We start from the raw sequence: 144,179 nt of genomic DNA on the forward strand, positions 1-144,179 counted from the left end.
TTCTTGAGGAAAGTCATCGTCCATAGAGTAAAACAGATTGATGTTCTTCCATTTCTTTGGACATCGCGATTCGTAGGGTCAAATAATGGTATTGACTCTAATAATTCGTTTTACTTCTTGTGTATAATCATCGTCCTCAAATTCAGAATCGCTAAAGGAAAGAAATTGGTATACTTCATCTTCAGGAAAAGTGTTTGTTAAATACTCTTGCACAATGCTATTAACCCTGTTCACCTCACCATTAATGTCAAGCTCTGGAATTTGTTTCATCATCTTGAACACATTTACCTCGATCGAAAGATTTCCGAAGGACATGGTCATAGAACCATCCCTACAGTTAATAAGAGCATTAGCAGTTGCTAGGAACGGACGTCCTAAGATGATAGGAATGGAATCACATGCAACTTCAGTATCCAAAATAACAAAGTCGACGGGATAGAAAAAGTCTTGAACTTTTACAAGGGGCGTTTTCCACAATTCCTTTTGGATACTTAATGGAACGATCGGGCTAACCGGTAGAGTCATGGTGGTGGGTTTCAGCTCATGAAGACCTAGTTGCTTAAATAAGTAATATGGAAGTAAGTTCACACTAGCTCCTAGGTCTAGTAATGCAGTAGCCGTATATTTGTCACCTAAGGTGCATGGAACTGTTGGTCTACCAGGGTCCTTGTATTTGATTATACCATTGTGTTCGGTGATGGATGGAAACTGTTCGGTGAGGAACGCTTGTTGAGGAACATTAGTTCTCCTTTTTGTGGTGCACATATCTTTCAGAAATTTTGCATGTTTTGGCAATAGCTTTAAGGCGTCGAGAAAAGGTAAGTTGATTGCCAAATTTTGAAAAGTCTCTCGAATTTCAACAAAATTCTCATCAGGTTTATTCTTTGCCAAGCGTGCATGAAACGGTGCCTTAAGGCGAAATTTGACAAAGGGGTCCACTTGCTTGTTTCCTAAATTTTGAGATGTTAACTTTGTTGTATTTGGTGAATCCTCCGTAGGTTCATTATTGGAAATAGATTCATGTGAACCATCGAATTCCTTTTGTTGATCATCTGGTATACGTATTTGATTGTCTACAGTTTTTCCAGATCGAAGAGTAGTGATTGCATGCATCTCACCTTGGTTAGGAGTACTTGTACCCGTTACATTGGTGAGTTCAAAGCGCGTGTGTCGGCTTAGGGTTTGAAAGCTGGCTGGTCCAGAAACACGCCTTTTCGACTCTTTTCTTGCCAATTGTTGAAGTGATTGTTGGATAGACGCAAAATTTGAGATTGTTGGTTCATGTAAGCTAAGAAAGTCTCACTTGTCCTATCCGTAACGAGTGGTGCAGGTTGTGCAACAGGTACTAGATCACGATTATTCTTTGAGAAGTTGTTGATTATAGTTGGGATTTGGATTCATCGGAACAAGACTACGGTTGGTTTGATAGTTAGCATTCGAAGTATTTTGAAATTGATTCTGACTTTGTTGGTATTGTTGATTATTGCCTTGGCGGTATGAAATAAAGTTGTTGGTTGGTCGAACATAGGGGTGACTTCGGATCGGATCGGATCGGATTAACCTCCTTCTGAATTTTTCCAAATTTTTTTCGGAACCTAATATGCTAGCCAAATCCGATCCAATTTTTTTTGGATTCAAAATATATTTCCAATTTGAACTTTTCGGAAATTTCGAATAACTCGAAATTTCGAATACTTGGTAAATTTTCAAATATCTTTTTACTTTCAATTATTTTGAATATCATACTCAATGTTCATTGTAGGGAGAGAAAATCATGTCCACAACACCAATGTACCAACAACAATACGCGACTTGTTTCATCGAGAAAACCCATTTTCATTCAAACAAGTGATCCAAGAAAAACAAGAAAAGAACTGCGACCACCAATAGCAAGCATTGCATTACGGTTGAGGTCGGGCATTTGTAATGTTTCAATCTTTTTCGTGGTGTGGAAATTGAAGCGTGAAGTGTCTGATAAATAATGGATTATGGTCTTGGACTATAAGTAGCTTTATATAATATTCTATCTATTGGAATTTGGCTTTTGGATTGGTCCGAAGTCATTGTATGACTCAATGACATTTTTTTCATATCATTGTTATTATGGCGGACGGTGTAATGAGTAAGAGTGGTCCAATTCAAGTGGGGAAGTAGCGGTTAGGTTATGTTTTTGTTTTGTTTTTGGAAGTAAAAAACTAGAAAATGAATGAACGGTCGAGATCTAATCAACTGGATAGTGAGAGAAGTATATATTTTCGGAATAAATTGGCAATAATATCGAAAATTTCGGAATTTTCGGATCGGATCGGATTTTAGAATTATATCCAAATCCGATCCAATTTTTTTTGGAATTTTCGGAAAATCGGCCCATGAAAACTACACCCAGAGCCAGACCAATTTCGGGTCGGATTTCGAAAAAATCGGAAATTCGGCAAAAAGAGACACCCCTAGTTGAACAGGTGGATTAGCAAAACGTGGAGGAGCCCCCAGCTGTTGGTTATTCTGGCACCAAGCGAAATTCGGATGCTATCGCCAAGGTGCATTAGGAATGTTAAATGCACATGCCTCTTCTGATGGTTGAGAAGGGGAGGCAAGGGACAATAAGCATCAGGATGGTCAGGACTGAGACAAAGAACACATGGGGATGTGTCAACGTTCATGACCTGTTTTGGGAGTTGATCGTTTACTTGAACTGCAAGGGCATCTACTTTTTTAGTTAGGGATTCTATCAAATTTTTTAATTCGGGATCGGGTTTTACCTCAAAAATAGATGTAGCCTTTGTTACCGTATCCTTTGATGATCTAGATGGCTCAGTGTTACCCCAGTGTGTACCTTTTTTCGCTTGTTTTTCAAGAAAAGTATATATCTTGATAGCTCCTTTGTCCATGAAGCAACCGGCCGTTCATTATATCAAGAGTTTCTTTTTGATGATCGAAAGTCCATTAAAGAAAGAACGCATACAAGGGCGACTTTGTCTAGTTGGTGATAAGGACATTCTAAAAGAAGATCGATAAAAGCGACTCCATGCTTCCGTAAACGATTCATGAGGATTTTGACGAAAGAATTGAATTTTCTGAAACATTTCAGTAGTTTTCTTTTGAGTGTAAAATTGAAGCATGAAAGCTTGAACAAGTTTATTCCATGTGTTTATGGATTGTTGTTGTTGTCCTACAAGCCAAATTGACACTTTTTCTGCTAAGGTGAATGGAAATAGCCGAAGCAAGAGTTGTTCCTTAGAGACAGCTGGATGGTGAAATGTTGTGGCCACTTGTTGACATGGACCAAAATATCGCCGATATATCGTCGATATATATCGGTATTTTGGTACACCGACATCGATATTTCCGACATATATCCACCGAATATAGAACTCTTTTTTTTCCGATATATATCGGAATTTCCGATATGAAACTTTATATCGCCGATATAATCGATATTTCCGATATAATTGATATATATCGGTTGACTTTTTGACCATTTTAAAATATAAATCCGATATTTTCAATATATATCCGATATTTCCGATATTATATTTCCGATATGTCCGATATTTCTGATATTTTAAATAGTTTGGACTGGTTATCAAAAAAATGGATATATCCGAAATATCCGATATATCCGATATATATCGGTTTTTGGTACACCGATATATTCATCGATATCGATATTTTGGGCCTTGCTTGTTGAAGCTTACAAAGATGATTGTACAGTTTTTCGTGATCCAAACCATGATACATAGGTAACAAACTAAAAACGTTTGGTGGGATACGAAAATCACCGACTATGTCTTTAAGTTTGATGCAGGAAGAAGGTCCTTCCTATAATGCAGTATATAAGTCCGACAGGGGCTTCTCAACTGGTGGAGGATCGTCAGCCATAACTGCAGAAGTTAATGGCGACGAAGGAACTTGATTAAGGTAATTAACAGAAAGAGAACAATTTTTAGGTGAGAACTTACGCAGTTGCTTATCGTATTTTTTTCGACGATAGGTATGTTCAAATTCTTTAGTGGAACCAGACCTTAATCTCATGCAAGCATAAAATTAGATCTAATTTACAGAAGGAACTTCTTATTACTTGAATTGTATTATTATCTTAAAGCATTAGAGTTTAACAACGTAGGCCTAAGCTACTGCTAACGTAGCAGTGAAGCTAGGAATACGTATGCATAAACCAACAGCCAGGTCACAAGAGAGATATGAGGGAGACTTTCCGTGCAAGCACTGTTCTAATTAAGTAATCTCAATCTTTCAAGTTTCCTAGACACCGTTGGAATATGATTATGATTAAGATTTATGGAATTAAAATTTATGCAAGGTCATTCTTAATTATTATTATTTTTATTTTATTTTTTTATTTTTTTATTTTTAAGATTTATGCAAGGATGAAAATACAAGCATGCAAATACGATCTACTCATACAATACTAGATGCAGTAGCATGTGAAGATACTCTACTCATACGTATAGCTATACGAATAGGCAAGGTTGTATCATCGATAAATACTTCCATAATGCTGGGGCAAATATACATCATTAATACATATATGTGCGCTAATTTGTAGATAGATATTACGTGAGGACGATATATCAAAGCGATATGAGCAAATTTGAATCACTCACATATATCTAAATCTGATTATCATGCTAATATAGTATAATGCGACGCATATAAATAAGACAATGCTAAAACTAAACATGCAACATATTATACATAGACTAAAAATCGACTCTTGTATTGCATAATAAAAACGATTTGGCAATATCTTGATTGAAATTCATGAGTGTCATATAGAGAATAGCTTCACCCCGTAGGGTTTAGAAACAACTTACCCAACTCATATTTTAACCCTCATTGGAATGTTCTCCTCTTTCTTGACAAAATCAAAGTATTATACAAGACATGTACTTATCTTATCGAGAGAAATACTAAACATGCAACAATAGACACTTATCATTAGAAAGGCGGATAACCATGCAAAAGCATTACCATTTATATGTATATATACATTAAGATACAATTCATGCCAGGTTAATCGTGATATAAATATTTCTGTGTATATGAACATGATTCATGCATATTTCTAGGCTAACACGTAAATAATAATCCATAAATTAGCACATAATAACTACGTACATGACATTCATGCAAAAACAATAAAAACTTGGAACCTGTTGCTTCCCGCAAGTCCGCCAAAGATATGAAACAGACGTTTCAATCCGTCAATGTAATTAATCCCAGAAGATATTCGAATTTTATGTCACAATTCCAGAGAGTTAGGCCTAGATATGGATCAGGATTTTATCGGTAGATCTTTGGAGGTAGAACAGAACGACAAAAGAGAAATACACCCAAGCGGGGCCGGGTTACACTACGCGGACGCTGAAGTTCGATTACATCGCCGCAGCGTGTTGATTATGCCACAATGAGTTCAACTTTTCACAGAAACCTTAGGATCTTGTGTAGGTTACTTTATCAGTCCTAACTTTTTGTACCTGGAAGTACAGCAAAAAATTCGATAGAGGTCAGGTCGTTTGTTTGGCGACGACAAAGAAATAAAAAAAAACGGAAAAACAGCAAAAAATAAGGGAGGATGAGAGGGGGGTTTCCCCTTGGAGCAAATTCCAATCTGTAGCACAAGTCCTATGCCTTTAGAACGGCAGCAGCGCCATTTTGATATTTGTCTTTTGCTATGTTAGAGAATTCCTTCTCTTCTTTGGCGAAAGTGCAAATTCAAAGTTTTTCCTTACTCACGATCTTCGTGTTCATATAGTTGGAGTAAGGATTCGAACCAACCTAAAGCTTAGGACAAACTACAACTTGGTTGTTTTACTCTTTAGGGAACTAGTGAGTAAGTTTAAATATGATTATATTAATACTAAATACTTGGTTTCTTTACTACACAAAAATTAAAAACATTAAGTTACAAAAATCATGCAACTAAGACACAATAAAATTTTACTAAAAACAAAGGTGGAGAGTTAATCCTCCTCATGTGAAGATAACCTTTGTTATTTGATTTTAATAAGTTCATTATTATCTTCCTAGAACTCATAGACAAGTCCTAATAAAAGAAAACTTGATCCCTAACATATATGACTCATCTCTAAGCTCATACATGCTAGCATGTGGAACCAAAGCAATAACTTATCTCTAAGCTCATCACTTTGATCCCTAACTAGACACTACACCAACTATCATTTTGGGATAGGATGTAGGTCTAGTTGTTGTTCCTAAACAACTTACTAAACCAAACAACAAAGATTTTCCCTCACATGAGTTTTATTAACTCCCCAAAAAAGGAAAGTTAGCTCATGATCCTTGGGAGAACACTAAAACAAGTGTGGAATGTAAAGAGAGAGAGAGAGAGAGAGAGAGAGAGAGAGAGAGAGAGAGAGAGAGAGAGAGAGAGAGAGAGAGAGAGAAGAAAAAGAAGAAAACTATTTATTTATATACTCACTTACATGAAGAAGTGAGAATTTTTCAAGAGGAACACAAGGTTTCCTCCATTAAAACTATCCATTAAAACTATTACAAGCTATTTCTTACCAAAATAAAAATTAAATAAAAATCTAAGACTAAGGAACTAAAATAATACAAGGTAAGGAAAAGAAGTCAAGGGAGTAAATGGAGTGTCCTCCACTCTTCATGATCCTTGGGAGAACACTAAAACAAGTATGGAATGTAAAAAGAGAGAGAGAGAGAGAGAGAGAGAGAGAGAGAGAGAGAGAGAGAGAGAGAGAGAGAGAGAGAGAGAGAGAGAGAGAGAGAGAGAGAACTATTTATTTATATACTCACTTACATGAAGAAGTGAGAATTTTTCAAGAGGAACACAAGGTTTCCTCCATTAAAACTATTACAAGCTATTTCTTACCAAAATAAAAATCTAAGACTAAGGAACTAAAATAATACAAGGTAAGGAAAAGAAGTCAAGGGAGTAAATGGAGTGTCCTCCCCACTTGTTTTGTTTTCTTCTCCATTTGAGAGAAATCTCATTTTCTCCCACGTGAAACATCAAACCACATTTACTTCATTTTTATCCACCACATTAAAACAAAGTGACACCTTACCCTTTTTTCACTATTAACACCTAATCTAATTAATTACATGCAAGGTGTCAACTTTGCACCAATAATTTGTCATTTTTGTCTTGACATGCTCCATAATTGATTACTCATCCAATCTTGTAGGCCCACATAGTGGGTCCATAATGCTGATCGATGGTGATCCGATCTTTGGGCAATTTTACAATTTCCCCTATCACGAAGAGTTCATCGCCCGATTATGAAAGCGACTCACTTGTTGCATTCGAGTCTGGTTCAAGAGGTAGGAGCTTAGGAAGTTTGATGCTTCGTCGCGGATTTGGAAGAATTCATATATACGTCGTTCCCCGTGCTTTATCGCAGGTTTAACCAATATTTCCATGTTTACTGCGAATACCTGCAAAAGTATGAAAACATATTTATTTCATGATTATTAAACACATAATTAACCAAATTTATATGTCTCAATGGGGTTTCATAATACATTTTTGGGTGCTTATCAAAGTGCATTTTGCAAGAAGAGGAGAAACTCTAACAGAGGAGAGGAGCTTTTTTAGGAGCCTTTTCATTTATTTTGTAGGTTTCGAAACTGTGTATGTCGTATTGTATCAAATGGTTAATTATATTTGTGAATTTGTACTTGTGGACAAGTCATTTTAATGTTGAAAACTAGTAGAGTTGGCTCTCGATATGTCACAATTTCAAGCAAAATTTTGAAGTTATATATGTTCTTTGGTCATTTGTTCCAGTTTTCTATGAAGCTCATTATTAGGTGTCTTCCTGTGGATACTCCTCCTTAAGGTAATGAGTTCATCCTATAAAGATTGTTGAAGTCGTTCCAGTTCAATAACATTTTTCTTTGTTGCGTCATCAACAACCTGGCATTACCAATACAAATTTTTTCCACAACGTACAGATAACTAGACGTAAGTATGTAGGATAAATTTCGAGCTAAATTTAGTGAGAGTTAAATTGTGGAGCAACATCTAACAACAAGACTAACCAAAAATAGTACCAACAATCCAGCTTATGAAACATTACCTGTGTTGCTCTGGCTCTCTTTGTTGGTGCTTCTTGTGTAAATAGTCGTTAACTTTTTTTTTTTTGTCTTAGAAGCCATTGAGACAGAAGAGAAATTATGAAAACTCTAAAGGCCAACTCCAAAATAAAAAACAACGTAACTCTTTCGTTTAAATTTTTAAGTAGCATTCTATATATTAGTCAAACGAAAAATGTTCTTGGGATAAAACAGTTTCGTCCTCGGCATTTCGATCCATAAATGGGGTACCGTTTAGGAGGTCATACATGCCACCAAATTTCTACTCGTCTTATGGATATGGGTGAGTACCTTGTTGTTACTCATTTCAAGAAGTTCTTCTATTGAGCATCTAGTTTATGTGAGGTGAAGTGTTAATTTTCAACAGCATAATTTTGACTATGTCATGATTTCCAGTAGCATAATTTAATTTTTCCTCATTTTTACTACCATTTCTATCACTACTACAGAAAATGTCATATACCACTGTTTTTAAGAGTTGTAAAAAGGCTTTTACCACTGTTTCTAAACCGTGGTATCAGCTGGGGTAGTAAATACTTTTATCAGAACCGTGGTATAAATTTGTACCTATTAACTACGGTTTCGTATAACACCGTGGTAATAAGTTTTTAAAAACCGTGGTATATGACTATTACAAAGTACTGATATTTGAGAAACCGTGGCATAAAGTCACCATGTTCGCCACAGTTATTCCAAAACCGTGGTATATAATATTTTTTATTTAAAAAAAATTCCTGATTATTTAAATATTCCAAATCACCTAATAACTTCACAAAATTATTCACATCACATTCCACTTCATCACATATTCAAAACACCATGGTCTGCCATATGACTAATTCTAAACAAGATCCGAAAACACAATCCATTCCCAATCCAAAATCCAAAATCTAATCAACACGCAAAATATATAATATACAGAAACCTCCAAACCAACTTATTCCATCTTGTTCTGTATTCCAAATTCGATCTATTGCAATGAAAGAAAGAACTACAAAAGAAAAAAAAATGTAAATCTCTATAACTTCACCAAGAACATTCTCCTTTGTGTTGGCCTTCTCGTCCCAAGAACATTAGAATAAGCAAAGTTTGATCACCCTATAAAAAAAATAGTTGTGATTAAAAAATAAAGAAAATTATCAAAGATCAAGACAATTAAGAATGAGTGGCATATATTCATTCAAGGAATTTAGCCCTATGGACTCTTTAACAAGCAAGCTTACAAAGAAAAAGAAAATGCAACATTTGGCAACCTTCTAAAGGATAAAGTCGGTGAAGGCATGATATGAATAAATATGATTTAAGTATATAGAACCCGGATAATATAAGCACAAAGAAGCGTAACCGGATAATACCTTAACAAATAGCAATTGATAATCATCAGATTGGAGAGCATAAAGTTCTTTTGTTTTTTTGGTCTTCTTGAATTAATACCCTACACAACACACCCAACGGTAACAAAATGATCTATTGAGCTAGGAAAGAACTTGCATGTGAAAAGATTAATTTACCGAAGCTATTCTAGAAGGTTTTAAAATGCTTTAGAAACAAAAGCACCACTTCAACAAACTTAGGACATGCGCAAAAAATTTCTCTTGCATTTAAGTGTATTAGCAAGACATGGACCCAACACAACCCTAAAAAGCAGGGGAACATAAAAAGTATGAAGTAGTCGATGACCTACTTGTACCAAGTGAAATAAGTATGAATGAAGCATGACTTATGTGCATGTGCCTGAGCTTGCTTAGGATTTGCTTACAAAGCTTTAGCTTTTGTACTCTTACTACATTTGACGTCAATAACGACTTGTCATAAAATTATAAGGTCGAATTTTAAAGATGCATAGATACATCAGAGTTATACCACAAAAAAGACAAAGGATTCTTTAACTAGTAAACTATATTACCTTGAAGTCTCCCCTTTGAAACCAATCACAATAAGCATCCCTTATCTCCTGCTCCAAGCCACTGTAATGGCATCATTGTGCCACTCCATTTTTGGAACTCTTATGGTCTAACTTAAGAAGACACCTGGAACTCATATAAATGCCATATTTAAGTCTTGTATAAACCAAATGAGGTGAGCGACAAAAACAAGCTCACCTCCAGTGATCAACGCTTGTTTTACGCAACCAAATTGAAATTATATTATTAAAACCCTCATACAGTCCTGTACCATTTCAAACATTAATTACAAGTTGTGATTATCAGACTAAGGCTTTATGGGTAAGTCATAGCGTGGCCAAAAAAAATTGGATCTAAGGCGATCAAAAGGCAAAACAAAGGATTATGCGATAGCAAAAATTGAAGCTAACCATCTAAACTGCCGAGCAAAAGAGTAGAAACAATGGACCTTACGGAGCCCCGCATCAAAGCAACGCTTAGCGTATGTGCACACAAAAGATAATAACTGAAGACACACATACACTTACATAGAAGCATTATGTCAATCGGGAATATTAGTAATGCATGCCGGTATACCGGTGGCCAACATGGCAAGACAAATTACAAAAGCGATTAGCGGTCAAATAAACATAAGCAATGTTAAAAGTCGGACCCGGATGCCTCTTTTTGTCATTTAGTTATGAGCTTGAAATGCTTGTGCGGCAGCCAGCGCAGCGATAGTAGCACGTGCCATCTGAACGACTTAAAGTCCTCATCCTTAACAAGTTCCAAACCTTGGCATAGAAGACCAAAAGTGATATGTCTCATAGTTAATAGAAAAATAATTTCAGACTAACCATTTATCTACGGACAAACGGCCTTAATTAGCAAAACAACAATGCATGAATACAACTAATAACCAATTTTACCTCATACATGCATTGCAAATCACTTCCTGCAAGAACACTGGAAGGATATGATTATTCCCAAAAAAATAGTTAAACAAAATTGAATTGTGGAAATAGAAGAAACCCAATTTCTATCGTCAACCAAAGTTATAACCATTGAGAGTTCAGCAAAACAGAGATATCCTAGTTTGCATAAGCAAATTAATTACAACACATCTTTCTACAGTTAAAACCCAATTTAACCAAGAAAAAAATAAACAAATAACAACCAAATTCTGTTTTCCTAGAATTACCATTGTAACAACCTGATTAAAGATACAACACATAGTTAAAACGGTAAGCAACAGTATTACAAATGAAAAGAAAAATGGCGAACAAATGAAAACGCTAAGGAATCACAAACCCACCCAAAGCCAGAAACTAATAAAACTAACACAAAGTACATACACAAGAAAAATACTATCCCAGCCCTATACCTTACTATCACAATGAGACATAGAAACCAAAAGAATGATGGCCAATCCTATAACTGCCCAAACAAAACCTAGAATGCAATGAAACTGGATTGGGGAAGAAAATGTTTTATCCTCCTGAACTTGTTAATTTTAACAGTTAAATATGATATATGCAACCTTTAAACTTTGGTTAATTTGCTAGAATACCTCCTGTAGGCTAGACTTACAAGTATGCCAACCTCCAATCTCACAATTGACATACTTAGCATAAACCACCAACTTCCTACCGTCTCTAAGCCAACCTCCGTCACATTCTTAGTTTTGCTATATGCATCAAGCGGAGATCTCTATTGTTGAACGTAGTACAAGACAAACTGTAACTCTCTTCTCTCCTGCATTAGATAGTTATAGCTACAGTAATAAGAAATGTGAGACGTTTAATAGACTATGATACTCGAAATGCCACTCTCGATCAATTTTAACTTTCTACCTTTGTATGAGGGTTTAGTTTTTTAAACAAAAATGAGACCCTGAGATGTATATTGCTGGATAACTAAAAAGGATCTTCTTAATTAATGTCAATCAACCTTCCAAATTTGGATGAGAGTTAGTAATTGCGGCATAAGGCTTTGGCTAGGCATCCACATACACAATCTATAAATTCCACAGTCCGAGCTTTCAAACTACCATAAATCACCGACCATGCTTCCAATTTGAACAAGATAAAGATAAGAATAACTGACCTAGTTCAATTGGCGAAGCAAAAGCTAATCGACTAGATAGTTCTTACCCTTTTCTCATCCTCGGACTTTCTCTTTGAAACCGAGATTGGAACACCGTTTGCAATCCTCTTTCTTCTTCCTCGTAGCAATTGAATTTTTTGTTTTGGGTTTTGATAAGATGGGTGGAAGTTGATACCGTCTTGGTGTAGAGATGGGGAGTTAGTCGTGGCATGTTTACAAATTTTTCGAAGTCATGGGCACTTGTTTTTAATTTTTTTGGTGTTGATTTCATCAACTCGCTTGAACCCTAGTAGCGAGAAATTGGGGGAGAGAGAAGTGGGAGATGGAGAAGAAGCGTTTTGCTATAGAATAACGAGTTTTTCCCTTTTTTATTTTCTTGTTTTTCTGACTTTGTTTCCAATCATATTTTGGAGAACTGCTTTGGTCACGGTAGGTGTAATTTTTCCCAAAATATAAACCACTGTTTTCAATTAAACGGTGGGGTATAGGTATACCAAAAAATAAATTAGGCTATATTTGATAGTATCGTGGTATATGTCGTATTATGTACCATTGTTTTACAAAATGAGTGGTATTTGCTTGTTCCAAAACTATAAAAGTGTTTTGTATCGTGGTAAATGACTATAAGCCACTGTTATTAGGAAAACAGTGGTATATACCAATTGACCAACTGTGGTTAATGTGTTTTTCTGTAGTAGTGCATCAATAGCACCTCCAAAGCAGTGCCCATTTTCCAACTAGATTGAGCTATAATATTGTTTCCGCCAAAAATAACAAGTATTAATTTGCTGCTTCATATATTAAAGCCTTCCACAGTAGCTATGTACGTACATACAAGAATTCCTTGAACAAATTAAAGATCCCAAAAGTTATATATTATAGGAGGATTTTTGCATACGCCATTTTCACTTAACATTCAAAACTTCATTCTCTAGCATTCAGCTATACTAATATTTGTTGTTGGAAACCTGACAGAATCCTTAGTGTTAACTTTGATTTCGACTTTAACAAGCTAAAAATGTGACCTACTGACCTCATTCAACTATCCAAACGATTAAGTACTCAAATCATGTGCTACTATGTCTTTCCACCAAAACTATGCCTTTCGTGGAGCTTCAAATTCCACTCCTCCAAAACAAACCTACATGATAGCATTGAAATTCCATAAAGATACTTCAATATTTCCGCAAAAAATAAAGTCTTAATTTGATGGTGTCTGCAAATAATAACAATAAATAAAATATGGAGATTGGGGTAATGGAGAAGATAGAAAAAGAATGATTTATGCGATGGAGAAGAGATCATTTTAAAAAGTAAAAACGTGGTAGACAACTTTAAAAAAAACACGTAAGTTTATTTTTGTTAGTCCTACATGACATCATTTTAAAAGGGTAAATAAATGTGGTAGACAATTTTAATTAGATCAGTTAGATTCATAAGATCTAGTGGCTAGCAAATTGGTGTTTCAAAAACATACGAAGCCGTTCAACAAGTATAAACAAAATCCAGGTATCACCATTGAATTGAAGACGCTCTAAAAATTGTACATGATAAACAAAAATCGTTATCAAGAAATTAGGGATTGTAATTGCTATGTTGATTGAACATTAGTGCATCGGATTAAAGCGACGTGGATATAGTGGGTCCAAATCCAACTATAGGAAACACAAGTACACCAGTACCACACAATAATAATTCACATAAGTGCAACTCCACATAAGACCAAATAATTTTCTTCTTATACAACAGCTTCCACACATATTAACATGCATCCGCTTTTCCCACCGTCGAAATACATCGCCGAAACCAATCACTTGTCTCGTAAATGCATTTCGAGTGCATACGCAAATGTTTAACTCTACAACCGGTTCCACCACAACACATTTAACAAGAAACCAAAGAAGCCAAACGAGGAAATAGAAAAAATTCTTCATCATCGTTTTGTAAGAAAGAAGAGAAACTTGAATTACTTTTTTTCTTCTTCTGCAAAATTTTATTGAAAACAAAGAGAGAGAGAGAGAAAGAGTTTGGGAAAGATGATGTCACCATCATTATCATTATCTTCATCATCATCATCAAGTTCAGCAACAGTACATGTAGACAAAGCAACAAGTGATTTATTGATTGGTCCTGATTGGACTATGAATATTGATATCTGTGATTCTATCAATACCCATCACTGGTAATAATAATAATCAATATCTTATATTTCCAATACAACATGTAGAAGAAAAGTCAAAGTCTTTATGCTTTTTCTTGTTGATTTTAGCTTGTTTTAATACTTGGGCATCTTTTATTTTCAGTATTCAGCTCAAAGTTTTGTTCTTTATTAGAATTTATTGTTGTTAATGCATAGGGGAAAAACATTTATGCTTAATTTTGTGTGTAGAATAGTGAAAAAATGATGCATGCGGTTATTTGAGACAAGAGAATTTTATGTATATATATTGGACTATGATGAGATGATAGTTGAATTGTTGGTTGAATTTTGATTAGGCAAGCGAAGGATGTTGTGAAAGCAGTGAAGAAACGCGTACAGCATAAGAACCCGAAAGTTCAACTTCTTGCGTTAACGGTAATTACCAGTATATATGAAATAGTGGGGGTTGTATTGTTTAGTTAGTTGTTGAGATAGAGTAGTTAGAGTAAATGGATTTCTATTTTTGTTTTGCAGCTGTTGGAAACAATGATAAAGAATTGTGGGGATTATGTGCACTTCCAGATTGCGGATAGGAATATTCTACAGGAGATGATCAAAATTGTGAGAAAGAAGGTAAGTCTTGGAAAAGAGTTCTAACAACTTGTTAGTTGATTGAATATATCTGTGCCCTTATATATGACACAATGAATGGTAGTTTTTTAGTTTTTTGTTGTGAGGGTCATAAGCACGTAAAATTGATTTTAGGTGACGTGTTTTGTTAAAGTATCTTATTTCAGCTATTGCATATTATAACCTCTCTTTTATAAATACGCTTATAAACTTTTGTGTTGCAGACAGATATGCAAGTGAGGGATAAAATATTAGCACTGCTAGACTCTTGGCAAGAAGCATTTGGTGGGACTGGAGGAAAATATCCTCAATACTATTGGGCATATGAAGAATTAAGGGTGAGCATATGATGTTACAGTTCAGTATTGTTTTCATTGTTCTATTTGTCCTTTGTGTAAGTTTGATATGTTCCACATGTACTTTATTTGATCTATGGATTGGTTGAACTCCTTTGTTAAGAGCCGCAATGTGGTCTGCCCTAAATTACTTCCCTAGTGTTTGCAAAGTGAACAAAGTAGTAAAGATTTGGGATTATTTCTCCCCTCATCGTCGCACTCATACTAATTTTTTAATAGTTTGGTGGGTATATGTGCTTCAAATTTATATGGAGGGTTGGTGAAGGTTTGACATGAAGATGCACTCCTCCCTAGCACAGTCTGTGTGATCCTATTCTACATGCATGTAACATGAACCAAAATCATAGAAGTCCTTTTACACGTGCATATATTAAGATAATTAGTTGAAAACATTCTTATGGTAAAGAACCTTTTGATTCATAAGATTCTTAATGACGCCAGCGGTCTGGAGTGGAATTCCCCCAGCGTTCACGAGATGCTGCTCCAATATTTACACCACCTGTTACAAATCCGTTGATGAGACACTCTCAGGCAGGCTATGGAATGCCTAATAACACTTCAATAAGGCTTGATGAAGCAATGGCATCTGAAATGGAAAATTTAAGGTGAGCCTTTAAAATTTGATTCGAGATTTCATTTTCTATATCGGTTTGTTTCTTGACCCTTCAAACTTGTTTTGGATCTAGTATTTCTGGAAGTTTTGTAATTTTTCTCACTGGATTGCCAGTCTGTCTAAACTTCTGGTCAATTGTCCCTTCAGTATATCTAGCTTGGATTCTATGCGGAGTGTAATGGATCTCCTTGGTGACATGCTGCAGGCTGTGAATACTAATGATCGTGAGGTATCTGCAGTTACAGTTTTTATTGTTGCCAAGTTTTTCTTATGTTTATTATATACTTAAGTTTTATAAGTGGTATCTTCTGTCTGGTAGCTACCAACTATGAATTGAATAATGCAAACATGCCCTTTTAGGATTCACTATCCAAAATAAACAAGCCGTGTATGTATTTACGAATATAATAATATAATATAAAACCCAGGTGGTTTTAGGTGAGCTCAGACGATATAATAGCTGAGCACATGAGCTTTCTACTCATGACCCAATCCAACCAAAGCTCAACCCTATCTAAACCCATTGGAGCGTAGGTCAATCCAATTTGAGTCAAGTTATTAGACTGCTATATTCTTGTTAAGTGTCATTGTCAAGGCTGTATTGCACAATGCCTCCAAATCCCTGACTTTGACCCGACTTGAGTTGTGTTATAAGTCACCACCAATGCTCAATCTAGATGACCAAACTTTATCATGGATTATTTAGGTTCATCAATCCCGGTGATTGTAATGGAAATTGCATCCATTGTCAGGAAATGGCTCAGCTGAGCTATGAAGCACATACACTGACTCCCGACACAGACATTCGGATACTCCGATAGGGCATTTTTCGAAAAAATAGGATACAGATACGGGAAAGACACATTCCAAAAATTATGAATATGGTTTTACAATTAAAAATTAACATTCTCCACCAAATTCAGTTGACTCATCTAATTTAACAGCTCAAGCAATAAGCAGCATAGAACCCTTATATGGGTCCCGTCTGCCTACTGTTTTGTTTTAAACAAGTGAATAAAACGCATTGTTTATGGGTTTTTTTTAATCACTGAAAAGAAAAGGTAAGCTCCCTTGCATGTCCCCAGTGTTCCCAAGCGTGTCCAAAATTGTAAAACATATATCTAATAAGTTGGATACTCCAGATGGAGTATCTGACACGTGTTGGAGGCTATTGGGAAGTATCGGTATCCAATACGTGTCAGACACAGATACTTCGCCTATGGAGAAGTAGCCTGGAGCAGAGTGACCCTGACTATTTCACTGTAATGGCTGATCAGTGGTAATTCATTTTTTCAACTTTCAGATATATTACAAAGGTCAAGTGGTTATAGTCACCTATTTAGTCAAGCTGGGTCACTGGGACCGATGGATCAGTAAACATGCATATCAAATTGAATAACCAACCCAAATTAGGTTTATAATGGTTTTTTTTATCATCTTTTGTCAAATCAATGGTCAGGTTGGTCTAATACCCCAGTAAGAATCATTCGTTTATTTGATATTTGATCAATAGTATGGAGACCCATTTTGATTAAACCCTATCAGACCCAATGAAATGCAGTATCAAGGTGCCAAACATGACCATCTCTTCGCTAGTAGCAGATCCCAAATTTCCACTCAATTTTAACTGGAAACCGATTTCACTTTAACATTTCTTTCTTTAAAGACTAAATTTTGTATTTTGAAGAGATGAGGTCTCCTTATTACTGCTTTTGGTACTTGTTTTGTACAATATATCTTTTTTTAAGACTTCAGAGGATTATAAGCTAATCCTGCATATTGGACTTCTATGTGTAGGCAGTTAAAGATGAAGTCATTGTTGATCTTGTCAGTCAATGTCGCTCCAACCAGAAGAAACTTATGCAGATGCTAACCACAACTGGGTAAGCCTTCTTGGATTCTTTACAGTCTCGTCCACCTTGATACTGCTGCAGTACATAGCAGTTGTATGTATTGATTTAGTTGGATAGTTAGTGAGGACTTCTTTCTCGAATGGCCTAGTCATGGTGTGAAGTATCTGTAAACCGACCGAAGCAGAGCTGAGAAGTAAGAAGTGAATGAGTAGGAATACTGAAGGCTAATGAGGCTCTTGGGAATTTTGGGTAGCCAGTATAGGAGTGGGGATAGATGACATTTGATTGCAAATTGTTTGATCTGTTGCAAGTTTGTTAAGTATTTGAAGAATTCTTGAATTGCTAAACTGAATGCTTTGGTTTGTGTTAGATGCTTGTTATAGTCCCACATGGGATGTGTGAAGCCGTGCAGTATAGTATAAGTGTTATTGGCCCTTTCCACTTATTACAAATTGGTATTAAGTTTGACGCTTATAATGTTTGGGAGTTCGCTTACGTCCAAAAAGGAACAGTAACAAAATTAACAGCGCGAGTACTTCATTGGTGGGAAAACGATATGGATATAGACAAGTATATTTCAAGATAGTTATCTCAATTCTCAACCAAAGCTGTAAACAAAAGATAAAGTTCGTTTATGGTATAGTAAAATTTATATTCTTGAACCCCATTTTGGGGTTTTAGGATAGTAAATATCTTATATTTTAAAACTCTTCTTTGGTTCATATATATAAAATATCCTCCTTTTCTGATTTTGATAGAGATGAAGAACTCCTTGGCCAAGGTCTTATATTGAATGATGGCCTTCAGAGTTTGCTTGTGAAGCATGATGCTATAGCATCTGGTTCACCCCTTCCAAATGAACTGAGAGAGCCTAGCCCCAGATCAAATGAGGTGATATACTCCAACCCCAGGTCAACTGAGCAACCCAGATCAAATGCTACCCCTACATCACCAATAGCTGTTACGACGAGTAACCAACTTGAAGAGGAGGAAGAAGAGAATGATGACTTTGCACAGCTAGCTCGCAGGTATGCTGACAACTGCCACCTATTTTTAGTTGTTAATTCTTTCTCCCTTTTTTTTCTCTCTTCTTTTATCTGGAAAGCATCTGGCAGTCTATGGTGGTGCAGGGCTACAAGTTTCAGAATTTGCTGAAATTTGACAATAATGACATCCCTGATAATTTGACTCATAAGTTCCCATGGGTTAAACATAATGATGAGCAATTTTAATGGATTCATACATTCTAGGATGCTATCCACTATCTCTCGCCCTAAACAATTTGGATAGTTATTTAATGATCCTTGGAACTCCATATTTGATGTGCTCTGTCTCGTCTATATATTGTTAGCTTTATTGTTTTTTCCCTGGTCACTGATGGTGTCCATGTTGAGGAGATCGACTTCAAAAGTTTTCCTTTTTGTATGTGTCCCCATGCTAATGAGTATGATATCATCCATAAAATTACGTGCTAAATAGCAAAAAATTCTTAAGTTTCTAAGTGAATCAAGTCATCATGATTCCAAGCCCTTTCTGTTTTTATCCATTTTCCGATTTCTGATTATTTCTATTGGAGGGAGATACAGGCCATCGTCATAAAGTTAGCTCAGTCCAACATTTTTACCCTTCTGAAAAGAGCATTTCCCCAATTTGAAGAGTGAAGACCATATGGACACTCCATGGGTCCTCCATGAAGTCCTATTAATTGTTAGTCCTAAAATGCATATTCTCAATTCTGGTCTGACATTTCATTAGTTACTTCTCATTATTTTCATTTATCATAAATGCAGGCGAACAAAAGACAGAGTTGTGCCATCTGAAAGTACGCCTAGTGGAATTGAAGGTGTGGCCTCATCAAGTGTAAGCAATATTGAAAGCCAAACAACAGGGGCAGCAACCTCAACCCCCATCCCAAGCAATGCACTGGCTCTGCCTGACCCACCTAATCCTGTTAGGACTACCACCAAAGAACAGGACATGATTGATCTTTTGAGCATCACCTTGTCAACAGGATCAGCCTCACCCAATACCCCTCTTACTCCTCCATCAACCTCTAACCAAACCATGCATCAAGTGCCTGTTTCCCCTATCACACAAGGGTATCCTTACGGAGCACAGCCATTCCCTGGATACCAAGGGCAAGCTCCATTTAACAATTATGTTGTTCCCTGGGCCCAGCCTCAATCTAATTCCATATCCAACCCTCAATTGCAACCCCAATTACAAGCGCCAACACATCCACAACCGCAAGCACAATCACAACCACAACCACAACCACAACAACCTCAATATCCCCAGTACTCGGTCAATTATCCTCCACCACCATGGGCAACAAGCTCCACCAATTCAAACCTGATTCAGTCATCTGCATCTACCCCTTATCCATTCCTGACTCCTCGTGCCAATGCTCCTGCTTCTTATAGTCCCCCAAACGGGGCAAGACCGTTGCAAAACTATAATTCGTTCCCTGTGTATGGGGAAACACAGATGAACTCTACCCAGCACCATGCGAGTTCTGCAACTGGCACCAAGCCATTTGTTCCCTCGTACAGATTATTTGAAGATTTAAATGTGCTTGGGAAATCAGATGGTGGGCCCAAAACAACGACAAGCACCTCTACATTGTCAGGAATGTCAGGGCAAAGTATGGTGAGCAGGAAGTGAAATTAATCAATGTATAATATTCTGGTACTGCTGCTTCTCTTGAGACTCGATTTTATTTGTGAATCATGTATATTTTCCTTCGTGTCATTGTTGTCATAGATTTTTTAGGATGCAACACATTCAGCTTCGACAATTGTCAGTCAGGACTGAAGTGCCCCTACGAGTCTGATCATTCTTCCTATGTTTTATTTTCTCCTCTTTTGTGACTGAATTATCTCCCTTGCCACATGCTGTATAAATATATATACTGTCTGAGAATTGAAGTCTTATAGTTCCTGTCTATTTTCGCCACATCATGAGTAGGTTCTGTTGCGTTCATACGTTCTTCTAGTTATGACAGCGTCTTATGGAAGGTGCACTGTGCTACGCCCTGTGTTTCTTGAAAAGTTAAAAATTGAACTAGTCAATTATTTTGGTGTTTGTTACTGCCTGACCCATATTGTGTTGGGCAGACCCTAAAAACTAAAACACTTATTACAAATATGTCATTGGTTCCCAAAATTTATTTTGTGTTGGTGACCTCCCAAACCAAAGTGAATTTGACTTGTTGCAACCTTTTCAGCCTTTATCTTCTTCTTCTCTTCCACTATCAAAACCATAAACTCTTAAAAATAATAGCACTAACACTAAACACTAATGGAAGAGCCAAACTCCATTTTAGAACATGAAGATGACGAAGAAAATGTAATGCTTCATGACCCCATTCAAGAAAAAAATGTATAACAAGTTCTAAATGACCCCATTCAAAAAGAAAATGTATAACAAGTTCAAAGTGAAGAAAATAGAGGAATGAATCATGATGCATTTAATAAGAATAAGGTAAATCTAAATTAAACGTAATTATGCATGTAGTAATTATTGAGGTGTACAGTGATGTGGCTGAAAGAGAAAATTTGAGGCTTAAATGACCCGGCTAGGTCGTTTGTATTTACACACCAAATGGTGCGGTCACACCATGCGGGTGAGTCCAACGATGATGTGGCCATAATCGTTTGACATATGGACTAAAAAAACTTGCCGGTGTGGCCACACCGTTTGAATAGTCCCCAAACGGTGTGGCGTTGGATTTGAGCTTGGAAAAAATAACTTATCTTTTTTGCCTTTTTGAGCGGTTGGCTGCTTAGGTCCAAAGCGGTGTGACAAGTATGGTTTGGGATTTGAACTTGGAAAAAATGACTTTTCTGTTTTTTTGCCTCTTGAACGGTGTGGCCATGTCGTTCATCCTCACAACTCAATCAAACAAGGTACCATTAACATGCTTAATTTTATAGTGTTTTCTTATTCTTTCGTTTGTTTATTTTCTTTCTCTCTCTCTGAAATCTAATTATTTGCAATATGTATCTATATTATCCATTAACAATTTAATTTTGAAAACCTAAAACGTTTCAGTGTATATACTTTTGAGTTTTTGCTCAATGTGAATATTCTCCTTCTCCCGACATTTACTATTTTACAGATATTATGAAGGGATCTTCATCCCTACCAAGTGTTCAATTTCTCTTGCGTAAGATATATAAACTATTTTCAAGGAGTACAAGAGTTCAAGGACCTGATCTACCTAAAGAGATAATCTACAACATTTTGAGTAGACTTCCTGCTGAGTGCTTAGTCCGTTGTGCACGTGATACGCAACTTCGCGGCATTACAACAAGTCCATCTTTTGTTGAAATGCACCTTCGTCGAGCTACTCCAATCATTGCTTTCAACCATGACCATTCTGTTTGCGAGCTACATGTTAAATTCATTGATAAAACGGCTAAGAAGATCACCAAACGCAACTATTGTTTGGATGGCTTTTACGGTTCCTACAATGGGTTCCTTCTGTTCAGATCACCCAAAGTGTTATATATGTGCAATCCCATCACATAACAAAATATAGAGATTCCTTATGCTCACATTTGTGGGCTTTTCTTCCACCCAGCCTACATGGATTACACAGTTTTATCTGTATGTCCCCTGACAGATGGAAACTTCCAGGTTTCTTTACATGGTTTGATGTCCGGTAGATAGAGAGCAGTTAGCACCTTTACTTATCCTCCATCTAATGAAAAAACCCCTATAAATCTATAATCTTAAATGGGAATTTACATTGGATGGTCTGCGACAAAGCTTACAAGGAGGCAAATGGTGTAAGGCAGATTGTTCAAACTCCATTGTGCTATGTAATATGAAATCGAGAGTTTGATGGAGAGTTATCAAATTGAGAGTTTGATGGAGAGTTTCAAAATCGAGGGTTTGTGAATTTGACGAAGGGTGGTATTGGCTATTGCCGGTTTCTCAGTTTGTTGAGTGTTTTGGTTGGGGGTGTATGGTTTAGAAGTTGCACCCAACACAATGGGCAGACCCCGGCCCAACTCGGGATTCTGTTAACCCATTATTCAAATATGCCATTGGTAAAAAATCTGGCAGTAACAGGACTCATTATTTTTTTGTCTTGGGAATCAGTTTAAATTTTGTTAGCCGGTGAAGAGAGGAAGTGCACATTGTGAGACAATCTATTTGCTTAAATATGATCTGTTTGGCATAAATAATGTATTCATGCTTCTAGGCTTTTACTTTGAAAATCTACAGCCAATTCGCAAATTTGACAAAAACCAATCAAGTCTAATTGCCCTTATCAAGAAACATAACGTGTAATTGAGATTTAACCTCACGTAACGCGAGTCGGAGAGGAAGAGTAAGCAATTGCCCTTGAACTCCACCATTTGGGTCAAGCAACAAAGTAAAATGAATTTGAAAATGTAGCCCTCTATATGAAAATAGTTTATTCTCCAACGTCTGCCGAGTATGCAACACAGCGCTCTCCAGATCGCTCATGAAAGAAAGACCAGAAATTTTATCTGAGCTGTACGCTCGAGTAGACAAGTACATTAAGTTACAAAAAAGCCTGAAACGTCACGGCCTAGCAGAAGAACAAGAAGTAGCAGCAATCTCTGATGACCCCCCAGCTTCAAAAAAGTTGCCCAGACAGCAAGGACAGAAGATTGGGAATAGGTCAAGCAACAACCGCGAGTTCACTGTACTCACCCGATCTCCCAGTTACATACTGGACAAGATCAAGCGAGCTATATATTACCGACCTGATATACGACAACCAGAAAATCACCCTGGCAAGCCTTACTGTGCCTTCCACCGAGCAAAATGTCATGAGACCGATGAGTGCTGGGGGTTCAAGCATTACCTCCAAGACCTCATCGAATCATGACATATCAAGTATTATACCAATATAGTTGATGGTGACCTGCGCCATAAGCTCATGGCTCGCAGAGAGCGCAGTAGATCTCCAGCTCGCCATAAACGCCAGAGTGTCCAAGCTCGCTCTCGTAGTAGAGGACATCCCAGCGACCATTCCCACCATGAGCGCTGTTAACATTCGTCAGACAGAGATAATGACAGAACGATATACATGATAACATTCCAGGACGATTTTGTTGTATCCTCTAGAGAAAAAAAAGGAGGCGCGTAGGTGCTCTCCAAGAAGTTTACCAGTTCTCTTCACAGGCCACACCTGCCCCATGCAGTTCAGGTTGCAACTCAGGTGATATAACATTCACAGAGGCCGATCTCAAAAGGTTTGCCTCCCTCATAATGATGCCTTAGTGATCCATATCAAAATCAGCGACTAGACAGTCAAACATGTCCTGATAGATCCCGGTAGTTTGTGCGACATCTTGTTCTACCATACCATCCAAGAGATGAATCTAATCGGTCTTCATAGACCCTATAGCTCCTCTCTATGGGTTCAATGGCTCCAGAGCCGACCCAATTGGTGACATCATACTCCCAGTCTTTGTTGGATCCAGGGAAGACAAAGTCAGCTTCAACATGTGTTTCAGCATTCTAGACATCCAATCGTCCTATAATGCCATCCTAGGACGGCGTTGGATCCACCAAACACAAGTTATACCATCAACACTATATCAGGTACTCTGCTTTCCTAGCCCTAGGGGTATGATGGAGTTTCGCGTAGCAATCAAGCTCGAGACTTATCACTGTAATCAGATCCTCTCAGCGAACAAGTCCGTTGACCCATCTATCAGCACAAGAAGCGAGCCCACCAGCTACACGATGGCCAAAGATTTAATCGCTGAGGTCAAATCCAATGCACCAAAGCAAAATGCTGGGGGCTTTATCAAAAAAGTATATTCGTCCGTCAGGACCCCAGAGGTCGCCCCAGCACTTGTTACTCCACCAGTCAGGACCCCAGAGGTCGCCCCAGCATTTGTTAGTCCACCAGTATAGATTCCAGATATCACACCAGCCCCTGTTGTCATGACCACAGAGGTCGCATCAGCCCCTGTTGTCGTAATCACAGAGGTTGCTCCAACTCCTGTAGCCAAGACCTCAATTCCTCATATCAACAAAGCACCACCAGAGACCAGTTCCCCAGAGGTCGCCTCATTTTCAAAAGCCGCAGTTCAAACTGAAGAAAAGGAGCGAGTGAACTTAGGAACAGAAGACGATCCCAAGTTCGTCTATGTGGGGGCTAACCTTGACCTTACATGCAAGGCCCATCTTGTAAACTTTTTATCAATGAATAAAAATGTTTTCGTTTGGTCGTATATCGATGCTCCTAGTATCGACCCTAGTGTTGCATGTCATAGATTAAACGCCAACCTTAATGCTAGACTAATTCGACAGCGACCTAGGAGGCTATCCCTGAGATTTCAAAAAGCAATCAATGATGAGGTCGACAAACTCAAACAAGTCGGCTTCATCGGGAAGGTCGATTACCCAGACTGGATCACTAACATAGTAGCAGTCCCAAAAAAGAACGACACAGTTCGCCTCTGCGTCGACATCACTAATGTCAACCAGGAAACACCTAAAGATAGCTTCCCTTTACCTAGAATTGACTGACTTGTAGACCAGACTTGCGGCCATGAACTCTTGTCATTTATGGATGCTTACAATGGATACAATCAAATTCCACTCGCTCACTGAAGAGGATAGGAGAAAACTTGATTCATCACCGAACAGGGAATCTACTACTACAACTGGCGTCCTCCTGTTCGGCCTCAAGAACGTAGGCGTGACCTATCAATGGCTCGTCACTAATATGTTTCAGGACATGTTGGGCGACACCATGGAAGTCTATATCGATGACATGGTGGTCAAAAGCAAGAAAGCGGTTGACCACCTCACTCACCTTGAGCAGGCGTTCTCCAGATTACGCCGAACTCAGATGAAGCTAAATCCCGAGAAATGCCTTTTTGGAGTATCCTCTAGAAAGTTTCTTGGGTATAGGTATCACAGCGAGGGATCGAAGCCAATTCATACCAAATTCGAGCGTTCTTGGAAATGCCCGATCCAAAGACAAAGAAGCAAATACATAAGCTATCAGGAATGGTTACAACACTCAACCGATTCATATCAAGGGTGTCAAACAAATGCTGACCTTTCCTGCAACTTCTTAAAAAAGACAAATAGTTCTCATGGAACAACCAGTGCCACCAAGCGTTCTCTACTCTCAAAGAGTACCTGACAACACCACCCGTCCTAGCAAAACCAACAGATGGGGAGACGCTAAGGCTCTACCATGTAGTGTCAGACTTTGCTATCAGTTCGGTTATCTTCAAGGAGGACAACAACTCAGAGAAACCAATCTACTTCACAAGTAAGACATTAACTCCAGCTGAAAAGAACTACTCTTACATTGAAAGAGTAGTACTCGTATTACTGTACTCAGTAAGGAAGTTCAGGCCGTATTTTCAAGCACACCCAATAAAGGTACTCACCAACCTCCCACTGAAGAAAATCCTTCTCAAAAAAAAATAAGACAACTCGCATGGCAGTATGGGCAGAAGAACTTGGGAAACATCACATCGAGTTCATCCTGCGCACTTCTCAAAAAGGGCAGGTCGTTGCAGACTTTCTAGTAGATTTTCCTGTCGACGACCTGAATTGGGAACCAGAAACAAACATCCCATCCACTAAAAAGCAGGACAAGTTCATCTGGTCACTCTTTGTAGATGGTTCTAATAACCTCGGAGGGAGTGGAATCAGAGTCATCTTAGTATCCCCAGATGGAACTATGGTGGAGAAATCAGTTCGCATTTATTTCGCGACCTCTAACAACAAGGCGGAGTACGAGGCACTAATTATAGGGTCCAGAATGGCGCTACAGCTCGGTGTACAGGAACTTCAAATCTTTAGTGACTCGCAACTGATTGTTCGATAGATTGCTAAAGAGTACACTACCCATGAAAGGTAACTTTTTAAATACCTTCAAGTTATTTATCAGTTACTTCATTCTTTTAAGAAAGCCACCATACATCACTTCTTGTATTACGAGACCCGACACACGGACATTTTAGCTTATCTGGCTACCCAGACACCGAACTGCGCCCTTAGACAGTTACTCATTGAAGTAATTGACCGACCTGCTTACCAAATCGAACATATACTCGAGATTAGCGACCTGTGCTCACTCTTTGCCAGTCAGATGAGTCAAACATGGATGCAACCCATCATGGAGTACATCCAACATGGTACAATCCCAGAAGAGCATACCAAAGCTAAACAAGTTCAATATCAGGCGCGTCGCTTGTTGGGGCAAAAAGTTAACCGACATTCCCGATGTAATGGTGCTTCCGAAAGCTTGAAAGAGATAGGATTAGGTATTTTGGAAGAAGAGAGATTGCACCAACATTCTGGTTGCCTACGCACCCAGTAAGGAATCCGGGATCAAGTCTCTTAAAAACGTAGTTCTGGAGGTTGCAAAAGCCTCCATATATATAGCAATCTCCTACCTTGGCGGCCAAGAAAGTGATTCTCGGAGATCGCCTTCCTTGATGAATCATAGTATAATATTATTTAAAATAGGATCATTCCCCAAGATTTCATTCTATCATTATACAAGATCTTATCGGATTGCACTAGGATTCCTCGCCTCCCCGGATCGGGTTACTGGATCAGAATCATTCGGACGGATTGGATCCATGAACTTGGGCCACCCGGATGGGCCCTGGACCTGTTGTGAACTCTGACGGATTAGAGGTCCGAATGATCCAAAAGTATTTATTTGACAGCCGCCCAACTAATCCACCGCTGGTCCCACTCCCGGTCCATGGTCCGAATATGTTATGGACCAAAAATATGATGTAGGGTACACACATCGTTACTACCTAATCAACAACAAACTATTCAGAAAGTCTGGCGGTCGGCTCTCACTTGAGGTGCATAAGCTCACAACAAGGTCAGTTGATTTTTGCAGAAATCCATGAGGGTGAATGCGGGAACCATGCTGGAGGTCGCTCCTTGGTTCACAAAGCGATCTCCTAGGGGTACTTCTGGCCACAAATGCAGATCAATGCCAAAAAGTACGTACTTAAGTGCATCAAATGCCAAACTTTTGACCACAATATCATTCAACCTAGTTCGCGAGTTAATCAACATTGCCAGCCCTTGGCCATTTCACATGTGGGGATTAGACATCATGGGACCATTCATCCCACAAAAAAACACTGGTTTTCGGTTCGTCTTGGCTGCAACTGATTACTTCACTAAGTAGGTCGAAGCAATCCCCTTAGCTCATGTCAAGGAGTCACACGTCAAAAACTTCATCTGGACACACATCATCATAAGATTTGGCTTGCCACACACACTGGTGATGGACAATGGTTCCCAGTTCAAGGGAAAAACAGTCAAGGAGTTTTTGGTTAAGTGGAAGATCGTTCATGCATTTTCCACTCCCCAATACGCCCAAAGCAATGGCCAAGAAGAAGCCAGCAACAAAGTAATCTTGGAAAACTTGAAAAAAAAGATTGAAAAGAACAAGAGCCAATGGCCAAATCAACTAGAGAACAATCTATGGGCTCACCGAACTACAACTCGTTCTAGCACAGGCGAGTCACCATTTTCATTATGTTATGGCACGGAAGCCATTATTCCTATCGAACTGACAGTCACCACGACTCGGTCAGAGCTCGTCGAATCTGGACACAATGACTCCGTCCTAGCTCGAGAGGTCGACTTACTAGAAGAACACCATGACCTAACATCCATTAGAGTGGCATTTTACCATCAAACTCTAAAAGAAGTCCTACAACAAGCGAGTCAATCCTCGATCTTTTCAACCTGGTGACCTTGTTCTGAAAAAGACTCAAGATGACACTAAGCTAGCACCAACATGGGAGGGTCCGTATATAGTAGAGCTGCGTCGTAGGCAATGGAGCATACTGGATCAAGACCCAAGAAAGGAAACCGTTACCACGTCCTTGGAACACTTATTTGTTAAAGAAAATTTATCAATAAAAGTGCAATATTTTGCAATCCATGTTTCTATTTACTACAAAGTTTGGTATAATTTACTTATGAGTGTTATTGCAACCCACTCCGTTCAAGTTCATCATCAGGCATAGACTCGCACTGAAAAAGCCACCAGCATATGCGAACCACAAACACGCTCTTAGCGAGTACTACGTTTTCTTAAGCTAACTCGCTCTCCGCGAGCAACACGCTTTCTTAAGCTAACACGCTCTCAGCGAGCAATACACTTTCTTAAGCTAACACGCTCTTCGCAAGCAACACACTTTCTTAAGCTAACACGCTCTCAGCGAGCACCACGCTTTCTTAAGCTAACACGCTCTCCGCGAGCAACATGCTTTCTTAAGCTACCACACTCTCCGTGAGCAACACACTTTCTTAAGTTAGCATGTTCACTCGAGCTACTAGGTGATGACTTACAAATCTAGGATCAACTAAATGAGAATGCTCTCTACGAGCAAAGCGCTTCCCTAAGCTAATTCTCAGGCTTCTCAGCCACTAAATGCCTTATTTATTGTGAACAAAACAATAGATAAAGGCAATTAAGCATAAGCAAAAGACATGCATTCCATAAACATCCATAGTCTAAATTGCCTAAACAAACTCAGGAAACCAGTTCACAAATCCACCGATCTGTTGGGACTACCCAGAAATCTAGATCGGTCTTCTTACAACTTTTGAAAAAAAAAAAAACGAACTGCCACTTGTGTGGAAACTAGTTCATATTGCAGCAAAAGTAACTGTAAAGCAAGGCAAACTGCCACGCGAAGCCTGAGAAACCAGTTCTATATATAGTTTAACTCTCTCACAAGGAGGAGAACAGACAAAACATTACAAATCTTTTCACAACTTACTTTCAAAAATACAAGTCCAACAATCACAATCAAGAACCTGGAACTATGTGTTTATCATCATCAGGCATGGGGAGAGCAGCACTGGTCGAGGGAGCATTCCTCGCATCTCTAGGTACAACAGACACACATCCCTACGATCACACGCCTCTTTCAGCTGTAAGTACTTCTCTTCCAGCTCAGCATATTCGCCGCATGCCCGGTCGTATGCTCTTGCGCCTTGCATGCAACACCTTGGCAATGCTTATCGTACTCCGTCACACCAACCAGCTTTTCTTACAAGTTCTTCATTGAACTAACCAACACCGACCTCTCATCAACGGCATCCCGGTACTTTTTCATCATCGCTTGCAATTTCTTTTTGTCAGCCCCCCCACGCAACTCGCATGCAGCATCCCAGCTCGACTTTAGCACTGTCACCATTGTTAGCGCGTTGAACAGTACTTTTCAGCTTATCATATCCAGCAAGGAACTACAAATAAAATACCAAGGTTAGAGTCGCCCATCAAACAACAGGAAACCATATCAAATGAAGAGCTTACCAAACAACAAGTCATATCCGTGGTCCCTTACAACGTCCCCTAAGTTTTCATCTTCAACTTCTGCGTTTTATCACCGTCCAATACTATCCCTTCCAAAGGGCGGTTGCTATGGGTGCCAAGTGGAAGCTACAGTCAGAATGTTTGACCACATGCTTCTTCCTCGTCTTCCCCACGTAGAAGAACTCGCTCCCCATGTCACCAGCACGCTGTGCAAAATTGTCACCAACATCATTTTGGCCTTGACCCAGGTCGCCACGTTTCTCAGCAGTCAGGTCGGCCCCATCCCTCATCTTGGGGACCTAAACACAATGCCTCCAGTAGAGCGACCTGCCTCTTTGCATCAGGAGCAACCACCTTCCTTTTCCGCGATCACAATGACAACGGGGTTCAAACTTTATCTCCTCCATTATGGGGGATGCTTTCCTTGTCTCTCTATCATCAGGCATACTTCCATGTCGCCTGGCCATAGTATATTCTACAAACAACCCAACGTTTAGCAAACGATCATAGAAACAAAGCTTTCTCATTCAAAACATAAGGAAAACAATGAAAGGCACTTACCTGCAACAAACAAAGAAACTGGCACAAGAACTTTGGAGTAGAACAACTTGAAGAAGAAGGAGAGCAAATACCCTTGAACTTTTGGTAACAGTTCTACTTATGGTCAAGTAACGTACCTTCCTAAAGCACATAATAATTACATCGAGACGCCAAACGTCAAGCCACCTAGCAACCATCATTTGGTATCTCCAACTATTCATATTCCTACACGTGTTACACACTAACTATGGTCTCCTCTCACCAGAGCGATCTATAAGGGAGAACGTTTCACAAGAGCAAGACGTTCACCCGTCCTTTCACAATTCGAGCCCTACAAAGCTAGAATTAAGCAACATAACGCTCAATAAGGCTCACACATTACGAAGCCTCACCCATTTCTACTAAGGGTCGCATACACAACAGACAATTACAACAATATCAAGAATCGCACATTCAAACCATCAAAGAGCTTATAACAAAATGAAAGAAGCAAAAACAGACATTTCATAAAGGCAAAAGGACGAACTGCTCGACCAACCTTAGGTCCAAGTTCGTCTACTAACCAAGCTGCTGAGTTTACTCAGGAAATCCAACTCGGTCACTCGTTATTCATCACCCCACGAGCCTCCCAGAACAGTCGGGAAGCCAGTTAGTTCAGTATTTTTACAACCCAAAAGAAAGACGAACTGCCCAGGGGAAACCAACTCTAATGTATCACAACATATACCATCAGAACAAGCAGAAATCACTCACAACTCACAAATTCAAAGAAGAACAGACAAATTTTCAGTCGACAGAGGATCCAGTGCAACCTCTACAGCGTTCCCATCACCCACAGCAATAGAGAGACCAACAGCTTCCACATCCATAAGCACGTTAGCAGTGATTTCTTCAGTTTGGGACTTAGCGACCTCCAGACCTGGTGCAGAAAAGATAGGACCATCACATGCATCTCCCAGTACGGGTACCATTGATATACTGGGAGCCCCGCGTTCATGCCCCTCTTTAAAAGTTTTATACTCTGCCTCTAGCTCGAGGAAATCCACATCTAGGGTTTCATATGCTTCAGTAGCCTGCCGAGCGACGTCCTTACAGTGATGCGCATAGCCAGTCACTCTGGCAATCTCTGCCTTTGCAACACCAAGTTCTTCACTCGCGGCATGAAGCTTCAGCTTTGTCTCCTCCAGCTCGGTGGTTATCAGGATCTTGGCCAAACAAACGTCCTGATGTTCTTTCTTCAGTGCCTCCAACTCCTCACGATCAACGGCATATGCGTCCTGGACATTTCTCAACTCTTCTTTCAGCTTGGTGATGGACTCCTTCTCGACTCGGTGATCATCCGAGAAAAATCTCCTTCAACCGATATCCATTTCATAAGCTATACGAGCACACATACAACAACAATCAATCTCTAACGTTCCAATAAAGAATTAGAAAGTAAGATCTGGAGAACGTCACTTACCAGGCAGTGAGCCAGATCCATTCGCCTCAGATTATCAGCAAGGCCCTTGGAGTCCAATTCCTTACGGCTACCATCTAGAGACACATAATCAATCAGGCAAGACGCAATCTTACTCGACTTGAAGCCGACATCAGTTCGCTTCATAGTTCCCTGCACCCCTTGGTCGTCCACGTACACCACTTGGCGCTCCCAATCATCATCAACCATAATAAACTTCCCACTCACCTTACTAAAGGCCTTCAGCTTTTCCGCCGAGCTAGGCTCTCGGGGGCACTGGTGGTAGACTCTGAACGACCCCAAAGGTCTCCAGATCCAAGAGACTTCGGTCGGTGCAAGCCTCGACTGGTGCTATCTTCAGAAACAAGATGGTCTTACCACCAACTTCGGTCACCACCGGATCGCCACCAAAGATACGGAGCCATCCCCAAGCTCATGCCTGAACTATGCGGACACGGCCTTGACAACCTTAGCGGCTTCCTACTCGGTGCGTTAAAAGACCTTCCTCTCGAAAATTAACCCTTTTACCTTCATTTTTCGCGAGGCACTAACCTAGGGGCAACCCACTAGAAGACGACCCCTCATCACGACCTGAAGTACTAGTTATAGCAGCAACAAATTCAGATCGTACTTCCTCCTCCACATCCACATCCTCACCCTCAAACTCTACTGATTCCTCCCTCTCCTCCTCCATTTCCCCACAGCTCAATGATACTTCTCGAATCTCTTCAGATTGAGTATCGTTCGAATCAGACATTTCTCTTTTTTCTTAGTGATTACAGATTCTAAACAAGACAAGCTAAAGACGACCTAACAACTGAACGAAACAAACAAGAACACAAGAAAAATTAGCAGCAACAATGGCGGAAGCACTAACATGAAGAGTTCTAGTCTGCGGTTAATTTTTCTCTGTTTTTTTTTTCATGTTTGGTAAAAGCGAAACAAAAATGACTTTTCATAGAATCTCCAAAAGTTGTTTTTATACAACCGCATTTTCATGGTTCCCAATGCATCATGATTACAACCTAAGCCCTAGAACCCTACAATTTCAAGCCTCGCGTCCAAAGACCTATCTTTTCAAAACTATGGAAAAAGCTTGGAATGAAATACGACACGTTTCCTCCAACACCACCATAAACCTGCCTAGATTCTCTCTCATTTGCCAACTATCACTCTCACCACATCAAATCTTTTGAAATTCAATTTCATACAATACGAACTAACTTCCATAGCACCTCCCCAAGGAAGTGGTGGGTATGTTTCCTTTCACGCATCTTCCCGAATGGGTTCAGCATCTTCACTCATGCTCAACATGTAGTAGTTTGCCCTTTGTTTTCTCGGCCGGTTGTTGCTTCAATGAACAACGTAGCCGCTCGCGAGAGGGGGCTATGTGAGGAGTGATATCCTCATTCAGAATATCAAGCACGTGTCCGGCATAGTGAAAAATACCAATCCGACCTCGACCTAGTTTCTTATCTCTTATTTGAAACTTCTTTTTGGCATTTTCAGAGCGACCTACATCATCAACTCACACCCATATAACGGTAGAAGTGAATGAGACAATTGAAGTTGACGACATATGAGAGATCAAGCCAACAAGAAAAAATGGGATTCAAGACATCTTCACACATAGGCGTTCTATCTCATGAGTGTTCGGATTACCTATCTTCTAGAAACAATAATTGTCAAAGCTATATACTTGCAAACATTCCATTACCGCAAGTTATGAACCACTGTAACCACTTCCTATCATTATAGAATTCCTACCACCACTATTTCAAACACTCCTTCTCAATCTAATCTCCAACTATACATTTGTATTTGTAGCAAAGTACTTAAACATCTACGTGTTGGATAGAGATCCACATTCATTTACATAGTTTATAAATCGAGAAAGTTAAAAAAAAATTCATATGAACTCGCCCGGATAGATTTTTCTTCTCTCCAAAATTGAGAGATAAATACTATGTAAATTTAAGTTTTAAGCTTTTGACAACAACAAACTCCTATTTCCAAACCCATTCTCCTCTTACTACACATTTGTAAGGGATAACTAAAACGCACTTTCACACATATTATAGCCATTAAAAGACCACTAGGCAAGGAAATATTAACCCTTTACAATAGATCATTCAACATTCTCCAAGTCTATGCTCGTACCAGATATCCTGACTGTTGCTGCCAGTCTACAACAGCATTCAAGCTACGTACACCAGGCCGATGACCTTGGATAGGAGAAAATGATGTTACAAGCTTCTGTTTACCCTTCAAAGTGTAGTCTTTCCATATACGGATATTTCCATCACCTACGTTAAAAAGCTCAACGGGAGTTACTTTATGTATACTAACACAGCAGAAACAGGGCCCCTAGAAAGAAGTCGCTAATTTGGATTCTAAAAATGGATCTTACTTGATGCAACAAGAAGCAAGCTATCATCTAGCTCATTTAACAGGAAAAGCTTAGAAACACCCTTGTCAGGAAAAATTGTGCTTATCAAATTTGTTGAGAAGAGTAGCTTCCTCATAGTTCCATATCCTGATAGACAATGCCGAATTCGATCGATAGAAAATAGAAGGCCCATATATGACATGAAATACATCATTCAGTGAACTCATGCATGTGTTTTCAACCATTACAAAATTAGAGAAACTTCATCCATTAGCCAAACGCCACTTCCAAGCAATTGGGATGAAGTAATGAGCAACTAAAGCTTGAAGATCATTAACTGAAGGACAGTCACCTTAACTAAAAGAATGAAAATTTAAACCAAAATAAGGAAAACGAAAAAATAAAGAAACTTAAAAAATGGGGCTTCAGGCCTGGCCTGGCCCATTGACAGCCCTACTAAACAACTCTTTGTTTAAGTAAAATTCTATGTACTGAAACCTCTCTCCCTCTCCACGGCAGCCGTTACAGGAACTTCTTCAGTCATGTTTCTTTGATCTTCCTCTCAGCAAATCAAGGTGATGAGAAGCTCTTGCAATAAATTATTATTTAGTCTTCATCTGTTATAATTACATCTCTTTTAGTTTATATTATATTGGTACTGATCTTTTTTTTTATATTATGTTTTGAGTACTAAGCAAATTGTGATCTAAAACAAGATGAAAATTAATCTCAGGTGATAGTAGTTTACCTGCACTCACAAAATAGTGATGATCATAGATTCATAGCCTTGCTTGATAGCTGAAACTTACTTTTATTTTGTATACTTAAAAGCAAAGGTATGACATGCATGATGAAGCATAGAGACATTTCATTGTGCTAAAATTTGTTTAGACATGTTTAAATTAATGAAGTTCTATCACATAGGATGGAAGAAGAATCACTTTTTATTTATTACTTGTCTATTATTAAGTTCTAAAATACACAAGACATCATGATGAATCTTAAATTAGCATGGGTCAGCACAAATACACTCCTCATACTGAGCACAACGTTACAATCAAGACAAACTCTCTTTTAGAAGTTCCAAATGTTCAATCTGGAATTCTAAAAGGTATAGAAAATAAATATAGCCACGCAACTCATGTATTAAGAAGTTTTGGTAAGTATCTACACATAGATACATACCTTTCTTTTGTTTTTACCAATCATTCAGTGTGTTGTTTCATTCTTAAGCAATAACAATAATAATAATGGAATACACAAATGAATTTGAAGAAAAAGAAAAATAAAAACCAAAAAATAAAATAGATGAGTGACAAGGATATATCCAGGTTTAGTACCACTCATCCACATCGTATAGAAGTAAAACAAGTATCTTTAAAGCAAGAGAAAATAAAAGGTATAATTTATCTTATTTCGTCAAAAAGAAATAATTATTCATAGAGTCAATAAAGTAATTCCTTAGGTAGTTTAAAAATTCATAAACTTCGGTCATCTTAAAGAAGAATTTTGCACAATCATATAATGTTTACGGTCAATTTTGGTATAAGCTCACATTTGTCGAACTATAAGGTTATACCAAAACCAAGAAAAGCGAAAGATGCAACAAGAGGATGCTGAGTAAAACATTCAAGAGTGTTCATGGTACCGTATCAAGAGAATCAGCTCCAAGTGCAGAAAATTTTGAATCACCAGAGAGTGTGGATTCAGCTGGAAATGCCAACTGCTTCCTTACTATCTCACAAACCTTTTCAACTGTCTCTGGTTTGGCCTGCCGAGACATTCAACCTCAATATCATTGTTACATCATTAGTAAATACAGATATTTCACATATAGTTAATATGTGCAACGACAAAGGAGAAAAAGGAATAATAGAAAATGCAAAAACAGACTCATAGTTTCAGAAACTTACTGCACAAGAAACCTGAAATCGTGGCACTGATCGCATCCTAAGTGAAGGAAACTTTGCCCTTTGAGTGGAAAGAGAAACCGCTTTTAGACTAGAAATCCTTATTGGTGCCTGCTTGACATGTTCAAACACAAGAATGTATCATTGCTTGATACTGATGAAAGATAGCAAACCAAAACATAATACTAAGAGAAGGAGCACAAGATGTTGCACCATGTAATACTTCAAATCACTAACTAAAACAAATACAAACAATTGACTTTTAGTGAATAGAGTGGGAGAGATAAAAGGCGTGTCAGACTGATGAAGGAGTAGTTCACTGTCTGAAACACGTACAAAGAAGTATGCAAAGCTGTTATGTACAGCTGATAAAACAAAATAGTATGTATGCAAAATTGTAAAGCTATCTATTACAATGTCATCCCACAAAGCTGAAAAGAAATTCAAAGCGAAATGGCGGTAACAAACTTTAGGATATGATCAATAGTTTCCATGATTTACCCAAGTGCATGGTCTGAATCCAAGTCTCAGTCCAAGCACTATCAGCCCAATTAGATATATACTATGTTACATGGACATGTCATATTTTAAAAATAATCCGTGTCAGATATATATACACGTGTCTGTGTTGCGACATGGACACATCTTGTATGTGATATACCTCAGTTTTTTATATTTCGTTGTGTCAGACACATCGTGTCCATGTCGGATACGGACATACATACGTGTCCGTGTCAATGTAACTTAGGATACATACAACTCAGATGATTAATGAGGTTCAGCTTAAAAAGAAAACTATGTAACTCGCTTTCTCTAATTGAAATATAAATTTCAAGCTATCAATTCACATCCTAAAATAGATAAAATCTTATAATTTTATTACCCTTGCCAAAATTAATCATCATAATATTATCAAAATCTTTAAATTAATTAAATTTTATCTTAAATTCAAAACCAATCTTAGTAAAAGTGTAAAACCACCTTGAGGTCTATTAATGTCATAAATCTATTTTTGGTCACCATCATCTATAAATACCTCCGTCCATTGGCAATATGGACAAACACACATCAGTAAGCACTCTAAGTTGTCCCAAGGGAAATACAAATAGTGGAGCAGTGAATATTGCATTGAATCAACACGGAGCATTGCCAACCCCACAAAGATCATGAACCACACACACACACAAAGCATGAGCAGATTGGAGACTATAAATCATGGATTAGCTCTATGCCAAAGCTAACTAAGGACATTCTTATTAGCAATAACTGTAGTTTTTCAGGTCATGTTGTGATTATCTATTTCAAATATACGACCAATCATTAACAAAGAGAAGAAAGAAGAAAAGTATACGAGTGATACAATATTGTCTCTTTTCTACCAAACTCTGTATGCATTATACCGCGAGCGTGAACGTATTCACACTTTCAAGAAGAGAAGTATATAGTGAATGTGATGCCGGGACTTTAGTGGAATAGATATGATATGAATATGTGCAAGTATCAAGCACACACGTAAGTCCAACAATGGCTAAGCTTGATTTAGGTAAAATTTGTAAAATATGAGGTTGGTTTTCCTGAGAACATGCAATATTGGCCCCGTTGGAAAACTTAATAGAATGAATAGATTTGAATTGGCTATGAAGGCATTTCCTCACTAAATAGAATGAATGCAGCAGACATACGATGACAAGATTTAATTACATCAAAGGGATTTTAATTTTTTTTTTTTTTTTACTAGGAATATGTCACAACACCGATATATATTCATCAAATTATCCTCTAAAGAGTGAATCAGATAATAATATAAGTGAGAATAATAACAAAGGAAAATCAATTCAGAAAACTGAAAAACCTTTTGTAGTAGTCCTGCTTCAAACCAACTCCAACCATTAATAGACCGTAGCATCCTAGCGACATGATCAAATAGATTGGTAGCAGCAAGACGCATACAATAAACAAAGTATGTAAACATAACAAATAAATCAAGTAACTAAGCAAAAAAATAATCCCATCCATAAAGGTAAACTCACCGTCCATGTGTAGCTGCGTGGAACTACCGATGTTTCCAACAAACCAATCCAAAAAGCTGCGATAGCGATGAGTATGGATAGAATTTTTATGATTTGCTTCATGTATTCCTTTCTATAAAACAGAATCTATCATAACTTGAAGTTAGTCTCATATTCTAAAGCCGGTGCCCATCCAAACAATAGATTATATATTACACATCCCTAAACTAAACAATAGATTATATATTACACATCCCTAAACTAAACAATAGATTATATATTACACATCCCTAAACTGCATATCATATGATAAGTGCAATTGCTTTCAGAAGAGATAAAAACATATAATTATCTCATTGCAGCACAATTGTGCTTGTACTCAAAATCTAACTATGTTTTTTTTTAGGTCTAACCAAATCTAACTATGCTCAACATGAAATTTTATGCAACGTCAATTCTATATAAAATTAAAATTACCTCTCTCTTGATTTTACGGAGATGGAGAAGATGAATTAACAGGAAACGAAATGTTGACAATTTTTTTGGAAATTAATCTTTCAAAATTAACTGGTATTTGAAATGTTCACGATATTTCTGCCGCTCTTTGACGCAACTTTTGACCTTTTGTTTCGAGTTTCGACCTCGTACAACATATATATATATACATTTTAAAGCATCAGCTAACTTATTAGATTCCCAATACACATGTCTAAGACTAAAGTCTTCAAACTGGCTTTAGATGCAATTCTTATATTGGATTTGGAAGGAGGGCAACTCAAGAATATTTGATAGGAAAGTCTTGTACTGCTTTGCAAGTGGCTGACTTGGTATTTAATGATGCAAAGACTAAGTTGCATTCTACTAAGTACAAGATGGAACCAAGACCCGAGAGAGATGAAATTATACAGGCCTTCTCTTAAATGGATTATCCGTTAATGGACATGGTGTCTTGGACAACTTATTTAGTGTCTTGAACAGCTTATATAGTGTCTTAAACAATTTTTTCATTTACGCTTATTACATGATATATGCAAGTGTGGAACAACGACGTTGAAGCCACAAGGCAGAACACTATTATATGTGTTTGGGAGGGGGCACAAGGAGGAGTACGTCTTTAATCTGAATACAGATTGGTACAGTTGAAGGCATGTTGGGTGGATTGACAGCTGCAATTCGAGATGACAGAGGATAAGTTACTGTGGCAGGCCGTGGCAGATCAGATTACATTTATATTGATCTAATAATAGAGTTACAATGGCTACAATGTGGACTCAGAAAATGTCATTACTTAATGAAGAATCAAGGACACAGACCACATGCTGGACAAGATGAAGCATTTGGTGAACCAGTTTGAAGACTTTAGTCTTAGACATGTGTATTGGGAATCTAATAAGTTAGCTGATGCTCTTAATGTGAGTGAGGCTAGTAGAAAAGTTGTTGATCCATACATATATATGTTGTACGAGGTCGAAACTCGAAACAAAAGGTCAAAAGTTTTGTCAAAGAGCGGCAGAAATATTGTGAACATTTCAAATACCAGTTAATTTTGAAAGATTAACTTCCAAAAAAATTGTCAACATTTCGTTCCTGTTAATTCATCTTCTCCATCTCTGTAAAATCAAAAGAGGTAATTTTAATTTTATATAGAATTGACATTGCATAAAATTACATGTTGAGCATAGTTAGATTTGGTTAGACCAAAAAAAAAACATAGTTAGATTTTGAGTACAAACACAATTGTGTTGCAATGAGATAATTATATGCTTTTATCGCTTCTGATGGCAATGACACTTATCAGATGAGATGCAGTTTAGGGATATGTAATATATAATCTATTGTTTGGATGGGCACCGACTTTAGAATATGAGACTAACTTAAGTTATGATAGATTCTGTTTTATAGAAAGGAATACATGAAGCAAATCATAAAAATTCTATCCATACTCATCGCTATCGCAGCTTTTTGGATTGGTTTGTTGGAAACATCGGTAGTTCCACGCAGCTATACATGGATGGTGAGTTTACCTTTATGGATGGGATTATTTTTTTGCTTAGTTACTTGATTTATTTATTATGTTTACTTTGTTTATTGTAGCGCCTTGCAGTTACCAATCTACTTGATTGTGTCGCTAGGATGCAATGGTTGGTTTGATGAGATTTCCAATATGTACTATTGCAGCAGGACTACTACAAAAGGTTTTTTAGTTTTCTGAATTGATTTTCCTTTGTTATTATTCTCTAATTCACTCTCTGGAGGATAATTTGATGAATATATATCGGTGTTGTGACATATTTTTAGTAAAAAAAAAAAAAAAAAATCCCTTTGATGCAATTAAATCTTGTCATCGTATGTCTGCTGCATTCATTCTATTTTGTGAGGAATGCCTTCATAGCCAATTCAAATCTATTCATTCTATTAAGTTTTCCAACGGGGCCAATATTGCATGTTCTCGGGAAAACCAACCTCATATTTTACAAATTCTTACCTAAATCAAGCTTAGCCATTGTTGGACTTACGTGTGTGCTTGATACTTGCACATATTCATATCCTATCTATTCTACTAAAGTCCCGGCAGCACATTCACTCTATACTCTCTTACTGAGTGTGAATATCGTTATGCTAGTAGAAAAGTTGTTGATCTATATGTTGTACGAGGTCAAAACTCGAAACAAAAGGTCAAAAGTTTTGTCAAAAAGCGGCAGAAATATTGTGAACATTTCAAATACCAGTTAATTTTGAAAGATTCCAAAAAAATTGTCAACATTTCGTTCTTGTTAATAATTCATCTTCTCCTTCTCCGTAAAATCAAAAGAGGTAATTTTAAAATCAAGAGAGATGTAATTTTAATTTTATATAGAATTGACGTTGAATAAAATTTCATGTTGAACATAGTTAGATTTGGTTAGACTTAAAAAAAAAAATAGTTAGATTTTAAGTAGAAGCACAATTGTGCTGCAATGAGATAATTATATGTTTTTATCTCTTTTGAAAGCAATTGCACTTATCATATGATATGCAGTTTAGGGATGTGTAATATATAATCTATTGTTTGGATGGGCACCGGCTTTAGAATATGAGACTAACTTCAAGTTATGATAGATTCTGTTTTATAGAAAGGAATACATGAAGCAAATCATAAAAATTCTATCCATATTCATCGCTATCGCAGCTTTTTGGATTAGTTTATTGGAAACATCGGTAGTTCCACGCAGCTATACATGGATGGTGAGTTTACCTTTATGAATGGGATTATTTTTTTGCTTACTTACTTGATTTATTTGTTATGTTTACTTTGTTTATTGTATGCGCCTTGCAGCTACCAATCTACTTGATCATGTCGCTAGGATGCTATGGTCTATTAATGGTTGGAGTTGGTTTGATGAGATTTCCAACATGTCCTATTGAAGCAGGACTACTACAAAAGGTTTTTCAGTTTTCTGAATTGATTTTCCTTTGTTATTATTCTCACTTATATTATTATCTGATTCACTCTCTAGAGGATAATTTGATGAATATATATCGGTGTTGTGACATATTCCTAGTAAAAAAAAAAAAAAAAAAATCCCTTTGATGCAATTAAATCTTGTCATCGTATGTCTGTTGCATTCATTCTATTTAGTGAGGAATGCCTTCATAGCCAATTCAAATCTATTCATTCTTTTAAGTTTTCCAACGGGGCCAATATTGCATGTTCTCAAGAAAACCAACCTCATATTTTACAAATTCTCCTAAATCAAGCTTATTAGCCATTGTTGGACTTACGTGTGTGCTTGATACTTGCACATATTCATATCCAATCTATTCCACTAAAGTTCCGGCAGCACATTCATTCTATACTTCTCTTATTGAGTGTGAATACCGTTATGTTCTGTGTATAATGCATACAGAGTTTGGTAGAAAAGAGACAATATTGTATCACTCGTATACTTTTCTTCTTTCTTCTCTTTGTTAATGGTTGGTCGTATATTTGAAATAGATAATCACAGCATGACCTGAAAAACTACAGTTATTGCTAATAAGAATGTCCTTAGTTAGCTTTGGCATAGAGCTAATCCATGATTTATAGTCTCCAATCTGCTCATGCTTTGTGTGTGTGTGGTTCATGTTTTTTGTGGGGTCGGCAATGCTCCGTGTTGATTCAACGCAATATTCACTGCTCCACTATTTGGTTTACATATCCCTCAAGGAAACTTTATTGTGCAGGATGTTGCAGAAGCTAGGGATTTCTTGAAGCAAAGAGGAGTTGATGTTGGCAGTGATTAAATTTTTTTCATGTGTATTTTTAGAGTAAAATGCGATTTATTCTTATAGAGGAGTTGATCTTTGCTGTGATAATTCTCATTGTATTTAATAGAAAAAGCACAGCTACTTCCTAGCAGAAGAGAAATCCATTTGAAAGTGAATTCTTAGAAAATGAACTGTTTGTGAGTTTCTTGTAAACTGATTACCCCTAGCTGTGTTTTTTCATTAGATCTTCCAAATATTTTCTTTCTTGAAAAGAGTTTTGCTTTCCAGTAAACCAGAGCTTCTTGATTTGTATGTTTTTAGAACTGATGCAAATGATAAATTTATGTAGATGTGGATGAGTTGGGGACCTGATTTGTGATGAATGTATTCATGGTCACATACTCGCATACAATAAAGTGTGGAATGTTGATTTGTTTAAAACGAAAATAAAATACAATCCAATGAAAAAATGTCCGATAGATCATGAATTTCTGATAATGATGTGGTCTTGCACTCTTACCATCCCTGGCTTTCTGTCTCAAAGACCATGATTCCCACTGAAAGCCCTATTAACCGAGTAGAATCTAACAAAACTGAATTACCAATTTGCATTATGCAACTCACAAAGCATATGCGTCTCAGACCAATTACAAGAGGGAATTTTCTCTGATATAGCCTTACTGTTCTGTTTTCGTTTTCAAGTGATGAACTATCACTTCACCAAAAAAAGTGATGAACTAATCCACCAGATTAGTTACCATAAATGTAGCTTCATCTACACTCTTTGCTATGAATCGTCTGAACTAAGCTCCCACAACAAACCCATATTTATTCCGTCTGCCACAGCAGCACCACCCTTTCCTTCAATCCTATCAAAAGTAGCAAGGTATTTGATGAGTACTATCAGGTAATAGTATATGACTGACTACATCTGTACGTTGTTAAGATGACAGAAACTGAAACATCCCACCATGAGTATTAGACATTGAAACCAACATCAAGCGAACACGAACCAAAACCTACAAGTTTTTCCCTAACGTTGAAGAGTATCCAAGCTGAGCTTCTGCCGGCAAAGTATTTACATTGAACCTCCTTAATTCCTAAACAGCTTTATATTGTCGTCTTTGTTGGAAATTCAGCATGGAGAAATTTAAGTTTTTCTACCATCATTTCCCTCTCAAATAATGATTTTAGGCACAAATAGAATTGATTCTGGTGAAGAATCCAGGCAATGGGATGGAAGGAGGAAAGGAAGGAAGAGCATAACTAATTGATTTGGTTGGAGATATTCTGTCAGCTTAAATGCTACGGGAGTGGAACTTTCTGCATCATCCTTTTACAAAATATTTGCTGTATATGCAAATAGTATTCTAATTTCAAATACAGTGCACTTCGTTTCCTTCAAATAGATGATTCTCGAGGGAACAACCTTAACAAAATGGAAGTACACTAATTAATATATATATGACATAAAAGGATTCGGAAGAATTGTAACGATTATACAAACTGGGGAGATCTGAGTTTGGCCTATCAGTCATATCTAGAACAAAAGACTTGCATCAGTCTGGCAAAGCCATAATTTTTTCTTTGACCCGGCATATTCAATAAAATTTTGAGCAGGGTCAGATACAAAGTCAAACCTTGCACCGTAATCACTGGACAACTGATCTTCAGATGCAGCAAGGTAGCCGCTGCAACTCAAGAACAACAATTGAAGCAGCACTGGCGACTCCAGGTATGCTAGAGTTTTTGAGATCAGAAACAACAGCTTCTATTCTAGTAATATCAGGTATTGAAATGGACAATATCATTGCCTTAGACAGATACTGCCAACAAGCATAACCAAGAGCGTGCAGCATGCATTGCAACAGCAAGCCAGAGAGAACTTGGCAAGATAATTCAAGAACTCCACTAACCTTGGGAAGGTTTGTTAACAGTCCAGTAGTGGCTTCCCTCGGGGCCACCTCAAGCAATAGAATTACACACTCCGAGGCTAAATCAGCAGTTTGTACTTCGTGGGAGCCACTCAACTCCAGAAAGACACCAATATTACTACCAAAGTCGGATATATCTTTTATGCATTGCTGTGGATCAACTGCAACATTCATAGAGGGATTGTCAGATAAGAGAGCCGGTTCTTTTGAATTGACAAACCCTTTTCTGGCCATTCCCCGTACAAGAAAAGCCTTGCAGAGATCAAGAGTTGGCTCAAGAAAATCTTCCATATCCTTTGCCTTCACAAATTCCAATAGGTTACCAATTTTTCGAACTACTCTTAATTGAGATAGTATTTTGGTCTCCATCTCGGGAGCAGATGCCAGAGCCAGGCAGAGCTTAACATTAGCACTGGAGAGATCGCCAAGCAAAAACTCAAAGCATTGTGATACAGTTTTAGAATCCAGAATGTCCAAAATTCTGATGTAATTGAACTCGATGAGCATCACTAGGAGCTTCTGTGCATACATGGGAATCAGATCTTCGTCTTCGATAAAAATAGGATAGAGGGGGAGAAAATGAGTATTAGACACTGATTTTAAATCCTTCAACCATTGCTCCACTGATGTTTCATTCAAGAAGATAACCATTACATCGAATAATATTTTCAGGCACAAGAATCTTACATCTCCATCTTTGTTGCCCTTGTACAGCACAAACAAACTAGGGAGAACCTGACCGATGAAACTTGAAAGTACTAGGACCTTCCAGAATGACAGATGGCTCCTCCGTAATGGACTCAAGAATCCTCAGAAGAGTGATTTGGAAGTCATCCCTACCCTGCAATTTAACAAGTTGAAATATGTATAGTTAACTGTGTTAAGATCTAAACAAGCTTATAAGAACCTTGCAAGAGTTAAGAACAGAGACTAAGTTTACAAAACTTGATGATTAAAATGTTTTTCGAAAGACCTACTTAGTACCAACCTACTTAGAACATTGGAAGGTTCAAAACAACACCACGATCCAAGAACGACACTATGATGTGCATCATCATTCTCAATCCTCTCCTCTGTATTACATACAAAAGAAATCATTAAGTTTCTAGAAAATCTAATGCAACCATTAGCTAAAATGAATTTAAAATAAACCACAATGGTATAGCGCTTCATGTATTGAGAAAAAGCATAACAAACCAAACTACTACTTTTAGGCATAATGTAAACAAACTAACGCTGCATTTCAACTTCCAGAACTTGGAGTCCCACTTAATTCTGTTGAAACTTATTAGGTTTACAATGATAAGTTCCAACTCTAGAAAAGTAGAAAAATATCAAACAATTGTTGAAACTTGTCTGATACAACTCCTAGCTTGTTCTTCAGATTTTAGGCAGAAAATTAAAGACAACTACCAAAAGTTGCAAACTTCAAATTCCAGTACACTCTAAATTGAATAAACAACCGAACAACAAAAATAGACCAAAGTACCAAAACTATAGGCAGCAACTTGTAACAAACAAAAAGTATCCAACAAATAGATCACCAAAGTACATAATTTGTTACCATCCTTGCATCGCATTGAAAGAAGAACATGTCCATTACATACCCTAGCACAGGTCCCTAGTGGCTTACCAAAAGCAACTCTCATCGAAGTATGTTCTTGAAGTATGGGAAATATATAAAAATGCAGCAAAGAATGTTCAACTAAAGGTTAAACTAACTTAAATGAGTAAAATGACATACGAATGTATTTCTATTTAGCTAGACAACATTCTTCAATAAGATGCCCAAGAACTTGAGTTGAGACCCACTATCTCACCATACTCTCTTATGCGATTTGATATTAGCATACATATTTGAAGAAAACCCCCCTTCTAAGAACTTGATAGAACCCTTAAATGCGGATCTCTTGCCCCTTTGCCCCTCCCCTCCCCCCCCCCCCCTGCGTATCTTGAAGTGTGTGGCATGTACGCCAAAGCAGCATGAATATGTGGATGAAGAGTTCCATCAAATTACTGCCCTAATCTAAGTACATGTACCTCAAGGGGAAAGCAACTCAATACTCAAGGTGGAGATGGTAGCTATTCATAGCGGGCTGGAAATATGTTTAAAGGTGGGATATCCAAGGGTTTAGGCAGTGTTAGATTCACTTAGGGCAGTCCATATCATCGTGAGAAAGGTTATACCATGGCTGTGTTGGAACATTGTCTATCCTAGTAAAAGAGCCAACTGGAAAGAGTTACTTATACCATGTCTATCGGGAGTACAATAAGGCCATTTGACTATTTTCCATGTCAAAAGGATCATCGGGTATACACATCATATAATATATTGTGGGAGATAGTCGTTCACAGTTTTGTCTTGTTTTGTATATACTTTCTTGTATATATTCTTGACCTATCAAACTTTGATTATATCTATGAGGTTTGAAGTAGGATTTCAAATCAATAAATATAAAGAAAAGATACAGAAGACCTAAAATTAGCAGGCCACAGATCACTGATGTTAATGGGTACACAGACTTGAAAATTAAAAGTGCTTACTAAAATAAAATCAGGTAGAGTGACTTGTACTTACCTAGACTTCCTTCCACAAATCATCCTTTTTAAATTAATTCTGGAACACCTGCCCAGTCCTTGTACAAATAGGTGGGCAGTGTATCCTAGCCACCTTCCCGACTATTAAATACTTGCTGGATACTGTCTAGTAGCTTGTCCATCATCAGTGAACTCCACTTGGAATCTTGGACCTTCTATCATCACTTAATAACACAAAGGAGCTGAGCAACAACCTTTACCAAATCATCATCTAGTTCTAAAGTTAAAAAACATCATAACTATACATCGTAGGCCTATTTATTTATTTTTCATTAAAAAAAAATCATTTCTTTACATATAAAGTCATCTTAGTAATGCTGCTGCTGGAACACATTGCAGCAGAAAAGACACTTCTACATCTCATCTATATAAAAATGTAAATGCCAATTTATTTCAATAGCCTTACGAAATGCCAATAACTGCATTGTCTTCATTCTGATCTTCCACGTCTGACCTTGCCCAAGCGCTTTCAACAATGGTTAGAAAGCAAAATTTTGACCCGACCACACACCACTAGCGGTCTAGGACGTCCTCAATGAGCCACTAGCATATACATCTAACAGATTTTTTAATCATTTGCGAATCCTAAAAACCTGTTTATGAGCTTTGCAACTGGCTTGGCATCTGCAGGAGGGTAAGGGAGGAGGTCCTCCAAATTCCTGCTGGCAATGATATTGTAGAGCATTTGAGGACGAGCACAGAATAGATGCTTCCTCGCTGCTAGTTCTTCAGCTAACTCACTTTGGTGGTTATCCATAAGATCCTCATTCACCACCACTATCAGAGGTTTTCTCAACCGCAATGTCTCGAATATGCTTCCCGAACCTAGACCACAGTTATGAGACAAACATACGTAAATTTTCATATATTGAGATGCCTAACGTATTCATGTAATCAAACAGCTTTAAAAACTTCATAAACTTCCGAAACCTTCCCCTTGAGAAAATTTCAATCACGAAAGTCTAGAGCTGATCTCCACTTTTCATATTTCACAGTTTCTGTAGATGGAACTACCATTGGAATTCAACTTGATTCTTGATGAAGTTAACCGAGCAGAATACTAGTTACTTTAGACTTCAATTGGACAGTTCTTGAGTGGCTGAAAAGGACCGGCATACCCTTTAATATTTTAAACTCGAACACAATAGTGTCAAAACTTGCATATCCTTCGATCCTCTCTTTAAGCCCAAAAAATCAACAGCTCAACAGTTTAGGTCAGATAATTATAATCCGTTCTTCTCACCAACTAACGTGCATCTTTATCTTATGCATATCTTCCACTACAAATATTTCATTAAATAACTGAAACCAACAAAATTGACTTAAAAGTTTTTGTAAATTTGAAGATTGTGTAGAAACTAAGTGCTATTAAGAAACACAAAGCTATATAAAATTCCTATACGAACCCATCAATTTGCACTCTTATAAGAGATTGATTATTAAAACAAGTCCATTATACAGGAGTACCATGAAACCAAGTCCTAATAGAAGATATAATAGTAAGTAGTATAAAAACAAAACAAAAAAAAAAAAAAGGCACTCTACCATGCCCACAATAGCAAATACTACAGAAGCAAAAAGGCAAGTTTACTTAATTGAATGCAATAAAAACAAAAATGATAAAAAGAATTTACCTGCATGACTAATTACAAGAGATGCTGATTTCAAATTGTCAGCAATACTTGATGAAAAGGTAAAATAATCCACAGCAAGACATCCATCTTCTCCTGCGGACTGGATGAGAAGGAAACGTTAAATTAAGTTTTGAGACAGGTAAGCCAAAACAGAGGAGGCAGAATTGTTCTTGTCAGCATGTTACAGAAGCGAGAAAGTTTAAAAATAGTTTTATTCAATCTTTAGTTGTTCACAAACACCATGCTATATGCAACAATTTTGATGATAAAGACTTATGCTCTAAAGAGTGCAAAACAAAATGAGACCATATTGCCCAGTAGGCACGACAGAGCAAAGCCCACAGGAAATACTAACTCTTCAACCACATTTTTGTCAGGTAGAATATGGAGTAACTAACCCATCCAAATTTAATGTGGGAAGCAATAATCTTTTGATATTGAACACTCTGAGAAAAACACAAGATTGAACCAGGCCTCAAGAGCAACTGTGTCCGAAGACATTACAGGGCAAATTGCTATCATTGTAATTGACAGCCAAAATGTATCTTGTCATTCTATTTCTTCCACAATTTGACTCAAACTACTAGGTTAATTCATGTTATTTGCTTCTCTCCCATGAAATAATGATTACCAGTTCATGGCTTGGAAACCAATTCCATCCCTGGGTTATCCAAGTTACAACGATACATTGACAATAGAAACTAGTTTAGCCAACATATCTCGGGTAATGCTTGCTTGATTCAGAACTTCCAATGGAGGCATTTATTTGCAAGGGGAGGGGGGGGTGGCTGACCTTTAATCATGAAGGTTCTGCTATTCGAAAGAGTAAAAAAGCAAGTTGACTGATAAAGTAAAACACAAAGAAGCGAGACACAAATAAGCTAATCCTCTGAAATTCCCTTTAGTCATTCAAAGATTACATTCCTATATATAATCTGTTTCTCTTGAACTCATGGTTGGGTGTACTGAAGGCACCAGGACCTTCAGTAGTCCTTCTTTGGGACTGCACTACAAAGTGTCTTCTTTCGGGTAAAACCTCGAAAATATAGATCAAGTTGCCTACCCCAAGTTAACATAAACGTCAAACTAGTATTGAGGCTAGTACACTAATAACTTTTACATGATTAGCATGTCACTATTACAGATATTATGAAAGTTCAACCGTTCTCATTCTGTATGTTAATTGAAAAGGAAAATCTACCAAGTCTTATATCCTATATAATAATTATTTACCGGCTAATTAACTACACATTGGAAGAAGAATATATACCTTCGTGGGGATAAAGGATCCACGACCCATTTGAATGAGAAGATGAGTATACCCTTTGTTGAATAACTCCTCTTTAACTTGTTTAGTGTCAACAACTTTAACAAGTGCATCAAATGAAGTGGTTCCAACAGTCACAAATACAATTTTCATTGCTCTGAAATTTCAAGCACACTGCCCATAAATGATGCACATAGTATCAAAAACTTATTTAGTAACTAGCATATATTCTTCTACAAGTTTTCCTTGAGTAAGAACCAATTCAAGAAAAAAGAATAATAAAATTATAATACAAATAATGGAGAGATCGAGAATCTTACCCAGAGAGTTGGGCTGGATTTAGCAGTTTTTAAGTGTAACAACTAAAACGCAAAGTTTATGTGTTTTGAAATATCGGAATGGAAAATATATAACATTTTGTGTTTTTGCCTGAATCTGCAAAAAAGCCCCGATAATCACAGTTCCAGTTTCGAGTTTTCCTGTGATGGGCTTTCCACAAAAGGAGCAACTCACGTTTTTCGGGATATATTGCTATAGTTTTTCGTGTTAGATATCATAGAATTATCGTGATTACTAGTACTTGTAAACTTCATCACCTTCCTCACACGGTCATACTAAAATGTCACCTGGCTAATGTACCTCGAGGCTGAACAAATGAGGGATAAGTTTGTTTGGTCATACTAAAACTTGTATTCAGGGCGTGCTTTTATCAATACAAAATCATTAAGCAACTAGACATGAAATTCAGGCTACTGTTTTTGTATTGTGTGTGCAGAGCCTAAAAGTATCATGTATGGTTTCTTACACACGGAAATATACTAAAATATATGTTTGTGCAGGTTTAATCTATGACACTCATTGTCGGATGTAATGTAATAGGTTACTTTAAAAGCTAGTCAGATTCTGTCTTTTCATTAATAGACTATAATCATCCTCAAGGATATTTGGTAACTATCAATTAACTTGATATGATTCACAAAACCATTTCTGAACTTTTGATCAATTGAAGAACATTAATAATGTAAATATCAATCAAAGAAGTCACTAATTTCTACAGTTTCAGTTTTACAAGATTTTATCACAAACAAACACATCAATTGAAAAGATGCAATTAATCATACAGATTTGAGTACATGTAATTGGATGATTGAGCTAGAGGGAGAGACATGAACAAACATTTCAATTAAAATCCACTAGAATTGAAGAAATCCAAGTGAAAGCTGAGAGAGAAATAGTGCCTGATCGAAAAACAAGTAGAGATTTAATTTGAGTCGTGTTATTGACGGACTCATTTTGTGGTCTGTAATTATGAGTGTTGGGAAAGATGATGTCACCATCATTATCATTATCGTCATCATCAGCAACAGTACATGTAGACATTTATTGATTGGTCTTGATTGGACTATGAACATCGATATCTGTGATTCTATCAATACCCATCACTGGTAATAATAATAATAATCAATATCTTATATTTCCAATACAACATGTAGAAGAACTTGTTTTAATATCTTATATTTCCAATGCTCCTGCTTCTTATAGTCCCCCAAATTCGTTCCTACATTTGTTCCCTCATACAGATTATTTGAAGATTTAAAACAACGACAGGCACCTCTACATTGTCAGGAATGTCAGGGCAGAGTATGGTGAGCAGGAAGTGAAATTAATCAATGTACTGCTGACTCGATTTTATTTGTGAATCATGTATATTTTCCTTCGTCTCATTGTTGTCATAGTTTTTTTTGGATGCAACACATTCAAGTGCCCCTACAAGTCTGATCATTCTTCCTATGTTTTATTTTCTCCTCTTTTGTGACTGAATTATCTCCTAGAAATTGGGCTCTAGACACTTTTTTAGTGTCTTTTTTGTCTAGAGAAAGACCAATGTTATCTTTTGATTCTACTCCAATTTTAACAACATGTCACTTTTGGGTGTATTAACTGTGAAGTGGTTTTAAAACTTTATTTTTCCTTTTTATTCTTTCATTTCAGAATCGCCAATTTCTTCCACAAATAAATAATAATTTAAAATCTAATGTTGTGAGATGTGTAGATGCGCTTTGATATGTTCAATCGAGGCCACTCATCGGGCAAAGGTCTTTCCATGTATTGCTCCAAGAGTTCTTGATAAGAATCAAATAATACAATTGTCTTATAAAAACCCATTTGTCCTTTCACAATTTCACAATTTGAATTAAGATCAAACAAAGTTTTAAACATGGATATTCAAAATTATCGAGACGATGCATTTTAAATTGTTAAAATTTTCAGATTGAAATTAGTTCAGAATCAACATACATTTTTCCATTTTGAAGTTGATGTTTTCCACATTGTTTTGGATTCTCTGTAAATTCATCTCACTTTTAATTGGAAATTTGTAGATTTTGGATGAATTTTAGTTATTTTGATTAACCCACTACTTTTGGTAGCGATTTGGTTTTAGTAGTTTTTTGTTGGTAGTTGGCTTTTTTGGTTGGGATTAATAAAAAGAGGTCAAAATTGTAAAGTCCCAAATTTCAAATTTGAGACAGATGTCAAATTCGGGGTTTTAAAAACAAAAAAAAAGTTTGTTATTTCCTCTTAACATAAGAAATTTGAGTCTGTGTACCTATACCCAATTTTCTGGAATTATCTCCCTTGCCTAAATATATATATACTTTGCACTAGGGCAGGGACCGGGCTATATCAATAGTTTCATAATATCCGAACTCAATTATATTCAAAATTTAATATCCGAACCCGACTTCAATCCGACTAACCCGATCCGCTAACACTAAAAATTCAAAAAAAAAACTTAAAAAATATATCCGAATCCAAATTCTCGACAAATCCGAATCAATAAACAAATATAAAAATCAATCCGAACCCCCGAACTATTTAGGTAGGTCGGATTCGGGTCAAACCTGACCCAATTCTCTGCCCTACTTTGGACAAACTGTGAGAATTGAAGTCTTATAGTTCCTGTCTTTATTCCACGTCATGAGTAGGTTCTGTTGCGTTCATACGTTCTTCTAGTTATGACAGCGACTTACGCTAACGGGAACTGTACCATTTCATTTGAAGTTTTTTTCTATGAGGTCCTATGGCAACTACCATTTACAAGTGTTATTGCTCTGATCGACCAGTGGGGAGTGAACACCAAACTCCAACAAATCAGCAAGGTTTATCTTACCAGAAATGGAACATTTATCGTTCCAGATTCAAATTATTCAAACATCACAAGCATGACCATCCACTGCAGTGGACTTCAAACACCAATGTGACGTTCAATACTTGGAACAAAACTTGGTTAACTAGGCAATAACGAACTCATACGCATCCAAATTAGTTATAAAGTAAAAGACAGCTTCCTTGTGTTGTCGTTTGGGACTATTGGATGCCCAGTTCAAATCACTCTCAACTCTAATATGTCAACAAACAGAAATAGGAATTTACAATTACAGTAACAACCTGATTATAGGGTAGTAGGGTACCCTTGATTATATAGAAAAACAAATATCAGGAACCATTGCTAAAATGATAACCTTTCGATTACACAAACTAATAGTATATTACAGTAACTAGTTGAATGAATTAAACAATCAATTCTCCGCACCCACAGCTACCTGTGCCCACCAAAAAAAAAAAAAAAAAAAGGGTTATTTAGGTTTTGGTCCTCCTAAATAATAGGTATTTGGGGTTTGGTCCGCACTAATCGGTTTATTAGCTTTTGGTCCTCCTAAATCCTCTTGACCGGTGAGTCAACCAAAGTCCACCAAGTTGACCGTCTGTATTTTCATAATACCCATCACACCCTTGGGTGTGCGAGGCACGTGGGTCAAGAGTCAAATGTTGGTCAAGTTGATCTTATTCCGGACTCAACTTCACCACAATCTGATGGCAACTGATGAGACACGTGTATCATCAGAATCTCGAAGATATGTTAAGAAGAAAAGCGGGAAACTAACTAAAATCTCTCTCTCTCTCTTCTCTCTCTCTCTCTCTCATAGTCACTCTCAAATGTAAAGGAGCTTGATTGGCTTGCTTGGTTAGGTATGATACCTTTAATCAGTGAATGCATGCTTTTATGAACTTTTTTGAACGTTATTTTGCATGCTTGCATATTTTGATTCTTTATTAATATTAGAAGGTTTTAAACTAAACAGTAAAAAATTAGGTATGTTTGATTGTTTATTGGTATTGCATGTTATTGAATAAAAAATAGGGTTTTTGGATGTTGACCATGTACTTAGATAATCTACATAGTAATTGTTTATTTTAAATTAGGGATTTTGTGTTTGACATTTCGATTTCATAATTGTTTATACGATTTGGTACATTATTTGATGGTAATGTTTACATGATTTATTGTGTTTGACATTTCGATTTGATTTCATGTTATTTTATGAATTGATGTGGTTTGGCAAAAGGAAGTTTGTTGTTCATTTGGGTGGTTTATGGAAGGATGTTACACCTGGTTTGATATGTTTGGTGACTTACTCATGTTTGGATTGAGGAGAATATTAACTCTAGAAGGTGATGAGTTGAATTGGATAGATTTTATCAAGGAAGTTCAAATGTTTGTGCCTAGGAAGAAGGTGTCATCCGGTCTAGTGTATCTTAAAGGGGCATTTGTGTGTACTTTGGGATGACCAACAACTTATGTTGATGTGGGAGAACATTATGGTAAAAAGTGATTATAGATTCCATTTGTTTGTTTCTTATGACCACCAGATAGTGCAGGGGACCACTGATAATTGGGAGAAAGACTCTAGGATCATGGGTATAGTGCTCACACATGACTCCAATCCAATGCCCACTCCTCAGTCCAATCCAATGCCCACACCACAGTCCAATCCAATACCCACACCTCAGTTTAATCCAATGCACTCATCTCAGTCCAATCCAATGCTCACACCACAGTCCAATCCAATGCACACATTTCAGTTCAATCCAATGCCCTCACCTGACTCCAATCTAATGCACTCACCTGACTCAAGTCCAGTTAACATTTTTGACTTGACTAAGCCAATTAATGAGTCAACTCTAGATGATTATGTAGACTTAACCAAAGAGATTCCTAAAAAGCCAAAGAGAAAGAGAAAGCCTTATAAGAAGAAACGGTGTAATGTGAAAGACTTTGAAAGTCAAAGTGAAGATGAATATATTGTGGAGCCAACCATGGATCCACATTTGGAATCAACTGGTGAAGCATATGTTATTGATATTGATGATGAAACAATTCATGTTGAAGAAGAGATTGAGTTTCAAAGTCAAAGTGAAGATACACATGATATAGGAGCAAATGATGTTGATGTTGATAAAGTAATTGATGTTTATAGAGAAATAACATTTGAACATGATATAGTGGATAATGACTAATTGCAATATATTTCATAATGATGTCATGGATGATGCCATCGATGAAAGCGGGATAGATGTTTTGATATGAGTAATGGTGTTGGGCATGAATATGACTCAAGGGAAACATGTTATGTGAGTGAGAAAGAATCGATGAAGAAGATGAAAGGACTGGGATTATGATGAGGAAGAAGCTAGTGATCAGGGAAAAGGATATAAAGGTTATTGACAGGGACTACCCCCAAACTTCTCAAAAAAAAAAAAAAAAAATAGTAGTAGGAATACTAGCCGTCTAGCCCATAGGCCCATCAAGTGACAAACACACACAATTCCAGTTTGACCGTCCTGTTTGTTTTGCTGTTCCCACTTCCCAACTTCCTATTAGCGAAAAACAATAAAAAAAGAAATCACAACTCATAATAGAGGCCAACATGTAGAACAAGTTTCACTATCTGTCTATTCCAGTTTCTCACAATTTACAATTAGAGATTCTCCAAAAGTAAATTTGAACAAAAAAACGAAGGTCAACCTAAAAAAAACTGAAAGTTGGTTACTTTGTGTCGCAGACTCAATGTACAGACGGTTTTATTTGTGAAAAGAAAAATTTTGTTCTATATTATTATCTTCTTTCCAGTTCAATTCCAATTCAGTCTAATCTATTTATCATTTTATTTCATATTCGCTATTCATTAGCTAAGGACTAAGGTAAATTGTTTTTGTATTATGCCTATATTTTTTATTTCGTTATTGTTTTTCAATTTTCAAATACTAATGTGTTCTCTATTTGACTTATTGCCTTGTTAACTTATAGTTTATATTGGAGTATTAGATTGTCATTTAATTTTTTATCTTATTTAATTAGTTGAATATTATTGTAGTTATTATTGTGATATTTTTTTTGTTTTTAGTATAGAGCAAACTATTGATTATGAAATTATTATGATTTATCTTAGGTAAGAATGTCTGAACATCAAGCTCGTAAGAAAATGAAAACCATGTTTTTCTTTTCTTTAAACCCAAAGATGTCACCCGGAAAAATGATGTAACTTCTACATCATCTAGCATTTTGATATTTCAAGACTTGATAGAGATGGCCAACCTCCTTCACAAGTTCAAGTTGTTGAAATTGAGCAAGTTGAACCTTCTCCTCAAGCCCAAAGAGTTAGTGTTGAAGAAGTTGACTCCACATCTTTATTTGAACGTGATCCGGGTAAACGTACTCCAATATATAATTACCCGGTTAATCAACAAGATGATGTTCGACGAGCTTTTCTTGGAAAGGGGCGTTGGTTACTTGAACTCAGTGAGAAAGAGTATCCATCCACCATATTCGGAAAGCAAACTCGCCGGTTCAACTCCTCTTGGTTCACACTATTTCCTTGGCTAGAGTACTCACTCCATAATGGATAGAGCTTATTGTTTTCCATGTTTTATATTTGAAACAAAATCCCCCGAAGCGATTCATTGTTGAAGGTTTTAAATGTTGGAAGAAGATTAATAATGGAAAGAAGTGTTCCTTTTGCAACATGAAGGAGGTCCATCAATCCGAACCTCATGGATTTAGGTAGGATGATAGCTTGTGAAAATTTCATGAATCCTTTCTCGACATATAGATAATATGTTAAATACATTATCTAAAGAAGAGGTTGTTAAGAACCGTTTTGCTAGTCAAAGCTATTCTTACGCTGTATTCAATTTTTCTTGCACTACATGAGGATTTCATTTTTAGAGGCCATGATCGACCAGTCCAAAAAGTCAAAAAATGGTGGAAATTTCAAGGGAGTGTTGGGATTTTTATCGATGTTGAATGACAAGGTTGCAGAATTATTAAAAGATGCAGTGAAATGCCACATATACCTCACATTCAATTCAAAAGACACTTTTGCATATCTATGCCGATAAAGTGAGAGAGAATTTGTGAGGAAATTGGTGATGCCCAAAATTTTGTGTCCTTGTTGATGAAGCACAAGATAATTCAAACAAGGAACAAATGATTATTGTCCTAAGATTTGTTGATAGAGGTGGTTTTGTTAGAGACCATTTTCTTGGTATTGTTAGTGTTAAAGACAGTTGTGCTTTAACTTTGAAAGAAGTTATATGCAATATCCCTTGCTCAGCCATAATTTGCATATTATAAATATGAGAGGTCAAGGTTATGATGGTGCTAAGCAATATATTTGGTCAATGGAATGGATTAATGGGCATTGTTTTCAAGGAGTGTCCATATGCATATTATGTGCATTGCTTTTGCACATCGCATAATACCCATCATACAACTTGCTCTAGTTGTGGGCTTCTAAAGATGTTTCGATGTTTGGTTATCTTTTTTTTCCAAGTTGGCTTCTATTGTTAATCTTCATGATGAAGACAAGCATAAACAGGAGTTGGAAGATATGTTAAGAAGGAAAAATGAAATTGATATCTTTGGTAGCTAGTGGTGAACTTATTCTTGGAAAAGGAGTTAATCAAGTTTCTACTTTGCAACGAAAGAATGAGATACTAGATGGAGTTCTCATTTTGCTTGGTTTGTAGTCCGAAAGAGATGTTTGATTCAATTTGTATAGTTCTTGAAAGCGTCATGAAGAACGAGGTCAAGCAACTTTATCGTGGAGAAGCTAAAGGTGCTATTGTTTGCAATGAAAAGTTTTGAGTTTGTTTTAAATTTTTCATTTATTGCATAAGACTATGGGAATTACTAATGTCTTGTATAAAGTTTGCAAGAAAAAGTCCCAAGACATTTTAAATGCTATCGACTTAGTCTCGAGTTGAAAGCACTTCTTCAAGAATTAAGAGGATCTTCTTGGGACGCTTTCCTTAGTGATGTGATTTTGTTTTGCAAAAACATGACATTGATATGCCTGATATGGGTGCTTTCGACACATGGATTTTATCAAAGGAAGTTCAAATTTTGTGCCTAGGAAGAAAGATTACATTACAGTGTTGAGCACCACTACATTCGAAGTTATTTAAATTTGTAATAGATTACGGTTGGTGGAATTAAATAAAAGTGATTTCGAGAAGAAACAATAGAGTTTGTTTTATCTTAGTTCCGCTTTGGATCCGAAAGATGCTTTTAAGTCCTTCAAAGATCATTGATGACATTTGCAAACTCAATCCAAAAAGTTTTATTGTGGAGATGCCCACGAAACAAGAGATACATCTTTTGAGAACTCATCTCGCAACATTACAAACTTGATGTGCTCAAGCATCCTCTTTTTCGAAGTTGTCTACCATCTCCGAATTATGTCAAAGACTAGTTGAAACAAGAAAGATCAATATCTATTATTTGATTGATAGATTGATTCGCCTTGTCTTGACACTTCCCTGTTTCCACGGCAACTAAAAGAGCGAAAGCATTCTCAGCCTATGAAATTGCTCAAAACACGACTTTGAAACAAGATGGGGATGAATTTCTTGCAGCCAATTGCATGACTATTTACATTGAACGGGGAATTTGCTAAAGAAATTGATTTGGATGTAATAATAGATGTATTTGATAAGAATCCAAAGTCAAAACTTCATATAGTGTGATGCTAATGTGCTATGTTATTCTTGCACATTTCTTTGTTATATTTGTCTAGGTCTATGGTGAAAACACTATTTTGTCCATTTTGGATGAAGGTAATAAAAGCGGGATAATTCTTTTGTTTATCAATGCTAGTTTATTGGTATTGGTTCCTAAAAAAATCTTTAAAGGTTAACTCCATGGCAGATCTAAAATCCTAGATCCGCCCCGCTAGTGATGATGATATTTCAAAACTTGAACTGGTGTCGGAGGGTGAGATGGATGTAGATATTGAGATAGATGAGTTTGTGAAATCTACTAGAAACTTGTATGAAGCTGAAGATAATGAGAGGATTGAAGATCCAGCATTAGGTACAACAAACTTCAGCCTTACAAAAGGTATGACCTGGAGAACTATTTTGGAGTGTAGGAAGTTTATGAAAGACATGACAATTGCTCAGAAGTTTAGTTTCAAACAGAAGAAGAATGATAAGACAAGATATAAGTTGGTTTGTAAGGACCCGAATGCAAGTGGTTTGTGAACTTGCAAAGAGAAAAGTTGATGGGCATACATTGAAGCTAAGGTTATTTAATCCCACTCATACCTGTGAAGGTGATAAGAATAACAAGAATGTGCAAGCCAAAGCTCTTTGGGTTGCAAATGAACTAGAAGACTTTGCTAGGCCTCATCCAACTTTTGCACCAGTAGACTTGCATAATAAGATCTATAATGAGTATGGTGTACTTATATCTTACTGGACTGCTTGGAGAACTAGAGTTTTGTTGCTAGAGAGAATCAATGGTAATTATGAAGAGAGCTACATGGTGGTGTCAGAATTGAAGAATCAAATTTTGAAAAGGAATCCAGGAAGCATTGTCAAATGGTATAAGGATTCAGTAGATGAGTTTGTGGGTTTCTTTGTTGCATTCAAGCAATCATTGGATGGGTTTGTGAATGGGTGCAGGCCAATCATTGGACTTGATGGTTGTTTCCTTAAAGGAAAGTATGGAGGATGTTGTCTTAGTGCTATTGGACTTGATGCTATGAATGGTATTTTCCCTCTTGCTATCTTCATTTGTAGGGGTGAGGATAAATACACTTGGCATAAGATGTTGGAGTTGTTGAAGCCTCACTTGAACAAGCAGCTGACATTCATATCTGACAGGCAGAAGGGTCTCATTGAGGCAGTAAGCAATAACTTCCCATATGCTCACCACAGGTAAAATTAACTCGTTTATTTTGAATTACATTTGTAAATTATACTTATTATTTTTTAACATGTCATACCCTATTTTTTTTACAGGTTTTGCTTTAAACATATGTACAAGAACTTTAAAAGTGTTTTTAAGGGAGATTACTTGGAGAGTCTATGTTGGGGGCAGACTAAAGCTTACAGGATAAGTACACATGAAATATGTATGGAAACACTAGAGCATGATGAGAAGAATGGCAAAATATGGTTAGAGAAGCAACCTAAGAGGACATGGGCTAGGGCATACTTTGATCTAACATCAAAGTGTGATGTTGTCACTAGTAATTTTAGTGAGTCCTTCAATGCTTGGATCCTAAAAATAAGAGACAAGCCTCTATTTCAGTTTGTGGATAAGTACACTCTCACTGTTGTGGCACTTATGCATGATAGAAGAGAACTAGGTTTGGAACTAACTGATGGTAATTTGGTACCAGCTGTAACAGATGTAATTAAAAGGTTGGAAAAGAAGTACCATAAGTATAAGGTTTCAGGGGTTGGACCAAATCAATTCTTGTCAACCAATACCAAAAATGGTAAAAGGTTTATTGTGGACTTAAATCTTTTAACTTGTGAATGCATTGTGTGGCGGATGATGAGGGGATACCTTATGTCCATGCTATATCTGTCATAAGGCCAAGAAGGCCTAATAGGGAGAGTTAGGCCAAGTGAGTTGTTACTTTGGCACTTAATTTATTGTGACTTATAAATTTTACTTTCCTGTCACTTATTGATTTTTTTTTTTTTTTTTCACTTAATTTGTAGATATTGCAGTCACTACTATACTGTGGAGTCATTTAGAGCAACCTACGCAGGTTATATCTATCCAGTAGCCAACCAAGATGATTGGGACAAGGTCAATTCCTTTTACCCCTATATATATATATATATATATATATATATATATATATATATATATATATATATATATATATATATATATATATATATATATATATATATATATTAATTTGATTCCAATTTCTTTCTCATTTAATTTGATTCCAATGTCTTCTTTGTGATCAGATTAAACCTACAAATGTTGTATTACCTCCTCCCAATAACAGAAATCCTGGAAGACCAAGGAAACAAAGAATAAGAGGAAGAGATGAAGAAAAATCAAGTGGCAAAAGGAAGTGCAGGAGATGTGGTCAGGTAGGACATAACACAAGGACTTGTAAGCAAGAAGGAGGGGAAACAAGCTCAGCACCACCAAATAACATAGGTAACCATTTTGTTTGTATTCAATAATGCTGTGTTTTGACTAGCTAGAGCACATTGACTGACTGAAGCACATACATTGGCTGTTGTTTGCATTCAATAATGCTGCACTTTCCAAGTACAATTTTGTTTGTATTGTAAATGTGTTTTCAACTCAATTATTAAATATTTTGACTGTGATTCAGTCATGCTTTAAATGGTACAACACCCCTATTAATTTCTTATCTGCATGTTTTTGCTATAAAAGCAACATGTACATCTCTGCACTCATCTCCCACACAACAAACGTATCTCTGCACTCATCTCTTTTTTACACTTATTTCTTCAGTCAAATTAAATGGGGAGGGGTATTAGATATCCTAGACATATCTGGAGTTTAGTGCGAAAGGGATATAATAATTTTTCTAAAAAAGAAAGGGAGGTTGTCATGGCCTATTTTGATCAACATAGTAATGCAAGTTATGCTGAATGTATAGAATATTTGTAAGAATGGAGGTATCTTATAGGAAGGGGTGTTGGAGGTTCTTCAACTCATGCTGGGAAGGAAAGTGATGATTCCATTGTGGACTTAACTGGGGAGGTTTCTGACAATTCAACTGAAGCACAAACTGGGGAGGGAAGTAACAGTTTAACTCAAGCACAAACTAGAGAGATAGTGCAAGCACTAATGTGTGCTGAGAGCTTTAAGGCTTTGCAGATTTCTCTGAAGAATAAGAGAAAGGATAACAAAAAGAAAAATAAGAATATATAAACAAACTTTTGTGTTTGTTGTTGTCTTTATGTTTATGTGTTTGTCTTTTGTCTTTGTTTAGGGTCTATGCTTATGTCTTTGTCTTTGTTTAGGGTCCATGCTTCTGTCTTTGTCTTTGTTTAGGGTATTTGTCTATTAATAAAAATGTCGGCTTTATTATGTTTCAACTGATTTGTTTATAAATTTTTATATTTGTTTTGCTTTGCTTTGTCTTCCCTACTATTATATATATTGGGTGGCTCTGCCAAAGAAATGGAGCAAGAGAGCCATGGTCAACAGCAAGGGCATCAACCTCAGCAGCAAGGGCATCAACCTCAGCAGCAAGGGCATCAGCATCAACCTGGGCATCAACCTCAGCAGCAAGGGCATCAACCTCAACAGCAAGGGCATCAACCTCAGCAGTAGCAACAAGGGCATCAACCTCAGCAGCAGCAAAACCATGTGAATGATGCAGATCAACACCAAGTGCCACAAGCTAGAAGAGGAGGAAGAGCAACAAGGGGAGCAATAGGAGGACGCACACCAAGGGGAGAAAGGAACAACAGTGGGTTTCAATATTGGATTGGATTTGGTGCTAATGATGGTGTTGATACACCAAGTACCCCAACAATTTCAGCAGTTGCACCTTGCTTAAGTCAGTCTTTAACTTAGACCCAGTGAATGCATTGGTGCTATGGTTTTTTTTGTTATTTTGTGGATAGTCATGTTTTTTGGGGAGCCATTTTGGATGACAGTGCTATGGTTTAGGAGTGCTAGTTTGTAATGACATTATGTAATAACAGTGCTAATATAGTTGTTATGACAAGTGCTATGTAATGCAGTTCTACTTACCAAATTATTATTTCTTCGTACAATACTTGATAAACATAGCACTAATCAGGCACATCTCGCACAACTGTCACATACAGAACAACAATTTCTCTCATCTCACACTATTCTCACCACTCTTTTCACTCTTCTCACAAATAGTTGAAAGATGGCAGCCCTTGCATAAGCCACAACGTTCATAGACTGGGAATTCTTCCTTGCATAGATTACATACTTGGTTGTCTACTTTTTTGTCAAAGTATAACCAAGTCACAGCACTACAACCTTCTCTAGAACACTCAAGGTACTTGGATTGTAAAGTACCTTCTTCCATATGACCTAGAACGACTCTCATAAATCCACAACACCAAGCATGAGGGCAGTGAATACCAAGATATTGACATCCTGAAGCATAGTGACCCTCTTCATAGCATAATTGGCAAACCTGCAATAGAATATACAAACACTACATAATTTAAATTAAGGGTTTAGTCCCACTATAATTACTTTCGTTTCAAACTTGGTCCTTCTAAATAATGTTTAATTAGGTTTTGGCCCTTCCGCAATTACAGACAAAATTAAACTTAAACCAGTTACCTTTGGCGCAGCAACAACTACAAGATGACAACTTCCACCCATTATACTCTTCTCTTTCTTTATCTTCTTTCTTTCAAATTTTGATTTTGTATAGCCAGCTAGCAACAACACCAATATTTATAGGGTATGTACCAATAGTTTTGACCGTTAGGGTTTTGAACTACCAACGGATATATCACACTAGATTTGAAGTGTGGAGATCTTGACACGTGTCCTGAATAAGATCAACTTGACCAACATTTGACTCTTGACCCACGTGCCTCGCACACCCAAGGGTATGATGGGTATTATGAAAATACAGACGGTCAACTTGGTGGACTTTGGTTGACTCACCGGTCAAGAGGATTTAGGAGGACCAAAAGCTAATAAACCGATTAGTGCAGACCAAACCCCAAATACCTATTATTTAGGAGGACCAAAACCTAAATAACCCAAAAAAAAAAAAACTAGTCAACTGCTATTCACGACAGTGATTCATGAACCTGAGAAAAAGCAATTTCTAAAAATTAAATATTACTACTACGCTTCCAATCAACTTGGGATAATTTATGAGTGAAATCAAAATGGTGACTCAAGTTGAATTCTTAAAACGTAAAGAATAGAATGAACACATTCGTGGATCATACCTCTGGACTGTTAATCGTCTTACAAAAAGTAAAATATCAAAACTCATAAACTTCCAAATAACCGGAAGGAAAGGTAAACTTTTACTTCAAAATATTTTTCATGCTAATTTGTACAATTCACACATACAGTTGATTGGGCAAGCTCTTCCAGCACCAATCTGATACCAATGAATATGAACTTCATTCAGTGCTAAGAACCAGCCATCATTGCCTTACTCAAGTTTCAACATGGAAAACAACCCAGAAGCAAGAGGGGCTTGTGAATTTGCTGAAGTTAACAACCCTTCCCTGTCTGCATTTATATAAACAAATGATGCAAGTTTGGAGCACAGGTTTGCAGGTCCAAACCTCCATTCTTTTCTTCCGAGGTCTGCAACACTATCTATAACTGATAACATGTGTATGCTACTTTCACTTACAATTTCACAATGGCATAGAAGATAACTGAAAAAATGAAAATCTGTAGCATTGATTTTTTTTTTTTTTTTTTTTAAAGATTTTTTAAAGATATTTAAAGAAAAAAATATGTATAGAGAGAGAAAAACGAACAAGAACTATTTACAGCCTTTACCTATATGTCATATTATTTGCAAAAGCCGCCCAAGGGACCACATAACTCCAACCCAACATGTGCGAGCCTGTGAGCCCTCTTCTGTGGAGGCTAATAAATACAACATACATTTCTCACAAGCGACCTGGCCCCAATCCCAGATACCCTTCTGAGAGGTAGAAGAATGGTGACGGGCCCAGTGCTTTCGTAAGCTACATCCGGCCCGACTGATGTACCCAAGGACCATGTGCAGTTCATCCAATGAAAAAGTACTTGGGTACAGTCATCTTGCTTGGGAGCTATCATCAGCATAGATAGAGACACAGGCATCAGCTGCTCCAGCAGCAAGCAGGAAACGGTATGGATGGAAGGTGAGACAGCTCACAGACCCAATCTTCTGGGCCATGAAAGTGGGATAGTACCGAATAGTGCCAAGTTGATCACCATTCATACTAAATACTTTTATAAGCTGTTTCGCAGAGCCACTGGCAATAATAGGAGCATGGCGATGAACAGCCAATGCAGTGAGTGAGCCTCTATGGGCATCAATAGTGAGGTAGGCATCAGTTTCATTTCTGATATCAAGAAATTGAATGTCACCTGCCTGAGATGCACTAACAATCTACATATAAAAATAAATAAATTATTAGAAACATTTACATTTCCAAATTCGAATAAATTACATCTTACAAAAAAAAAGGATAAATTATATTTAAAAAAAAAAGGAATAAAAAGTGATGCAAGGGCGATAAATTGGACAGATTCAAGTAATATTAGAGCTTATTCAATAGCCATACTCTTGTACATTTGGAATTAATATCAGTGTCAACTCAATTTATAAAAGCTTATCCAACTCGAGTTAATTAGTTCAGAAACTTCAGATTAAACATCACAGTGGTTAGCATCATTCTATGTCATTATACTTGTCTTACTAACAGAGTAGAAGTGGCAAATCCCATGTGGCATAGCATGGTACTTTCCCAGTTAGAAGGATCTATCTACATCAGAAATGGAACATATCTCATAAACACATATAGGTCATTTTAAAGAAGGCCGGTATCGATATGTCTCGAGATAGGGGCCTGAGTTATCCACTTTTCACCATATGTCATGCCTATGAGATGTTTGATGAAACTGACAATGTACATTGCAAATTCTCAAAACAACTGTGGTAAGAAAAAGGATTATCTAACGCTCCTATGGATCTGGGCCAAGGTCAATCTACATTTATGATCCAACACAGCTGAATAAGAAGTTGGTACGATCAGCTCTTGGATCTTGAGCAAGACACTTCAAGTCCGAGTGAACAAAAGTAAACTAAAGTAATAATACATTAGCAGAATATCAGGTAACTATCCAAATAGATTTAAAACACTCGGAACTGAAATACAAATAATTTATAAGATCTATCGACTGAAGTACCTTTCCAGGATCTAATCCAGGCTGAAAATCAACGCCCACGACTCTTTCCACTCTTTGCTTGTGTGGACGTGTTGTACAAACTAGCCTATAAATCATTAAAAAAAAAATCCTGGTTACAGACAAGCTCTGAATAAAAGAGATTATAAGAAATTGAGTAAAAAGAGACGGTATAAGGTATAGTAAACTGAAGCTTCGTAGACTACACAACGGTCCGGAGCAAAGATGGAGATAGACCGAACAAAGCAGATATAGTATTATTAAACAGAGAGTACACATCCTTCCAATGCTAGCAGAATTAATTATAAAATGAAGAGCTTACATCTCAGGCGTGCGAATGTCAAATAATCTGACAGATCCATCCACATAACCAGCAACAAACTGACCACCATGAACTTGAGAAGCCGACTACAGATTAAACAACATCGTTAGACAAGCAAAGGCATTGTACTTTTTATAGTTTTGCAGTACTCTTAAAATTAAGAAAGTTATGTTCTCCTAAACCAGTATACAATTGGAAGTAGTCAAACAAAGCAAACATCGCATTCAACACTGCCGTCAATGAAACCAGTGCAGCTTATTTTGGCCCACATTCTTCCAAAGGCACTTAAACAAAATACCTTCATCACACCTACTTTGATATATCACCTGAGAGCTCATCCGTACATTTGTGCTAGAGTTTAATGTACATAGGTTTTAGAGTTATTCTTTATTATTAAAATCCATATAAGTGCATTCTTCAATTTTGTTGATAATTACGAGATTAACTATTCATAGAGTTCATACACATGTACATATGAAAATAACAAACATTATTGGTCCTATCTCAAGGTTGTGTTATCCTGTCAGTATCCACTGTTGGAGAATCTAGCTCACAACCAATTGGCAACGAGTGGAGCCACCCTAGGATCTTATATATTAATTAGCTAGATTTTTTAAACTCCCAATAAGTTACATGTGATAATTCATATCGACGGCATAGATAATTATTCTTTACAAAATAATACATGACTGGTTGCTTCTAATACCTTGTAACATGATAAAATATACTGATCAGTACGATAAAGTAAATACGACATTTGAAGCGGACAACTACTATCAAATTAAAACCATTAGGTCCAAGAATCATTGTCACATTGTCAACCAATAAAAAACATATAAACTCACCAGTGCTGAAATGCTAGTGTCTGATGATGAGGGAATAGAATTGACAAGTTGCTCTTTATCCAGATCCCAAAGCACGATAGAGGATATCTCTCCAGATGCATACTGGTAACAAGAAAGCACAAGAAAGCGCACATGCATATTATAGCCAGTAAAAGACCACTAGGCAAGGAAATATTAACCCTTTACAATAGATCATTCAACATTCTCCAAATCCATGCTCGTACCAGATATCCTGACTGTTGCTGCCAGTCTACAACAGCATTCAAGCTACGTACACCAGGCCGATGACCTTGGATAGAAGAAAATGATGTTACAAGCTTCTGTTTACCCCTCAAAGTGTAGTCTTTCCATATACGGATATTTCCATCACCTACGTTAAAAAGCTCAACGGGAGTTACTTTATGTATACTAACACAGCAGAAACAGGGCCCCTAGAAAGAAGTCACTAATTTGGATTCGAGAAATGGATCTTACTTGAAGCAACAAGAAGCAAGCTATCATCTAGCTCATTTAACAGGCAAAGCTTAGAAACACCCTTGTCAGGAAAATTGTGGTTATCAAATGTGTTGAGAAGAGTAGCTTCCTCATAGTTCCATATCCTGATAGACAATGCCAAATTCGATCAATAGAAAATAGAAGACCCATATATGACATGAAATACATCATTCAGTGAACTCATATATCTCATGCATGTAATCTACCAATATGATAATTTGTACAGCAATATTATCTTAACTTATACGGATGGGAGCTTTTCACTATTGTAAATGTCAGGTTCCTCGGCCTTCTTTGATTTTTAACCAAAATTCCTATCCACCGAGCCACGAAAAAAAAAATGTATCTCCAACCAGTTAAGGAGGTTTGTTGCACTGACCCCAAATCAAATTTTGAACTGTCTTGTTACTGCTCTGAAAGCCATTTTCAAATTAGAAAGGTATACTTACAGTACTGATGGTTCCAAATCAATAAGGATATGTGTTGACACATCCCAAAGTCCAAAGATATTAAGAGGCTTTAAGAGTTTAAATAGCCATGGCTACGACACATTTGGCATTTTGGAAACATAGGGGTAAACTTTCATCGTCTTTCCAGTAGAAGAATTTCTAAACATTGTGGCTAACAGACAAACCTGGTAGTAATAAACCATGCAATTTTAAAAGACAGCATTCCCTCTTTTATCTGTGTATCATTATTAGTCTATAACATATTTATTATTCTTCTCTATGCCTAGGGAAAAAGAACATTTTCAGTCTTTAATCTTTGGCACTAACAAACATATCCGCAACAACAAAACATAAGTTCAAATCAATTTATTTTAGTTTAATTTTATTTTTTAATATTCTATAGTTTTGTTCTTTAGTGGCAACCGCAACAGAATATTTTTCCACTGATGATAAATGGAGTAGTATATATGGGATAAGGCAAAGATGAAAATGATGATGAATGGAATAGCATTCCTCTGCACTAAACCTACCACCACTGTAAATAATTATGTTAGAACGAAGGGAAAGGTAATTGGAATATGAGATCACATTGTCAAATAAAACACAAAGATCAAGTTACTTAAAAAGAAAAACACCTCCATACATGTTGTCACCAGAACAATTCCTTTTGCCTATAATTTCAACTTTGTATCAATCCTTCCAAAGACTGCTCTGCCTATGGACCTACTCATAATGATTGCATATACCCTTTACCGGTTTCTGTGTGTGCATGGGGATTAAAAACATTGGTTCAACCTCCACCTATGAACTCTACTATATACTCTCTGTGTACATTCAAAATAAAGCAAACAAGACTTGCATCTTCCTTGCTTTCCCTTTTTACTGTGATAGTGAAGGGTATGAATCGTTCTTGGATTATACAGTTATATATGAACAAAACAAAAAATCCTTCTCAAGAGAGAACACATTATAAATACCTGATACGCTCATTCTCATCAGCAGCAATTACAACAGGAGAGAAAGGTTGCAACAATGCTGCTTTCGTACCAGTGTCAAATTTGGTATCCCAACTAGCAATTTGATTGTTAAGTTTGCTTACAGCTGCAACACAGTAAATTAACCAAGCTCACCACACACAGTCAGCAGAAAACAATCAACAGAACGAAATAAAACATTTGTTTTCAACTAGTAAGAATAAATTTCATTTAGTTATAAAATGTGACAAAGTTACATTATAGACCTCCACATAGTATGGCACTAAGTTACGAGACTCTAATATCTGATCTACAGGGACTACAACACCAATACATTACATAACAATGAAATTCTACTTAAAACAAAGTCTTGGAACCTCAACTCTTTCAAAGTTGCCGCACCCCTTGAGATAGAAGCCACAACGAAATAAAACTAGAACTCTATCCAATCAAAATAACCAAAAAAGTTTACTCACAAGAGCGTTGGCATTTAGCTATGCGATCAAGTGCAAGCTTTTCCTTTTGTTCTCTTTTTGATAATATTTCTTCATTATCATCTGCTGCAGTTAGAAGCGGCCTCGAAAAATGACCACAGCTCCAATTGTATATTGTTGATTGTGGAAGCAAACTACGTTCCGAAACACCAGAACTAGCAGCACCTAAAAGTGGATCAGCCAATCCTGAGTCTGGAGAGTTTAGCAAATGCGGTCTGAACTCTAAAGAACAAACTCTACGCATTCCCGTAAGGAAATTCTGTCGAGGGGGACTAACAGGTGGGGTTCTAAATGTCAGAGGTAAATGACCTGCCAGGAAGAAGGCAGTGACAAATTTTAATGATCAATAATAGATCAGAACACTGGGATCAAAAAGATGCAGAAAATCATGTAGTTGATGATGATGAATCTGAGAACCAAGATCACATCAGAAACCTTTGGTATAATCCAGTTCAATGCAACCAAAATTAATTACCTGCATTCATGTCAAACCAAGAAGATGATCGTGCTAGTCCAGCAAGATTAGGGGAAGGAGATGAAATGGTGGGATCGCCCTGGCGAACACTGCTACCGCCAAATCGAAGTGTCCTCGCAATCACTTGTTCAATACCGATCATTGAGAGTATGCGCCGGCCAAGACCAGCTATGCGAGGTGATGGGTCCTTTGCTAGAGTACACATGGCCAAGACACATTGAGAATACATCCCATTGTCAAGAGGTCTCTGTCTCGAATAGCTAATGACCCCATTACTAGCACTGTCATTTATCATAATGCCAGAATCAGAATGCTGAGACGAATCATCTGATAACGGAGACCCATGCATTATACCAGGAGTACAAAGAGGGCTGCTTGTGGCCACCCTTCCATCACGACCCACAGATGTACTATCACTACCAACCCTCAATACAGGACCAATTTGGGATGGAACTGAACTTCCACCCTGCATGTACTGGCCCGTGCCATTATACCCACCTGGGCCATTAATATTAGCCAAAGAAGGTAAGGAACTCAGTAGAGAGTTTGACTGTGGCTTCCAATAGGCAGCAGCAATGGACTTCAGGTGCTTATTGTGACCAAAAGCAAAGCGTGCAAAAGCTGTCAAAAGAATGCACTTGAGCAATTAACAATTTATAATTTATAGGTAAAAGTGTATACAACACTGACAATTTTTCCTCGTCCACCAGATCCAAACAGGTGTGAAAAATGTTATAATGGTACTTTACGTGCATGAAGAATTAATTTCAAGCCAAAATTACCCACATCCCCTTAAAAACTAAAAAGCAATGGCTCCTTCATCCCTCTTATGAATTATTCATGCTTTTTCATGTAATAACATTACACTCATGAAAAGTGGCGCTCAAATTCACTTACCAACAGCAAGCTCTGCCCTAACCAATGGGCTTCCATCTGAAACGAAAGTCAGCAGACTTTTGACAATATTTAGCTCGGCCCTAACCTTTTCATCGTCATCCGAGTCTTCGTCCCCTCCAACATCTCTGAAGGAATCAGATCCAATGTCAAGAAGGGTGCCCATCGCAAAAACTGCAGAAGCCCTGACCTGAAACAAAATATAATTGTATTTACATGAAGATGTCATACTTTATCAAACTACTAAAGAACAAAGTGTAAAATTGTAAAACCTCTGGCTGGGGCTCCGACAGCAGAGGTGCAAAAACAGCGGGTGCATCCGCTCGCAAACCTATCATCTGCGCTTCAGGAAAATCCTCCCAAAGCTTCCCTAGACATAGACAAAGCCATTGAAGAAGTAATGGTTCAGGCTGAACATCGTGCGGGTGCGGGTTTGCAAGTTGAAGATGCTTTAAGCAAACATGTATCAGATCCGCACTAATACACGCATCCTGTCCTCGTCTATTCCCATCCACAATAACAGCCAAAACAAAAGCAGCCATTGCACGCTGTTCTGGATATGCATCCATGCTATCAAGAAACCTAATGAAGTATATATGCCCCCCATCCTTCACCAGATCGACCTGACATGACTGATGACATGAAAAAGTCTTAACGTTGATAAGAATACATGCAAGGAATTCAGAAGATACAGAAAAAAAAATAAAAATAATAAATAATAATAAATAAAAGAAAATAAAGAGTTTCCAATGCCAACATTGTATGAACTATGATGCACACGATTAGCACACGTTGTGTGCCCACAGTCACAGATGTTATGCTTAATGAGTTCTATATAATGGTAGTTAGTATACATTTATATCCGCTCTTAATATTCATAAATTAAGCTCTACCAAACAGCTCAAGCTTTTGGAGATGGGGAATGACATGATAACAAAGCTTGTGTTTTATTGCTCAAGTCCAGGGCATTCCGCAGACTGGAAGTATTTAGAATTATTACGCATGCACCTAGGATGGTGTTGATCTTTTCATAAACTAGAGCTCACTTTTTTTATAGGTACCTAACTAGTCGAGGCTTCATTTCATAGAGGCTAATGAACTACCATGATAAATGTCCATACACTGTTGATAAAGAAAGATCTTTGTGCAAAGATCATTTACATATTTAACAAGAATACCTTAAGTAAAAATGAAAATCATTCCCAAAGTTGACCGGACTAGAAGCAAAACATTACCATAGAGACAAAAAAAAAAGGCTTATTTAGTAATACCTTATCTAGAGCAAGGATCTTTGTCCATATGAAAACAAGAATTTGCCTCAATTCCATTGCTGATGTTTGTAGCAATTTTAGAACATATGGAAAGATTCCAACAGATAAAGCCTACAAGAACAGTGAAAATTCCATAAGAAAACCTTAGGCCTACTATGTACTTTGGTACCATATTCGCCAGGAGTCCAGGACTGTCCATTACACATGTAATATTCATAAATTACATTAGATGCATAATCCATTCTCACAGAACATTCGCGAAAACCATGAGTACAAATTTGTAACCAAATAATAAAAAGAACAACAGAGCAAATTACCAGATCAACAGCCCAAGGTCCCATGTCAAGAAATCTACCAAGAAGTACCAGTGCTCTAAATCGATGGCATTGGCTAAGTAAAACCTGCAATAAATAATGCTAAAGTCTTAAAATGAAAGTACAGGAAGATGAGGGACAAGAAATACAGATTTACAAGGAGCATCATGAAGTGAGCATGAGAATCCAACATCAAATCACTGACTCAAGACAGAAAAGCCGACTTTTTGTTTATCAGTGAAAGTAAACATCTACCATATTATCAAATCAAGAAAGAGCAAAACAAGCCAACTAGTATTCTGCCTCCAGTAATAAAGTAATATAGTTATTAACAGCCTGGTGAAATAAATGCATGGGAGGCAGAGAATTTAATTTATGCATCTTACAATTGATAAGTTGAACAGGGCATCAGCTCAACCATATAGGCATTCAATTAGTACGACAAATTAGGGTTAACTAAGTTTGAGAAAAATGAACCTAGTAAAACTCGAGGCTTGAAGCAACACAATATAGCCTCAAGTGAGCCCCTTCAAACTTAATGCAGCATGTATACTACATTTCCAAACAGTGCATCAATAAGAGCCTACCACTTCGAAAAGAAGAATGGCCCTGCCCCTCCAATAGACATGGTTTTTTGGCCTCCAAAGACATAAATAACTTGAATGTTTTTTTTTTTTTTTTTTTTATCGGTAAAGTATAACTTTATTAATATAATTAAAGATAGATACATAAGGATGAGATATCCTCCATTACATGCATATAGAAAAATAAAAGAAAAACCATAAGGTGACAAGTCTCTTAGCCCGATCATCTCATTATGGACTCCCATCAAAACACAAAAACTTGAATGTTTTACATAAATAACTTGAATGTTTTACATTTTACTTTCCCAAGACAAAGTACATTGTCATTAAGTAGGGTAGGTGATGTAGACATAGAGTTCAAGTCAAGCCCATGGGTTGCATTAGGCGGGTCATTTTTAGTTGGTTTAATTTATTTAGTTAATTGCAATGTGACATATTTTCATTGGTTTACTATTTTCAGGTTTAGTATAAATAAAGACTTATGGTTAGGGTTTGAGGGAGTGGTGTTTTGAGTTGTTTAGTTGTGTTTGTGTTTAAGAATTATTGAGTGAGATTCAATAAAAAGTGAGACTTTTAGGGTTTTACAAAGTGTAGATTTGATTAAGTGTTGTTTCCTCCACTTCAATCTACATTATTTGGTATCAAAACAAGTTGATTTTTGGGAGATTTGTGCAGAAACACTGTTCACAAAACACTGTTCACAAAACTGTTCACCAAACATTGTTTGCCTGGTTACTATTCACTAATTTTTATTGTTATTATAGTGAATCACAAAGTAACTCGAGGTTGTCCTCCCTTTATGGATACTCGCATGTCTTGTTTAGAAGAAAACATGAAAAACATGACACAGATGTTCCAGAACCTGATGGAAGCAAGATTTCCAGTGCAAAGAGAGGTGCAACAACCACCTCCACCACCACGGAATAAGGGTTCAGTGGCTAATACTGATGATGCATCTCAGGTTGATGGTTCAATTCCTCTTCTGAACCCTTTTGCGCATATATATCCAGAAAAACAACGAAAAGAACAGAGTTGGTAGAAAAAATAACACCAACAAGGATCCTCCTCTCAATGAGGAACGCGAGGGTGTACCCCTCAATAATGGCGCTGCTCGGTTGCTGACAGGTGTTGAAGCCCCCCTATTGGGTGCTCCACCAATCTTTGATAAGTACAAAGATGAGTCTCGTTTTGATAAGTACGAAGATCCGATTTGGGCAAATTTTGTGAATCACTTTGACAAACGAAGTGATTTGTTTTGATAAGTCACACATGTTGGTGAAGTTACAAGCTTTCAAGACGAGCTTTTGGTACTGAAAATTTTTGGTGCATCTTCTAGTTATTGTTTTCATAATCTGTGTGCAAGAGCATATTGTGTGTTACTGATTTTTAGCCAGGGAAACTCCTACAAAGGAAAAATTCATAGTTGGATTCCTTTCAAGCGGTGTGTTGGCCGATTTCCTCAAGATTGTAGATGTGGTTCTCTTTACCTGAAGTTTTTGTTGATCAGAAATTCGAGGATGAATTTTTTTCAGTTGGGGAGAATGATGTAGACATCGAGTTCAAGTCCAAGCCCATGGGTTGCATTAGGTGGGCCCTTTTTAGTTGGTTTATTTTATTTAGTTATTTGTCATGTGGCATATTTTCATTGGTTTACTGTTTTTTAGGTATAGCATAAATAAAGGTTTGAGGGAGAGGTGTTTTGAGTTGTTTAGTTGTGTTCGTGTTTAAGAATTATTGAGTGAGATTCAATATAAGGTGAGACTTTTATGGTTTTACGAAGTGTAGATTTTGATTAAGTATTGCTTCCGCCACTTCAATCTACATTAGTAGGACTATCATTGAAACATTCAAAGAGCTTATGTTTTGTGGAGATGATCTTAATGATGAGGAGATCTTATCCCGGAACAATCAGCCATTACTTCCTTGTAGGATACGGATGTCAAATTAAAGTTCATGGGATTCTCAATGCTCTGTTTCTATTATTCTAGGCCCTTCATTTTGTTGTTTGGCTTGAATTAGAACTTATATATCGTTTGGAAAGAAAAAGAATGTCAACTTGAGGTGTCAATACAAAATGTCAACCTAGCCACCATATACATAATTACATAATAAATATATAAAGCCTCTCACCTGAAGAACAATAGGCAACTGCTCCGGTGGTTTTTTGTGTTCAGATCCATGGTCCAGCCACACCTCAAAAGCTGTCAGCTGTTCGGTGAAGAAAGGGCTGGGCTGAAATGCAAACAGAATCTCATTTACGTATTCACTATAATTAACAAGCAAGACTGCATTTTATTAGTTTTTTTTTTTTTTTTGCAAGAGTCGAATCACATAATATATATATAAATAAAGGAAATATAATAGAACCTGGAATTCTGCATTCGGCTCATCAAGCAATGAGGGTAGCTGAGAAAGGCATATCTCAGCAGCCATGTCCCATGCATCCCTAGAATATATATGGATTCAATTCAGTAAAGCAATATATATACTTGATTATAACAATTAGAATTGACTAATTTCATTGTTAAATAGCTTAAATATCCACCACATATGATGCTGATGCGTTGAAGGTAACATAGGATAGGAAATTGGAGAGCAATTTGCAGATCGCATGATTCGCTCGGCAAGCAAAAAGTTACGGAACAGACTAGCCACTAGTAGGTCTTGCCTGAACAGCCTCTGAAATAAATCTGCAAGATTCGCAGAATAAAATTAAAAGAAGAAGAATGTATTGACGTAGAAACGTTCGTAAGGACAAATAAATTACCATGTGGGAGGACATTCCAGGCAATTGTGTCAGTTACTGCAGTGAAAATCCAATTCAGCTCACCGAGAAGTGTTTTACGGTCATTTTGGCGCCCAGGGATTTTATCTATAAGAGAATGGTCGATGGTATCACGTAGTAAAGAACGTGCACAAAACCTGGCAAATAAAAAGGTAGAGAACTCAGGCTAATAGCAAGCACAATCAGAGTGCAATATAATAAGTATGAACCACACACACACACACAAAGAGATAGAAGTTTTTTTTTCTATTGAGTAAGTTATGGGGTTAAGGAAGACTACCATTTACAATCAAAGCATAAAAGCTTAGAATTCTGTGTAAGAGAATGATCATTCGAGGGAGGTATAAATTTATAGCAAGCATATATTTTCCTAAAGATACAAATATCAAAGTATAAAATTAACAGAGAGAGAAGTAAACATAAAGATGCACAAGTATCAATTTCTAAAAACCAGGAAAAACACAAATGGTTCATAAAATATTCCAGCACCTATTACAAAGTTACATAGCATTTGTCAATTATACTTATTTTATACCTTTAATTAAAAAAATTCATAACTTGTACCACCACATCCAATTTATAACCCCATTAATGGATGGACTGTCTAAATCACCCCAGACAAAAAGAAAAAAGGAGAAAAAAACTAAGTCCGTGGATTATGAAAAGTATATTTGAATCTGTTGGGGTAAACTTCAGAGCAAGAAATGAGCAGTTCTGGTTGTGTTGTACTTGAGATATAGACATATGGTACAAAATAATATGCAATATCACATAATCATTTATACAGGACAACCCGGTTATTGCATTCGTAAAACTTTAACAAACGATAGTACATAAGAATTTATAGAGGACAACGAAGTTACTCCATTTATAAAATATGCCTGGTTGAAATGATAAATTCACCATGAACTTAGAAGTTTTGGTGCATTGTGAACAAAAAGGGGAAGGAATTCATGTAAATGTGTTTTCTGATATTGCAAATACAGTACATTAGCACTAACCAATTAAAGCCTTACATGACATTTATGAATATAGATAAACAAAAAAAGGGAACTAAAAGATAATAACATGAAGCTATGTGTTATTGTAAAAAGCACAAGACCTGTCTAAGCAATGTCAAAATGAATATGAGGGCAGAGGCAAGAGACAAGGAAATAAAAATTACCATCTCAATGCCATCTTGATTGGTGTTGTGAGGCAGGATGTGAATACGTCAGCAGGAAACTCAGCACTCTGAGGAAGGGTCTCATGTGCTTCACAGGCCGCAAGTAAAATACAGTCTTTGATGGAAGATCCAGATGAACCAGGAGAGCTCCAATCTTGGCGCTGATTAAAAAATGAGAATTATATTAAAAGAGAGACCAATACTCTAAATAATCTAGCATACGCCTTCATGCCGATGAAGTAGGAAAAAAAAACTAGGCCTAGGAAGATAATAGTAACCTCTATAAAAGCATTTACTATCATCCCTGCAGCAGAGCAATCGAACACATAGATTGAAGGTGTCTTCAGCCAGGAGTCCAGGTCAGTGATTGGCAGCGGAATGTACTGTGTGTAGCTCTGAACTCAATGCATGATGAGTAGATTCATGAGTAACAAAAATTTGCACCTTCAACTGTACGGAAAAATTTCGAAAGACCTCAAGCCAATTGCAAACCTTATTAAAGAGCCAAATTTCACCATTAGCAGTTGGTTTTGGTACTCCATGGCCATTATAATGGAACAGGACCCTCTCAGCCTTAGCATGTTTGCGACAAGCAAGACAAAGTTTCTTAACTTCATCCACAGTCGGGTCAAGTTGAAGCTTATATTTTGCCTGCAGAACACCCCCAATTGACTTAAAGATACAAATATCAACAAATGAAGTAAAACAACAAACAGGGAAGAAAGCCTCTTAGTCTTACCCTCGGTTGCCATCTTTCATATTGGAGTGACAAGGCTGCCCCAATTTGCTCAAGAGCTTTTGGAGGTGCCATGGAAAACGGATCTGCACAGATGGGAAAATTTTGTATGAAGCACGCATATGTATTTGCTCCACTAAGCCAAAGTATTCAAATGCCAAAGATATATGAAAAAGCAAGATATCAGCAGAACAAGCCGCAATGTGAAAAAGGTGATAAAGGACACAAGCAAACATAAATGGGTGATTTATAACAGAATATATGTTCATCCATAAAGAAAGTAAAGTTTCCAAAAACTTTCAGCAAAGGTACATTACCCAAGTAGCAAATAGCTATAGTTTCTTGCTTACAGAATCAAATAAGGAAATTTCACTTTAATCTCATGAAGAAGTCCATTTTTCTTTGTGTTGTTCTAAGGAGCTCTATCTTAATTCTTACTACAGAGGATTGAGTTGAAACAGTTTATGAATTTTGTATATTTAAGCCTCAAGTAGGTTTTTGCGATATTGTTCTGACAAGTCACAACAAACTAATTAATGAATGATTCGTATTGGAGTCTAATACACGAGTTTAGATACTTGTTAGTTAGCTATGATGTAACTACATACTTAGAAGAGGAATAGTGGCTGGAACAGACTTCTCTTTGGAATTTGGGCTTTGAACATTACAATACATAGGCAGGCATCACGAACATATAGCATTTCAAGTCAAATTCACGTAAATGGTCGAGTCATACACATGCAAACGATTAGCTAATCAGATATACACTCTATTTTTTATTTGGACATGAATGTTAGCTTGGATGTGGGAGTGCATGTGTGCTTAATATAGTTGAAGAATCACATGAATCTTACATTTCAGAACTCGATATAAATTTCGATTTGATTCAGCTCCCCACCAATTTTATAGTTAGATATAGATTCAACTACACTGTCTCCGACAAGGAAAACACATCAAAGTTCTTTTCGAAATGATAGAAAATAATGCGGACATGGGCAAGGAAGAAGTTATTCTGATCGCTTCAAGTAGATCAGGCAACCAAACACTGCTTACATAGCTAAGGTTTAATGGGTAAATGGGAGGAAAAATAATTTTAATGAGATGACAACTAGAGAGTAGAACATACCTCCATACCAGGACACAAAATTGAAGCAAATTAAAAGTAGTGGTATTGCACCTTGACATTATATATAAAAGAGTCATTTATAAAAGGCCTTGATAAAATTGTTGAGCACAAACATATGAAATTTGCAATTATCATTATCAACATTAGCTGATCACTTGCTCAGTCTTTTTAGAAATTAAGTGGTAAGGTTTATACTGCATTAATAACTGTGCACAACAACTTGAACATGCGGAGAGGAATCTAAACAATTGAAAAGAGGAAACAATGCACAACTATTCACAAAAAGGGAGAAACAGGAGACAGATAAATGAACAGCACAGTATAATCAGATTACCTATCCAGCATTCCATCCTGGCACAAGGGGATATTTTAATTACATCAGGTGGATCAACACTAATGTTTAAACATAAAACCAGTGCTACACATCCAGTCTTCATCTGCACTAAGATTCAGTGTCAAAGATAAAGATACACAAAAAAACCGCCTTCAGAAATTAACATAAGGTGCCAATGTTACATTCCACTCAGTGTTATTCCAAAACAATGAATAATCATGATAAAACAGGGGGCAATGTGTGAATAAATAGCCAACATCTCGACAAAAAAAAAAGGTAATAAATAATTCATATGAACCCTTGCTGGGAGTCTTAAAGAAAATAAAAGTTAATCGCAAAATTAATTCATACCCAAAGAGAAAGCAATATTCAATTATGCGGTCATTGGATGCTAGCCTAAAAGGCTGAAACCTTCAACTAACCTATCCTGGTGAACAAGTATACCACAGAATCCAGAAGAAACCCTCACGCGGATGGGAAGTGGATTCTATGCCTAGTCCAGTTATATACCTCTAATATATATATTCATGATTTCGTGCCATACAGTCCGTAATCCACAGTCCAAACACACCTAAAGAAGAAACGTTTAGGTGTTCAACTGGCTAGATTCCTCATAATAAACACTTGTATCTGATGCTTCGTAAATCTTTAACCATATAATTTTCTATTGCTTTCATACGAATTATAATAAAAATTGAGCTTCAGGAAATTCAGATTTTTCTCCCATATGGTCACGACACTGACGATCCACATCGGCATGTGTCACAATAAGGTTAGTGATTGTGTTTAGTGCAAGCATTTCTGTCAACCAAACGGAGCTTCCTCTACAGCTATCATGATTAGTCTCCTTGGCTGACTATTTGATGTACGCAACAAGGATAGGCCTCTTTAATGCCATCCCATCCCTGCCCCCATAAAGACGTGAAAGACAGACTCAGTAGAGGAATCCGATTGCACAAGTTCGGAACTATTAATACCCTACATGTCAAATTTGCTAATGCCTTGAGGTAGTAGTGCTATTTATTCCGTAGCAGAGTCCCCATGATACTTTACAAGTCTCGAAATGAGCAATAAACTGCTGGGCACTAATCTACAATTATTTCATGAACTAGCCTCAGTATTATTATTAAACCAAAACTTTGCATTCTAGTTGGAAACTAATGTAATAGTTTCAAGAGAACCCGCACATTTAGTTGCATATTACATTTTACAAATACCTTCAAATTTCCCTTGTCTCTATATATGTCTATGCAAGTATGATTCAAACCTAAACTCATGCATTTCTTTTACAACTACTGACATTTCTATATTCAAATTTTCTATACACAATAAATCACATATATATATAAAAAAAACAAAAAAAAAACACAAAGGAAGAAGATTTTACCCGATCCTTAGGCCTCCATTTAGAGACCAAGCCACTATCGGACGGGCCAGTAGGAATAGAAGCTTCAAAAGAATCATGTCTAAGTTCACTCAACACAATAGTCTGTGGCAAATAAGCCATACTAGTAGTAGTATTATTCGTCGTCATCGCCATCGTTTGAACTACCCCATTAATATTATTAATATTATTATTATTATTATTATGAACATTATTATGAACAAGACTAGTACTACTAGTACTCCCACTCTCTAAAGAATAATCTCTCCTTGCCACCTGTCCAATCACATAATCATCTCTATCAACCCTATTCAAATAATCATCTAAATGATTATTATTATTATTATTATTATTATTTGTTACAATAACTGAAGAACCAGATTGTGATAATCTTGAAGCCATTAGATCTCCCAATGCCATCCAAATATTAAAAAAAAACTTATCTTTTCTCTAAATTAAACAAAAAAAAATCTATCTATCTAATCGACAAAGCCGCTAAACCAGCGGCGCATAGAGATTCTACGGAGATGAAATGATATGGAATCCAGCTCAGCCTATTTTGATATTTACAGACACTACCTTTTTGACAAACAAACCCTAGTAATATTTTATTGGGAGGGGGGGTGAAGAAATGACTAGTGCTGGCGGCAGTGCCATCAAATAAAATAAAAAGGGACAGGATTTTGGGGCAAGGAAGAAAGAAACACAAACAGAACAAAACAACGTGTGTGTGTGTGTGTGTGAGTGTGTGTCTCAAAGACTCTTTTTTTCTTTTTTTTCTTTTTTAATGTGAATATTTTTTTTATTTTGTTACCAAAAATATTAGGTTTGACCAAAAGTCATTTGACCAATTGATGTCGTTTTGGTAGTGTGCGTGCTACCCAGCTCAGCTGTTTTACACATCAGTGACACTTGACTCAACGTAGAAGGAATGATGCAGGCCAGTGTGTCACACCCACTCTAGCTTTTTTAACGTTATTAAGAGCATTTGTAATGCAAGCAGCTTTCAGGAAAATAGCAATTTGTTATTTTTGTGAGCCAAAAACAATGGCTCAATCCAAAAGTGATAATGAGAATAGTTTTTCACTAAGTTACAATTAGTGTACCACTTACTACTAAGATAGTTGCTGATTTGTGATATTCGAACGGAATTTTTTATTCCATCTTGCGTTTTTTGTTTTTTTTTTTTTTTTTTTTTTCGAACGGGATGTTTTGTTCTGTCCTACGATTTTTTTCGATTTTTTTTTCTTCGGATAGAGGCATTTTTTTTCGATATTCTTTCATTTTTTACATTCAGGCGAAATAAAAATTTCCGTCCGAATTTTAAAGTCATATTTGCATTGGGCAATCCCTAATAACTTGTCATAAAAAAAAAACTATAAGGGTAAATAGTCCTATGTGGAGATAACAAATTGTTGTTTGCATTAGAAATGCTCTCAGATTTGCATTATTGGTGATAATGTTTTAAAGTGTAATTCGAGTATCAATTTCAAAATTGTGGAAAGTACAATGAATTGAGGGTTGATGCAATCAGGAGAATAAATATGACTTGATATAATATAGACAGTTTTAATTTTCACTCATTGGGACATCGATGGTACTTAAGTGGCCATATAGGAGAATATAATTCAGAATATTCCACCTAAGTAAATATGATTAGGAAGATGTACCTGTTGCAGATCGCTTCATTGAGCACAGTCGATGGAGAAGCAACCACATTGACATTACTCTTACATAGTTTAATTTGGGTCAGGTGAGAAATGTGCGTGCGGTTGCCGTACAATAAAGTTCCGACTGTCAATAAATTGTCCTATTAAGATTTTTTAGCTTCGAACTTTGGCACACTTGCACAGCATTATGAAATTTATAATTTTGCAATGCACCATATTTTTCATGTCATCCATTATGCCTACTTGTTAAACTTTTTGTCTAACATTTTCTTGATGAAGATAGTACGAATAAATATCTCCTACCATTTTACAACTTTATATATGGACTACTTGACTGCATAGGTTGAGTACTCTAAAACGTAAAATCTTTATTACATGCTTGAATGAATTTACACTGGTTGAGTACTCAGTAATTTATTTATCGCAAATCAATCAGTTTTGATATGTAAAGTGAAATAGGCATCGAAAAAAAAAAAAAAAAAAAAAAAAAAACGTGTTTTCTAGCCATTTGGATATGACCGTTACACATCAACTTAACCAGGTCAGACAAGGTTGAATCCTCATGATTAGCAGTAGCACTATATAATTCAACTAATTGAAATCCTTCTCATACAAAGCATGCTTTATGCGCACTGTCTACGTTGTTGCCATTGTCTAGTGCATAATAGTCTACTCAGTTGTTGCCTATTTTCGAAAAAGTCCATTTCCAACACCTCATTTCTAAGTAACCAAACTTAATTAAACAACAAAACATTCAGTAGTTACACCCATAGCATATTAGCATCACAAAGTAAAATTGTTTATTGAAAAAAAACATCACAAAGTAAACATTAATTTACATATATAAAAAAAATCTAAGTGACCAAACCACCCTTACGGATTTTTGAATTAAAAAAAAAAAAACACTCTTAGAACTGTAATTTTAATTAGGGTAGTTTGTATCGATAATATTTTACTTTTGCGAATTCGTTGGAATCATACTTTTGCAAATTTGCTATTTGAATTGCTACACAGTTAGCGATGATCATAACATATATCGATATTTTGAGAGTCAACTATTTCAACAATGTCGACAATTTTGAGCCTTGTGTTTTTTCCCCCATAACCAAGCATTGTTTTTGTGAGCAAATGATATCTATTTAATTTACTTTCAATAAATGGACATAAAGTGGCAGACTGGCAGTTAACAAAAAGAAACACGGTGTGGGAAATAATTTTGCTTACATTCCAAGTAGTAAGTAGTACTTTTTTGGACAACTAATTTTGCTTGGAGTGGGTGGGAAAGTTTAATCTTACTTTTGGAGTTTTGGCGGTATGATATCAAGATTTGTTTGTTTCATGAAAATCCATTGAAAACATACATTGGGTCCCCTTAGCTCATGATGTCTATTCTCTACTATTCTCTACTGCATTCCTTCACTTTTAATTGCAACCATGTTAATGTGCACATTAATAAAAACTCAAAATATGGCCACATCAACATAATGTGAAGTCAAGACTCGTCCTTTCAACAGTATATTGCCATCTTTCCACAGATTCTTCTTTTTCACTGTCTCTATCTTCCTCTCTCATGGAGAAGATGACTAGGATGTATCATATTATTCATATATGGATCCGTGCACAATATGAAATATCAGCTAAATTTTTAACTTGAAATACAATCAACCTACAAGTCATAGAAGTAGGGGTGTTCTTTGGTTTCTTCTCTCTTGTTTTTTTTTTTTTTTTGCTAACTAGTTGTCTGATTAGAATAATTAAGGGGAGGTGGTTCTAAAATCAAGCTTACGTTAGGTTGAAAAAATTTCCTCCTAAACATCGATCATATAGTGTAGAGATAATCCGGGGCCCTTGAAATACAATCAACCTACAAGTTGGTTTCTTCTCTATTCTTTTAACAAAGTTGAGGTTTTTTCCATTGTTTAGCTATCCTCGTTAAGTAAGGCATGGGATCACCATACGTGTGGTGTGTTTCTCTGTCTTTCATGTTTCTATTTATTGTGGCTTCGATGGCATTGGTAGGGGCTGGTGAGATCAAGCTCTCTCCTAGAGCTCTTTGTTTGCAAATGCTACCACAAACTTCTCTAGTGGTCAGTTGGACTGGATTGATGTTCCTGAGGATATTGTATATATTAGAAGGTATTGAAAGATAGAGTAACCATTTACTGAGTTTCTTTGTCGACAAAAGGCTTCTGTTTCCAGTGGTTAAGCTATTTTGGAACGAACTTGGAAAACTAAGGCAGACTATGAAATTGCTACTGATAAAGAGCTCTTCTACTTTAAATTTAGGGAGGACGAGGATAAACAAATGGTACTTGAAAAAGGTCCATTATTTATTCCAGGAATAGTGTTTATGGTGGTGCGTCCATAAATTGTGGAGCTGGAGGAGCAAAAGAAGAATATGCCAACATTACCAATTTGGGTTAAACTATGGGGAGTTCCAAAACAGTTGTGGACAAAGGTATGCATGAGTTTTGTAGCCAGCATAATAGGAAAACCTCATTGTTGGGATGATGCAAGAGAATTTACAAAAGAGTGCTCCTGCGAAAACTAAAACTAGAGCTCAAAGGATAAATTATGAAGAAATCAACTCCCCTAACAATGGTAAAAAGGTTAGAAATAAAAGCAAAGGATATGGTGGGAAGAAAAACTCTCAACGAAAATGAACTGTAATGATGGAACGTAAGGGGCTTGAATCATGTAAATAAGACAAAATAAATTAAATAGGCCATTTTAGAGCAAAGAATGGTGTATGTCTAATGGGGTTATTAGAAACTAAAGTTAGAGAAACTAATAGTGAGTTCATTCGAAGGATATGTTGTCCATATTGGGAGTTTGTACATAACTATGCCAGTGATGCATAGGGTAGAATATGGTTGGCATGGGATGTCAATAAATAAAGTCGTTGTTCTAAAGCTTAAGGAGACTGGCTAGTTTATTCATTGCAAGGTATCCTTCTTACATGATGGTTCTAGTTTTTTGTTGACAATAGTTTATGCCTCTAATAGTTGGAGAGAAAGATTATTGCTATGACAAGATATAAGGAATTTATACACTACCATTCAAGAAGCATGGGTGGTAGTAGAGATTTCCATAATGTTTTATACTCCCATGAGAGGATAGAAGGTGAGACTCTTACACCCAGGGAAACCATCTATTTTGCTAATTTAGTATCGCACACTGGATTGGCAGACCTCAAATCTTATGGTAACTTTTTTACATGGACAAATTGTGGTGAAGTTGTAAGGAAATGGTTTAAGATTGATAGTGTTGGTTAAATCAATTCAGCAATTCTATTGTAAAGTTCCACACTCCGTGTGTTTTTACCACTCTACAATGGTCATCAGTATATTCAATAAGGAAAAGAGGAAGCTTCCTTTCAAATTTTGCAACTTTTGGGCAATGCACTCTGATTTTCTACCAATTATTCAAGCATACTGGGAGACAGAGGTGTATGGTGGTTGGTTGTATACTTTTACGCAAAAGTTGAAGCTTGTGATGGCTAGACTTAAAGGTTGGGCTCGCATGCATCTATCTGACTTACATAAGATAGTGGAAGCAACTAGGGAGGAGTTAAAGCAGATACAGAGATGTCAGCAAGTTCGACCTTTAGATATTTTTCTAAATAATGAGGAAAAAGAAAGCAATAGAAAATTTGTCAAGCTTGTTGAGATGGAACAAGTAGATTTATGTCAGAGAGCATAATGTGATTGGATGAGTTATGGTGACAAATGTAATAATTTCTTTTTTGCTGCAATAAAAGAGAAAAAGACTATAAATCTTATATGGTATGTGGAGGAGCTTAATCAGACCTTAATGCTTCAAATATGTTCTTCTTATGCTTAATAAACAGACAACTCATAGCTTAATTTTGTACCATTTGCAGGTTACATGCTTTTTTAGACTATTTATTGTAAAAGATGTAATTTAGCGCTAAAAGAAACTTTATTAACGTTGTTTAGGAAGACTCAAGCTTATATAAGAAAGTACGGAAAAGTCAATATCCTTGAGAGGCTGGACAAAGCCTTGGTTAATCTGCTGGTCCCAAGCTTTTCCTGAAGCTTAAGTTAAAAATGTTCCTAATGTGTCCTCTGATCACCTTGCCATCCTTATAAAATTGTCCTCTCAAGAGACACCTGTTGCTAAACCTTTTAGATTCTGTGAGATGTGGCTGAGGGACAGCATATGCAAGGATACCATTAAGGAGGCCTGACACTCTGAACAAGCTACATGGGGAAGCAATGTACAAAGAAGATTGGAAGTTACAAAGGAGAGTCTGAAAACTTTGAACAAATAAAAGTTTGGAAATGTATATGTGGATATTAAGAGGATAAAGAAGCAGTTGGAGAGGATCCTAAGTGGGCTTGTTACATAATCAAAGTATAATAAAGGGCTAGAGTTGAGAGAGAAACTTAAAGAGATGATGGAAAGGGAGGCCAGTTTATGGAGACATAAATCAAGGCAACTATGGGTAAAGGATTATGCCATAAACACAAAATATTTCCATCTATCCACCCTCTACAAAAGAAGGAAAAATAATATCACAAAGTTAAAAGATGAAAATGGATAATGGAAGCAAGGAAGGAAAGAAGTGGGAGAGGTGATAAATGAGTTTTTTGGAGAGTTTTTTAGTACCCAGGAACCCCAACTTGATCTTAATATCCTCAATCTTTTTAACACAGTCATCTCTGATAGAGAAAACAACATCCTAACTGAGGTTCTTTCGGATTATGAGATTTGGAATGTAGTGAAAAAGATGGAAGCTCTAAAGGCACCTAGGTCGGATGGTTTCAAAAGCATCTTTTACCAGCAATGTTGGGATATAACGGGAGACACAATCACTGCCATTATTGTCAAAGAGTTCTTCACCTTTGGGCAACTCAACCCATCCCTAAATGACACTTTCATAGCCTTTAATCCAAAAATTCCCAACCCAGACAATATAGCTAAATTCAGACCTATTAGCTTGTGTAACTTTACTTATAAAATCATATCCAAGCTGCTAGCAAATAGACTCAAGACTTATCTTCATAAATTTATTTCTCTTTTCCAAAGAGCTTTTGTGAAAGGAAAGTTTATTGGAGATAACATAGGTCTAAATAGTGAGATATTTCACAATTTTAATCAGATGAAAAATAGGTGGATGGCAGTCACAATGGACGATTGGATGTGATGAAAGCTTATGATAGAGTGGAGCGGGAGTTCGTTTATTAGATTATGGAAAAGCTTGGGTTCTATAGAAAATGGATTTACTTAATCAAAAAGTGTTTGGAACCAGTTTCTTTCAGAGCGCTTCTAAATGGGTCTCCTCTTAACATTATCATTCCTAGGAGAGGACTGAGATAAGGAGACCCTTTATCGCCATATTTGTCCATACTAGCTAGTGTCTGAAGCTCTCTCTAGGATGATTCTGGAAGCATAATGCAAGGGGGATCTCTCTGGCTTTAAGGCTAATCAAACATCGATCTCCTCCTATTTCCCATCTTCTCTATGCGGATGATCTCATTATGTATAATAAAGCTACGTTAGGGGATGTTGCTTGTTTAAAGACTATTTTGGAAAAATACTGTGCTGTCTCTGGGCAAAAAGTCAGTCTAGAAAAGTCTAGTGTTTTTTTCAGCAAGATTGTTCATGCTAGACACCAACATATACTGATGAGATTTTGGAAAGTTAAAAGTTTAAATGTAAATGATAAATATCTGGGGGTACCTATGATTATAGGGAGGAAGAAGACTAAGAATTTCTCCTACTTGATGGACTCACTACAAATAAAAGTTTAAGGATGGAAAGCAAATGTATTGTCTTAAGCAGCAAGGACTACCTTTATAAAGAGTGTATGACAAGTAGTGCCCATATATGCCATAGGTGCTTTTAAGTTACCAGTGAATATTACTGATAGTCTAGATAAGATCAATAGGGATTTTTGGTAGAATGGGTCAAAGGAATCAAATGTGTTTGCACACACTGAGCTGGGATAAGTTGTGTAGATCCAAGTGCCAAGGAGGTTTGGGGTTCAAGAAGGCCAAGGAGATGAATACAACCATGCTAGGGAAGCATTGCTGGAGATTGCTGACAAATGCTGAGTTTCTATGGGCTAGGTATTTCAATAACAAATATACTTGGCATTGGGGAAGATAAGAAACAGATACTACAAAGGGTAAGCAATCTTATTTTTGGAGGGGAGTTAGCAAGGCTATGCACGAAATAAAGGAGGGTTTGGTTTGAAAGGTAGGGGATGGAGCTGCAATATCTATCCTCTATGAGCCTTGGATTTTACTCAATAATTCACCTATATACTTGGGAGATCAGGTGTTCTCATGTTACAACACTGACTTTTTGAGGGTGGATGCAAGTCATTGACACCTACCACTCATAATGGAATTATGACAGGCTGGGAGAATTGTTTCCTGAGTCTACTTGTCAGAGAATTACTTCATAAAAGTTCAATCTGGAGACTAAGGATAAAGTCATCTAGTTTGGGGATCCTAAAGGTAGATACTCTGTCAAATCAGCTTATAAACTAACATTTGACTAAATAGTATGAGCTGGGAGAATGCTCTAATACTGACGTCAAGATTCTCAGGAAAATATGGAAGCTTGGTTTATAGGAACCCAACAATTTCTTTGGAAAGCCTATGTGGGAGGACTACCCACTGGAGAAATAACTTGAAAACACAAGTTTAAGGGGGGTCACTCTTATAAGATGTGCTGGAAGGCTATAGAAATAGATGATCATCTGCTGATCCAGTGTGAATGGGCTAGACAGCTATGGTTTGGCTCCCTGATAAGACTGAGAATGGATGTGCAGCAGGATAGGACTCTGAAATCATGGATTGAACAATTTGTAATGTGGAGTACAGAGAAAAAGGATCAGGATCTCAAGTTTACAGGGATCTACAGTATTATGATGCTGAGGGAGATATGAGAGGTAGAAATGACCTCTTTTTTGAAAAGGTGGCTCCTCAGAATCTTTTGATTTATGAGAAAGTGGGAAGGATGACTGCAGAGGTCCTCAAAGTAGTGTCTTAAGAAACAAGTCCTTCTGCAAGCAACCCTGACAGTGGCCTATTTTTTAACTCTTCTGACAATAGCATAGGGGATGTTTCTTATCATGATTGGCATAAGACTTTTTTTTATGGTACTTATGAGGGATTTTGGAAGGGGAGTTGCTGCAGCTGTGTGTCAGGACAGAGAAGGGAACTTGATGGGGGTTGTATATAGAAGATTCAAGGCAGCAAATCCTTTGGAGTCAAAATGTGTTGGAGCTGAGATAGCAGCTGATCGAAATGATGAAAGGTATGCAGATAGATCGAGTGGTTATTTTGGGAGACAACAAATACTTGATGCAGATGCTTAGAAGGAAAGGAGTGGGAGCAGGATGGCAGTGCAAGGACTCTATCAGTAGAAGTGTTATTTTGTTTTTAAATTATGTTTTTTTGGATACTAATGTACAATTTTGCTGGATTAAGAGAATGGACAATGCAAGGGCCCATGAGCTATGTAAATGGGCTCAGAAATATGCAGGCATTGGGGCAACTCCTGTATGGGTCTATGACTCAGTTAAACCTTTAGCAAACATCTAATATAAGCATGGTTATTATCGGAAAAAAAAAGGAAAAGTCAAAGTCAGCAGTCAATGGTCAAGGACCCAAGCTCAAAAGACTGAAGATTATGACATTGTCTCAAAAGTAGCCTTGCTTAACCAAAGCTTGCTCAAGAAGAAAACCAAAAACAAAAAACATAAAAGAAAAAAGTAAACTCATGAGGTGTCTTGCATCTAGGAAAAAATATAAAGCAAACTCATGAGGTGACTTGAATCCAAGGGAGGAGGGCAAATCTGTAACTTGTAAAAGGTGGAGTATATAATCCAAAAAGTGAGAAGAGAGAGAGGCACCTACAGCTAGTCTAGTGTCAATAGGAGTAGTATAGAATTTTAATTCAAGTCATTTATTTGCTTTAATTTATTTGCTTTGTTGTTTATCAATGTTCTTAAATCTAAAGTTGTTTATCAAGTTCTTCAGTCCAAGTTTTAATATCAAGTCTTTATGTTTGTTTCCATTTCAAGTTTTCTCTCAACATTTCATTTCATTGTTGTCATTCAAGTCTTCATTTAAAGTTAAGTCATCTTCTTCTTGCAAAACCAAACCAAAGTAGGAACTTAGCTAGAAATATCAAAACTTAATTAAGAAACTACTTTTTCTCCTTCTCAAAACTATCCATTCATTCTCCTTAAACATTCCATGGTGAACCTCAAATACACCACAATCTCAAATCTTCAAATGGTGTCGTGGTCATAGATTGAAAAAGATTGGATTAATGGTAGAGCTCTAAGGAGGGAAGCATCTTTCTCCCACCTTCATTTTTTTTTTCATCATTTTAATTAAGTATTATTCCCTACTGATGAACTGTATTGCAAATCAAGGGACATAGTTGAGGAGCTGGAGCTGTCGACGAAAGCTGGAGTTTTTTCACCGAAACGATACTCGTGACCACGCCTCACCTAAGTCACTCCCGCCCCTGCCACGTCAGCAACATCACTAAGGTTTTCAGTCGGTCAGGTTGACTCCAATTGGTGAATCCAACTAAAGACTCATATTTTGTAATAGAGTAGTATAAATCAATAGTGTAGTTTTGATAAAAAAATAAAAATAAAATAAAAAAAAATAAGTATATTTATATATGAGGATAGGAAATCACTTGGTTGAAGTTGAGCAACTTACCAAGAATTAGAGTTTTAATTACCTTGGGCCGTTTTAGTGCGGAAGGCGAGTCGTGAGTCATACGCTCGTGTACTACGAATCAACTTAGTAATCAACACTCTAATTACGATTTTAATTTCCTTAGTTATTCTAATTATATTAGTAGTATATTTACATTTATGTACGTATAGTAGGCCCTTGAATGAAGGCAAACTTGTATAATTATTTAGGCCCGATCTGTTGGTTTTTAAGTGAGCTTTTGTAACCGAAAATGGAAATGCTCGAACGGTTGGGCCTGATTCTCATATCATGCGCCAACCAACGTCGACTCCACCTCAAGCAGTGTGTAAGCACAACTTAAGAGGTAATCTTTTAACCTCCTCGAAGCCCCTGTAAGAAGATACATTAAGTGTTACAAAGCATGCTTACCTGATTGTTTGAGTTAAATTTCGCATCGTCTTTTAAATTTCACGCATAAGGCTAAACCCAAGCCAAATAACAACCATTGGGGGTCATGACCCAATGTAGTAACCGGACGTTCGTTGCTTGTTACTTGAGGCCTACGCAAACAAAAATTAAAATCAATCAACTAAAGCCTAAAGTAGTCACGCTCCTCCAGAAAAAGGACAAAAATATAGCCTCGATGATTTAGAGTAGATAATTACCATATTCCAGTGGACCAACTACCTTCCTCACTCTCCTCCCCTAGATTCATCATGAGTGAGTTTCTTGGTACACAGTTACACACCACTTGGTGAAGTGATTATCTTACTTTTCCGAGCCGTGTAGTAGATCCTGTAATAAGAAAGGAAGTAAAACTTTCTTGAGGATTGTGCTCGCGGCACAATTTCCTTAAGACTAAAACACGGTATGGTAGCTTGGTGAAGTGGATGATTATCTTGCGGGAACTTTTCGGACCAGTTTTTAATCGGAGGAAAATAATGTTGTGTTTTCATTATTTTCTAAAACAGGAGAGACCTTAGTTTTATAGTAGAAAAAGATCCCTTTATTGTTTGACTTCGAATCAAGGAAAGACTGCATTCTACGGTTTCAGTTTTGGAAAGAAGACCTAGAAGCCCAATTGGGTGGATTTTTTGGGCACACGCCAAGACTAAGGTTTTTTCTGGAGCTCCCACCTCCCGAGAGCCCCCAAACCAAGGAGGCCTTTGTGTGTGTGAGCACCTCCTTATATCTCTACACTATCCCTCCATAAGGACACAACCAATATAAACTTAAGAGTCTTGTTTAAAAATGGGACTAAAGCCCCCACATTAGAGTGTAGTAGATACAAAAGGTCATGGGTTCAAACCCATGAGGACACAAATTCATTCACATTTCCAACAGATCCCACCTACAATTTGAGCGGGGCATAGTTACATTAATCGTTATTTGTGTTACATTTCGTTTACAAATGTTACTTAACCTATTAAATATTGATTAGTATAGTGGCTAGCAATGTATCAATCCTACTCTAAATAATTAGTTGATGATAATAAAATATCCTAATCTAAACTATTCTAATAGATGTAAGTAAAAGATATGGCTAAGTAATAATGAATATATATATATATATGGTTGATTTGATTTGAGATTTAAACTATGCATAAACTAAACTAAATTAAATATATAAATATGAATCAAGATAGAGAGAGTATCTTGGGAGAGATGAATTCACCAAAATCATAGAATTAGTCTAATAGATCTACCTATCATGCTTAGTAAAATCACCAATATAAACTCACCATATCTACATACAAACCTTATGCTTATAATCATGATATTAGTATTTGGATTTCAACGTGCTTTCTACCATACCATAAAGTATTTCTTCAATCTCCAATGATATCTTCTATCTAACCAAATTATGTTTTAAGTGACATTCAATATACAACTCTAGGTGTCATGGAAAATCCACATGTGGCATTAACCATACAACTAATTGAGGTGCCATAAAAAATACAATCATCACACTATAACACTAAAAACTAGAAGAAAAGAATCTAGGATTTGTAGTATTTGGCTTTACACAATCATAAATTACCCTATAGACCTCCTAACCTCCACAAGAAGCGTTAGATCAATGTACGAATAAGAATAAATTCAGTGGGGGATTTATACTAGAACATGATAGAAGAAAAACTAAACTAAAACATAAGAAAAAGTCTTCATCTCCCGGCCCCTCCTAAGAGAAGGGAGATTAGCTCCTCATACTATGCTATGAACACAATATAAAAATGAATCATCTTTATTGATGTAATGGTGAAAAAAGTTTAAACAACCTAACCCAATACATCTAAGGCTAATGGTATTTTTGAGGTGAAATCCAATCCGGAAATCAAAACATTAATTAAATCCCTCACAAGAAAGATAGATGCCCTCACAACCAAACAAAGTGACCAAACTCTTCATCCTGTCATTAACATAAATACATCACCTTGCAATTTTTGTCTCAGCTTAAATCACATAGATACCAATTGTCAATTGCTCAATAATATATCATCTCTTCAACCAGAAAAAGTGTGTGCTTTTAATGTAACAAATGCACTATGGAGACAACACCCAAATTACACATGAAGTACTAATCCACAAACCCAACTACCTCCAAGGTTCACCAATCATATTAAACCACCAAATACATTCAGACAAAGATAATGTACCTATAATAATCAGAACATAGCATTAGTTCCATCACATTTTAATCAGAACTACCAAAATCCACCAATCAACAACCAAAGCGACTGAGTTCTAGTTATACCACTCATTAGTGTCCAATCAGATAAAACATCCAAGATAATGCTAACTGTGATGCAACAACAAACTCAAATCCTAACATCCATGCAACAATCTCTAACCTATTAGCTCAAGACAAAACCCATAAAGGTGTGTCCCCAAGCCAAGCAATTCCAAATCCTAAACAAGCAAACACAGCCTATGAAGCAACAAGTGATGAAGCTAGAATGCCTAAAATACTTTCATGAGTTACGGTCCACGGATGTAGAAGAAACCCTTCTCTAAGATCCTATTTACGATAATTAAATCTTATTTTCCATGATGTATTCCTTTCCCTTCCTTCCCTTCCATATTTTTAAAAAAAAGGAATACATCATTAAGGTAACCAGACCCTCTAATTAGAGTGTGGTTGTAAGTGCCGGAGCCTTAGTCCACTTATACCTTGCATATTCTTTGTAAAACACTTTTTACTCGTCGTTTGAGTAAGTGCGATCCTATGGAGTGAGTATACAATTTTATTTTCTTTATTTTACATTTTTTTAAATAGTTTTTTCTCCGTTATTTTAATGCAAGATTCTCGATACATCAATAGTTATGTGATTTTTCCAAAAACACGGGCAATGGATTCTACATAGATCAACCCCCAAAAAAACACAATCTAAAGGGCGGTTTTAGATCAGTTTTGTTTAGTACGGGTCACCTATATCATTGCGTTATTCCCACGAGTCGGGACATTTTATGTCTTGCGAAGCAAATCCCCGAAATCACGTGACTGAAGTTCCGTCTGTTTGGATTGGGTTCGCCTCAGAGCCGACACAAAAGTTGCCTACGATCACCTGTTATGGTTTGTTTTCAAACTTTAGAGTTAAGAATCATTGCTTTTGGGTACGAGTATCTTATAACATCTCTACATAGTTTTCAAAACTTGAGGATATAAAAATGAAAATTATATGCTCCGGAGTAACCAAAATGATACCGGATCAATGTATAATTTTATCTTCTTGTCAAAACCTCTATATGGTTAGAGATATCTTTTGCTTGGGGGACCAAAAAAAAAAAACATGCACGAGGTGTTCTTAAACGCGAATTAAACAAATAGTGTAACCCAAAGTGATATTATTCTCTGTTTAATTTTACCTTTTGTCTCCACCTATCTATATTTGTCTCGAGAATCTGACGTTAAAAGACTCAAAATTGTACAAATTTTCAAAAATTTCCCCATTCTTTTTAAATCTTTTAAACTTTCTATTTCTCAAACTCTTTTAAAAATTATTTCAATTTCCTAAAAAATGTCTTTTGTTCATAACAAAACCCCTCCACCTAACAAGACTAGGTGGATCAGTTTCAATGATCGTGTACAAATGCTTCTTATAGAGCTGCAAGTGAATATATGAACCCATATACCAAAAATCATTCCTAGTTTGGGTAAGAGTTCATATGCATGTAAGAGACACGCTATAAGAGAATGTTGGTGCTTATCATATATATACATGTATACACGTGTAATATATATATCAAACACGTGCACTTATAAATATTATCATGTATACGTTTATTAGTTAATATATACTATGAATTATTAATTAATTCATAGTATACGTGTGTGTAGTAGTTGACATTATTATTAATATTTATAATACACGTGTTCAATGTAATGTACGTTACAAAACATGCATTTAAAAACATACATTCACTATTATGCTACCCCTACATATTTAGTAGACTTTTACACCTAAAAAAAAACCATATATTATAATGTTTGGGTTTGTATATATTTATTTAGTGTAATATAATACTAAATTTTATATATCAAAATCATAATAATCATCTTCTGGTACCCATCAGTTTTTTACTTTTCGGTTTTAATAGTTTCAGTTCTTTATCGGTTCGGTTCTTGAAGACCCATTTTTAATGAATCTAACATTTTAAGATCCAGAGTTCTTATAAACGGTTCTGATTCTGGTTCGGTTTTTAAGTAATCAGATACCCATCCAGACCCAACATAGAACTAACAAAATCAATAGTGTAATATAGAAACAGATAGAAATTAAAAAAAAAAAAATCATCCATATCATTCACATATTCAATATATTCTGTACAATCATCCTTGTAATTCCAACTTAGGAGGAGTGAGGCATCTTAGTTATACATGTTAATGTTAAGGTTTAATTAGCATCTTTGCTTTGCAAGTGGCCCGGCTTTGAAAAGCTATGACAATCAAGAAAAAGCTATTTGATACATTTGCTGATACATTTATTTGCTTCTTTTAAGATCGAGCATCAGAATAATATAATACTTTTAGCTTCATTATCGTTTGAAAGTGATTAATTGAATACATGAAGCAGAAATACTCTAGGACCTAGGTTGCTTTTTACGTCTTGGCCGGCTGCAAAAGTTCCATATATTATTACTGGCCCATAGGCCATTATTTGGTGAACATCTTTTCTATATCGGGGTATCATCAGCATGTGAGGTTCTGTGCAGTGAATCAGTGATACATACGTCCCCATTCAATGACCCAACATAAGGTGTAAAATGTGAAGCTAGCTCATATTCCCTTTGGACCTAAAAGTGCAAATATGAAGTATATCGATCAGAGTATAAGACACGTACCACTCATCACAAGCGCAACCTTGAGGCTTATTATAAGTGTGACAACATCCTGGGTCAGTTCATTGAAGGTTCTCACTGTCTTAGGAGTCTAGTTAAGTATTGATCAAATAGTCAGAAGCTGTTCAAACTGTCGATGCGAGCAAATTTTGTAATAGCAAAAATTAAACAATTCAAGGGGTTTCCATGGTTTTGTTGGCTAGGCAGGTGAGTCGTTCCAACATAAAAAAATCCCACTGAGATGAAAATTCAATTAGTTCAAATGCAAATGTCATGTCTTAACACTAGAAAAAAAATTCCGTTCAAAATTCAGTCATCTGTATCATATTGATTTTTAGTACTACACTGTTCATTTGACCCTTAAGAAAGATAGCTGTGGTATATAAGAGGATTAAGAGGAGCATGCATGTAGTACTCTTTTGTTGGTGTCATACTATCAAATATTCATATTACTAGATCAACTAAATTCACCACACTTGCCGTCATTGTGTTCATGGTGTGTTCAAAGTGTGTGTTGCTGTAGAAGCACTCGTCAAATATTCATATTACTAGATCAACTCTTACGAAAAACATAACACACAAAAAATTTAAAATAGACATATTATAATTAGATCAAGTTTTCCAAGAACATAAGGAAGTAATTTATTGGTCGAGGCATGCATTCAGAATAGTGTATGTGCGTGGGACTTGAAGAATCAATATATTCAAATGTGAAGCAGACAAACACATCCGAGGGAATCAAGTTAGTGGCCGAATTGGAGTCACTCTCAAGTCTCATCCCCAAAGCTCTAGCATGAATGGGAGAAGTTTCTCTTACTCTATCCAATACTTTAAAAGAAAAATGAAAAGGTTGACCTAGAAATTTCACAAACTTTTGAAAATAAATATAGTTCTTAATTTCATCACTTCTTTTCCATATCAGCTTTTCTCCATTGCTTTCTGTGCATTAAAGTGATTAAACAAAAGGCATAAAAGGTGTGGAGAACAGGATAACAAATCAAATCAACTTAATTTGGAAGTCACGTGTTTTAGGCCCTCTGAATAGATGCTTAAACCATGCACCACACATGTTGCATTTTTTTAACATTTCTATTTTTGGAACTTTGTAAGCATGCAATATCATGTTACACATATTTTATGCCAAATTGCCAATTCAATGGATCTAGGGAAATTGTTCAAACTAAGGCTGAGTCCAATGGCTTCCTATTCCCATAAAAATGGAGTCAGTGGCTTCCTATTCCCATAAGAATTGAGTCAAAGTGAGTCCAATAATTTTCTATGCCGACGGTTTCTATTCTCTATCAGTAATTTAATCTCTATATATATGAAGTATTATTGAGAAATACAAAATACATTGTCCCGCTAGTTGATTTGGCTCAATTTGTAAAAAACCAAATAATTACACCTATTTAAGTGGCGTTGAAAAAAAAATGGTTATTCATTTGGCGCTGGTTGAAGTGGCTCATAATGGTATGTACCAGATGTGGCGTAGGATGTTTGTGGATTTCGTATTGCGCCAAATGAAGTGGCGTAGCATGTGTGCAACCATTGGACGTAGAGAGTGGAAAACCATTGGACTCACCCAGGGCCAGCTCTAAACTTTAGGGAGCTCTAAGCCATCTTCCTTAAAGGGGTCTATATTATTATGAAAAATAGGTTTTTTACACAAGTGGTCGAGTGTCCACTATTTAGGTGGTCTACTGTAATTACCATACTGGACTGGACCTTAGTCACACAAACCATGTGAAGTGCCTATCGCTCCCGCTCTAAAATCTCGCTCTCGCGGTTTAAGTGCCAATCCTCCGCTTTGAGATTTTTAAAACCGCACTCTCAATTTTTGCAACCGCGTTCTCCGAAATCTCAACGAAAATCGTCTCTTTCCTTCAACAAAAAAGATTGAGAACTACTTTAAAACTTATTTTAGGTTTATCTACAAGAAGTTTCAGTTGAAATGAGTAGTATTTGGGTCGATATGATAAAAAAATCAAGCTTGACGTGTGTGTGTTCACTGGTTTACATGACTTTTGGCATTGTGTTCTTGGCAAACAAAGAGAGAAAGGAGAGAAGAGAGTGGAGTTGGATATTTTATATTAAAAAAAGATGATAAAAAACTAAGGATAATGAGTTGGTAGTAATCTGGACTAAGAAATTTCATATGTTTATTTTTTTTTTCTTTTTTTGTAACTATATTTTATATTTCATTTTGAATATCTAAGCTTTACTTTGTTTGAATAATTTTTTTTTACTACTTTGTTTTACAAATATGTGTATTATTTATATGTTATATACGCCGCTCTGAAACACAGAGCTTTTCAAGTTAGGCGCTCTTACGCTCTCGCTCGCTCCTGCTCAGCGTTTTGGTGACTATGGACTGGACCAGACTACTTTTGGTTTGGTTGTAGCCCAATGGTTATTAGCCTATTAAGTTCTAGTCGGGGCCTAAATTTTGACCAAAACATTGGGGGGCTCTAGGCGGCTGCCTTGTTGGCCCCGAGAGCCGGCCCTAGACTCACCAAAAGTCTTCCTTGATTGCTGCTCTATGTGCTTGTTTTCATCACGTTCAAGTAACTGTCATATACAGGTAACAATCTCCACTTCCCATTTGTAGAATGAAGACCATGCAAGGCATTGCAAGCCAACACAACTGCACCAAAGTGAAATATGGAGATTCAAAGGGGTGGGTTTTTATTTTTATTTTTATTATTATTTTTTTTACAAAACTCCTGTGTCGAGATCACATTATGCTATCAAGTTTTAAAAACCGCCATTTAAAAATCATGGATCAATGTCACGTACTCACATTCAAAGGCAAAATTATTCTTTTTGTAAACATTGCAATCACTGACACATACAAGATTCTAAATATCGATGGTATCTTTCAACTGTATCTCTCTTTTGAAAAAAAATCCACGTTAAGCATGTTTGGAGGAAGTTGAGGATCTCCACGATTCCAAAATATTCTGTCAACCCACTAAAGAATCGATGCTGTACTGTATGTACAAACCAATAATGAAGTTGACCTTGGCTGCTTAAATCCTCACTGATTATTTCCTGTGGATCGGAGAACCGTGAATCTCTAATAAGTAATAACTTAGCTATGTTGAAACACTAGTGTCACATTTTCAACTTAGCTATGTTGAAACACTACACAGTACACACTAGTGACACATTTTCAAACTCATATGTTGTATACTGATTTATTAGGTTCCAGATTTCAGGGATGCTAATCAATCGTAGTCAGGAAGATCACCATATCCAGAAAAGGTGGAATAAAATGCAAACGTAGACAGTCAAAAGCCACCAAACTTTGTCACGTAGTTTTGACCATGTTAGGAATTTTGAGATGACCTGAAGAAATATTTGGTATGAAAACTTCCAATAATGTCAATATCATGCCTCCGAAAATCACAACTTGAATCAGTATACTCCTATACAGTGAACGTTCGAGACAATTGTCTAAAACTGAATAGTCGAGCCAGGCTTCAAGCTTCTGAATAGTTTCGATTTTGGAATACCATGGGGTAGTAAGTAAATCTTCTTGAATTACCAACAGAGTATTCTTCAAATTATTTTTGTTTTTCTTTATTCTATATATTTTTGTTATTTAGTGGTAATCCCAACAGAGTATTCTTCCACTGATGATGAACGTAGTAGTATGTATGGGACAAGGCAAAGATGAAAATGATGATAAATGGAATAGCATTCCTTTGCACTAAACCTACCACCACTGTTAATAATCATATTAAAACGAAGGGAAAGGTAATTGGAATATGAGATCACATTGTCAAATAAAACGCAACTCAAAGATCAAGATCATGTTGTCAGTTTGTCACCTGAACATTCCTTTTGCCTATAATTTCAACTTTGTATCGAGCCTTCAATATACTGCTCTGGTATACTCTCTCTTTCTCTCTTTCATTAACACTTCATTCTGCATGTGCATACGGATTAAAAACATCGGTTCAATCTCCACCTATGAACTCCACAGAAAGATGCAGAACCTATCAAGGGCTTAAGTGGACTATGGAAGTACATCCGAGAAAAAAGAAGAAAATTAATAATGTATGTACAATCAAAAGTTTTATTTCATTTATTTACAAAATGTGACGAAGTTACATTATAGAACTCCACAAGAGCGTTGGCATTTAGCTATGCGATCAAGTGCAAGCTTTTCCTTCTGTTCTCGTTTTGATAATATTTCTTCATTATCATCTGCTGCAGTTAGAAGCGGCCTCGAAAAATGACCACAGCTCCAATTGTATATTGTTGATTGTGGAAGCAAACTACGTTCCGAAACACCAGAACTAGTAGCATCTAAAAGTGGATCAGCCAATCCTGAGTCTGGACGGTCTGAACTCTAAAGAACAAACTCTACACATTCCCGTAAGAAAATTCTGTCGAGGGGGACTACCAGGCGGGGTTCTAAATGTCAGGGGTAAATGACCTGCCAGGAAGAAGGCAGTGACAAATTTTAATGATCAATAATAGATCAGAACACTGGGATAAAAAAGATGCAGAAAATCATGTAGTTGATGACGATGAATCTGAGAACCAAGATCACATCAGAAACCTTTGTAATAATCCAGTTCAATGCAACCAAAATTAATTACCTGCGTTCATGTCAAACCAAGAAGATGATTGTGCTAGTCCAGCAAGATTAGGGGAAGGAGATGAAATGGTGGGATCGCCCTGGCGAACACTGCTACCGCCAAATAGAAGTGTCTTCGCAATCACTTGCTCAATACAGATCATTGAGAGTATGCGCCGGCCAAGACCAGCTATGCGAGGTGACGGGTCCTTTGCTAGAGTACACATGGCCAAGACACATTGAGAATACATCCCATTGTCAAGAGGTCTCTGTCATTTATCATAATGCCAGAATCAGAATGCTGAGACGAGTCATCTGATAACGGAGACCCATGCATTATACCAGGAGTAGCAAGAGGCCTGCTTGTGGCCATCCTTCCATCACGACCCACAGATGTAATATCGCTACCAACCCTCAATACAGGACCAATTTGGGATGGAACTGAATTTCCACCCTGCATGTATTGGCCCGTGGCATTATACCCACCTGGGCCATTAATATTAGCCAAAGAAGGTAACGAACTCAGTACAGAGTTTGAATGTGGCTTCCAATAGGCAGCAGCAATGAACTTCAGGTGCTTATTGTGACCAAAAGCAAAGCGTGCAAAAGCTGTCAAAAGAATGTACTTAAGCAATTAATTACTTGTAGTCAAAAGTGTATACAACATTGACAATTTTTCCTCATCTACCAGATCCAAACACGTGTGAAAAATGTTATAAGGTTAATCCAGTCTTACTTGTGTTCCAACTTTACTTATGTGAATGAAGAATTAATTTCAAACCAAAATTACCCACATCCCGTTAAAAACTAAAGAGCAATGGCTCCTTCATCCCTCTTATGAATTATCATGCGTTTTCATGTAATAACATTACACTCATGAAAAGTGGTGCTCAAATTCCCTTACCAACAGCAAGCTCTGCCCTAACCAGCGGGCTTCCATCTGAAACGAAAGTCAGCAGACTTTTGACAATATTTAGATCAGCCCTAACCTTTTCATCGTCATCCGAGTCTTCGTCCCCTTCAACATCTTTGAAGGAATCAGATCCAATGTCAAGAAGGGTGCCCATGGCAAAAACTATAGAAGCCCTGACCTGAACCAAAATATAATTGTATTTATCTGAAGATCCCATGCTTTATCAAACTACTAAAGAACAAACTTGCAATGACAGAAAAAATAGATAATAAATAATAAATAAATAAAAATAAAGAGTTTCCAATGCCAACATTGTATGAACTATGATGTACAACTAGGGTCCTAGATGTTATACTTAATGAGTTATATAACGGTAGTTATTAAGTTATTATACATCTATACCTCCTGTTAATATTCATAAATTAAGCTCTACCAAACCGCTCAAGTTTTTGGAGATGGGGAATGACATGGTATCAAAGCTTTTGTTTTATTGCGGCTCAAGTCCTTCAGGGCATTCCGCTGACTGGGAGTATTAAGAATTATTAAGCATGCGCCTAGGATGGTGTTGATCTTTTCATAAACTAGAGCTCACTTTTTTTTATAGGTACCTAACTAGTCGAGACTTCATTTCATAGAGCCTAATGAGCTACCATGATAAATGTCCATACACTGTTGATAAAGAAAGATCTTTATGCAAAGTTCATTTACATATTTAACAAGAATACCTTAATTAAAAATGAAAATCATTCCCAAAGTTGAGCGGACTAGAAGTAAAACATTACCATAGAGACAAAAAAAACAAGGCTTATCAAGAGCAAGGATCTTCGTCCATATGAAAACAAGAATTTGCCTCAATTCCATTGCTGACGTTTGCAGTAATTTTAGAACATATGGAAAGATTCCAACAGATAAAGCCTACAAGAACAGCAAAAACTCCATAAGAAAACATTAGGCCTACCAAGTACTTTGATACCATATTCCCAAGGACTGCCCATTACACACGTAATATTCATAAATACCATTAGATGCATAATCCATTCTCACAGAACATTCACGAAAACCATGAGTACAAAATTATAACCAAATAATAAAAAGAACGATAGAGCAAATTACCAGATCAACAGCCCAAGGTCCCATGTCAAGAAATCTACCAAGAAGCACCAGTCCTCTAAATCGATGGCATTGGCTATATAAAACCTGCAATAAACAATGCTAAAGTCTTAAGATGAAAGTATTGGAAGATGAGGGACAAGAATTACAGATTTACAAGGAGCATCATGAAGTAAGAGCCTACCACTTCAAAAATTGAGGCATGAAGCGGCACGATATAGCCTCAAGTGATAAGCTCAGCAGAACAACCCCTTCAAACTCAATGCAACACGTGGACTACATATCCAAACAATGCATCAATAAGAGCCTACCACTTCAAAAAGAAGAATAACCGTGCCCCTCCAATAGACATTGTTTTTGTCGCTTCCAAATACATAAATAACATGAATGTTTTACGTTTTACTTTCCCAAGACAAAGTACATTGTCTTTAAGTAGCAGGGCAGGACCATCATTGACACATTCAATGAGCTGATGTTTTGTGTAGATGATCTTGATGGTGGGGAGATCTTATCCTCGAACAATCAGCCCTTAGTTCCTTGTAGGCTACGGATGTGAAGTTAAGGTTCATGGGCTTCTCACTGCTTTTTTGCTTCTTTTATTCTATGGCTTCCATTTTGTCGTTTAGCTTGAATTTTGAACTTATATAATCTATGGGTGTAAGCGTTTAGGGTTATGTGGTTCTGGGAACTAACACAAGTTAGTTTTTGGGTGTTGATGTAATTTTATGGATTATGTCAATAGAAGATCTTTTGTTTGGAAAGAAAAAGGATGTCAACTTGAGATGTCAATACCTATGAAGCACGGACACGCGACACGGAAACGACACGACATGGACACGGCATCATTCAAAAAAATAGGACATGGATACGTTATGGACACATTAAAGAAAAATTATATATATATAATTGAAATTTAACATTCTCCACCAAATTTAAATCAAAATATAAATATGAACACTGGTTTTGAAAAATGATTAAAAAGCAACATATATGTCCAAAAATGCAAGCTAATGCTAATGAAAGAAATAACAATTATAGAAAATTCAAAACAAATATATATAAAAAGGACTTGGCAATCATCAAGTGCAGTCGTGCAGTGTGCCTCCTTTTTCTTATTTCAAAAGTGAAATAAAACCCCTACCAAGTCATGTCTTTTTTAAAGTATTTTAATCACTTTTTAAAAAATAAGAATAAAATGTAGAAGTGTCCCGTGTGTCCCCAGCATGTCCACGGAGTGTCGGAAATTCTAAAAATTAATTATTAAATCCGACACTCCAAATCGAGTATCGAACACGTGTCGGAGGCGTGTCAGGGAATGTTGGTGTTGGATACCTGTCCGACACGGATACGTTGTCCCTATAGGAGTGTCGGTGCTTCATAGATTAATACAAGATGTCAACCTAGCCTCCACCTACATCTAATATATATAGTCACTTACCTGAAGAACGAATAGGCAACTGCTCTGGTGGTTTTTTGTTTTCATATCTATGGTCCAGCCACTCCTCAAAAGCTGTCAGCTGTTCGGTGAAGAAAGGGCTGAGCTGAAATGCAAACAGAATCCCGTTTACTTCTTATTCACGATAATTAACGAACAAGGCTGCATTTTTTTTTTGCAAAAGTCAAATCACATGATATATATAAATAAAGAAAATATAATAGAACCTGGAATTCTGCATTAGGCTCGTCAAGTAATGAGGGTAGCTGAGAACCATGCATCCCTAGAACACATATGGATTCAATTCAGTAAAGAAATAGATATACTTGATTATAACAATTAGAATTTTCATTTTTGAATTAAATATCCACCACATATGATGCTGATGCGTTGAAGGAAACATAGGATACGAAACTGGAGAGCAATTTGCAGATCACATGATTCGCTCGGCGAGTAAAAAGTTACGGAACAGACTAGTCACTAGTAGGTCTTGCCTGAACAGCCTCTGAAATAAATCTGCAAGGACTCAAGTAAAACATTCGCAGAATAAAATTAAAAGAAGAAGAATGTAATGACATAGAAACTTTCGTAAGGACAAATAAATTACCATGTGGGAGGACATTCCAGGCAATTATGTCAGTTACTGCAGTGAAAATCCAATTCAGCTCACCGAGAAGTGTTTTACGGTCATTTTGGAGCCCAGGGATTTTATCTATAAGAGAATGGTCGAGGGTATCACGTAGTAGTAAGGAACGTGCACAAAACCTGGCAAATAAAAAGGTAGAGAACTCAGACTAATAGCAAGCACAATCAGAGTGCAATATAATAAGTATGAATCACACTCACAAAAAAAGAGACATAAGTTTTCTTTTCTTTTCTTTTGAGGAAGACTACCATTTACAATCAAAGCAAAAGGCTTAGAATCCTCTGTAAGAGAATGATCATTAGAGGGAGGTACAAATTTATAGCAAACATATACTTTCCTAAAGATACAAATATCAAAGTACAAAATTAAAGAGAGAGAGAAGTTGACATAAAGATGCACAAGTATCAATTTCTCAAAACCAGGAAAAAAGCAAATGGTTCAGACAATATTCCAGCACGCCATTACAAAGTTACACAGTATTTGTTGATTATACACATTTTATACCTTTAATTTAAAATAATAATAATAATCATAACTTGTATCACCACATCCAATATATAGCTCCATTATCAAAAATAAAAAAACTAAGTCTTTGGATTACGAAAAGAATATTTGAATCTGTTGGGGAAAACTTCAGAGCAAGAAATGAGCAGCTCTGGTTGTGTTGTACTTGAGATATGGTACAAAATAATATGAAATATCACATGATCGTTTGTACAGGACAACCCGGATATTGCATTAGTAAAACTTTAACAAGCAAAATAGTACATAACAATTTATAGAGGACAACGAAGTTACTCCATTCATAAAATATGCTTGGTTGAATCAATAAATGCATCATGAACTTAGAAGTTTTGGTTCATTGTGAACAAAAAGGGGAAGGAATTCATGCAAGTGTGTTTTCTGATATTGCAAAAGCAGTATTATGGGAACTAAAAGATAAAAATATGAAGCTATGTATTATGGCAAAAACATGAGGGCTGAGGCAAGAGACAAGGATATAAAAATTACCATCTCAATGGCATCTTGATTGGTGTTGTGAGGCAGGATGTGAATACATCTGCAGGAAACTCGGCACTCTGAGGAAGAGTCTCGTGTGCTTCACAGGCCGCAAGTAAAATACTGTCTTTGATGGAAGATCCAGACGAACCAGGAGAGCTCGAATCTTGGCACTAATAAAAAATGAGAATTATATTACAAGAGAGACCAATACTCCAAATAATCTAGCATACATTTTCAATTCGATGAAGTATAAGGAAAAACTAGGCCTAGGAAGATAATAGTAACCTCTATAAAAGCATTTATTATCATCCCTGCAGCAGAGCAGTCAAACACATATATTGAAGGTGTCTTCAGTCAGGAGTCCAGGTCAGTGATTGGCAGCGGGATGTACTGTGTGTAGCTCTGAACTCAATACATTACGAGTAGATTCATGAGTAACAAAAACTAGCACCTTCAACTCAAACGAAAATTTGCAAAAGACCTCAAGCCAATTACAAACCTTATTAAAGAGCCAAATTTCACCATTAGCAGTTGGTTTTGGCACTCCATGGCCATTATAATGGAACAGGACCCTCTCAGCCTTAGCATGTTTGCGACAAGCAAGACAAAGTTTCTTAACTTCATCCACAGTAGGGTCAAGTTGAAGCTTATATTTTGCCTGCAGAACACCCCCAATTGACTTAAAGATACAAATATCGACAAATGAAGTAAAACAACAAACAGGGCAGAAAGCCTCTTAGTCTTACCCTCGGTTGCCATCTTTCGTATTGGAGTGACAAGGCTGCCCCAATTTGCTCAAGTGCATTTGGAGGTGCCATGGAAAACAGATCTGCACAGATGGGATTTTTTTTTTATGGAGCACACATATGTATTTGCTCCATTAAGCCAAAGTATTCAAATGCCAAATATATAAGAAAAAAGCAAAATATCAGCAATGTGAAAAAACAGGGATAAAGGACACAAGGAAATATATGTTCATCCCTAAAGAGTAGCACAGATTACCTATCCAGCACTCCATCCTGGCACAAGGGGATATTTTAATTACATCAGGTGGATCAACACTAATGTTTAAACATAAAACCAATGCTACACATCCATTCTTTATCTGCACTAAGATTCAGTGTCAAAGATAAAAGATACATGAAAAACATAAGGTGCCTAATGTTACATTCCACAAAAACGCAAGATTTTACCCGATCCTTAGGCCTCCATTTAGAGACCAAGCCAGTAGAATCATGTCGAAGTTCACTCAACACAATAGTCTGTGCCAAATACGCCATACTACTAGTCACTAGTCACCCCCGTATTAGTAGTAGTAATAACTTCCAAATTTCCCCCAAATAACTTCAGAATTCTACTGATGAGACTATTAACACCACTCCACACTTTGAAACCAAAATGAGAGCAACAAGCAAGCTACAAATGTGAAGAAACCTAACTGAAAAGAAGATGATGCGAATTTGGGATTAAAATCTTAAGGCCAATGAGAAAAAGAGTTATAACAGTAGGAGAACTCAAAGTCCCCTTCAATCACTTTCTTTTGATAGATAAGACATGCTTACTGATATAGCCAAGGTTAAAAAAAATTGCATTGATCCCCTTCAATCACATTTATTTTGAGCCCTCATAACTTCTTTAAAGATTACAAAACTCCCTATTAGGTTATGTTTTGAGCATTAAAACACCTCATTCTATTAGGAATTACAAACTTTCATCATCAAATCAAATCCCATTTTTCCACATTCTCACTTCTTTTATTTTATTTTTGTTTTATTTTGTTTTTCTAATATTATTGTGGCTTAAGCCTAAAGCCGCATAGAGGCAGAGAGCCATGAGGCTTTGATGCGTTTTTTTAAACCCTAAATATAACAAAAAGGATTACATCAACTTTAACACATTAGCGAGAGACAAAACTCTTAAACCACGTATGCACCCCAAAATACCCACCTAAACTAGATTACAAATATAAGACCACCACTGACCCCCACTCTGCTGCAAGTACAGCTAGATGAAGGAACCTCAACAGTAGCTTCCTTCCGCCTGCACTCCATCCCCATCCTCATAAATACTCATAATCAGGTTGTTGTCTTGTTCCCCAGCAGACCAGTATCTCCCTGAATGCTCTCTTATCCACACCCCTCTGCACCTTCTCCTACATTGGTTCAGCCACAGTCACGGATAGAGATGACAAAATAAAAGTTACTGACCCCCCCTACCTGCAAATTGCCTCATTTAATTGTATGGGCCAAGCCCATCAACATATCCTCTACTTCTTAAATTTGACGTCCAACCAACATAGCATAGCATAGAATCCCCTTCAGTCATCGATATCCGTCTCCTTTGTTTTCCTTAAGTGAGTCCCCACCAATGATTTTTGCTTCAAATTGGATATCTACAAATCCATGTACAAACCAAAATTTTCACAAACATGTATAATGGGCAGTAGGAGCTCCAAACAACAAAAAATTTACCCAAATCTCAAATCAGAAAGGTAGACTCAAAATCCTCAACTAAGGGTCTAAGGTGCAATGAAGATATGGCCTCACTTTTCAGTTCTCACTTATACATAGAGATAGGGAAACTGTAAGTGTCAAGTCTAGTACTGTGGTAAGGGTGACTGTAAATGTTGTATGCGTAACATATTTCCACCCTTTGGTCACTACTCTTTAACTTTCAACTTAATTGTCTTAGCATAAGACTTCCAATCAGACTTGTCTTAGTCTTTCTTCCTTCAGTTGATCAGTTCTCTTTCATGCTTGACGGTTGTTGCTTTACTAAGGCTTTGTCTAGAGTTTATTGATACACATACTCGCTACTATAATCTATTTCTAGCAAGTATTTTGCTTCAGAGTGAATTTCTGTCACCAACGTCATCATCTCACTTCATTCCATCTTAATATCTACTCTTCTGTCAGCAACTCTAAACCACATTTTTACCATCAATCAACAAACTTAATGTTGAATGTGTGTTTTGCTAAATATCCATATTCCAATATCATTTAAAACTAATTATATAAATCAAACTCAACATAGAATGATGTTTTCCTAATATGATATTGCATTGAGAAATCTAGAGCACAATAGCACATTAAAAAATAAAATAAAAGTCAGAATGTACCTTTAGCTCCTTTCAAGATTTAACAGGAGTTTCTACAGACACTATTTCAACCATCCTTTTATCATTGCCGGCTCGGGATAGTCCAGAAATTAAATACTTGCATGTCATGCCATTTGGAACAAAGCCAAGTTTTAGCATTTTATCTTGCAGCTCTAGGGATTTCAACACATTACCTTCCTCACTCCATACTTTTATTAGTGTATTATAACTTCCGATGTCATAAATTTGAAACTCCAGGGAAAAGTAGATCAATATTGACTCTGCATTGTGAAAACTCCTTTCTTTACAATATCCATTTACCAATGCCTTGCAGATATCATAATCTGGAACCAGATTTGCTCCAACCAACTCTTTTCATCATACACTCTCCCTCAACACTTCTATGTAGCTTACATAAAGAATTTATCAGAACTTTGTAAAGGTCTAAGGTGCATAAAGATACGGCCACACTTTTCACTTATACATAGAGATAGGGAAAGTGAAAGTGTCAAGTCTAAGACTGTGGTAAGGGTGACTGTAAATGTTGTATGAGTAACGGATTTTCAACCTTTGGTCACTACTCTTTAACTTTCAACTTAATTGTCTTAGCATAAGAGTTCCAATCAGACTTGTCTTAGTCTTTCTTCCTTCAATTCTCTTTCATGCTTAACGGTTGTTGCTTTACTAGGGCCTTGTCTAGAGTTCATTGATAATCATACTCACTACTATAAACTATTTCTAACAAGTATTTTGCTTTAGAGTGAATTTCTGTCACCAACGCCATCATCTAACTTCATTCCATCTCAATATCTAGTCTTCTGTCATCAACTCTAAACCATATTTTTACCGTCAATCAACAAACTTAGAGGGTGTTTGTTTTTCCTACTTATAAGTAGGTCCTAAAACATGTTTGTTTTTTACTACTTATAAGTACTTATAAGTGGTAGGAATGTTTGTTTTTTCAAGCACTTATAAGTGGCGACATTACAATTTTACCCATATTTTAATAACACATGTACTCTCTTGTCGAAGTTAATGACGATCATATAAGAAATCAATTTAATGGAAGTAGAAATAAATTCATATAGACCATGTATTAAACAATCCACAATAGACATACTGTTTATTATGATAATCATGAAGTGCTATTGGAAAGACATTAACTTCTTTTCATTTGCATCAACTCATTTGTTATTTGGTTAGTTATGTAATTTTATATGTGTCTATGGGTAGTTATGTAATTTTATGTCTAATCCCAACTTATAAGTTGGCGTAAGTTAGGGCTGTTCACTAAAACCGGAAAACCGAAAAACCGAACCGAACCGCTCCGAACCGACCGGTTTTAATGGTTTATTCACAATTCGGTTCGGTTAACGGTTCTTATTTTATAAACCGAATTATTTTGGTCCGGTCTTCGATTTATGCTCTCGGTCAACCGTTTAAACCGAACCGAACCGGCTATATACACCCCAAGAGTTAGTATTGAAGTTTGACCGCATTTCTGGAAAGTCCAGCCTAACAGCTCATAAAATGTGGCAGAAGGATAACTCTATTTATTAAGAGTTTTGTCTATATATGGTGTTCTCTTGCCCATGTGGGACTAAATTTATCTCAGCAAGTACTCCTCTACCTGGTCCACCGTAATTTCATTTTCTTTTAGTCCCACATCACCTAAATTTACAAGAAAACTGTTGGGAGAAGTCTTTAAAGAGGTTGGACTTAACTAAAAAATATTGGACCATATACTTGGGCTTTTCAATTTGTACGAAGGCTTTCAGTGCATAGGCTTGGTGCAAATCAGGCTTAAATAAGAATTTTTGGAAAAGGGGATTAAGCACCGGTTTTAAACCGAACCGAACCGAATTTACGGTTCGGTCTATATCCGGTTTTTGTGATCCATCGGTTTGCTACCGGTTCTATTTTTTAGGAACCGAGTACTACCGGTTCGGCTTAAGATTTCACCTAAAACCGGACCGAACCGAACCGTGGACACCCCTAGCGTAAGTAGGATTTTATCGCTTACAACTTTCGGCCCTACTTATAAGTTTTTTTGACCGTTGGCTACTTATAAGTGGGAAAAAACAAATAGGTAAAAACAAGTGGTCCACTACTTACAAGTGCTTTGCTACATATCCATACTACAATGTTATTTCAAACCAATTATATAAATCAAACTCAATATACAATGATGTTTTCCTAATATAATATTGCATTGAGAAATCTAGAGCACATCAGCACATTAAAAAAATAAAAATCAGAATGTACCTTTAGCTCCTTTCAAGATTTAATAGCAGTTTCTACAAACACTACTTCAACCGTCCTTTATCATTGCCGGCTCGAGATAGCCCATAAATTAAAGACTTGCATGTCATACCATTTGGAACAAAGCCAAGTTTCAGCATTTTATCCTGCAGCTCTAGGGATTTCAGCACATTACCTTCCTCACTCCATACTTTCATTAGTACATTGTAACTTCCGATATCATAAATTTGAAACTCCAGGACAAAGTAGATCAATATTGACTCTGCATTGTGAAAACTCCTTTCTTTACAATATCCATTTACCAATGCCTTGCAGATATCAGAATCGGGAACCAGATCCGTTCCAACCAGCTCTTTCATCATTAACTCTCCCTCAGCAGATCTATATAGCTTACATAAAGAACTTATCAGAATTCTGTAAGAGAACAAATCAGGTTTCAAACCATTTTCGATCATCTCATCCTTTAACGAGAGTGCCTCAGTCAAACCATCAGACTTGCAGAAACATTGTATCAACTCATTATACATTTCTAAAGAAGGCTCACACCCATCTATGACCATTCTTCTCAAAAGGCTCTTTCCTACATGCGGCCTGTTTTCTTGAGACAAAGCCACTCCAAGATAATTGTATACCTCTAGAGGTATTAGAACTCCTAATCTTTGAAATTCCACAACCAAATTCAAAGAAGAAAGCAACTTACCCACTTTACCATATCCTTTGACAAGCAAATGACAAGTGGTACTGTCCAGTGACAACCCTCGCTGAATCATTTCACGATACAACGACTTGGCTTCTTGCATTTTCCCTTCCTTGCCATATCCACAAATAAGAGAGTTATATGCCAAGTATCGGGACTGAATCCTCTATCAATCATCCTATGGAATAGCTGATGAGCCTCTTTCACCTTCCCTTGATTGCAAAGACCTTTCATTAAAACAGTATAAGTAACCAAATCTGGTGGCACAAACCTCCTATACATAATCTTATACAAATAAAATGCGTCGTCCAACCTCCCCTTCCTACAATAACTTTTAATAAGCGTATTATACGTCACGACATCCGGCTCAAATCCTTCTTCCTCCATCATTTCCAAAAACTCATTTACCTTCCCAACATCCCCATCTTTACACAACACGTGAGTCAATATATTAAACGCATACGAATTAGGTGTAATCTCCACTCTCCCCATCTCATTATAAACTTCCAAACACAAATCTACACGATCCGACTTCAACAACCCGTTTAAAAGACATTTACAAGCACTAACATCAAGAACTAATCCCATCCCAATCATTTTCTTATAAACTTTCAAACCGTCTTTCACATTACTCGTTTTAACATACGCTTTTATAAGCATGTCGAAAACTACCGCACTCCAATTACATACTTGAGAACACAATACCAACTTGTCGAAAACATCATCATCATTACATTCTATCTCAATCACTTGACATAATAACTTCATTGCCAAATGGAAGTTTCTAGACCAAGTTAAAATATGTAGAATGACACAGTAGTTAGTAACAGTAAGTCTAATACTTAAAAAATTTCTTACCCAAGTGAAAAAACGAAAAGAAGTTACAGGGTCAGATTGACATCTTAGCAAAACCCGAGTCCCAAGTGAGGAACAACCTGTTTTTTAAAGTCAAGGGAAGTGAGTTGACTGTTGTTGTTGTTGTGTTTGAGGTGTGAGCATATAAGGTTGACTATTTTGTTTGGGTTTTGAGTTTGAGGGAGGAGATTGTAAAGTGGGTTTGTAATGAGCAGTGGTTTTGGGGTCGGGTTTGATAGTGAAGAAGTGGAAAATTCAATAATAATTTGAGGGAAAAAGGGAAATGGTTTTTTCCTTTTAATCATTGAAGGTTTATACATAAGCGAAGTGTTTTTGTGAGCAAATGATATCTTTTCAAAAAGAAACACGTTGTGGCTCCAAGTAGTCCTTTTGCACAGCTAATTTTGCTTGGAGTGGTGGGAAAGTTTATCTTCGGTGGTATGATATTAAGGTTCGTTTGATACATGGTTGGAAAACACTGGGTCCCCTTAGCTCATGATGTCTATTCTCCACTTCGTTCCTTCACATTTTTTTTCTTCTTCAATCATATAGAAAGTTTAGAAATAGATGGAAAGAAAAAAAAAATCAAATATTCTGTGCAATCATCCTTGTAATTCCAACTTAGGAGGAGTGAGGCATCTTATATATACATGTTAAGGTTTAGCATCTTTGCTTTGCAAGTGGCTTTGAAAAGCTATGACAAGAAAAAGCTATTTAGCTTCATTATCATTTGAACAAAGTGACGTGAAGCAGAAGTGCAATAGCAGAAACAATCTATACAGTGAAAGTTCGAGACAATTGTCTCAAACTAAATAGTTGAGCCAGGCTTTAAGTTTCTGATTAGTTCGGAATAATATGGAGTAGTATCTATACATTGCTGCTGGAACACATTGCACGAGAAAAACATGACACTCCTACATCTCATCTATATAAAAACGTAAATGGGTAATTCATTTCAATAGCCTTACGAAATGCCAATATCTGCATTGTCTTATTCTGATCTTCCACCTCTGACCTTATAAGTGCCTACGCACACCTTCATTAATGGTTAGGAAGCAAAATTTTGACCTTGGCCACACGCCACTAGCGGTCTAGCACATCCTCAACGAGCCACTAACACATACATCTTACTGATTTCTTAATCATCCGGGAATCCTAAGAACCTGTTTATGAGCTTTGCAACTGGCTTGGCATCTGCAGGAGGGTAAGGGAGGAGGTCCTCCAAATCCATGTTGGCAATGGTATTGTAGAGCGTTTGAGGATGAGCACAGAATAGATGCTTCCTTGCTGCTAGTTCTTCGGCTAGCTCACTTTGATGGTTATCCATCAGATCCTCATTCACCACCACTATCAGAGGTTTTCTCAACCGCAATGTCTCAAATATGCTTCCAGAACCTAGACCACAGTTATGAGCCATACAACCATAAATTTTAATATATTGAGATCCCTAACATGTAATCAAACAGCTTTATAAACTTCCAAAACTTCTGAAACCTTCCACCTTAAGAACATTTCAACTGCTAAAGTCTAAAGCTGATCTCCACTATTCATATTTCACAGTTTCTGTAGATGAAAATATCATTGGAATTCAACTTGATTCTTGATGAAGTTAACTGAGCAGAATACTAGTGACTTTAGACTTCAAATGGACAGTTCTTGAGTGGCTGAAAAGGACCGGCATACCCTAATGTTTTAAACTCAAACATATTGGTGTCGAAATTTGCATATCCTCTGGTCTCTCTTTAAGCCCAAAAAAGCAAAGCTAAAGAGTTTAGGTTATTTCTTTCATCTCACTACCTAACATGCATCTTTATCTTATGTGTAGCTTCAACTACAAATGTTTTATTAAATAACTGAAACCAACAAAATTGATTTAAAAGTTTTTTCAATTTGAAGATTGTGAAGAAACTAATTATTATCAAAATTCCTATACGGACCCTTTAATTTGCGTTTATATAAGAGATTGATTGTTGAAACAAGTCCATCATAAAGGACTACAGGAGTACCCTGAAACCTAACAGAAGACAATAGTAAGTAGTATAACTCGCAAACAAGGAAAACAAACAATAAAGAAGCAAAAAAGCGAGTTTACTTGATTGAAAGAAGACTCATTGAATGAAAGAAAAACAAGAAGGAAAAAAACAGGAACTTACCTGCATGACTAATTACAAGAGATGCTGATTTCAAGTTGTCAGCAATACTTGACGAAAAAGTAAAATAGTCCACAGCAAGACATCCATCTTCTCCTGAAGACTGAATTGGAAGGAAACTTTATATAAAGCTTTGAGACAGGCAAGCCAAGAAAAAAAATATATATACCTTAGTGGGGATAAAGGATCCGCGACCCATTTGAATGAGAAGATGGGTATACCCTTTTCTAAATAACTCCTCTTTAACTTGTTTAGTGTCTACAACTTTAACAAGTGTATCAAATGATGTGGTTCCAACCGTCACAAATACCGTTTTCATTGCCTCTCAAATTTTCAAGCCACACTAATGCACATAAAAACTAATATCAAACCAATTCAAGGAAAATAAAATTAACAATTATAATACAATAAAATACAATGGTGACATCAAAATTCTTACCCGAAAGTTCTTTCGATCTGGAAAGAGAGAGAGGAAAATATCGTTTCAGAGAGTTGGGCTGGCTTTAACGGTTAACTGTAAACGACTAAAACGCGAGTCAAGTTTTGATTTTCCGATATTTCAACGAGATTATGTTTTTCGAAAAGTTTGTGAGTTTTGGACACGTCACGATTTTACTAGTATACGGGCGTGAGCCTAGTCTATTATTTATTTGCTTGAAAGGATTGCTGATTGCCATTCAAATAACTGAAGACTGAACCACAACAAGTTCAAATAAGACCCAACATTAAGAATTTAAGATCAGATACATTTTCTCGGCCCTTAGCAACATAAAGACAAGGATGCTACAAAAACACAGATAAATAAGCAAATAAATCACCTCACTAGCTCAATCCTATATTCTATTGAGCAGATTTGACTTGCTCATTAACAAGTTCATTGCAGACATTAACATAAGTAGGTTCACACTAAAAACATCGCAGACCTCAATACTATATCCTAGTACAGTATTAGGCCAGGCTTCAACATGGGGGTCTACTTGTCCAACAATACTTCAAGCAAAAATCGACACACAACAGAAAAACATTCTTGATCAATACTTGTTTAACCAATATGTTCTATATAAATATAACATCCCTTAATCTTACTAATTCAAACAACAGCTCAACTTAAGCAATTATATGAGTGTGCATGCAACAAAAAAGAGTATGTACCTTCTTATGCAGTCTTCGGTTTCTAACTTTCGCGCTTTCTTTTCGAGTATTTGATCTAGCTTGTACCACTACCAGAGGCCTATATAAGACAAACCTACAAAAGTAAAAAGAAAGAAGCCCAACATTCATTAGCTTCAAATAGATGTATGAAGTAACAAGAGTAACATTTCAAAAAATCCAAGCTTACTTGCTTGTGTAGCTCAGTGGAAGGGAAATGAATGGATTGGAATGGGATTGGAAAAGAGTTGAGGTTTTCAAGTGCAGTAGTGAAAGGGAAGTAGTAAGAGCGATACACTACTGGATATTTAGACAAGATGATTGAAATTGAATATATAAAGTTGTTGGTAATTTTCTCCGAGGCAATTTCTCAAACAAATATGTATTAAGACGAAAAAAGGCATGGACCGCCGAGTAGAATGGTATTGAAAGCAGGTTCTGCAGCGAGCTCAATTGCGATGGCGGAACCAATTCAAAACTTCTCTCATGATTTAAGTTTTCTTTAATGGAGTGCAAGAAAGAAATTTGCTTTCAAGAAGTTCTTAAAGTACCTGACTGAAAACGCTCAATCTCTATTCGTCGATCGATTTTATCTTCTCCGTTAGCGGTAAAGTTTTGTGAAGAGTTAGGTGTGAGAAGAGTAGAAGAGGAGAAGCTTGATGAAGTGGAATCTGCCGATGAGAAGGGGGGTGGGAGGTGGGCATGGGTGAAGAGAGAAGGAGAGAAATTGTGTGAGAAAGTGTTTTTGAAGTGGTCATCCAAAATGTGACCTCAATTCAATATTCACGGCAAGAGTTGATATGCTGTTTTTGGACATATTGGCAGCAAACCTTTCCATCTGATGAAGTGGTGCGTTATTAAAGCATCCGACTTACTAATTCAAGGATACTCACCTCATTGGATCACCGCTTCATAAACTCAAGTGGATGAGTTGATAACAAGGCCAAATCAACTTGAACTAGCCTCAGCAAACTCATGCCACTCTCCATGTCTTCTATACAAAAAAAAAACCTTATTGAAACCTTTTAAAATACGAAAGAGAGTTGTGTATGAGCTGGATCTGTCAGGGAAGATCGATAGAGTCGCATGATACAAAATAACAGTAACAGCAGACATATACAAGGTAATTTACTCCAACCTTAATTATGCACTACAGTTCTGGATTGTGAAGGTTGTGCTTGCAGGAAAAATGACACCCTAAGCGACAATGACACAGCTACAAGGGTGCCTGTGTCAATGTCTAGCACCGCATCTTGCAACCACTTGGATAGGTGACGGGACTGTGTTGATACTCAATCTTTGGATATTTGCAGTTCCTATTAATATCCATTTCTCAACATGTTCTCATAGCAGTCTAAATTTGAAATCCAAACATTACTCTACTCCCTTTCTAATCCATGGTTTAGACTGAAAAAACAATACTTCTTTCCTTACCATTCTTCTTTCTCTCTTTTCCCAACTGTAACGAGACAGAGGAATAAGTTTTTCATCCTCTCTATCCTTGTTTCTCACTTAGTTTTCCTCGTCAGGTTAAAAGTCTCTAGCCTGAAATTGTTTGCCTAAGCGTATTAAAAAATTCCATGGCCTTGTTAGATAGGTCAAGCTATGTCCTAATGATGAAGTTATTCAGCAGCTATAAGAGCATGTGCAAATTCATATGAACACCAGAGTCTGACCTGAATGCGAAAGGGCAATAGGGCATAAAGAGCCTTTAGAGCTTCTTTATGTGTCTGGTGGTCTTTGGCAACCCCCAACATATTTATAAGCCCCACCCAGCTCTATTATTTCTGCCCTCCTTTCATCTAGTAATCCAAAGAGAAAAAGTGAAATTTGCGAACCATATTTTCATTTTTAGTTATTCTGACCAAACATTATTTGTTTAAACTGAATGTCAATTTTCTATCAGAACCACAGGGCAAAGTATTCTTTTCTTTTCATGAAAATTATGCTTTTGCGGAGATGCATTCTTTTCTTGCTTAAAACACATATGTGACTGAAAGGAAATCAGAACAATATGATAAACATAAAGATTACCAATGAAAACGAGTTACTGACTTACAACAAGAAGAATACAAAGACAAATTGGACAGTATGACAGGACATGCCTTACAGGAAGAAAGTGTTGGCTCCTTGTGATAAAACACTTGAATTTTATGACCGAACATGACTTCAGAGAACTAAAACGTTGGATCCTAAAAGCAGGAATTTCAGGATATGAAACAGGAAAATATGATCACTAGATATTGATAAAACAGCTGACCATAACAAGAGTGCAGGTACTTCCAAACTGTTCTATCATAAACAGATGACTAGCTTGCTGGATTATGCTTTCCGAAGACCGAAAATATCTTCTATTTCCCTATCAATAACTTCGCTTCTCAACAAAACATTTTCAAACGAGTTACACCAGAGCTATGTGAAATGCATTATGCATGTGGGCAGTGGGAACCAACTAGTAGAGGCACCCTTGATGCCCTTTTCATATTCTAGAACGTAAATAGGCATCACAGTAACAAAGTACTAAACAGATTATTGAAATAGAAGTGAACTTAGAAGTCACCATATGACCATGAAACTACCTTAAGATGTTTAGGCTTACGCCTTTCAAACCTAACCAAGATGCCACACCCAGGCGCCTAGAGTCTTCTCAACATCTAGGTAACCTTGTCAAGAATTATTCAAGATAAACATCATCTAACGTGCAGAGCAGTGCTAAAAAGATCGTAGGGAGAAAAGAGATGCAACTAGACGATCATGTAATTTAATAAGTAATTTAAGAGTAACTGATACTACCATCAGTAACAATCCGGGATAATCTAGGTGCTCCTAAGTCTATTGACCCTTGAATTTCAAGAGTAGCAGAGATTGTTGTCACATTCTCATCAACAAAACTACTTATAATGGAATATTTATGTTTAAAAATAAAAGGAATCATATATCAATTACCCATAAAAAAAAAAAAAAGGGTAAGCAACAGCCGATACAGTCCCAGAAAAAAAAAACAATTAATTTGAAGAATTCATTAATTTGGATTCCAGAAAAAAAAAAGGGAAAACAAGTAGATAGAAAGTACTAAAAATAAATAAAATTTAGGAGTCTGTATGTATCAGTCGATTATACAAAAAGAATGTGGATCAAATAAAAAAGTACCAAGTCTGTGCCTTTGGTTTTGGGCTTGTCAGTTTCTTGGACAATCTCCAAATCTTCAATGTTCGATCCTCCAGCTATGATCAGGGCCAGCTCTGAGTTTTGGGTGGCCCTAGGCGAGCTCCAAAAATGGGCCCTTGTCTCCCCAAAATAGTGTCGGTTTTGTTTTTTTTTTTGAGAAACACCGAAAATACTCGGAAAAAAAATTGAGGACGAGTGGTTTTTGTTTCTGTTTCGGGCTTTGTTGGTTGGGCTTTACTGACTGGGCCGAATATTTAATGTTTTAAGCAAAAAAAACACAAAAACGTGGGCTAGTGGGGCGAACTTTTAGTGTTTTAATTTTTAAGCCGAAAATAAAAATAAAAACTTGGGCTGAGCGCATGGTCCAGTTCGGGGCTCTTATTTTTTGGCAACAAATGGGGCCCTTACCCACCGCCTATGTTGACTATGATCAATGACATCTTCGAGGGATTTTTCTGATCGTTTGCTATTGGCCAATTGTATTCCCCGATTGCCGTCAATGGCAATACTATATTTGAGCGGTCGTCTTCTGCACCAGTTTCCCTTAGCTTTGGATGGAAGACAACTGAGTAAACTATCAAAATGAAACTGAAATGGTCTACATAGGGAAGCGTCTAGCTTATTTTTGCAACTTGCCTCAGCTCCTCACTCTTCAAGTCAGAACACTATTAGTGAAGAATCACTAAAGGCTCCAATTCTATCTACTATCTATATACTAAATCAAAGACTTCTCATAGAGGATTTTCTCTCTCCTATGTGGCACTCTAATATGAGAGTTAGTTTTTTTACCTCACCTATGCCAAGACTATAATATGAAAGATAGTATTTTCTAATAGCCTACAATCCCACGTACATGAAATCTCTTTGGAGAGAGTTTGAGTGTATTTCTAATTCTTATATTTGAAGAGTTTGAGTGTATTTCCAATTCTTATATATTTGATCAAATAAAAAAAATTGCTAAAAAATAGGTGATTTGTAAAAAAGTAATTTTCTATTACGAATCAAACACTTTTAGGGTTCTAATTATTATATATTTGATCAAAAAAAAAATTGCTAAAAAATAGGTGATTTGTAGAAACTAATTCCCTATTACAAATTATATATAATTTTAGTATATATGATAAAGCACCGACTTATTTCGAATATATCATTAACACGGCCTCAAAACATAGTTAAAAATAATTATAATATATAATAACATTACAAAATATATAATAGAAAATGAAAAAAAATAACAGCAAAACAATAATGACAAATATTTTAAAAAATATATAATACTGAATGAAACTAACATCAAAAAACAATTAATGGGGAATTGAAAATTGGATACAAATCCATCGAACTAACCTTAAATAATATTTAACCGAAAATCGGAAACTAGATGCAAATGCAAATATTAAACTAATCTTAAAAAGTAATTAATAGAAAATTGGAATATGGATACAACAGCATTAAACTAACCTTAAATAATAATTAACGGAAAATCAAAACTTGAATGCAAATACATCAAACTAACATAAAAAAAATAATTGTCGGAAAATCGAAAACTGGATGCAAATGCATTGAGCTAACCCTCAAATATTAAATTAACGGAAAATCAAAAACTGGATGCAACTGCATTGAACTAACCTAAAAGAAAATTAATTATAAATTGGAAATATGATGCAAATATGTGAAACCAATCTTAAAAAATAATTAATGGGAAATCGGAAACCGGATGCAACTGCATGGAACTATTCTCAAAAAATAAACTGGATGCAAATGCATTGGACTAACCACAAGAAATAATTAACGGAAAATCGGAAACTGGATGCAAATTCACTGAACTAACCTCAAACAATAATTAATGGGAAATCGGAAACTAGATGCAAATGCAACTTTATCAAATAATAAACGAGAAATCGAAAATTTGATGCAAATGCATTAAACTAATCTTACAGAATAATTAACGGAAAATCAGAAACTGAATGCAAATGCATTGAACTGACCTCAAAGAACAATTAACATAAAATTGGGAATTGGATGCAAATGTATTGAACTAACCGAAAAGAATTATTAACGAGAAATTAGAAACTAGATGCAACTGCATTGAACTGATCTCAAAAAATAAATAACGGGAATTAGAAATCTGATGCAATTGCATTGAACTAACCTCAAAATATAAATAACGGAAAATCATAAACTGGATGTAAATGCATTGAACTAATCTCAAAATATAGTTGGGTTATATGTTGTGGGAATATCTCGATAAGTATAGTTTTGCATTTAAAATGGTGTTTATCTTATCTCTTTCCATATGATTGAGAACTCCTTACTATTCAAATAGCTTCAATATATATGAACTTCACCTTATTAGGCAATCTCACAAAACTTCAATCAAACTTATTTTATTAAACAACAAAATGAAGTTGAAGGGTTTTATCAAAGGTGAGTTCTTTTTTTTTAATGGAAAGTGAGGTTTTCACGTTATAGGAAATTTGGTTGAGTGATCAATATAATATTAATATATAATAGTTATGCATATTTGCAAATATTTTTTAGAATAATTAATATAACAACACCCGTTCGTAGATAATCTTTGAAGATTCCACATAGTGAGTCATGTATAATTTAAAAAATAATTAATAGAAAATCGGGAAATTGATAATCTTCGATGATCCCACATAGTAAATCAAACATAATTTATTTTTTTATGTCATATTTGCAAGGGCATTACAGATGGATCAGTAGAAGTTGGTATTACACACCACATTGGATAATTAAAAGAAAATCGGAAACTGGATTCAAATATATAACTGAGCTCAAAGAGTAATTAACAGGAAATCGAAACTTTATGCAAATGCAATAAACTAAACTCAAAAAGTAATTAACTAGAAATTGGATGCGATTGCATTAAACTAACGCCAGATAATAACTAACGGGAAATTAGAAATTGGATGCAAATCCTTGAAAAATATCTAACGGGAAATCGAAAACAGTATGCAAATACATCAAACAAACCTCAGATAATAATTAATGGGAAACCGGAAACTGGATGCAAATGCATTGAACTAAACTAAAAAAATAATTAACAGAAAATCAAAAACCGAATACAACTGCATTAAACTAACCTCATAGAATAATTGGTGGGAAATCGGAAACTAAATGCAAATGCATTGAAATAATCTAAAAGAATAATTAACAGGAAATCAGAAACTTGATATAATTGTATTGAACTTACCTCAAAGTATAAATAATCATAAAATAGATGCATATGTATTGAACTAACTTTGAAGAGTTATTCACGAGAAATCGGAAACTGGATCCAAATGCAATGAACTAATCTCAAAGACTAATTAACGAAACATTGAAAAATGGATGAAACTACACTGAACTAAACTAAATGAATAATTAACAGGAATTATAAATTTGATGTAACTGTATTGAACTATCCTCAAAAAATAATTAAATGAAAATCGAAAATTTGATGCAAATGCATTGAACTAACATCAAAGAACAATTAACATAAAATCAGAAATTAGATGCAACTGCATTGAACTAACTTCAAAGAATAATTAACGGAAAACCAAAAATTGGATACAACTGCATTAAACTAAAATCAGAGATTAACTAACGGAAAATCAGAAATTGGATGCAAATGCATTGAAATAATCTCAAAAAATAGTTAACTGGAAATTGGAAGTCGGATGTAACTGCATCGCACTGACCTCAAAAGTATAAATATCCATTTTTTTAGCATTCTCACATGAGTAATTATGAGTAATTAGGAACCCAAAACGAAAGTGAGTTTATAAAAACAGACTCTTACATGTATGCAAATTGTATATAAATTGTAAACTATCGAACTAACCTAGAAAAACAATTAACGAAAAATCAGAAACTGGATGCAGATGTATTGAACTAACCTCAAAGAGTAATTAACGGGAGATTGGAACATGGATGCAAATGCAATGAACTAATCTCAAATACTAATTAATGAAACATCGAAAACTGGTCGGATACAACTGTACTGAATTAACCTTAATGAATAACTAACGGGAAATCATAAAGTGAATGCAATTGCACTGAACTAATCTCAAATAATAATTAACGGAAAATTAAAAACTTTATGCAACTGCATTGAACTAACCTCAAAGAATAATTAATGAGAAATTGGAAACTGGATGCAATGTATTACATTAAACTAACCTTAAAAAATAATTAATAAAAAATTAGAAACTTGATGTAAATGCATTGAACTAATAATCCTAAAACATATTTGTGTATTATATGTAGAGAGAATAAATGTCTCGACAAATATAGTTTTGCATTTTAAGTAGGGTTAGTCATAATTCATTTATTGTGATTGAGAATGTCTTGCTATTCAAGTAGCTTCAATATTATCTTCGCCACATTGGGCATTCTCACAAAACTTTAATCAAACTTCTATTGTTAAACCTAACAATAAAAAAAAGTCGATGAGTTTTATCAAGGTTTGATGCTTCCTTTTTATAGAGAGTGGTGCAAGAAATTTAAATGGGTAATTAATATAATTTTCATATCTCATAGCTATGCATAGTTGCTAATATTTTTTAGAATAATTTAATATAACAGCACCCGTTCGTAAGACACGTTCATGTGACAAATCTTTTCAAGTGAGAGTACTGTATTCTTTGAGGATATGGAAACAATTAATCGGTTTTAGTGATTTGTACAAATTAGCACATAAGCCGAACGGTGGTGATTTACCGCTAAATCACCATAAATCTAATAAAACTATTATACAAACTAGATCGAGTTTAAGATAATTCCATTTGAAAATTACGGATTAATATCCTAAACCACAAAGTGAAGAGGCTATCTCAATTTGATCCCTTAGTTTCCAAGTACTTATGCATCATAATCGATGCTCATTAACGTATTTCAATTTATTTTCAATAAAAATATATTCCGATTCGAAAATTTGACGCTAAATCACCATAAATCTAATAAAACTATTATACAAGCTAGATAGAGTTTAAGATAATTCTATTTAAAAATTACGGATTAATATCCTAAACCACAAAGTGAAGAGGTTATCTCAATTTGATCTCTTAGTTTTCAAGTACTTATGCACCATAATCGCTACTCATTAACGTATTTCGGTTTATTTTCAATAAAAATATATTCTGATTCGAAAATTTGCCGCTAAATCACCATAAATCTAAGAAAACTATAATACAAGTTAGATCGAGTTTAAGATAATTCTATTTGAAAATTATGAATTAATATCCTAAACCACAAAGTGAAGAGGCTATATCAATTTGATCTCTTAGTTCCCAAGTACTTATGCACCATAATTGTTGCTCATTAACATATTTCGGTTTATTTTCAATAAAAATATATATTGATTCGAAAATTTGTATGAGACATTTTGTAAAGCCTTTTCAGCACACAAAATATTTAATAGATCCCGGGCATATGCCCGGGTCCAAAATCTAGTAAGTACTAAAATTGGATCTACTTCAATTCTATAAGTCTTATAACTTGAAAAATTACTCAAACACCCCCCTTAGCCTCATTTCTCTTTTCTTCATTTTTCATTATTTTATTTTCCAAATAACTCTATTACTCTATCCACCACCAGTTACTACCACCACCACTATCATTATCTCTACCACCACTACCACCGTACTATTAAGACTATCACTATCACCACCATCACCACCGCTGTGCTATTAAAACCACCGCTACCACCACCACCATCACTACTACCGTACTATTAAAACAAATATCATCACCTCCACTACCACTACTACCGTACTATTAAGAATATCACCACCACCACTACCGTGCTATTAAGACATCCACCACTTCTACTACCACTACCATCACCGTGCTATTAAGACATCCACCACTTCTACTACCACTACCATCACCGTGCTATTAAAACCAATATCATCACCTCCACTACCACTACCACCGTGCTATTAAGACCACTACCACCACCACCGCCAATTAAAATAGTTTCTTAAAATCGATATTCTAATTATCAAAATTGATTTGAAACCGAAAATCAAACTATACATTTGTTTCAAATTAATATATTCAAGTTAAATGTGATGTAAAGTAGGGTTATATTTGTCAAATAACCATCTATAAGATGTCATGTATTTGTTTTTTCTATTTTTACAAGTGCTTATAAGATGAACTTAAAATAAAAAACAAACCACTTTATAAGACCATCTTATAAAACCCTCTTATAACACATGGTCTTATAAAACCTTCTTATAACTTAACCCAAAAAAACAAATAGCCCCTGATTGTTTGTGCAAACCTCAACCGAATGGGGAGGATGATGGGATTATAAGGTACCATCTGTCACAATATTCAGAAACTAAATGCTACACTTTCCTAACTCAGTACTATATCTGATTTTTTGTTATCACCTTGAGTTGCAAAGAGCTGCTTTTAGATTTTTTTCGAGTCAAGTGGAGGACGCAAGCCAGAGCAGATCATAATTTTTAGGTAGAATTGTATTTTCTCTTTTGATTTCTCACATATTAAATATGTCTGTTTTTATATCTCCGATAACAGTCTTCCTTATAGTTGCATGTTTTTTATTTGTTTGTTTGATTATAATGGTTTGCATGGGTTTGATAATAATCATGATCTCCAAAAAAAAAATTGGAATATTATGGGAGCATGTGGGTCTAAATCAAAACAATTAGTAGTTTAAAATATTGGTTTGCATAGGTTTGATTTTATTAGTCAGAATCTCCATACTCTTCGAAAATCCTATGGTAAAATGTGGGTCTAAATTGAAACCATTGGTGTAATTTTAATGCACATGGCTCTGAGTTGTGTTAGTGTTTTGTGTCTCATGTACATGTAATCATTGTAAATGTATTAATTAGTATGGGTTTTATAAATGAGATTAAGGTGGAGGAGAAGGGGTTAGTAGATTGGAAAGACCAAGTTCGTTTTGAGCGAACTGTCTATGTATCAAGCTCTCACTTTTGGAGGGAGAGTTGAATTAGGTCTGACATAGTTCATACAGGAGGTATTTATAGTTGTTGAACATGAGGATCCACACAATACGTGTACTGACAAGCATAGGTATGTGGTTGAGATTGAGAAAAAGTGTAGGAATAGTGTTGGTAGGAATATCGTAATGATAGGGGGTGGTTCCAGTGGTTCGTATTTTGCGGTAATGGATTTTGTAAGTATGGTTTTGGTAATGATTGCATTTAGATGATGGATGACGTCATTAGATGGAGCGTTCTGTATGAGATCGTTTGTTCGACCTGCGTCACCTTGGAGCGAGCTAGTAGGACGAACATCTTAGATCGGGTGATGATGTTGTTGCTTGTAGTATGAGCTGAAGTAGACCATCTACATGAAGAGAGTTGCATATGAAGCGAGCTCGGAGGACGAAGACATGGGGTTGGTAGGATATTTCTGCTTATGCTATACGCGTGCCTGATATTCATTAGATGTGAATATTACTCCCTCACAATTATTATTCTATTTTTCTTGTTTTTTGAGGTATACTTGTTTTCGGTTTCACAATCAGTTCTTGGTTGAAATCAAAAGATTATAATTTTTCTAGGCTTTTGTTACACTTATGAACCATTTAATGCAACCTCTGTTATGTTTTGTAGGCTTTCTATACAGTGTAGGACATGCTGTTTCTTTTGTGAATGATAAACACGCCTCACTTAGATTGCCATGTTTGATTTGCAGATGAGGTAGCTTTGGCTCTCTAATCCAGTTATTAGATCTATTATATAAACATTTTTAGTAGAATGCCTCTTATAAGAGGCAAAAAACAAACTAAAAAAATATCCAAAATCACTTGCCCACATCTTATAATAGGTTATAACACCTCAAGTTCTCTTATAAGAGGCAAAAACAAATGGCCCCTCAATCATCTCCACCTTTGGAGATTGTGTCCTTACAGATGCCCTGTATCTTGATATCAGTGGCCAAGATCTCGAACCAACAACCTAGAACAATGATGGAACGTCAATCAAAACTCCTAAGATGATCTACTTTATCGAATCAAGGTTAAATTCACTGGCAAGAGTATATGCATATTTACATCTGCAATGGATGGGATGTCTGATTGACCGGGCGAACCATGGGATACATCCATTCCCAATATCAGGGTAGGACTTGACTTCAGAAGTGGAAGAGTTGGGATATGCTCAACATCTAACAAAGAATTCACACCTCCAAGCTGCAACAGATGAGAAACACTATAAGATGGAAAAATATTTGACTAAACGAGGGTTATGATTATCAGCAAAAAAGCCAAAAAATAGGGGATCTTCAAATACAAGATTATTGACTCCTACTCACCTTTGAATTGATTTTCAAGAGCACATTCGTAAGGTACTGATCGTTAATCTTCATCGGAGAGATGCACCCTGTAAAGATTCCCATTTCACTAAGATTTTTCTTCTTCCATGGACCTAGATAGTGGGAAGTACAGAACAAATTAGACATACCCAAGAATAAAGGATAAGTCTCTGAAAGCACTTACCCAAGAACAAATTGAGGCATACCCAAGAACAAATTAGACATACCATATACGTCACAGTTTTTTCGCTCAGGCAAAACACATAGAAGGAACTGCGGAAGGCCAGGGAGCTTCTCTTTTATCAGTTGAAACACTTTTTCAACCCTTACAACAGGTCCAGATCTCCTCCAGCGAGGATCTTCCTCAATTAGACTGTGTGGACGTTCAATTTTCTGCAAATAAAGAAAGTGGATACTACATAAGAAAGAAGTAAAAGAAACAAAATTACAAGGGCATTGGCTACTAAAACCTACAATTCCTTTGCTTCTTCCACAGTTAATAAGATCCCGAGAAAGATGGCTTGTATCACAACGTACAGAGAAGTTCACCACTGCCCAGCGTTTAATTTCAATAGGAGAAAACAGCCTCTGCAAGAAAACAAAAAGTAGAATTAGACTACTTTCCCAAGTTGTATAATAAAACAAGATTATTAAACATCAAGGAGTTACCTTCTGATTAAAGTTCCATCTCCCATTGCGAGGAATGCAGTCTTCACTGTTGCTGACCTTCAAGTCTTCAACTGTGAACAACTGAACACAAGAAAATTAAGAGATTAAGGATCAAGAATTCCACACTGCCACTCCAAACCGAAACGTTAAACAAACGAAGCCACAACAATATGGAATAGGAAAAGAAGTTCACCTTTGGTGCATTCAGAACTCGTCCCTCTACTGCAGTTAACTGCTTTTCAACTGAGATGCCACAAGCTTTAACCATTGCATCGTCATCATAGCGGTAGTTCTTAATAGCCTGCAAAGGACACCAGTTATCAACAATATTTTAATTAGTGAATGGGATAAGAACATAAACAAGACTGCATTTGTCAGTAGTCACAATCACATTTTACCCAAACAAACAATACAATCTAGAACATTAGAGGCTTAAAACAAAATCCAGGACACACAAAAGACCTACATCAGTCACAGTTCAAATACGCTCCTGTGGTTTCTGCCTTGACTTTTCAACCAAGGATGCTCTCTGCATACTGGACAAAGACTTTGTGTATCACTGCAATGAAACTAGTGAACAGAGCTGTATAACCAGGAAGAGAGTCAATATAGAGTTATTGGAAACATTTTTAGTACCACATAGCACAGGTATCCTACTAACCTCCAGTGGAAGATAATTTGGGCGCTTTGGTTTGCCAACATCAAAGCAAAGCATGTATGCAGAATGAGACAGTTCAATTTTGCGCTGAAGGACAAAATAATCATATACACGGGTCTCAAGAGTTTCCTCTGAACCATCTGCACTCTTAACTTTCAAGGGGAAGTTGTTACATAATACAAAGAAAAACACAAGACTTGGGGGTATTAGCCGAAAGCTAAAGTAAAAAAATAAATAAATAAAAACAAGAATGAAGGCTGAGAGAGCGTGGTCATACTATTGCTGATTGCAAGGTTTCTCACTACTGATGCCTATGATCTTGAATTCCATATTGTTGTGTCTTGTCTTGACTCTCAAATTCTTCAGCATTTTCTTAGCCTGCACAGCTCAAAGTAAAAAAGGATCATAGCATAATACGTAATTAGTTAAACGTACATTAAGAAGACAAAATCAATATCACTTACCCTTCCCCAGTCAATCTGCCTAGGATCCCTCAAGTTCTGGTTCGTGAGTAGAAAATCCAACACAGGACCAGGAGTCAAGATCATAGTGGACGAGACATCTGTGAAAGTGATGATTCTGAGCTCAGAAATGTTACAGAAAGAAAGAACAGTTGAATGAAAGGTAAAAACCATACAAATTTAAAGCTCATACCCATATTCAGCAACAAACCACCCTGGGTAGTCCTAAAACTCGAGTGGAAACCACGACATGCAGTAACACCTCCACCAACATCAACAAAGTTCCTGACATCATCATGAAAAAAAGACAGGCGAACAAGCAAGCATCCCCTGCATCAAACAATGGTTCAATTGCGTACAAGTCTGATTACTTACAATAGTAACAACAATATGATATCAATACGCATACCTTTTTGATATCTGGTACTCTCAGTGCATCCCCAGTGTTCTATGTTTCAATTCCCTTGAGAGCAAGAGCAATAGGTTTCATTGGAATTTTGGCAGCAAAAGTGATCTCAACATTAAAAATCTTTTCCTGGAAAGAGCGTTTCGTTCTCTTACGATCAGTTTCACTAGGGCTTCCAGTCATACCAGGGCTCCGACTATCAGTAATCAAACACAAACATATTAAACAAGTTATATAACAAAGAAAATATTAAACAAGAGAAAAATGGTATGGAGAGACAAACCGTTTCACAGCTGCTTCCTCAAGTACCACTTGGAACTTAAACTTATTTTGAGTACAACGCCTTCTCACCATCATATGCGAATTGCTTTCCATCCAACTCAGAGTAGTATGTTTGATACAGCTTATCCATAACTTTTCTACCAATACCTTTCCCCTCTACAACCCGTTGATCTCCACCCTGGATTGCCACCTGCAAAGTAAGCAAACAAAATTTAATGCTTTATTTCAGCACACCAAGGATAAATGTCAAAGCAAGAATTGAGTGTAGACATACACTGTACTGATAGAAAACTGCATCGGGCACTGTGACTCCCACTCTAAAGTGGTTAGTAAGAAGATTAACACGACGACCAGTCTTTCCAGTACCAGTCCTACTGATAGGTACATGCTTAGGATGATCGACGAAACGATCTGGCTTAAGTTCTGTTGGGAGCAATGGGGGTGGAGGTAAAGTATCTTCAGTTGTCTCAGCCATCACTTATATCAGATTTCCTATACATATTAAACACAAGGAACAATGACCAGTTTAAGCCTTGATCCTTCAGATTCAATCAAACAGACAATGCTAAACAAAAATGAAGATAGAAACGTACATTCAAAAGCGAAAGAAATATTAATAAAGGAATGCAACCCATAGAAGATATATTACTAACTACACACATACACACAAAATCATAGGTTCAACTTATAGCCCACATAAAAGATCCTCAAAATGATTTACAGCACCAGACACACAATAAAAGCCTGAACACCAGATTTTCAAGAGATTTTCCATCTGAAAACCAACACACAAACAATAGAAACCCTTTAAGTACTAAACCACACACATCAAAGGAAAATTCATACAAAATGACTACCAACACAAAAACATGCAACATGAGCAGTCTGGCATAGTGACATCCAAAGAAAATAATCATACTCAAATGATATCTAAAATACAGCTCAAATAACCAACAAAATAGTATTCCATCACATATTCATGAATTAAATTGCCAAAACACAAGCAGAAAACCTAGTCTACAGATGAGAACAACATTTTCCTTAAACACAAGCATAACTAAAAACAGCCTAAACAGATTTTATCAACTACAAAACTTTCAAAAACGAAAAGGCCTACAAAAACATAAACATAAACCAAAAGTACGTCAACCAGATTTCCAACAAAAACAGACTTCATAAACAAAAAACAGCCCCAATCTGAGACGATTTAAAACAGATTTCAAACAAGAAAACAAAAATAAACACATCAGAAGAGAAAAAACAACAACCACTTTTCACATTTCTCAATAAACTTCAAACAAAACCAACAGATGGAAACAACGAGGTGAAAAACAGCTTTACAAACTAATTTCAAGTGTTCAAATACATCCAACATTAAAAAAAAAAAGGTCCTAATCTCAGTAGATATCAAACAACCAAAACAAAAAAAACAAACAAATAAGATGAGAAACGCAACATTATAACCTCACAACCTAGAAAAACACAAAAGCTCTACCGATTTCGAACATAACAAGTCATAAAACACCTTCTATATCTTCAAACATCATCACTTCTACTTCAAACACATTTAAAACCGAATAAAACATCGTAAACCATATTTTTAAACAAATATAACTTAAACTAACAGATCAGAACCACAAAACACACAACAACACAACATTTCAATAAAACATAACACCTTAAACAACATTTCAAACTATTTCAAAACATTTAACAAAATAGCTTATAGCTAAATACTTACAGTGTTGTTTCAACGGTTGAGATTCTACCGGGTTTGTTTTGTTTTTGTTTTCTCACTTTCTCTCTCTCTTCTCTGCAATTTGTTTTCTGAGAGAAAAAAAGTGAAGCGGGAAGGAGGGAAAATGAGCTGAGTGTCTGTTTATGAGCAGAGAGAAATTATCTAGTACTCAATGGGTTTACGTTTTATAAAGTGGAGAATAGAGTTTTGTCCCTTGATTTAAGTAGAGAGTGAGGCGGTTAGGGAATGGAGGGCTGAGATTTTAAGATAATGATGTGGCGGATTTCAAATGTGGAATTCAATTTGTTTTTTTTTTTTTTTTATTCTGTTGTAGGAAAAAGTTTTTTTTTCTAGTTTGGGGAATGGTCATCTTTAATTTGTACGGGTGAAATCTGGGCCGTTTGTGTTTTGTGATGGAAGCATGTTTTGATTTAGAATATGCCACAGGTGCACTGCAGAAGATTAAGGTGATGGTAATCATGGTATTGATGATGTGTTATTATCGTTTCATACTCTCATACTGTGGCTCAAAATTTTATTCCAAAACTTCTTTGTACTATTTACAATTTTACATGACGACATTCTGACTACCATGCATTCAACGGGGATCAACGCCAATTTGGCTTCACCCATTAGAACATTGGGTTGCAAGTCTTGTATCTGGCTCTCGCCAACCAAGCACATCTGCACACTGCACCATTTTGTTGGTGACATTTTATGGAGTTTAGCACTTTAGCACCATTTAAGGATTAAAATGAAACCAAAATTTAGGATTCTAGTTTCAATTGTATATGGAAAATTAATCCTAAAAAAATAACATGGGTTATCAGACAAAGATGAAGATGTAAGGGTTGATTTATATGAGGAAACCCACTTTTTTATTTTTTATTTTATATGCCTATATGAGCATGTTTCTTGATCCAAAAAAATAAAATTAGAAGATGCTTAGGAAAAAATAAATAATTAAGTTGACAATGGGAAACTTTTATAGTACAGTTCTACTGAAATTCCCTTCACGTCGGGAAAATATTGCTATATGCCCATATCATACATACAATTTAATTCTCATATAATTATATTTTTCACTAGCTAGAATTCCATTTCTCGTTTCCAAATGCACCATAATGTTTCTAGTTTGGAACACGGACGTACGCTAACAGCTGATGCACTCATTCATAGAGGAACCATGGTATCTCCTACATGTTCGATGTGTGACTTACTTGATGAAAGCATATTGCGTACACCTGTTTCTCCATTGTTCTTTCACACTAGAGTTTTGGGAAAAACTAATGGAACCAGTGTCAAGGGCGTTCCCCTTATTGGCACAAGTTGATTCCATACAAGAGCTCTTGCAACGATGGAGAAGAAGAAGTGGGAATAACTTTGGGAACAAGGTATGACACTTGCTCCCTTATGATGTGATCTAGGTCATATGAAAAACAAGGAACAACCATGTCTTCAAGAACAAAGAAAGGTCAATGTAGAGACTATTTTAGAAGTTAAAGGAACACTGTGGTATTGGTTGTCTGCCTCTGAGCTCAAAAGGAATTATGCCTTCAAGGATATGGTTTTGGGGTGGTCTACTGTAGTTTTGGGGACTTAACTCTATTAAAGTCTCAGTGTGTGGGAGTTTAAATGCTACTTTCACCTTCCTGTAGCTTAGTGTGAGGAACTCACTCACATTCTATACCATTTTCTTTTTCACTATAATCAATAAATTTTAACTTATCCAAAAAAAACAAAGGGGTTCCCCCCCCCCCCCCAACACACAGCACATCCAAATCAACTTTGGTTGACCGTTATCCTTCAAGTCAAGCTAAGTAAAATGACACCACTACCCTCACAACCCCTGACTTTTTTGCAAAGTTCATTTTAAAAGTGGTGAGGGTAGTGGTGTCATTTTGCTTAGCTTGACTTGAAGGATAACAGTCAACCAAAGTTGACTTGGATATGCTGTGTTTGGGGGGGGGGGGGGGGGAGACCCTAATTTCCCATCTAGTAGGGGGGAAATCCTAATTGACTCGTCTAGTGGGAGTAATACTAGTAAACCCAAAAAAATAATATTTTTAGTTTGGGCAATTATCATTTTTATTGTGTACGCCCAGGCGGCCCAGCCATTGGTTTTGTGATGGAGGTCACGGAGCATGTTTCGATTCTAGAATATATGCTGCATGTGCACATCAGTGATGAAGGTTAATAGATTATGGTATTGAATATTGATTATGCGTGATTTTGGTTCATACATGCCAATTTCACTCCAAAACTTCGTTGTACTATTTACTGATCCTCCTACACAATTTGGCTACCATGCATTCAACGCCAATTTGGCTTCACCAATTCGACTCAACCTTCACTACACCAGAAAAAGCATTTACTAACGGTAATATCCGTTACTTATATTTTTACTAACGGTTATATCCATTAGCTCTGGGGCGTCACTCTCACTTAGGCCAAATTTAATAACGGATATAACCGTTACTGATAATAATTTTAGTAACAGTTATATCCGTTACTAACATTATTTGTAACAGATATCCAACAACGCATGACCCGATTAAATTTGTCATTTGTAACGGATATATCCATTAGTAATGGATGTAGTCACTTGTTTACTAACTATTGTTTGTAACGGAAATATCCGTTAGTAAACTGTACCCATCGGAAAAAAAAAAAAAAAAAATCCTGGGTCAAATAATGTCCAATACAACTCTTTCTATCTTCTTATCTTTTTGATTCAACACTTTCTGATGGTCTCTTCAAGTTGAAACTAGTCATTTCCCTTGTAATATTTTTAAGTGACAACTTCATATCCAGATATCATAAAATGAAGATTTGAAGTAAAAACAGCACACACCAACATTTGTATATATATCAAAATAGAAAATTTATAGTATTATTAAAATTAACGAGTACTTGCACAATTACATTATATCAACCAAGCATCGAACTTCAAAATGTCACCCCGCCAACATCGTGAATGACTGAATGCCACCCCTTATTGCTATCGCTTGCAAGATTGTTGCCACTACCGCCCTCCACCACCACCACTCTTTACCATATTTCCATAGCCGCCGCCACTACCGCCCTCCACCACCAGTTACCAAGGAAATTGAATTTAAAAAAAATAAAAAATTAACATAATTAAAAAGCATAGAAAAGGAAAAATAATCCTTACCAAAAAAGTGGAAAAAAATGAAGCAATCATATAAGATTGTGCTAGTTAAACGCTTACCATGTGGTTACCTCTGAGCTCGAAGAAATGGCAATCATCTCTCGATTTCTTCTGAAGCTGAGAGGACCAATTAAAATCCGTCAGACACCACCCTCTTTCGGAAAATTCTCCACCTGCCAAAAAAGCCAGAGTACATGATTACTAAAATGTATCTGAACAAAACACTCAAAGGAAATAATAAAATGACAAAGCAATAGTATTGCTTGGTTCTTCTCAAAATACTGAGGTTAAGTTCCTACGACAGTTCAAATCTACCATGATAGGAGCAGAGTTCTACCTCAAAGTAAAATGTTGGTCTCATTCAGGATTGAGTGGGTTCGAATCTAATATTCATTTGTTCACCAGTGTACATGAATTTTAACATGTTTACAATAATTATGGCCTCTTTTACAAAAGGGGAGGGGGAAATTTGATCTTAAATATAAAAGCGATTATGATTGGGTGTCCTTGAAGCACCTTCAATAAGCTAGGTATCCTTTCCGAAACTTTAATTATCGAGGAATTATGAGTCTATGGTAGATGAGATCAAGACATGGAAGTACGTACCCAGTACCCTGACCACTGCCATTATTAGCAAATGGGTCAAAATTTTTGACTGTATCCTGTAGAAAAAGGTGTTGCATAGTGTCATAGTCAAAGAGCCTTACAAGTAGATGACCTAATCTATTTAAGGTCCAAATATTGTGGTAAGAAGTTAACTCACTCCGAGTCCTCCAGTGCAATGAACTACAGGAACAGTTCCATATTTCATTGCATACAACTGGTTTAGGCCACAAGGTTCAAATCTTGAAGGCATCAACAGTATGTCACAACTGTACATTTTCCAACAAAATCTTAAGTGTACTGTTAAATATTCTTGTAAGTTTGCGACCTATGAAAAGAGTAACATACCCAGCATTTATCTTATGAGAAATAGGAACATTAAATCTAACCCAACCACGAAACTTCTCTTTATAAGCACACTCGGTTGCTTGCATCCAGTTTTCAGTTTGTGTCTCCTGACCCGAGCATAACCTAAGATGATAAAATAGTTCAAAGAAATATTGAAAGACGCAGTAGAAACTTTGTACAATTGAACAAGAGATGCTAGCTTGATCTACGACAGATGTCCAACTCTTACCATGAACTGGAAAGAAGCAGGAACAACTTAAAAACGGGTGGGATCGGACCATGTGAAGCTTGTGGGGAGCTGGTGCTGGAGGAGTGACAAAGACAGCAATTCGCAAGCAGATGGGCATCGACTCCAGGGTCCCAGAACAGAAAACCAACTCAAACCAGCTCTCAACTGAAACTTGGATACAGGATCTAGCATCTGGGAAAGATTGGCAAGTAATATATATCACCTTTACTTATCAGAATTTAAGAAACAAAAGAACAACCATGAACAAGTGAATATGCAGTTTACTAACATGTGGTATCCGCAGTTGGTACCCATGTTGATGCCACTGAGTACCTGCAAGCATACAAAGAACATCCTAATGTGTTTGATGGAAATATAACAAGAAAAGCTCATTACAGCTCGTCTGCAGAAAACAAAATGCTAATAGCATGTATCGCAAATGGAAGGATGGGAAATTAAAATGAACACAACAAACCAGAAACTGTGAAAGCTGTTGTTCCTTCAATTTTAACTCAATTGGCAGAAATGGTATTTTGCCATGTATTGTTATGACTAACAACATATTTTTCCCTGGTGAAAACAGATGGTAACATGAGAATAACCATAACAATGATAACAACTCAAGATAATACAACAATTATACATGACATATGGTCTATAGTCTACTAAAACAAAATTTTCGACAATGAGCTTTACGACGTTATTACCACCCACATTATTCTGTTTTTAATATTACTCAATTTCATTGTGCTAGCATTCACGTGAATTTAAACATTAAACCTTCGAAACAGAATTCTAATTAAGATGTATCCTGTTATAAAAGTGCAAAAACAAGCACACAATACAAAAAAAGTAACCGTGACTTAAATGGCACTCAAATTTTTCTAGAGGAGGGATATGAACTTAAATAAAAAACCAACATATAACAATTTCAAATACACTGATTCAATAGCCTTCAACATGCTAAATTAAATCTTCCAGCGTAATTCTAAACTAACCATACAGCTTCAGTATACCTTAATGAACTCCTGATCAAACACAGCTTCAGCTTCGAAGTCAGGTGCCTTATTTCCTACCAGAGGAGGAAGCTCAAAGACTCGCAACATATTAAAACATGCAAACTATTAAGTTTAACACTTATTTTACAATCCAAACAATAACAAATCAAATATTCTAATAACTATATATCCAAATCCTATTTGTTAACTCAACACACATTTCCACAAAAAAAAAAAAGAAAAAAAAAATCACACGACATTACAATTCTATACTAAATTTGAACTTGCACCAATAGAAAGTTACTTACAGCGTGAACAACAAAGGTTTTACGGGAACTTGCACCAATATAAACAATTTTAGCTGCAGATAATTGTTGATATTTAACAAGGATCTCTATTAGAAAAAGAAAAACAGGGATTTCATTATACCAAAGTGAACCTCCAAGTTTAAGCCGTCCACAATAAACCAACCTTCAATGGAAATCTACAAAAACATGTTTACAAACAACCAAGAGGAATGTGAGACAGAGAGAAAGAGAGAGAGAAGAATCGGCAAAAAAGCAACCTTTTTTAATCGAGAATCTAGTGAAGAGATTGACCTAGTTCGTCGAGAATCTAGTGAAGAGAAATTGGAGAAGATGCGAAGAGAGGCTAGGGTTCTTTAGAGATTGGGTTTATTTTTGGTTTCCTGTCGTACGAAAAAAAGGCAAGATTAGAATTACTTTTCTAAATGTTAGCCAAAAAAAATAAGAAAAAATAACGTTGGATATTTCTTTATTTTTCAATTTATTATGCATAATTGTATTCCTTTTCTAACGGATATAAATGTTAGCATATCCCAACTTAACCGTAAAAACATTATTAAATATTAATTCAAGATTTTAAGTAACGCTTGTTGTAGTCACTAACGGATATAATTGTTACTGCATCAGTAACAGTTATATCCGTTACTTATTAAAATTTTGCACTGTTACAAAATAGCTATTATGGTATAGTGGTTGGACCATTCTTAACTGACAAGGTGACTTTTAAGTAGTTGGAAAAAACAAAAAAAAATTGTTCACTTATAGTTCCTGCCTTGGCTACCAAGCAATCAACACTAGTGTTTGGAAACTCGTCGAGTTGACTCGAAACTCACTGGGTCAACTCGACTCAATTGGATTTCTCGTTTTACATTACTCGCTGAGTTGTCAAGAAAACCGGCCGAGTCACTTACTGAGTTTGACGAGTCCACACACAATATTGTAATTTTTTTTAACAAAATGTGCATGCATGTAGAAATTTGAACACAAGACTTTATAAACTAACTATTAGTGTAGCTCTAACCACCTGGACAACATTTTGTTGGTGATATTTGTTGAGATCGTATTTACAAGTTCACTGCTATAATTTCAAATGAAAAAAATAACATAGATATACACATATGTGGACAACTCAACTCACTGAGTTTACTCTCGAATTTTCGATCCAACTCAACTCGACTAAATTTCGAGCTTAACCGAGTTTTGAGTTTTTGAACAATGATCAACACCAATTTGGCTTTGGGCTCCATCCATATCTAGCCCATTTACAAGTCTTGGTGGCGTTTCTAAGTTTAGCACCAAGGACATGGAGAAAAAATTCTCTCCTATGCACTTCGGAGCGAAAAGCCTCCTAAGCACCCATCCACTTCTTTTTAAACCAACCAAATATTTATTTTATTCTCTCCAAATCATTCCATTTTTTCTCCACAAAATTTTTTTTCTTTAATTTGTATTTCCATAAAATAAAATAAATTATTAAACAAAATTTTAATTGTGTTGCAAATTTTTCAAGGGGTCCTCCTTCATTTAATTATAGCGCAAATTTCTCAATTTTGCGCTATTATCATCAGTATTTTGGGTTTATACTACAATTGCAATTTGTAATTGCATTTACGTTTCTTTCAAAATTGTGATTAAATTTAAGAGTTTTTTTTTTTCATAAGTGTTTGCGTAGTTTTCAATTTATTAGATAAGGTTTTTATTTTAGTTATTTTATTCTTTTTTGTTTTTACCACCAAAGTTGAAAGAGGAGGGAAAGAAATGTGAGAGAAAGAATAATATATTTGGAGTCTTATGAATTTTTCATTATACTATATATATACTAGAAAGTAGACCCATGCATACGCACCGACTATTTTAAAAACTTGCTCAACAATCATAAACTATATATATATTAACAAATTGTGATTTATGTTTTCGTCGCTAACTCGTTTTAATTTCATAACAAATTGTTTTAATCAAGTTTTAAAAAGCCGTTTTAATTTCTCAACGAATTGTTTTCATTAAGTTTTAAAAACTCGTTTTTTAATTGAGGGAGGGATCCCGTTTTAATTTAAAAGTGTGATTTCCATTTTAATTAGAAGGGCTAGAATTTATCTTTTCAATAAGGAGAGGAATTCCTGTTTTAATAAGAGTTGATGACGCGGAATTTTCAGAGTGCTAGAAAAATACCCCTTGTGGGAGTTTTATATATACTAGCACTAATGCACGTGTCCTACACGTGGAAGACAAAATAAAACTTATTGAAGAGTATCTTCACACAATTTCGGTTTCTAAAATTCTTTTATGAAATTTTGTAAAGTGTTAGGACACAATGATAACAAAAAATAGATTGCATTTACAAAAAATTTAAGATGTAATGTCTCTAAAATTTCTTCAATTATATTGATGTTTGATTGAAGGAAAAAAAAAGGGAAAAAAGAGAGTGACCTTATATTGTTCCAATACATTTTTATGCATTTGAAATAAAAGTGCAATTCTGGCCTCCTTCAAAGTTGGAGAACTCTGGGTGAACTTGCAATAGATGTGTGTACACTTTCCAAAACCCCAACCTAAGAAATTAAATGACATTGAGACCGTATGTACACACAAATTTGGATACATAGCAAGAATACCTTATTCATGAACACGGGTTTTAATTTACATGTGTACAATAGAGCATACATGAACCAAAACACTATGATCCCAAATAGACATCTACCGTTTGCAGCTAAATAAGGTTCATGTCTGCAAATCTACAGCCCACATGATGGCTGCCATGTGAATGAAGTGCCAATCGCCAACAACAAAGTACTAAATAATATCAACTCCTAAAGTAACAAAAAACAATTTAATTTCCTTAATTCATGATAACATCAGCAGAAGAAAGTAGATAAATGAAGTTGATTAATCATGTCCATTACACTTGTACTACAAAAATGTATAAGCGATCATCTATAAGATGCACAATAGACTGCCATTACGAACAAAGATATAAGCCCATCGATACTATTAGAAATAGCCCTGCTACTCAAATGAGCTTCCAAACTTTTGCCCTTGTTGTCCCAAATGACAACTTTGCAATCTACTAACAAAACAAATTTATTTGATTTATGTAACACCACCTCAACTGTCATTTTTTTTACATCTTCAGTGGAAAGGGTATGGAATCAAGTAGTCGCCACTTGACAATTACGAAAATAAATAAATATCTCGTAGTTCCGGCTACCCATTACTAAATAAGAGTCACCAATATGAAACTCAAAAAGTTGTATTGTAAACAATATTAATCCAAAAGTAGTTTTACTGACTATGAAACTTCGAAGCCACATTTGACATTTATATGATGACAAAATGACTCATTTCTGAATATAAAAGACCATAAAACTCAACTCAAGCTACCAAAAGATATACTTACTTGATCAAAGTCAGCAACAATATAAGATCAGGCGTCGTAGTTATATCTGGAATCTAGCGAGCGTTTGCCTAAACAGCAACAACAATATATATATCTTTAACAGTTACCTATTGCCTTTTCTACGTATGTCTTGGCTGTTTGCGAAATTCGACATCTAATGCCTTCAATTTTAACTTTTCCAAGTACTACGAAGCATGGAGCTTAATGGTACTCTAAACTATCAACCTGCCTAAACTCAAAAAAAGGAAATTTAAATAAGATTTATTTTTTTGCTAAAAAGAGTACTTGTATTAATAGCAAAATTTAGTTAAATTGTGTGACATATATAGTAAGCTCCAAAGAGGGAGCTTTGTTAAACTTCACTATTCTATATTAGATCAGAAATCTATAATAAGTGAGACCATCTAGGTCTAGCTTGTGTAGGAAGTGAGACTTACCTTCTCACCATTGTGCAATTGAGCAGTTCCTTTGGCAAGGGATATTCATTCCTAGTATAGCACATAAATTAATTAGCTCCATAGTGAACGTCCGTCAAAGTTCTTTGTTAAGTTGATCCAAGTTGCTCTCGCTTTGCATACATTACATTCGATCGATTTGTAGGTTGACTTACACATGCATTACATATCATAGTGAACATTTAGGGCGCTATTTGAAGGAAATCAAAAGCAAAAGAACATACAATCTCATATATTTCTGCTTGAACCTCACTTTGATGGCTATCGAAACCAAATTAGCCTAACTTACAGAAACAAACTAATCAATATTAAATCTGCTTCTACAACAACAAATCAAATCAAATCAAATAAAAGATCGATCACAACAGATAAAAGGAAATTTATAGCCAATTGTATAAGAAATCACCTTGGCTTGAAGGGTAAATTTTCATCAATGAATGTTAGTCACATGCTTCAATAAGTCTTTAATAAATCTGTAAGGATAGTAAATGCTCGGTTGAAACAAATTGAATGAGGCTATCGACACCAAGCAGCAAAGTGTTTAGAAAGAATTGGCTATGATGATTGTTTAATAGGTGATAACATTGTACGTGACAGATATATATAAATAAACAAAAGATAAAAAAGGCTAGCTAGGCAGAAAAGCAAATTAAGACCCCCATGAAAGTTAGTTATTTTAGATTAAAACTAAAAAAGATATGTTCTTTAGCTCATCTCATCCTATCTAATTTGAAGGTAGGAACAAAAATTTCATCTACAAATCTCACCATGACGAAGAAGATCATGATTAGACTATTAGCGCGAAGGAGGTCCTAAACAAATTAAGACGAATAAATTTCAATAGTAGGGACAACATAATTGAAAGTTAACCCCTAGAGTGTATTAGCATTTGTTAGCTAAAGGCCATGTCTTACTTGCATTACTTACTTGTAAGAGATGAACTTTCACATATAATTTTTCCAAGGGGTCATAAGAGAAGAAATCTACGGAATAACTTAGAAAAATATGAGACTGAAGTATATGAGTTATAAACAAATACCAAGACACCTAGAGCAGGAGTAGTAAGCGACACAAATAAATGAGACTGAAATCTAAAGAAATACAAACAAATACCTAGACACTTAGTGCATGAGTTGTAAGAAATTTTAAGCTTCTAGTATCTTCAGTTGTCTTACTCCATGCATGGAAACCTTATTCTATCTTAAAGCAGTCCTTTAGGGGAAAAAAGAGAAAATAAAAGCCCAGATAACACACACTTGCATTTCGAATAAATAGCAGCACCTAAATTGTAATAAAATATTTTGCTTTTAATAGATGTTATAACTTACAGTAGTACCCAAGCTTATATGCTATTGATTCACTAACAACAATAGTCTAAGAGAAGAAACTACATTCTAAAGCTATAGAACATACTGGAAGACTAATAGAGTGTCGGCCTTAGAAAGATACAATGTGAAGAATTCAAATCAAATAACAGGGTTCAAAAGTGAGAATAAATAGCAACAATAATTTAGAAATTCAAGAAAGACCTTGTGATTTCAAAGACTTAATGAACCAAAAAAACATGAATGACGGAAAAATAAAATAAAAGACCAACAGTTGAAGTTGTTTACCTTTCATCTCATAAAATTTTAGATATACACTTAGAAGAGATCGTGCAATTGAAGCATGAAATTGTTTGGAGCAAGAAATGGTTGAGTATCAAAGTATATAACTATATTTTCATATATAAAAGTCAAGCCTACCATAATTAGCCAACGTAGGGACAATATTATAGAGAACACAAACTATAATAATTATTTGTGAGAATTTCATCAACCATATGTTCATGTATCTGATGAACATAGAAATAAAGGACCCTTAAACAACCTCCATTCTTAAATTTTTATAAATTGCTGACTCTAACTTATTACCTAGTAGACATTGACATGTACGTCCCTTGTCTAAGTGAACAGAGAAAGAGATTTCAATATGATGCTTGAATATAACTAACATTCTCAACTGCTCAATGTGAGCTAAACAACACCATCTCCAGCTAAGAAACACCTAGATAAATCAGCATTTTCCAAAAAACCTTCAAATTTTTAGCATGGTTAAAGTCGTTTAAATTTTTTATGGTGGCTTATGTTTCGTAAATCATCAAGTCTTGAACATGAAAAATATATAATTTCACACCTCAGTGTGTGTACTTTCCCAAAAGAGAGTTGCACAAAAAGTTTGGAGAACCCAATTAAAATCAAGTTGAGCGACCAATTTTTTTTTGAAAATGTGCTTGGTGAAATTTGGTAGTACCTATTTTCCATCAATACTATGATTGAAAAGGATTAATGGATCCTGCATATTCATCTAATCAACCATATTATGAAATTGTAAGAGTGCTTAGTTCTTGCTATCTCTTAATTAGTACACCCTCCAAGCAACCAAGAATTATATTTAGAATCAGGCTCAATTATTACCTTTGAGCTTACAATATATGTTTCGTTGTAGCCATATTTCAAAAGGGATGAATAAGTTACTCCTTGTCAAGATAGTCTAATTGTACTGTGATGGTAACAAACTATCAATCATATTCTACTTACATTACAAACTTTTCTCACCGTGCGTAAAATTCTAAGCAATCTACGTAAAGTAAAGTTAGTTACACTATGAACTCCTCTCACCTGGTTAAAATAATG

The 144,179-nt window shown here is 36.1% G+C and overlaps 7 protein-coding genes and 2 pseudogenes across 33 annotated transcripts; 3 read left to right on the forward strand and 6 right to left on the reverse strand.

Annotated features, from left to right (window-relative positions):
* Positions 1 to 14,004: 14,004 nt before the first annotated feature.
* LOC147490072 (ENTH/VHS/GAT family protein) lies at positions 14,005 to 20,614 on the forward strand. Its single transcript, XM_086570887.1, has 9 exons — positions 14,005 to 14,271; positions 14,586 to 14,664; positions 14,764 to 14,862; positions 15,084 to 15,197; positions 15,657 to 15,820; positions 15,976 to 16,057; positions 17,626 to 17,711; positions 18,440 to 18,709; positions 19,472 to 20,614. The coding sequence occupies exons 1-9, from the start codon at positions 14,126 to 14,128 to the stop codon at positions 20,343 to 20,345; spliced, it is 1,914 nt and encodes a 637-aa protein (XP_086427013.1). The 5' UTR covers positions 14,005 to 14,125; the 3' UTR covers positions 20,346 to 20,614.
* A 14,016-nt stretch (positions 20,615 to 34,630) lies between these two features.
* On the forward strand, positions 34,631 to 42,832 carry LOC147490073 (dolichol-phosphate mannose synthase subunit 3-like). Of its 2 annotated transcripts, XM_086569891.1 has the most exons (5): positions 34,631 to 34,969; positions 40,408 to 40,508; positions 41,413 to 41,538; positions 41,630 to 41,737; positions 42,517 to 42,832. In XM_086569891.1, the coding sequence occupies exons 2-5, from the start codon at positions 40,452 to 40,454 to the stop codon at positions 42,574 to 42,576; spliced, it is 351 nt and encodes a 116-aa protein (XP_086426017.1). In that variant the 5' UTR covers positions 34,631 to 34,969; positions 40,408 to 40,451; the 3' UTR covers positions 42,577 to 42,832. The 2 variants fall into 2 exon arrangements, with proteins under 2 accessions (XP_086426017.1, XP_086426018.1); XM_086569892.1 differs by lacking the exon at positions 40,408 to 40,508 and having other exon boundaries at positions 34,783 to 34,969.
* Positions 35,024 to 40,192, reverse strand: LOC147490074 (dolichol-phosphate mannose synthase subunit 3-like). The gene is made up of 2 exons (XM_086569893.1): positions 38,339 to 40,192; positions 35,024 to 38,243 (listed from the first exon to the last, which is right to left on the reverse strand). Exons 1-2 carry the CDS (start codon positions 38,434 to 38,436, stop codon positions 38,135 to 38,137), a joined length of 207 nt encoding a protein of 68 aa, XP_086426019.1. The 5' UTR covers positions 38,437 to 40,192; the 3' UTR covers positions 35,024 to 38,134.
* Positions 42,833 to 43,976: 1,144 nt separating the features above from the next.
* Positions 43,977 to 51,320, reverse strand: LOC147490075 (serine/threonine-protein kinase RUNKEL-like). 15 transcript variants are annotated; one of them, XM_086569879.1, is made up of 4 exons: positions 49,977 to 49,994; positions 48,707 to 48,806; positions 45,467 to 45,547; positions 43,977 to 45,315 (listed from the first exon to the last, which is right to left on the reverse strand). In XM_086569879.1, exon 4 carries the CDS (start codon positions 45,123 to 45,125, stop codon positions 44,211 to 44,213), a length of 915 nt encoding a protein of 304 aa, XP_086426005.1. In that variant the 5' UTR covers positions 45,126 to 45,315; positions 45,467 to 45,547; positions 48,707 to 48,806; positions 49,977 to 49,994; the 3' UTR covers positions 43,977 to 44,210. The 15 variants fall into 15 exon arrangements, with proteins under 15 accessions (XP_086426005.1, XP_086426003.1, XP_086426006.1 ...); XM_086569877.1 differs by having other exon boundaries at positions 45,463 to 45,547; XM_086569880.1 differs by having other exon boundaries at positions 45,452 to 45,547.
* A 7,776-nt stretch (positions 51,321 to 59,096) lies between these two features.
* Positions 59,097 to 62,163, forward strand: LOC147490076 (uncharacterized). Its single transcript, XM_086574794.1, has 7 exons — positions 59,097 to 59,217; positions 59,432 to 60,038; positions 60,123 to 60,611; positions 60,834 to 60,924; positions 61,095 to 61,293; positions 61,796 to 61,909; positions 62,102 to 62,163. The coding sequence occupies exons 1-7, from the start codon at positions 59,097 to 59,099 to the stop codon at positions 62,161 to 62,163; spliced, it is 1,683 nt and encodes a 560-aa protein (XP_086430920.1).
* A 1,848-nt stretch (positions 62,164 to 64,011) lies between these two features.
* Positions 64,012 to 81,376, reverse strand: RAPTOR1 (Regulatory-associated protein of TOR 1). The gene is made up of 23 exons (XM_086569810.1): positions 80,690 to 81,376; positions 79,303 to 79,405; positions 77,846 to 77,928; positions 77,599 to 77,757; positions 77,385 to 77,501; positions 77,107 to 77,267; positions 75,924 to 76,078; positions 75,702 to 75,846; positions 75,524 to 75,602; positions 75,287 to 75,388; positions 72,576 to 72,659; positions 72,259 to 72,369; positions 71,260 to 71,619; positions 70,991 to 71,177; positions 70,094 to 70,714; positions 69,601 to 69,927; positions 69,128 to 69,251; positions 67,681 to 67,805; positions 67,431 to 67,576; positions 67,207 to 67,308; positions 66,362 to 66,447; positions 66,043 to 66,127; positions 64,012 to 65,242 (listed from the first exon to the last, which is right to left on the reverse strand). Exons 1-23 carry the CDS (start codon positions 81,104 to 81,106, stop codon positions 64,904 to 64,906), a joined length of 4,218 nt encoding a protein of 1,405 aa, XP_086425936.1. The 5' UTR covers positions 81,107 to 81,376; the 3' UTR covers positions 64,012 to 64,903.
* Positions 81,377 to 100,422: 19,046 nt separating this feature from the next.
* Positions 100,423 to 113,597, reverse strand: LOC147490078 (regulatory-associated protein of TOR 2-like; annotated as a pseudogene). Its single transcript, XR_015202875.1, has 17 exons — positions 111,449 to 113,597; positions 107,280 to 107,524; positions 107,089 to 107,191; positions 106,833 to 106,915; positions 106,586 to 106,744; positions 106,372 to 106,488; positions 106,096 to 106,256; positions 105,046 to 105,203; positions 104,810 to 104,954; positions 104,666 to 104,721; positions 104,442 to 104,544; positions 103,407 to 103,429; positions 103,007 to 103,090; positions 102,698 to 102,808; positions 101,885 to 102,071; positions 101,003 to 101,589; positions 100,423 to 100,836 (listed from the first exon to the last, which is right to left on the reverse strand). The product of XR_015202875.1 is annotated as a regulatory-associated protein of TOR 2-like (transcript).
* Positions 113,598 to 113,737: 140 nt separating this feature from the next.
* On the reverse strand, positions 113,738 to 119,669 carry LOC147490079 (uncharacterized). Of its 10 annotated transcripts, none has more exons than XM_086575167.1 (8): positions 119,447 to 119,669; positions 117,973 to 118,098; positions 117,190 to 117,287; positions 116,300 to 116,393; positions 115,587 to 115,661; positions 115,317 to 115,490; positions 115,151 to 115,250; positions 113,738 to 114,392 (listed from the first exon to the last, which is right to left on the reverse strand). In XM_086575167.1, exons 6-8 carry the CDS (start codon positions 115,464 to 115,466, stop codon positions 114,136 to 114,138), a joined length of 507 nt encoding a protein of 168 aa, XP_086431293.1. In that variant the 5' UTR covers positions 115,467 to 115,490; positions 115,587 to 115,661; positions 116,300 to 116,393; positions 117,190 to 117,287; positions 117,973 to 118,098; positions 119,447 to 119,669; the 3' UTR covers positions 113,738 to 114,135. The 10 variants fall into 10 exon arrangements, with proteins under 10 accessions (XP_086431293.1, XP_086431298.1, XP_086431292.1 ...); XM_086575172.1 differs by having other exon boundaries at positions 115,587 to 115,671; XM_086575166.1 differs by having other exon boundaries at positions 116,487 to 117,287.
* Positions 119,670 to 127,267: 7,598 nt separating this feature from the next.
* LOC147490080 (protein argonaute 16-like) lies at positions 127,268 to 132,139 on the reverse strand (annotated as a pseudogene). The gene is made up of 16 exons (XR_015201243.1): positions 132,004 to 132,139; positions 130,537 to 130,754; positions 130,264 to 130,452; positions 129,980 to 130,176; positions 129,768 to 129,944; positions 129,578 to 129,675; positions 129,381 to 129,491; positions 129,117 to 129,260; positions 128,922 to 129,038; positions 128,649 to 128,756; positions 128,456 to 128,536; positions 128,261 to 128,374; positions 128,014 to 128,179; positions 127,787 to 127,899; positions 127,527 to 127,664; positions 127,268 to 127,431 (listed from the first exon to the last, which is right to left on the reverse strand). The product of XR_015201243.1 is annotated as a protein argonaute 16-like (transcript).
* Between the last annotated feature and the right edge of the window lie 12,040 nt (positions 132,140 to 144,179).

The sequence above is a fragment of the Coptis chinensis genome, chromosome 7 (assembly GCF_015680905.1).
Source record: "Coptis chinensis isolate HL-2020 chromosome 7, ASM1568090v1, whole genome shotgun sequence".
NCBI classification, from domain to species: domain Eukaryota; kingdom Viridiplantae; phylum Streptophyta; class Magnoliopsida; order Ranunculales; family Ranunculaceae; genus Coptis; species Coptis chinensis.

Bases quoted from the DNA above. Each gene is read 5' to 3' on its own strand.
- LOC147490072 (XM_086570887.1), top strand. From the start codon at position 14,126: ATGATGTCACCATCATTATCATTATCTTCATCATCATCATCAAGTTCA. The intron at 14,863-15,083 runs GTAAGTCTTGGA...TTTGTGTTGCAG, and splicing joins TCAAAATTGTGAGAAAGAAG to ACAGATATGCAAGTGAGGGA. The intron at 16,058-17,625 runs GTATCTGCAGTT...TTCTATGTGTAG, and splicing joins TGAATACTAATGATCGTGAG to GCAGTTAAAGATGAAGTCAT.
- LOC147490074 (XM_086569893.1), bottom strand. From the start codon at position 38,436: ATGAAGCAAATCATAAAAATTCTATCCATACTCATCGCTATCGCAGCT. The intron at 38,244-38,338 runs GACGGTGAGTTT...TGTATGCGTCTT, and splicing joins GTTCCACGCAGCTACACATG to GCTGCTACCAATCTATTTGA.
- LOC147490073 (XM_086569891.1), top strand. From the start codon at position 40,452: ATGGTTGGTTTGATGAGATTTCCAATATGTACTATTGCAGCAGGACTA. The intron at 40,509-41,412 runs GTTTTTTAGTTT...AAGTTATGATAG, and splicing joins CAGCAGGACTACTACAAAAG to ATTCTGTTTTATAGAAAGGA. The intron at 41,738-42,516 runs GTTTTTCAGTTT...TTTATTGTGCAG, and splicing joins AAGCAGGACTACTACAAAAG to GATGTTGCAGAAGCTAGGGA.
- LOC147490075 (XM_086569879.1), bottom strand. From the start codon at position 45,125: ATGGTTATCTTCTTGAATGAAACATCAGTGGAGCAATGGTTGAAGGAT.
- LOC147490076 (XM_086574794.1), top strand. From the start codon at position 59,097: ATGGATGTAGATATTGAGATAGATGAGTTTGTGAAATCTACTAGAAAC. The intron at 60,925-61,094 runs GTCAATTCCTTT...CTTTGTGATCAG, and splicing joins ACCAAGATGATTGGGACAAG to ATTAAACCTACAAATGTTGT. The intron at 61,910-62,101 runs GTAACAGTTTAA...GTCTTTGTTTAG, and splicing joins AGCACAAACTGGGGAGGGAA to GGTCTATGCTTATGTCTTTG.
- RAPTOR1 (XM_086569810.1), bottom strand. From the start codon at position 81,106: ATGGCATTGGGAGATCTAATGGCTTCAAGATTATCACAATCTGGTTCT. The intron at 67,309-67,430 runs GTACGAGCATGG...TCTTGTTACCAG, and splicing joins AGCAACAGTCAGGATATCTG to TATGCATCTGGAGAGATATC. The intron at 65,243-66,042 runs GTACTTCAGTCG...TTTTATATGTAG, and splicing joins CTGGATTAGATCCTGGAAAG to ATTGTTAGTGCATCTCAGGC.
- LOC147490079 (XM_086575167.1), bottom strand. From the start codon at position 115,466: ATGAAAACGGTATTTGTGACGGTTGGAACCACATCATTTGATACACTT. The intron at 115,251-115,316 runs GTATATATATTT...CTTCCAATTCAG, and splicing joins GATCCTTTATCCCCACTAAG to TCTTCAGGAGAAGATGGATG. The intron at 114,393-115,150 runs GTAAGTTCCTGT...ACTGTGGTCTAG, and splicing joins TCTTGTAATTAGTCATGCAG to GTTCTGGAAGCATATTTGAG.